At 63.2% G+C, this 109,724-nt stretch overlaps 1 protein-coding gene and 1 pseudogene across 8 annotated transcripts; one reads left to right on the top strand and one right to left on the bottom strand.

Moving 5' to 3' along the window:
- Positions 1-13,588: 13,588 nt before the first annotated feature.
- LOC138849511 (M-phase-specific PLK1-interacting protein pseudogene) lies at positions 13,589-14,543 on the bottom strand (annotated as a pseudogene).
- Positions 14,544-29,447: 14,904 nt separating this feature from the next.
- SCN5A (sodium voltage-gated channel alpha subunit 5) lies at positions 29,448-109,355 on the top strand. 8 transcript variants are annotated; one of them, XM_070073050.1, is made up of 28 exons: positions 29,448-29,607; positions 44,690-45,016; positions 46,150-46,268; positions 51,242-51,331; positions 52,231-52,359; positions 58,162-58,253; positions 61,819-62,049; positions 63,073-63,136; positions 63,806-63,947; positions 64,457-64,654; positions 65,158-65,337; positions 65,788-66,144; positions 70,324-70,456; positions 71,184-71,410; positions 80,151-80,324; positions 81,169-81,525; positions 84,477-84,914; positions 85,754-85,912; positions 87,468-87,588; positions 88,130-88,284; positions 95,677-95,850; positions 98,208-98,330; positions 99,787-100,068; positions 101,516-101,569; positions 102,087-102,224; positions 103,061-103,165; positions 103,815-104,085; positions 106,661-109,355. In XM_070073050.1, the coding sequence occupies exons 2-28, from the start codon at positions 44,744-44,746 to the stop codon at positions 107,899-107,901; spliced, it is 6,027 nt and encodes a 2,008-aa protein (XP_069929151.1). In that variant the 5' UTR covers positions 29,448-29,607; positions 44,690-44,743; the 3' UTR covers positions 107,902-109,355. The 8 variants fall into 8 exon arrangements, with proteins under 8 accessions (XP_069929151.1, XP_069929146.1, XP_069929150.1 ...); XM_070073045.1 differs by having other exon boundaries at positions 71,184-71,422; XM_070073049.1 differs by having other exon boundaries at positions 71,184-71,422; positions 102,087-102,228; positions 103,065-103,165.
- The last annotated feature ends 369 nt before the right edge of the window (positions 109,356-109,724 follow it).

Genomic DNA, 109,724 nt, shown 5'->3' with positions numbered 1-109,724 from the left:
TTTAATCATAATACAATTTAGCTGAGAATCAATAACAAAGGGAAAATAATTCCAAGCATATTTGGGCACTTAATATATGGCAAAGGTGGCAGTAGCAGGGAGGAAAAGGTGGGCTTCCTGTGAACAGTGCTGGGCTTATTGTGCTTCCAATAAAAATAAATAAATAAAAGTAGACCCCTACCTACAACCATACTGAAAATCAATTCCAGGTGTGCCTAAATGGGAAGGAAAATCTAAAAATCTTTTATAAGATAAAAGAGGAAAACATCTGCATAACCATAAAATGAAGGAAATTTGAATAAATTTGAATTTATTAAAATATACCATTTAGAATACAAAGCAAGTGATAGGGTAGCAGAATTAAAACCCTTCTAGCCAACAAAAGTCTAGTACTCAGAGCATATGTTTACTAACTTCCACAATAGGAAATAGAGACCCCAGTAGGAATAAGTGGCAAGAGACTTCACACAAGAGGAAATATGAATAACCAGTGTACAAAAGTGTGCGCAAACTAGCAGTCAGGGAAATGCAAATTAAAGCCACGGCAAAATCCACCACCCACCCATCCGTGGACACAGATGTTAGAGCCCAGCAGTACCGAGTGCTGACACAGAGCAGGAGCCACCGGGGCTGCGAGGGGCTTCTGGAGCGTGGAAATTGGCCCAGCTGTTCCTGAAAACCATGTAAGTTTGCCTGCAGGAGTCAGGTTCTCTGTTCCCAGGTCTGGACCCTAAAGGCGTCCAGACGCACCTGTTCTAGGAGACACACAGATGGCGCCCACCGGCCCTGGTGTCGCTCACATCAGACCCGATGGCCATCCGCAGGAGAACGACCTAACAAATCGTGGCATATTTTCAACACAACTTTATGCAGGAATGAAAACAAGTGAGATGCAGCCTCATACAAGTCTAGAAATGAATCTCGCAGGTGCAATATTCAACAAAAGAAGCCAGACACAGAACTTAACTGATGACATAAGGCTGGAACTCAGGCAAGGTTAGACCGAACTGCCAGGGACTCACGAGGACGAGTCGCCACCAGGGGCAGGGGGAGGGTTACTGCCGGGGAAAGGGGCATTCGTGGCTGGGGGTCCAGGACGCTCTAAGAACGCACCGGGGGTTCCCTGGGAGAGCCCCGTCTGTATATCAGGGGAACATGCTTGTCTAATGCACTTTCTGAATCCGCTGTGGCTCAGTTTCAAAAAGGAGGGACTTCAGGCAGCGGAGCCCACCTCCCTCGCCCTCACGGAAGCCGTTCCCAGGCTGCTCGGTTGGGGCATTTCTGTCTCGGGTCACCTGAGCTCCGGGGTACCAGGAGAAGCAGGAGAAGGGGAATTCTGGGAGAAGGCAGGCATCTCAAGACACAGGGGCCCTGCGAGTGTGTGAGGGGTGGGGGGCGCGTCGGGGCAGGGGTGGAGCGTGCTCACAACGGGGCAGAGCTCCCCATCCCTCCCCATGACTCTGGGTGGTCTCATGAGTGAGGCAAAATGCTTCAGGATCCGCCTGGCCCAGGGCACGAGCCAGTGTGCAAGGACTGACCACATTACCCAAGCAGGATCGATCGGGAGAGCCCTAGCTGTGCCGGGCAGGAACCCTGGCTTGTTGGACTTGGGGGGAGCCCAGAGGGACACCCCAAAGGGGGACCAGGACACGTGGGGCAGTGAGACAGGAGCTGCTGAAAGGCCTGAGGGGGCTCCTGCTTTGCAGACCAGTACAGAAAGAACCACATTCGACCCGAGCCGGGGCAGACATTAGCTCTGTTTGCAAGCGACAGAGATCCAACTCCCCCCCCCCAAAAAAAAAGCTCACCCACTAGGAGGGAACTCAGGCAGCAGCCGGATCCAGGAGCCCGGGGGCCCCTGGGGAGAGCGTCTCCCCCTCTGGACTCTGCTTCCTTCTCTGTCGGCTCCGGCCTCAGGCAGACAGTGTCCGCGTGGTGGCAATGACCCTGTAAGTTGTCACACCCACCTGTGACCTCAGAAAGGGACCTCCCTCTTCCCCAGTAATTCCAGCAAGAGCGCAGGGAGTCACGCCATTGGCCCCTGTTCCCACGCACACACTGTGTCCGGAGCACGCCGCACACGGCCATCGCTGCATCGCGGGTCTCCTACGCGGGTGGCCGGGAGCTGAGCTGACAGCTCTTCCCAGACAGGTGATTCTAGGAGGGGGGACGGTGGTGGACAGCGCTGCTCGCTGCACTGCACCCCTCACTTTCCCAGTGTCAACACAGTGTCAATACCTGCCTGCGCCGATGCTGTGGCTCAGAGCGGTAAAGCCGCCGTCTACAGCACCGGCATCCCATGTGGGTGCCAGTTCCAGCCCCGGCTGCTCCACGTCCCACCCAGCTCCCTGCTCCCTGCTAATGTGTCTGGGAAAGCAGTGGGAGATGGCCCAAGTGCTTGGGCCCCTGCACCCGTGTGGGAGACCAGGAAGAAGCCCCTGGCTCCTGACTTCAGCCTGACCCAGTGCTGGCCATTGCGGCCATTTGGGGAGTGAACCAGCAATGAAAGACCTCTCTCTGTGTCTCTCCGTCTCTGTAACTCTGCCCTTCAAATAAATGAATAAATCTTAAAAAAAAAAAAAAAAAAAAAAAAAAAAAAAAAAAAAAACTTTCCTCACCTAGTGTGGTCATCTCACATAAAACCAGTCTTCCTCTCTTCCCGAAAGAAGGCGATCCAAGGTCTCGTCTGATTACTGCTTCCGGCTTCTGGTCAGGAAGGTTCCAGAACCCAGCCAGGGCCTCACCACTTCTTATCACTTCAACCACTGCCAACCTCACCCGTGTACGCCTTGTCTCTCACAAGTGCTATCCCAGCAGCCTTCCTATCCATACCCTACGTCTTTTTTTAATTAATTAATTTATTTGAAAGGCAGAGTTACAGAGAGGCAGAGAGATCCTCCATCTGCTGGTTCACTCCCCAAATGGCCGCAACAGCCGGAGCTGGGCCAGTCTGAAACCAGGAGCCAGGAGCTTCTCCCAGGTCTCCCATGCAGGTGCAGGGGCACAAGCATTTGGGCCATCTTCTACTGCTTTCCCAGGCCACTAGCAGGGAACTGGACCAGAAGTGGAGCATCCGAGTCTCCAACCAGCACCCACATGGGATGCCGGCACTGCAGACAGCGGCTTTACCCACGACACCACAGCGCCAGCCCCTGGCCCCCTATTTCTACCCATGTCCCCAAAAGTCGATTCTCAAATAACAACCAGAGCTCAGCATGCACCCACGGCTCCTTTGGCGCTCTGAGCGGGCGTCAGTGCAGTGGTTTAGCACCGCTGGCCCTCACTCTGCCTGACCCATCTCCCGGTCACTCCCCGCCTCGCCCACTGTGTGTTCGTTAAATACCACGGCATGCTCCTACCTCAAGGGCCAATGCCTTTGGAAGCTGCTTCTCCCTCAGCCTCTAGCCACACAGCTCATTCCGGAACTTTCCTCAACTCCTCCCTGACCAGCGGATCGAATGACGGCCACACGCACAGTCCCTTGCCACCCTCCCGCGTGTCACACCTGCACTTGCTTTCTGTCCCTCGATGAGGGCGGGACTCCACCTGTGCTCTCCTTGGCTGACCCCACAACAAGAGGCGGGGTCAGCGCAAGCCCCAGGCGTGTGCTGAGTGAGTGCAGCGCCCGCTTCCCAGTCAGCCCAGAGCAGCACCCGCGGGCCAACTGCACCCTCTGGTGTGGACGAACGCAGGCTTACCCAGGAAAGGGAGAGCCGCGTGCGGACCGCCAGTCCACAGTGACCATAAGGCGTGTCCTCTGTGCGCCCGCGGCGGGGCGATTTTGGCCCGCACAGCTCCTGCCCTGCTCCCTCGCGAGACAGGAGCACTGGGAACAGACTCCTCCTTGGGAGTGGAGGGCTCATCAGCCTTCCTGCTGGGCCCTGGACGCTGCCTTCACGTTGGCGCAGCCATGGGCCCCGGCTTGCTGGGGCTGAAGTCTGCGGAAACGCTGCTCCCTTAAAACCCTGGGGGAGTTTCCACATCTTGACCTCCACCCACTTGCTGGATACTGGGGTCTGCTTAGGGGAGCACCTATCTCCACCTACCACGTCCTGCGTCCGTCAGAACAACAGAACCCCACTCTCCCAAAAGACAACGTCCAGGAAGGCACAGGGGAGGTAACGGGGAGGGAGTGGAGCAGAGCCGCACCGCCAGGCAGCAGCCAAGGGCTGGGCAGGCTTCCGGGCAGCCTTGCCCCGCGAGTTCCCGGTCAGGAGTCAGACCACAAGGAGAGCACCCACTGGCCCGGCCCCAGTCAGGGAGGGAGCACACGCAGACCAAGAGCACCCGCAGGAGCACGGGCAGCTCCCAGGGCACTGTCACAGCCAGAGGATGGAGGCTGGGAGGCAGGAATTCCCAGGGTGCTCCAAGGGACAGGCTGCGTGCACGCTGCTTCAGATGTCCCCCGGCCAGAGACAGGTTGCAGGTTGATACTGTGCGTGTGTGCGTGTGTGTGTGTATTTATTACACTGAGCTTGGGGCCTGGCACTGCGGTGTGTGTGTGTGTATTTATTACACTGAGCTTGGGGCCTGGCACTGCGGTGTGTGTGTGTGTATTACACTGAGCTTGGGGCCCGGCACTGCGGTGTGTGTGTGTGTGTATTACACTGAGCTTGGGGCCTGGCACTGCAGTGTGTGTGTGTGTGTATTACACTGAGCTTGGGGCCTGGCACTGCAGTGTGTGCGTGTGTATTTATTACACTGAGCTTGGGGCCTGGCACTGCGGTGTGTATGTGTGTGTATTACACTGAGCTTGGGGCCCGGCACTGCGGTGTGTGTGTGTGTGTATTACACTGAGCTTGGGGCCTGGCACTGCGGTGTGTATGTGTGTGTATTACACTGAGCTTGGGGCCCGGCACTGCGGTGTGTGTGTGTGTGTATTACACTGAGCTTGGGGCCCGGCACTGCGGTGTGTGCGTGTGTATTTATTACACTGAGCTTGGGGCCCGGCACTGCGGTGTGTGTGTGTGTATTTATTACACTGAGCTTGGGGCCCGGCACTGCGGTGTGTGTGTGTGTATTTATTACACTGAGCTTGGGGCCCGGCACTGCGGTGTGTGTGTGTGTATTTATTACACTGAGCTTGGGGCCCGGCACTGCGGTGTGTGCGTGTGTATTTATTACACTGAGCTTGGGGCCCGGCACTGCGGTGTGTGTGTGTGTATTTATTACACTGAGCTTGGGGCCTGGCACTGCGGTGTGTGTGTGTGTATTACACTGAGCTTGGGGCCTGGCACTGCGGTGTGTGTGTGTGTATTTATTACACTGAGCTTGGGGCCCGGCACTGCGGTGTGTGTGTGTGTGTATTACACTGAGCTTGGGGCCTGGCACTGCAGTGTGTGTGTGTGTGTATTACACTGAGCTTGGGGCCTGGCACTGCAGTGTGTGCGTGTGTATTTATTACACTGAGCTTGGGGCCTGGCACTGCGGTGTGTATGTGTGTGTATTACACTGAGCTTGGGGCCCGGCACTGCGGTGTGTGTGTGTGTGTATTACACTGAGCTTGGGGCCTGGCACTGCGGTGTGTGTGTGTGTGTGTGTATTACACTGAGCTTGGGGCCTGGCACTGCGGTGTGTATGTGTGTGTATTACACTGAGCTTGGGGCCCGGCACTGCGGTGTGTGTGTGTGTGTATTACACTGAGCTTGGGGCCTGGCACTGCGGTGTGTATGTGTGTGTATTACACTGAGCTTGGGGCCCGGCACTGCGGTGTGCGTGTGTGTGTATTACACTGAGCTTGGGGCCCGGCACTGCGGTGTGTGCGTGTGTATTTATTACACTGAGCTTGGGGCCCGGCACTGCGGTGTGTGTGTGTGTATTTATTACACTGAGCTTGGGGCCCGGCACTGCGGTGTGTGTGTGTGTATTTATTACACTGAGCTTGGGGCCTGGCACTGCGGTGTGTGTGTGTGTAGTTATTACACTGAGCTTGGGGCCCGGCACTGCGGTGTGTGTGTGTGTATTACACTGAGCTTGGGGCCCGGCACTGCGGTGTGTGCGTGTGTATTTATTACACTGAGCTTGGGGCCCGGCACTGCGGTGTGTGTGTGTGTATTTATTACACTGAGCTTGGGGCCCGGCACTGCGGTGTGTGTGTGTGTATTTATTACACTGAGCTTGGGGCCCGGCACTGCGGTGTGTGTGTGTGTATTTATTACACTGAGCTTGGGGCCCGGCACTGCGGTGTGTGCGTGTGTATTTATTACACTGAGCTTGGGGCCCGGCACTGCGGTGTGTGTGTGTGTATTTATTACACTGAGCTTGGGGCCTGGCACTGCGGTGTGTGTGTGTGTATTACACTGAGCTTGGGGCCTGGCACTGCGGTGTGTGTGTGTGTATTTATTACACTGAGCTTGGGGCCCGGCACTGCGGTGTGTGTGTGTGTATTTATTACACTGAGCTTGGGGCCCGGCACTGCGGTGTGTGTGTGTGTATTTATTACACTGAGCTTGGGGCCTGGCACTGCGGTGTGTGCGTGTGTATTACACTGAGCTTGGGGCCCGGCACTGCGGTGTGTGTGTGTGTGTGTGTATTACACTGAGCTTGGGGCCTGGCACTGCGGTGTGTGTGTGTGTATTTATTACACTGAGCTTGGGGCCCGGCACTGCGGTGTGTGTGTGTGTATTACACTGAGCTTGGGGCCCGGCACTGCGGTGTGTGTGTGTGTATTACACTGAGCTTGGGGCCTGGCCCTGCGGTGTGTGTGTGTGTGTATTACACTGAGCTTGGGGCCCGGCACTGCGGTGTGTGTGTGTATTTATTACACTGAGCTTGGGGCCTGGCACTGCGGTGTGTGTGTGTGTATTACACTGAGCTTGGGGCCTGGCACTGCGGTGTGTGTGTGTGTATTTATTACACTGAGCTTGGGGCCCGGCACTGCGGTGTGTGTGTGTGTGTATTACACTGAGCTTGGGGCCTGGCACTGCGGTGTGTGTGTGTGTATTTATTACACTGAGCTTGGGGCCCGGCACTGCGGTGTGTGTGTGTGTATTTATTACACTGAGCTTGGGGCCCGGCACTGCGGTGTGTGCGTGTGTATTTATTACACTGAGCTTGGGGCCTGGCACTGCGGTGTGTGTGTGTGTATTTATTACACTGAGCTTGGGGCCCGGCACTGCGGTGTGTGTGTGTGTATTACACTGAGCTTGGGGCCTGGCACTGCGGTGTGTGTGTGTGTATTACACTGAGCTTGGGGCCCGGCACTGCGGTGTGTGTGTGTGTATTACACTGAGCTTGGGGCCCGGCACTGCGGTGTGTGTGTGTGTATTTATTACACTGAGCTTGGGGCCTGGCACTGCGGTGTGTGTGTGTGTATTTATTACACTGAGCTTGGGGCCTGGCACTGCGGTGTGTGTGTGTGTGTATTACACTGAGCTTGGGGCCTGGCACTGCGGTGTGTGTGTGTGTATTTATTACACTGAGCTTGGGGCCTGGCACTGCGGTGTGTGTGTGTGTGTATTACACTGAGCTTGGGGCCCGGCACTGCGGTGTGTGCGTGTGTATTTATTACACTGAGCTTGGGGCCCGGCACTGCGGTGTGTGTGTGTGTGTATTACACTGAGTTTGGGGCCTGGCACTGCGGTGTGTGTGTGTGTAGTTATTACACTGAGCTTGGGGCCCGGCACTGCGGTGTGTGTGTGTGTATTACACTGAGCTTGGGGCCTGGCACTGCGGTGTGTGTGTGTGTATTACACTGAGCTTGGGGCCCGGCACTGCGGTGTGTGCGTGTGTATTACACTGAGCTTGGGGCCCGGCACTGCGGTGTGTGTGTGTGTATTTATTACACTGAGCTTGGGGCCCGGCACTGCGGTGTGTGTGTGTGTATTTATTACACTGAGCTTGGGGCCTGGCACTGCGGTGTGTGTGTGTGTGTATTACACTGAGCTTGGGGCCCGGCACTGCGGTGTGTGTGTGTGTATTACACTGAGCTTGGGGCCCGGCACTGCGGTGTGTGTGTGTGTATTTATTACACTGAGCTTGGGGCCCGGCACTGCGGTGTGTGTGTGTGTATTACACTGAGCTTGGGGCCTGGCACTGCGGTGTGTGCGTGTGTATTTATTACACTGAGCTTGGGGCCTGGCACTGCGGTGTGTGTGTGTGTATTTATTACACTGAGCTTGGGGCCTGGCACTGCGGTGTGTGTGTGTGTATTTATTACACTGAGCTTGGGACCCGGCACTGCGGTGTGTGTGTGTGTATTACACTGAGCTTGGGGCCCGGCACTGCGGTGTGTGTGTGTGTATTTATTACACTGAGCTTGGGGCCTGGCACTGCGGTGTGTGTGTGTGTGTGTATTACACTGAGCTTGGGGCCCGGCACTGCGGTGTGTGTGTGTGTATTACACTGAGCTTGGGGCCCGGCACTGCGGTGTGTGTGTGTGTATTTATTACACTGAGCTTGGGGCCTGGCACTGCGGTGTGTGTGTGTGTGTGTATTACACTGAGCTTGGGGCCCGGCACTGCGGTGTGTGTGTGTGTATTACACTGAGCTTGAGGCCTGGCACTGCGGTGTGCGTGTGTGTGTGTATTACACTGAGCTTGGGGCCTGGCACTGCGGTGTGTGTGTGTGTATTTATTACACTGAGCTTGGGGCCTGGCACTGCGGTGTGTGCGTGTGTATTACACTGAGCTTGGGGCCCGGCACTGCGGTGTGTGTGTGTGTATTTATTACACTGAGCTTGGGGCCCGGCACTGCGGTGTGTGTGTGTGTATTTATTACACTGAGCTTGGGGCCTGGCACTGCGGTGTGTGTGTGTGTATTTATTACACTGAGCTTGGGGCCTGGCACTGCGGTGTGTGCGTGTGTATTTATTACACTGAGCTTGGGGCCCGGCACTGCGGTGTGTGTGTGTGTATTTATTACACTGAGCTTGGGGCCCGGCACTGCGGTGTGTGCGTGTGTATTTATTACACTGAGCTTGGGGCCCGGCACTGCGGTGTGTGTGTGTGTATTTATTACACTGAGCTTGGGGCCTGGCACTGCGGTGTGTGCGTGTGTATTTATTACACTGAGCTTGGGGCCTGGCACTGCGGTGTGTGTGTGTGTATTTATTACACTGAGCTTGGGGCCCGGCACTGCGGTGTGTGTGTGTGTATTACACTGAGCTTGGGGCCTGGCACTGCGGTGTGCGTGTGTGTATTACACTGAGCTTGGGGCCCGGCACTGCGGTGTGTGTGTGTGTATTTATTACACTGAGCTTGGGGCCCGGCACTGCGGTGTGTGTGTGTGTATGTATTACACTGAGCTTGGGGCCTGGCACTGCGGTGTGTGTGTGTGTGTGTATTACACTGAGCTTGGGGCCTGGCACTGCGGTGTGTGTGTGTGTATTTATTACACTGAGCTTGGGGCCTGGCACTGCGGTGTGTGTGTGTGTGTGTGTGTATTACACTGAGCTTGGGGCCTGGCACTGCGGTGTGTGTGTGTGTGTGTATTACACTGAGCTTGGGGCCTGGCACTGCGGTGCAGCGGGCTAACCACCACTTGTGATGCTGGCTCCATACCGAGCTCGGGTTCAAGCCCTGGCACCCTGCTTCTGATCCAGCTTCCTGATACTGTGCCTGGGAAGGTACTTGGGTCCCAGCTACCCACGTAGGAGACCCAGATGGGGCTCCTGACTCCTGACTCCTGACTCCTGACTCCTGACTCCTGACTCCTGGCTTTGGCCCGGCTTAGCCTGGCTGTTGTAGGCATTTGGGAAGTGAACCAATGGATGAAAATATCTCTCTGTGTGTGTGCTTTTCAAATAAATAAATATTAACAGGAAAGAAAGAAACAGCTGAGATGTAGCAGGAGGTTGTGCCTGGTAGGGACCTGGGATTTCTGAGTCTGTCAAGTACATGGACTGGAAGTCACTAGGGCTGCCCAGAGAGGATGCCCACGGCAGCAACCGGACACCCACGGCAGCACCAGGATGCCCACGGCACACACCTGGACGCCCACGGCACACACCTGGATGCCCACGGCAGGCACCCGGACGCCCACGGCACGCACCCGGACACCCATGGCACACACCCAGATGCCCACGGCACGCACCCGGACGCCCATGGCACGCACCTGGATGCCCACGACAGGCACCCGGACACCCACGGCACACACCCAGACACCCACGGCACACACCCAGACGCCCACGGCATGCACCGGACACCCACGGCACACACCCAGACGCCCACGGCATGCACCGGACACCCACAGCACGAACCAGGACGCCCACGGCACTCACCCGGACGCCCACGGCACACACCCAGATACCCACGGCACACACCCAGATGCCCACGGCACGCAGCAGGACGCCCACAGAATGCACCAGGACGCCCACGGCGCGCACCAGGATGCTCACGGCACGCACCCAGATGCCCACGGCACGCACCCAGATGCCCACGGCACACACCCAGACGCCCACGGCAGGCACCCGGACACCCACGGCACACACCCGGACGCCCACAGCAGGCACCAGGACGTCCATCCCCTCTCCATCTACAGTGAGAGGCCAGGTCCCTCCACCTCCAAACACTCCCTAGGCCCCCAATGTCGCCAGGGGACTCCCCAAGGTGGGAAAATGCCCAGGGGGCTCATCTCCCAGTGAGTTCAGAGAGAGGCACGGTTTCCCTGAGGGCCCCGGATGTGCCCCCGGAAGTCCCTGCACGCCGCTGGCCCTGAGAACACCAGTGCTGACCGCAGGCTGACAGCAGCAGACGTGGCCAGGACGACTCACCAGGCCGAGCAAGGAGTTCTGAACGGGCGAGCAGGAGGAAGCCTCCTTTTGTTCCTGACCAGAATGCAGTTAATTTGCTATTAGAAACGTGGCTGCTCCTGCTCCCTGCGCGCAGATGTAATTGCACTAGCGAACAATGCACATGTGTGTGCTTTGCACATGTGTGTACGTGTGCTTGTGTGTATGTGTGCTTGTGTGCATGTGTGTGTGTGCTTGTGCTGGGGGCCTAGGGAGTGTTTGGAGGTGGAGGGACCTGGCCTCTCACTGTAGATGGAGAGAGGATGGATGTCCGGGTGCTGCCGTGGGCGTCCGGGTGCTGCCGTGGGCGTCTGGGTGTGTGCCGTGGGCATCCTAGTGCGTGCCGTGGGTGTCCTGGTGCGTGCCGTGGGCGTCCTGGTGTGTGCCGTGGGCGTCCTGGTGCGTGCCGTGGGCGTCCTGGTGTGTGCCGTGGGCGTCCTGGTGCGTGCCGTGGGCGTCCTGGTGTGTGCCGTGGGCATCTGGGTGCGTGGGGCGTCTGGGTGCTGCTGTGGGCATCCGGGTGTGTGCTGTGGGCGTCCGGGTGTGTGCCGTGGGCATCCGGGTGCTGCCATGGGTGTCCGGGTGTGTGCCGTGGGCATCCAGGTGTGTGCCGTGGGCATCCAGGTGTGTGCCGTGGGCGTCCTGGTGCGTGCCGTGGGCGTCCTGGTGTGTGCTGTGGGCGTCCGGGTGCATGGGGTGTCCGGGTGCTGCCGTGGGCATCTGGGTGTGTGTTGTGGGCGTCCTGGTGCATGCCGTGGGCGTCCTGGTGTGTGCTGTGGGCGTCCGGGTGCGTGGGGTGTCTGGGTGCTGCTGTGGGCATCCAGGTGTGTGCTGTGGGTGTCCGGGTGTTGCCGTGGGCGTCCGGATGTGTGCCGTGGGTGTCCGGGTGCTGCCGTGGGCATCTGGGTGTGTGCCGTGGGCATCCTAGTGTGTGCCGTGGGCGTCCGGGTGTGTGCCGTGGGCGTCCAGGTGTGTGCCGTGGGCGTCCAGGTGTGTGCCGTGGGCATCCTGGTGCGTGCCGTGGGCGTCCGGGTGCGTGTTTGTGTGAATGCTTGTGTGCATGCACGTGTGCACGTGTGCGTATGTGCCTGCTGAGTAACGGTGCGTGTGGAGGCAGAACATGGAGCCTCAGAACCACCTGGAGGCTGCAGAGGGCCGTCCAGAAACAGCCCACGCATAAGCCAAGCAGCACGGCTCGGCACCAGACGCCGGAGGCCCCCAGTTGGAAGCCAGGCCGTCAGCTGCTCACCTCACGTTTCCTGTGTGTGCCGTGCAGCCAAGATTCCCGCCTGGCGAGCCCACCGGAGAGGCTCCGTGGGTGGAAATGCTGTGTAAGGGTGAGCGGACACGGAGAGCTCGCGCGGGCTGTCACGGTGAGAACGTCGGGAAGCTCTGCAGCAGCAGTGCCAGGTGCACGTGAGCACGGAGCTCCCACCGGGACACCAGGCCCCTCCCGAGGGAGAGGCAGGAGGGCTGAACCCTTCCTGCCGCACCCCTGCCTCCCTGCTGCACCCCTGCCTCCCTGCCAATGTCCTTTCCTTCGCTTCTCCCCGTTTTTTATTTTGAATTATTTCAAGTAATGCAGAAAAGCATAAGGGAGAGTTCAATGAGCTCTTAGAGCTTTAGCAATTGTTTCTATTTATTGATTTGAAAGCCAGAGTGAGAGAGAGAGAGAGAGAGAGAGAGAGAGAGATCTTCCATCTGCTGGCTCACTCCCCGAATAGGCACGGCATTCAGGGCCGGGCCAGTGAAGCCAGGAGCCTGGAACTCCATCCAGGTCTCCTAACCCACGTCTGCCTGATCCTAGATGTCTCCAAAGCCGAGGACGACGCTGGCACTTCTGTGCTGCCCACCTGGCTGGCCTGGCCTCTCACAGAGTTGGCAGCCCCGGCTCCGTTTTGACTCCAGCCACTAAGCCCACCACTCCCCACCCCTATGTTGTTCAAGACGAGCGTGTACAAGGCAACCACTCATCACTCTCTGCATACTGCCTAAGCCCTCCTGCCCAGAGGAGAGGAGCAAAAACATAAAACGGGAGGAAACCCGAGAGCCTGTCCTGCAATGACCCCAAAGCAGGGCCCACAAACAGCAGTGCTGCTGTCGCTGCCCCCAGGAGGGAAGGGGGCGACTCTGCACTCACCAAGGAGCATCGAGCACATCTTCACACTGCCGGTGGGAGAGTGGGGGTGAAAAATCCCAGCCACTCGGGGGGACGGCTTGGCAATTTCTTACAGAAAGAAACGTACACTTACCACATGAACCAGCAATGGTACTCTTGGGCATTAATTCCAGAGAAATAAAAACTTACATTCATGAAAAAAATCTGTATGCAAATGTTCATGACAGATTTACATATTGATTTATTAATCTGTTATGTCTTAGCATAGTGGTGTTAGCACTATTTTGTATTTCAGTCATTCTGATAGGTGCATAGCAATATCTCATTATGGTTTTAATTCACATGGTGAACACCTTTTTTTTAAAGATTTATTTATTTATTTGAAAGGCAGAGTTACAGAGAGGCAGAAGCAGAGAGAGACAAAGAAAGATTTTCCATACGCTGGTTCGCTTCCCAAATGGCTACAACAGCTGGGCCAATCCAAAGCCAGGAGCCAGGAGCTTCTTCCAGGTCTCCCGCGTGGGTGCAGGGGACCAAGGACTTGGGCCATCTTCTACTGCTTCCCAGGCCATCAGCAGAGAACTGGATCAGAAGTGGAGCAGCCAGGACTCGAACCAGTGCCCATATGGGATACCGGTGCTGCAGGCGGCAGCTTCACCCACTACGCCACAGCGCCAGCCTCTAAACATCTTTCAGGTGCTTGTCTGCACTCCACAAATCGTCTCTACTGAATTGCTTGCTCTTGTTTTTTTGCTCATTTTTCCGTTTGATTGTTTGGGTTTTTTTTTTTTTTTTTTTTTTAGAAATACAAAATATTTTATTTTGAAACACTGGAAAAACATTAAAAGACAAATGTCCATTATTTAACCAGGAATATTAAGTCTATGGAAACTGTAAATCTTCTAAAATGTGGTAGATACTTCCAGAGAGCTAAATTCTGAAAATTAGCCTGTCTTCTGCTCTAATACCAATAATGCTTGATATGATGCAAAATATCAAGAAGGCTCTATAGTTATTTCAAAGTCATCATCATTGGGTTCAACTTAATTACACAAGTAAAAGTTTTGTCCAAGATGTTCCTGACACTTGAAGCTTCCAGATGAATTTCACAAATATTAACAAAAGTATCTTCCTTTTTTGCCTGTGAATGTTTGAGTATTGCTGTACTGATGGCTTATATCCACTACAGATACTGGTTCTAGGCCAGCCCAAGGGTCTTCAAGCATTGAAGGCTTGAAATAATTTTCCAAGTCATTAGACATTCTTTTTTCTCTACCACGCCCTGATCCAAATGGTGTAGATGTCCTTGGAGAACCCTGGGGGTGGGTCTGCTGCTGCCCTGGGGAGTAGCCGAATTGCTGCTGGGACCCCGCGGGGGACTTGGAGTAGGAGCCAGGGTAGCCGCCAGGAGACGGAGACCCGAACCGGCCCCCCGAGAAGCTGCCGCCGTGTCGCGGAGAGTGGCCGCTCCCGTAAGGCCTAGATCGGGGCCCGTACGGCGCGTGTGGTGCGGGCTCCGTACCCGTCCCGAGGGGAGGGCGGCCGCGGTCCGCCACCACCCGGAGTACCCCGGAAGCTGCTCCCGCTACCCCAACTTCCGACACCCGGGCCGGGATAAGGAGGAGTCGGGGGTCGAAAATTCTGTCTGTTCATATCGCGCTGAAGCCGAGCACCTCGCTGCCGCGCTTTCCCACCGGAACTTGTTTGGGTTTTTTACTGTTGGGATTTGAAAATTTTGCATTCATTCTAGATAGTAGTCTTGGGGTGTGTATGATTTTTTCCCTAGCTGTAGCTTGTCATTTCAGCTTCACAACAGTCGTTAAGAGAACAAAATCATCAATTTTGATGAGGTACAATTTATCAAGCCTTTCTTTTAAGGATTATGCTTTGATATCAAGTCTAAGTCCAAACACTCTGAAAATGTTCACCCACATATCTTTCTTATTTTTTCAGCTTTATTTTGAATAAAATGTGTGGTGGCTTTGCATCAGTTTGGGGCTGGGGTTGAGGCTTATGTTTTCAGCCATGGATGTGCAGTCACTCCAGCACTGCTGTTGGAAAGACTATCTTCCTCCATCGCCTTGCGTCTGCACTGTTGTCAAAATTCAGCCCAGCATGCTTGTGTGGGTCTGTCTCTGGGCTCTCTGCTCCATTGCTCTGACCAGGCTGTGCTGTTTCCATTACTGTGGTGATGTCACAAACCTTGACTACATTGAAAGGCCTGTAACTGCTGCTGAGATTTTGATAGAAATGGCATTACATCTCTAGATTTATTTAGGTAGAACAGACATCTTTACCATATTGAATCTTCAATCCATGAACATGGTATATCTCCATTCATTTTGGTCTTCTCTTTCATCCATATTTTGTCATTTTCAGGATATAGATTCTATACATGTTTTGTTAGATTTTAGTATTTATTTTCTTTAAAATTAATACAATAAACTGTTTTGTGTTTTTAATTGCAGCTTCCATGTGCTCATTGTTAGTACATAGAAAAGTGATGGGATTTTGTCTGTTTATTTGTATCCTGCTTTCTTGCTGAACTCACAAACTTGTTTTAGGCATTTGTTTATTTGTTTTGTGAATTCTTTGTGGTTTTCTACTAGATATTCATGTCATCTGCAAATAAGGACCTATCTTTCTTCCTTTCTAATTTATATGCTATTATCTCCTTTTATGGCCTATTGCACTGCCTAGAACTTGCAGCAGTGGTACGTTGAATGCGAATTGTGAGTGTAGACATCCTTGCCTTATTCCAATCATAGGGGAAACCATGAAATCTGTTAAGTATGATGTTAGCTGTCTGGGAAAATTGCGAAGCATCGGGGAAGGGAAGCAGCAGCCGCTGCCTAACCCCACACAGATCTGTTAGCAGAGACGAGTGGAACAGGGGTTCTTATCCCCACATAAGAAATAATTCAGACGTGAGTGGTAAGCAAGGCAACAAGGTGTTAGGGGGTAGGGCACCATCAGAGCAGGTGGGCACCGGCCATTCAGAAGACTAAGGAAAGCCAGGTTACAGAGCCTGCACCTGACAAGCCAGGTGGGCATCTCCGCACAGAACTGAGAGAGCTGAGCTGAAAGAAGCACGCCTGACAGACCCGGCGGGCGTCTCAGCAGAGACCGAGCACACAGTCTGCACCCAGACCAGGTTTATGAGGGAATGGGGCCCAGTTCGATTTTTAAGATTTTATTTATTTATTTATTTATTTATCTATCTATGTGAGAGGCAGAGTTACAGACAGAGGAAGAGAAAGACAGAGAGAAAGGTCTTCTGTCCACTGGTTCACTCTCCAAATGGCCCCAATGGCTGAAGCCAGGAGCTTTTCCCACAGAGGTGCAGGGACTCAAGCACTTGGGCCATCTTCCACTGCTTTCCCAGGCCACAGCAGAGAGCTGGATTGGAAGAGGAGCAGCCAGGACTAGAACCAGCGCCCATATGGGATGCTGGTGCTGCAGGCAGAGGCTTAGCCCACTATGCCACAGTCCCGCCACTTCCCCTCCTCCACTCTCTTCTCTTGGACAAAGGGTTTGCTGGGTGTGAATCCCAGGTTTTATTACCCATGTTATCAGACTGGCATGGGGCAGCCAGGCAGAGAGGATTATCCTAGGGAGCCTTCCTGGTGGGGGGCTCAGGCAGGACTTTGTAATACAAAATACTGGGCTTCTTATTTTTATTATTTGTAAGCCAGAGATACAGAGCGAGGGGGACAGAGAGAGAGATTTTCTATCTGCTGGCTCATTCCCCACCGGGCTGAGCCAGGAGCTCCCGCTGGGTCTCTCACGAGGGTGGTAGAGGCCCAAACCCCTGGGCCATCTGCCACTGCTTTCCCAGGCCATCAGCAGGGAGTTAGGTGGGAAGTGGAGCAGCCAGGGCCCGAACTGGTGCCCATATGATGTCAGCATCACAACAGCTGCTTAACCCTCTGTGCCTCAACGCTGGCCCCAAACTACCAGGCTGCTTCCAAGGCTGGAGGCTGCTATGCCCCTTCCCGCAGGCCCCTCTCTCTCTCTCACACACACACACACACACAGGCTAAATTCCAACTTCCCACCTAACGGGCCCACGTCCCCCATCTCCCCTAAGGAAAAGCCCTTGGACAGCCTGAGGGTGCCGGCAGCAATGTCCTGCAGAGCAAAACGAAACAGCAAACCCCATCACTGGGGAGGAAGGGGGAACAGGAGTGCGGGCAAGGCCCAGCGGTCTGCGGAGAGGCAGGGCCACAGGGCCAGCCCAGATGGGGATTAAAGCAATAGGTCAAAAACTGTCTCCCTCCCCCGCCCCTACCACCTGCTAACAAGTGTCACCCGCAAACCCAGTGACTACCACCGGGAGAAAGAGGAGCAACACTGAGGGGAGGGCTCCTGAGCTTCAAGCCGGCCCAGCTCGCGCCCCAGTTCGCCCCCACGCCCACACTGCGGACCTAGCAGAAGGAGGACCGGGCACACCTCTAAGCGGGACAATATTTTCCCCAGCGTCTGCTGACCTTTGCAACCAGGCCTTCCCCGAGGGCCTCTAACCACTGACCAGGGCAGCTGTGTGACATGGAACTCCTAACTGTGTGCACTACATCTCCCACCAGGCCTTCCCCGAGGGTCTCTAACCACTGACCAGGGCGGCTGTGCAACATGGAACTCCTATCCCTGTGCACTACATCTCCCACCAGGCCTTCCCCGAGGGTCTCTAACCACTGACCAGGGCGGCTGGGCACCGGCAACAGTGAAAGGCCCAGACCTTTCAGGGACTAAGGGCCACTGACTCCACAGTCGTGTGGTCTGGTGTTTGTCTTGTACAGCCTGGAACCACCTTTATAAAGACTGAGAAGGAAGATGAAAATGGAGAAAAGGAGGAGCTGTCGGCAGCAACCTTGTGGCCCCCACACCTGAACTAACCACTAGCAGGTCCTCTATGCTGTGCGACAGTGGGAACAGGCAAACGTGGCTCGCTGACACGTCAGGGAGGGCTATTATCCCTTCACCTCGCTCTCCTTACCAGGAGAGTAAATCAAAATCTATTCCACACCCCTGGGAAAATTTCAAAGATTTGTGTCACCAACGAACTTTAGAGGTGCAATGGTAGGCACTTGCACGGTGGCACAGTGGGTTAAGCCCCTTTCTGCAATGCCGGCATCCACATGAGAGCCAGTTAGAGCCCCAGGCGCTCTGCTTCTGATCCAGCTCCCTGTAATGCAATGCCGGCATCCACATGAGAGCCAGTTAGAGCCCCAGGCGCTCTGCTTCTGATCCAGCTCCCTGTGATGCATCCGGGAAGCAGCAGGTGGTGGCCCCAGTGCTTGGGCCGAATGGAGCTCCAGGCTCCTGGCCTCAGGCTGGCCCGTCCCAGCCGTTGCAGCCATCTGGGGAGTAAACCAGCAATGGAAGATCTCTCTCTCTCTCTCTCTCTCTCAACTCTAACTCTGCCTTTCCAATAAATAAATGTTAAAAAACAAAAAAAAAGTGTCATGGTCATAATCTCTGTCGCGTCCCATTTAACTCAGCAGCTTGGTTGGTGCAGGAGGCGGACGGAGCTTGGAGAACAACTGTTGTTGTAAACCTGTTGTTGTAAACCTGTTCCGGTAGTTACAGCAGCTGCTAGATTGGCTGTAGTCTCTGCAGCAGGACCCATCAACACAGTCCCCATATCAGCTTGTACACAGCACTGGAAGCAGCTTGCCTTGCACTCCAGGAGTGTTCAAACTACCTGCTCTCTGCTGTCACGTAGCCGAAGTCATCCTCAGCACACGGGCAGCCCACACGGCGGCTCACTGACAGAGTCACACCGTCTTGATGTTATGCAGTTCGACTCTGACAACAGCAAACAGCAAGCTTTTAGTAGCCTTAGGTAGACAAATCTGAGCCGGAAGATGGTCAGTGAGCCCCATTAAAACGCTAGGGCACATAACCTCCGGAAAGTTCTCGTGGTCCACTGACCGGGGCATGCTGGGATGTCCCTCTAAGGTGAAACACAGCCTGAAATTTAGAAAAAAAATTACAACACCAGAAACATCAAATACTTGATGTAAAGGTAACAAAGTCTGTGCAAGAGATGCCTGTGGACAACTACAAACGTAGATGTAAGAAGCCAAATGAGAACCAGGTGGGGAGATGTGCCGCTCTGGTAGCCAGAAGACAGCTGGTTAAGATGTCCACGCACCCCGATACTGAGCCCAGGGACTCAACACAATTTCACTCAAACCACAGCAGAATTTGGCAAGTTGATTCTAAAACTTATATGAAAATGCAAAGAAACTATAACAGCCAAAATATTTAAAACTTCTCATTCCTGACTTGTTTACTATAAATCTTTAGTAATCAAGACAGTCCAGCATTGAGAGACATACAGATTAACAGAACAGCGTACTGTTCTGTTAATAGGAGGCCTTCACGTATACTGCCCATTGAGGGGTTTTTGTTTTTTGTGGTTTTTTTTGTTTTTGTTTTTGTTTTTGTTTTTTTTTTGACAAGCAGAGTGGACAGTGAGAGAGAGAGACAGAGAGAAAGGTCTTCCTTTGCCGTTGGTTCACCCTCCAATGGCCACTGCAGCCAGCGCACCGCACTGATCCAAAGGCAGGAGCCAGGTGCTTCTCCTGGTCTCCCATGGGGTGCAGGGCCCAAGCACTTGGGCCATCCTCCACTGCACTCCCTGGCCACAGCAGAGAGCTGGACTGGAAGAGGGGCAACCGGGACAGAATCCGGCGCCCCAACCGGGACTAGAACCTGGTGTGCCAGCGCTGCAGGCGGAGGATTAGCCTGTTGAGCTGCAGTGCTGGCCCTGCCCATTGAGTTTTGACAAAGGAATTAGTGGAGAAAGGACGACCTTTTCAACAAATGGCGCTGGAACTACGGGGTTTTCAGGTGGAAGAAAGCGTCCACCCATACTTTGCTTCATATACAGATTTGCTCAAAATGATCACTTACCAAACTGTAAAGCCTAAAGCTATGAGACTTCCAGAAGAAAATATTTTTGACCTTGGATTAGGCAAAGATTTCTTAGATACGACACGAAAGCAATATCCATTAAAAGAAAAGAATTGCAAAGTATACTTCATTAAAATTTAAAACTCCTGCAAAAGACATTTTTAAGAAAATGAAAAGATAACCCACAGACGGGAAGAAAACATTGGCAAAACATAACCCTTCTAAAGGAGTTGGACCCAGGATATATGTATATAAAGTCTTCAGCTCTCAAAACTGAAAGAAAAAAGTGAGAAGCAGCCTATCATGAACAGTGGGCAGAATCTGACCCCTTTCAGCGTGGAAGGGCGCAGGGACAGCACACGGGCAGACAGACAGACAGACGTAAGCAGCGTTAGTCTCTGGGAAGCCTGACAGAAGCCACGACCACACACACCGCACACAGAGCCAGCGCGGAAGCCCCGCCAGGCCGGGGGTGGGGGTGCGGAGGACAGGGCAGGCCCCACCGCCTTGGAAAGCAGCTGGGCTACCTCTTAAAAAGCCAAACACACACGTGCCATGCGATCCGATCCGTTCACTCCCAGGTATCGATCAAGAGATAAGAAAGCCTATTCCACACGACAACCCACACGCGAGGGCAGGCATTGGTGCCGCGGAGTCACCGCTTCACCACAGCCCACACTGGAGTCCCAGCTCCTCGGCTGCCAGTCCAACCTCCTGCCTGGGCACAGCCGGAGGCAGCAGGCGAGGGCTCCGGTACCTGGGTCCCTGCCCTACCACGGGAGACCCAGATGGAGGTCTGACCTTGGCCTGGCTGGCCCTGGCTGTCGGGCATTTGGGGAGTGAATCAGCAGGTGGAAGATTCTCTCTCTCTCCTCCCCTCCCCTCCCCCTCCCCCTCTCCCTCCTGCCTCCTCCCCCCTCCCCCTCTCCCTCCTGCCTCCTCCCCCCTCCCCCTCTCGGGTTGAAGTGGAAGCTGAGTGGCCCATCCACACATCCATCAGCACGGGACCTGGCACAGGGTCTGAGGCATCAACAGCTCGGCCCTGCCCCTTGACGTGGCCCAGGCACACGGGCAGGAGGGAGAGGGAGGGCCACTCGCTGGTGTCCACTGCCAGCAGTGGGCAGCACTGGCAGGAGGCGGCCTTCCTGCTGGATGTTCATCTGCCTGGAGGGCATCCCAGCTGGGGTCCTTGATGTGGACCCAGGGCCTGGGCGACAGCTACTCAGCAGGGACCTGGGAGAGGACACAGCCAAGGCCAGGGTTCACTCCGGAGAGGCCCCCGGTGAGAGTGTGGCCTGGGGGTGGTGCCGGCTGAAGCCGAGCGCCTGGGACATGCGGCTCCCCAGTGCTCAACACGCCTGTCCCAGAGGGGAAGACACAGCGACCCATTCTCTGCAGCTGCAGAAATCGCGAGAGAAGTCCAGTGCCCTCCCACTCCCACAGGCGCGCACTGGGGTCACCAGCTCCCCAGAGCATCCCGCAGGGGCCCAGCCACAGCCACCACCCCTGCAGGTCCCCGTCTCCCACCCCCTGGGGGAGCAGAGAGGGCTGGAGCCCCCCGCCCCGTGTCCCCACCCCGCCCCGGCTGATCCTTGCCGGGAGAGTGGGCGGCAGCTCTTCTGTTCGCCTGTCAGCGTTGCTTCGAGAAGCCTGCACTCTGAGAAGCTGATGCATTTGTAGACAAGAGGCCGCCTTTGTCACTGCTCTGAGCGCTTTCTGCCCGGAAGCCCTGACTCCCAGGGCGGGCCTGGCCGGGGGAGGGGAGTCCCCTGCACTTCTCCCAGGAGGGCGCGAGCACCGAGCACCGGGCAGACTGGGGCACCGGGACCCTGGCCCCAATGTGGATGCACACAGCAGGTGCATCCCCTCCTCGCTTTCCATCCTTGCAGCACAGCGGGGTGGAGCAACCAGGGCTTTAGGGTCCCCTGGCGCGCGGGCGGCGCTGGGACCGACCTCAGCCGGCTCCTGCCTGTAACCCCCGCGTCCCCATTCTCAGGAAACCGCGGGTGCCGGGGCAGGCGCTGGGCCACTCTCCACCGCAAAGCACTGGGAGAAAATGTCAGCCAACAGCAGCTCAGCTCAGAGCCGCACGCGGGGAGCGGACGTCCAGGGCCCCTTGCAGGAGAGCCGTGCTGGCCACCGCCTCTGAGACTCGGAGCTCGTTCGGCTGCGCTTCCTCCCGCGCACCCACACGCAGGCACAGCCCAGAGGCCGGCGCCGCCTCCATTCAAACAGCTAGCTACACGTGCCTTCGGCTTCACTTCGGAAATGCACTCCGGTTTATCTGCAGGCAAACCCTCGCCTCCCGCTCTGCAGTTCCGTGACTCCGCAGCCAGCACCGCGGTCAAGAGCAGCCCCAGTCAGACGCACGCTTCTGCCACCTGGAACACCGTGAAGGCTCACCCATGTCGTAAACACCAACAAACATGCGGCTCAAAGGCATAAAAATAGAACTCTGGTGGGAAGCCGGGCCCAACCACGCAACGCCCAGCTAGCGAGGGTCCCCAGCTCTGAGCACAGCTCCCTTGCGCCTCCGCGGCCCGCGGCCCCCTGCCCACCACCCTCGGACCCGGCCGTCCTGGCCCTGCCAGTTCATCACAGCGCCCAGCCAGGCACCACCCCGAGCGCCCAGCCCCCAGTTCAGCCCCTGCCTGCTCTGATCCCGGATCACGCTCAGGCTCACGCTCAGAGCCGCACGCGGGAAGCGGACGCCCAGGGCCCCTTGCAGGAGAGCCCTGGATCACACGGCCACATGGTGGGGGGGGGGGGGGGGCTCCTGGCCCCTGAGCCGAGAGAGGAAAAGCCGGCAGCCGGCACAGCCAGGCAGGTAACGTCAGCGAACTGTGTGACCTGCAGAGTGCTTGCCCGCCCGGGAGCTCCACATGATGACCGACTAGCCGACACGGCACCTGCTCCCATGAGGATCAACCCGTCCCTCAAAGAAGCACGCACCTGTGGGCCGAAATCGGGCAGTGGAGTCACCAGCAGCGTCTGCACTCCTCCCCGTGCCCTTTCAGTGGCCACACCGCTGTGCCATACGACAGGAGGGAGCGCGACCGTGCCATCTCCATGAAGGGGGCTGGACTTGGGGTGACGCCCCCAGCAGGACGCGATGGAGCCCGGGCAGGCAGTCTGGCTGGGTGGACACGTGACACTTCACGCAGGTGCAGCGCCCAGGAAGGCGGGCTGGGTGGCGGGGACCGTTCCCGGGAGCCCCCACCCCAGCCCCCCAAGTTCAAACTCAGGGCGGCTCTGCAGGGAGCGGAAGCCTTCGTGGCTCTTTTTCCTATTTCTTCTCTAGACATCGGCCAGGAACAGCACAGCCCCCACATTCGACCGTGGGCCAGGGCCTGCGCGGCTGAGCTGCCCGGAGCCCCGGTCAGGAGCCAAAGCCTGCTGCCTCTCTCGCTGATCGCCCACAGCTCTGTCCCTTTCTGGGCACTGCCCGCGCCCCGCGGAGCGAGGGCTTGTGCTGGGCTACAGAACCCTTTATCTGCCAGGGCCGTGGGGTATCGTTGCCATCGCTCATGGGCCACACACACATGAAGAATCAGCCTCGAGTTGGCAGGACCACACCCCAGGGGTTTTGCCGGTAGGATCTGGCCCCCGGGCTGGACGCCCCAGCCCTGGTTTGTAGGGCGTCCGCTCTGTTTCGGCCGCTCCTTCAAGGGTTCCAGCGCTGGGGACACATTCGCCGCGTTGCTCTGCGAGGGATGAGTCTGATCAGGCTGCGGCCGGAGAGGCCAGCTGAGCGGCAGCATCTCAGAAGCAGGAGCCGGCGTGGGCGAGGGCGTGGGCGAGAGCAGGCTGCCCTGCCCAGCTGCGCGCTCCGGCCCGGGTCGTCTTCTCCCCTCTGTCCAGCAGGTGGCAGCCGCGGGCTCGCTGCGGGTCGGCTCTGCCTCCCTGCAGGCCTGCATCGCTGGGACCACCGGGGCGTGGTCTGACTTGGGCCATTAACCTGCTCAGCACCCAGCACCGGTGCGGGGGCGGGCAGGCTGGGGGCACGCGCTTGCCCTTGACCGTGGCGTCTCTGCCCCTCCTAAGAGTCTGAACTGCTGAGCCGCAAGAGGAGCGGGCAATCGAGGCTCCGTCCAAACATCGGGGAGCCACATGCGTGGGCAGAAGTGAGTCTGTTGAAAGTGGGGAGGGAGCAAGCCTCACCCCGGTGCAGTCAAAGAACTCTGCAGCCACGCTGTATCTCCGGAGGAGAAGAAACGACGGTGGGAGATCTGCGGACGCTGCCGGGAACGCCCTGGACCCACCGCTCTCCGACGTCAACCAGCCTGTGCCTCTGTGTGCGGGACAGGGTCGCCCAGTGGTCACAGCTCGAGATCAGGGCCACTTGCTGCCCCTGCAGCCTTGAAAAGCCTTAGTGCCCCCCACGCCTCGGTTTCTTATCTGTACCTCGGTGGTTAGAAGTAGTTTCTACAGGCCCAGTGCTGTGGTGCAGGGGGTAAAGTCACCGCCTGCAGCGCTGGCATCCCATAAGGGCGTCGGATCTAGTCCCGGCTGCTCCACTTCCGATCCAGCTCTGTGCTGTGGCCTGGGAAAGCAGTGGAAGATGGCCCAAGTCCTTGGGCCCCTGCACCCGCATGGGAGACTTGGAAGAAGCTCCTGGCTCCTGGCTTCAGATCAGCACAGCTCCAGCTGTTGCGGACATTTGGGGAGTGAAACAGCTGATGGAAGACCTCTCTCTCTCTCTCTCTCTCTCTCTCTCTCCCTCTCTCCCCCTCCCTCCCTCCCTCCCTCCTCTCTCTGCATCTCCCTCTCTGTAACTCTGCCTCTCAAATAAATAAACCTTTACAAGAAAAATTCCGCGAGAATGCTGACCACATGAAGGCAGTGTGCGATCACTACTCTAAACTGTCTGGAGGAGGAAGTGGGCGTCCAGCGTGGCTCTCAAAGTGCCTGCACCCCTGCATCGCACACCGGAGGGCCTGGTTCCGTGCCGGCTGCTGCTCCGGCCTCCAGCTCCCCAGCACCGCAGACCCCGGCAGGCAGCAGCCATGGCCAGGGCACCGGGCTCCTGCCGCGCGCCGAACACCTGGCCTGTCTTCCCGGTTTGGCTCTGGCGCCGGTGAGAAGTGAGGCAGCAGAGGGGAGTGGTTTTGTCTCTCTCCAACAAATTTAACTTTTTAGAATTGCCTGGAGTGGAAGCTGAAATGAAGGCCTCCTTCAGAACACAGTACACTGAAGGCAGCTCTTGGAGCTGCACTAAGGCGACAGGGAATGGTTTCCGAAGACATGAACTCTACCAGGAAAAACACGCGGACGAGAGGCTGCCGGCAGGCGTGCCGGGAACTTCGGGAAGTGTGAGCAGCAGCTGCGCCTTGGCGGGGGTGGGGGTGGGGGGAGCAGGACCCACCTCCCAAGACAGGGCGCTCCTGGACCCAGGCATCAGGAACCTTGGTAAGTGCGAGGAGCTGGCAGACAGCTTGTCCTGGGAGATGCTCACCCCCAGGCCCTCCCCCACCACAGTCGGGCTGCAGACAACAGAGTGCGGGAGACTGGGCCGGTGTTCTGGGTTCCACCGTCAGCAGGGCCGAGGGCCAGGGCCTTCTCCCAGCCTCACCTTCCAGGCCAAGGCTGGTTTTGGCTGCTCCAAGCATTCACAGCAGGAAGACCAGAGACACTGAGCAGCTCAGCGCCCCAGGCCCTGTCATCAGGAGGCTGGCGGAGATACACCGCCCCTCCTGGAGAGGCAGGCAGGGCTAAGTACAGAGAGGGCAGAGCTTCGTGACAGGTGCACGCGGGGGACAGGAGCAGGGTGGCCAGCCGGCGTCAAGGCAGAGGTCCCCAACACCCTGCCTAGTGGATCTGCACACCTGCAAGCCGGAGCTCAGGCAGAAGCGGGGCCCGGGGGTCTCCCTAGAGCCCCTTACTTTCAGGGGGTCCGCGCTCCTGCCCCCAGATGCCTCCTGCCCAGAGCCCAGACAGCCGCTGAACAGGGAGGACTCGCTGGGAGCTGGAGGATGGGCGATCACCCGTCTCCTGTTCTCGGCCCACCAAGCCGCACCTCCGCCTTCGACGTCCTGACTCTCCATCAGTCCCGCCCCACCTCCGGCCCCAGGCATTAGCGGAGTGGAGAAAACACACTCTGCCTCTCTCACTTCCAGGGCTGGAGACACGAGTGCCGTGGATGCTATCAAAAGCCAAGAACCAGCTGCCTACACCACACAGCTAGAGCTCAAAAGCCCAGTGTTGAGGGAGCAACATTACAAAAAGAATAAAATCTAGAACAATGCCCACTTATATAAATGAGAAGCACATACACACAAATGGCCAATAAACCGTGAAAAGTGCTCAATTTCATTAGTCATCAGGGAAATGCCAATTAAAACCACAATGCGAAACCTCTGCACGCCCACTCCAGTGACTGAAATGAAAATGACAAAAATATCAAGGGCTGGAGAATGCAAATGAGCCAGGGTCCTCGCACATTCACTGCAGGTGTGGCGCACCTTGGTAGAACCACTCTGGAAAACCGTCACACGGCGTCCACTGAAAGCAGAGCGCTTCGTCGTGTGGCCCAGAAATATCACCGCCGAGTGTGTATTCCCAGAACTGGGCACGCGTATCCAGCAACACCCAAGTCCTGGCACGTTCATAGCTGTGCTATCTGTAATAGCCCCCAAACAGAAGCCACCCAGCACCCATTGGCACAGATAAGTGAACGTGGGAACGGTCAGCGGGATCTACACAGCAACTAGGACACACGCAGTGCACCTGCAAGCTACAGCAGGCCTGGACGGCACGAGGAAAAGCTGCCCAGGGAAGCCAGACACGGGGTGCCACGGCTTTCCAAGCTGGTTCTCCCAGTATCCACCTCACCACAGCCGGCCTGCCCTCTATGATTCTATTTTAAATAAGTGGCGAAGCCAGCAAAGGGAATTCGAGGTGAACACAGGGCAGCGTGGTGATGGTGAGGCGCAGGACGGGGACCCGCCAGGTGCCAACAACACTGGGCTTCTGCGTGCTGATTGTACGGATTTCGTGTCCAGCTAGAGAAACCCCCGCCCCCCACTGAGCCCTCAGGTCCACGCACGGTCCCGCAGCTCGGTCCCAGTGGAAATAAAATCCAGGAAGAGAAGCCCGGGACTGGCAGAGGGAGAACACAGGGGCACAGACAGCAAGGATGCCGACAGGTAAAGACCTGCTTGTCTACGGGAGAGGGCGCTTGCGTGGGGCGGGCAGTACCGTGGGGTAGCTTCATGAATCGGGCAAAGAAATCGAGTAACGCGACAGAGGAGGCTGGCACGGAAACGCGGGACGACCGGCTCCACCCAACTTTCGGCCTGAGACCAGGGCCGGCGCAGTAAAGGAAACACTCACTTAAAAGCCTCTGCTCGCTCCCTGGGAGCTGCCTGCATGTCCCCATTACTGCTTTAATTCAACAGGGGGGCTTGGCAAGGGCTCCTTGCAGGGGGTGCTGGTCTGCAGATGCCGGCCGCCACCCCCCCAGCCCGAGTTGGCCCTGCCCAGGGCTCCCTCCCAGGGGTGCTTCTCCCCACCACCCGCTGAGCCCCTCTCTGGCCGGCAGCCTCCAGTGGCCTGCACTCAGGAGGGTGTGAAAACCTCGCCTGTGCTGGAGTCGAAGGCACAGGGTCTCCGGCTCCCAGCCCAGGCAGCTTCGCTCCAGCCCTACCTGCTGCTTGGCTGCAGATCTGTTTGCAAGGGTGAATCTCTGTTCAAGCGAAAGAAGCCAGGTGGTGGGAGATCCTGGAGTGGGGGTGGGGGCAGGACCTTCCTTCTCCCAACAGGCATGAGCTCCGGAAGCTGGGCCCCCCTGCACACACTGCACTTCTCACTGTGGCCACCAGTGGGAGCTGCCGGCCAACCTGAGGCCCATCAGGGGCCAGCCGTGGACGATCTGTGGCCCACCAGTCCCCTGTCCTGAACTTTTCTGTACACCGACTTCCTTACTGAGCCCCTCCTGCAGATACAGGCAGCCCCCTGGCACACCCTTGGGGCCTCCAGTGACCCCCAGAGCCTCACGCCCAGGTCCCAAAGGGACCATGCCCTGCCCCACCCCCCCCAACAATGGAGGAGCAGGTGTCCGTCTCAGTCCCCAAACCCGGCACCTGCTTGGCCCTCCAAGAGCCTTGCAAAGGAGGCAGGAGAGGAGCGGGAGACAACAGTTGTGTGTGCCCTGGGGCACTCCCGCAGTGGCTCCAGGCAGGACCACCACACGGGGAGCCCACCAGCCCCTCCAGTGGCAAAGGCTGGTGGGCTCCTGGGGGCTCCAGGTGCTCCTCTGACCATGTGATTGTGTCGCCCGCGCACGGATCTCTGTGCCCACGGCTGTCTCTTGCTAGTGATGGTGTCTGTGTGTGAGGCCCGTGTACCTGACACTGTGTGACCTCCCCCGCCTCAGCAGCAGGATGTGTGTGAGTGCATCTGTGTCAGCCACGGTGTGCGGGTGTGTGCTGGCTGCTGGTCTCTGGTCTGGGTGGGGGATGTGTGTTTCTATCAGCACGGGGTGTCCACGTGTCTGTCACCCCCTGGATGCATGCGTGTGTGTCAGTGTGCACATATCAGAACAGGTGTGCATATCAGTGTGTGTGCTATGCGGGTGTATGTCAGTGTGTCTCAACGACTGCCAGTGCAGGTGTGCACGTGTGTCAGTCCCAGTGTGCACACGTGTGTCAATGTGCACACAGGTCAGCACAGGTGTGCGTATCCATGTGTGTGTCAGTCCTAGTGTGCACATGTGTCAATGTGCACATAGGTCAGTACAGGTGTGCATATCCGTGTGTGTCAGTCCCAGTGTGCACATGTGTCAATGTGCACACAGGTCAGCACAGGTGTGCATATCCGTGTCAGTCCCAGTGTGCACACGTGTGTCAACGTGCACATAGGTCAGCACAGGTGTGCGTATCCATGTGTGTGTCAGTCCCAGTGTGCACACGTGTCAACGTGCACATAGGTCAGCACAGGTGTGTGTATTCGTGTGTCAGTCCCAGTGTGCACACGTGTCAGTGTGCACATAGGTCAGCACAGGTGTGCGTATCCGTGTGTGTCAGTCCCAGTGTGCACACGTGTCAACGTGCACATAGGTCAGCACAGGTGTGTGTATCCGTGTGTGTCAGTCCCAGTGTGCACACGTGTCAACGTGCACATAGGTCAGTACAGGTGTGTGTATCCGTGTGTGTCAGTCTCAGTGCGTGTGTGTCAGCGCAGATGCCCGTATGTCAGGGTGTGCCAGAGCAGGTGTGCACACGTCCGTGTTCCCCAGGCACACGAGTGCGTCAGTGCCGGTGTGGTCCGTTGGCGCGCGTCAGCCCCAACGCGGGGGTCAGCGGCCGCCCGTGTCGGGCAGGACGGTGTCCGTCTCGGACCCAAAGCGGCTGAGGCTGTGTGCGCGTGGCCACGCACTCCGGCGCGTGCCAGGGCGCGTGCCGACACTTGTCGGTGCGTCTGTCCGTGCCGCCGTGAGCGCCCCGCGTCCGTGCGTCCGTCCGCGTCCGCGCGGGCGGCTGTCCGGGCAGGGCGCCCCGGCGAGGGCCGGTGCGTTCGCCCTGCGCGCGGGCGGAGCGCCACGTGCGGAGCCCCGGGCGCGTCGCTCTGGGGCGGAGCCAGCCCGGGGCCCCGAGCCCCAGGCCGAGCCCAGGCGGGGCCCGCCCCCGACCCCGCCCCCAGCCCGAGCCCGCGCCGCCCGCCGAGCCCGGGAGCCCGAGCCGAGCGGCGGAGCCGAGACGGCGGCGGCGGCGCCCGTAGGATGCGGGGATCGCGCCCCCGGGGCCGCTGAGCCCGTGCCCGGCGCCCGAAGCCCCGCGCCGAGCCGAGTCCGCGCCGAGCCGCAGCCGCCCACCCCGGGGCCGGCGCGGGGGACCAGCAGGTGAGCGAGCAGGCGCCCTGGCGCCCTGCAGCCCCGGCCCGGCCGGAGCCCCCTCCGCCCGCCGCCGCCCAACTTTGCAGCCCGAGGGCCGAGCCAGCCGCTCCTGCGCCCGCCTGCCCTGCCCGGGGCTCCCCTCCCCCGGCCGCTCCCTCCCCCGCCGGCGCCCCCCGAGGGGCGAGGAGGCTGAGGAAGGGGCGCGGAGAGGCCTGGCAGCGGGGGAGCCCCCCGGAGCGGGGCGTCGCTCCTCGCCGGGCCCCCTCCCCCGCCCTTTCCTTCGGGGTTTCCCTTCGCGCTGTCGAGGGCCGGGGAGGGGGCGCCGCCGGCCCGGCTTCGCGGCCACCCCTGGCGCAGGCTCGGGCAGGGTCGGGGGCTGGGACCCGGATTCCCGAGGCCGGAGACCCCAAGGTCAGAGCGGCGACCGGGCGCGCAGCGAACGTGGGGCCGAGCGAGCGAGGCCGGGAGCGGGGCGGAGACCCGGGCACCCCCCTCGCCGGCCGCGGGGCTGTCCTCCCTGTGGGTCGGGAGCTCCCTGCGCGCTCACGGGGCCCTGTCCGTGCGCGCGCGGACCGCGAAGGGATGTGGCTGCCCTCTGACGCCCCGCGCGCCTCGAAGATGGAGCGGGCTCCGCGCCTGCCTCGCGCCGACCCCGACAGACCCACTGCGCCCACCGTGCGGCCCCGACCCGGCCGGGGCGCCCTGGGAGCAAGTGGAGGTTACTTGCCTTGCCCGAGGGGCCCGGTGCTGCTGGGGGCCCGAGGTGCGGCGAGCCCCCGTGGGGACCGGGCCCTGGCTAAAGGCCCCGTCACGCGAACACCTGTTGGAGGGCAGCACACAGCCGCTTCGCCAAGTCAGGGTAGAGGGTGCGGGCGCAATGCACGCACTTCCGCTTACTGCCTGGAGCCCGGCCTGGGTCGGGGCCCCAGAGAGCCTGGGCTGGCTGCTCACCTCCCGCTGTCTCCCAGCCCGGGCCCAGCTGGCACTGCCCGGTCGGAAAGGCCCGTGGCGCCTCCAGCAAGCCTGGCGCCTTAGCGTCTCCTGGGCCCCCATCCGCCAGGACCTAGAGGGTCGCCGAGGAGCAGAAGCCCAGCCCCTGGGTGCTGAGTTGAGCCCCTCCACTTGTCTCCTCGAGCTGCAGCCAGGCAGGGGTGCCGGAGCGCGTGATGACCAGCGGGCAGGTGGCGTGCCGGGGCCCCAGGGGAGGGCAGGGGCAGGGCGTGAAGCCCAGACCCCATGCAACAATGCCCGCCCCAGTTCTGAAAGACACCTCATTGAACTTTGCATCTCACTTGCCATGACCAGTCTTGTACAAGTTGGGGATCCTAGGCCCAGGGGAGCCCAAGGACATAGCCAAGGTCACCCGTGGACTGGGGACACCATTGTGGGTGAAGATTCCTTACAGTCCACTTCCTGGGCCACAGTCAATCTAGAATGATCCGAGAAGGGAGCCTGGCCCTGGGGCACCAGGAACCAGCGTGGAGGCCCACGTGGCCCCAGCCACCGCCGTGCTGAGGTGCCGAGCCTCGGCTGTGTGTGGCGATCAGAGCTTCCTCTGGAAGAGTTCCAGGGTTGACTCACTCAGCCCGGAGAGAGCTCGGAGAGCTGGTGGGGGGCATCGGAGGCCATGGGGCGTGGGGGCAGAGAGGCCGGGGTCACGGGGCGTGGGGAGCAGAGAGGCCACGGGGCGTGGGGGCAGAGAGGCCACGGGGCGTGGGGGCAGAGAGGCCACGGGGCGTGGGGGCAGAGAGGCCGGGGTCAGGGGGCGTGGGGGCAGAGAGGCTGGGGTCAGGGGGCGTGGGGGCAGAGAGGCCGGGGTCACGGGGCGTGGGGAGCAGAGGAGCCAGCATCAGGGGGCGTGGGGGGCAGAGAGGCCGGGGTCAGGGGGTGTGGGGAGCAGAGAGGCCAGGGTCAGGGGGCGTGGGGGGCAGAGAGGCCGGGGTCAGGGGGCGTGGGGGGCAGAGAGGCCGGGGTCACGGGGCGTGGGGGGCAGAGAGGCCGGGGTCACGGGGCATGGGGGGCAGAGAGGCCACGGGGCGTGGGGAGCAGAGAGGCCGGGGTCAGGGGGTGTGGGGAGCAGAGAGGCCGGGGTCAGGGGGCGTGGGGGGCAGAGAGGCCGGGGTCAGGGGGCGTGGGGGGCAGAGAGGCCGGGGTCACGGGGCGTGGGGGGCAGAGAGGCCACGGGGCGTGGGGAGCAGAGAGGCCGGGGTCACGGGGCGTGGGGAGCAGAGAGGCCACAGGGCGTGGGGAGCAGAGAGGTCACAGGGCATGGGGGGCAGAGAGGCCAGGTCCAGGCAGTCGGAGCGCAAGGGCGTCCTATGAGCAGAAGGCCCCTCCTGCCTCCCTGGGCAGGGCTGGAAGTGTTACAGTGATAGAAGTAGATCCGAGCACCCACTCAGGGTGCTAGCGGGGTGATCACCATTAGCCAAGCGGGTCAGGGGTGTCTTTCTTAAAGGAGAGAAAAAGAAAAACGGTGCCCCGGGTTTTGAAGGGTGGATAGGAGTCTTCAAGGTGAGGCCAGTCCAGTCCCGCCACGAGGACCCGCCTGCACGGAAGCCCCAAGAAGTGAACTCGCAGTCGCCCATCGAGGGATCCGTTGGGTCCCATGGTGTGAGGCAGGAGCAGGGTGGAGTTGGAGCCAAGGTCACAGTCACAGGGCCCTTAGAGCTGTGCTCAGGAATTGGGAATTTATCCTCAGTAATGGTACTAAAAATAGCCGCATTCACGAGTGCTTTCTGCGGCCCGGACCTCGGAGCTTCCTAAGGCTCCTCTCGCGGGATCCAAGCATCTACCCTGCCGGTCAGGGCCGGAACAGTGGGGGCCGTGTGGACGGGGCGTCATGGGGTGAGCCCAGGTGCTCAGCCATCTGCCCTGTGCGTACCCGTGTGGACGGGGCGTCATGGGGTGAGTCCAGGTGCCGAGTCGTCTGCCCTGTGCGTACCCCGTGTGGACGGGGCGTCATGGGGTGAGCCCAGGTGCCGAGCCGTCTGCTCTATGCGTACCCCGTGTGGACGGGGCGTCATGGGGTGAGTCCAGGTGCCGAGTCGTCTGCCCTGTGCGTACCCTGTGTGGATGGGGCGTCATGGGGTGAGCCCAGGTGCTCAGCCGTCTGCTCTGTGCGTACCCCGTGTGGATGGGGCGTCATGGGGTGAGCCCAGGTGCCGAGTCGTCTGCCCTGTGCGTACCCTGTGTGGACGGGGCATCATGGGGTGAGTCCAGGTGCTCAGCCGTCTGCTCTATGCGTACCCCGTGTGGACGGGGCGTCCATGGGGTGAGTCCAGGTGCTGAGCTGTCTGCTCTGTGCGTACCCCGTGTGGACGGGGCGTCATGGGGTGAGCCCAGGTGCTGAGCCATCTTCCCTGTGCGTACCCGTGTGGACGGGGCATCATGGGGTGAGTCCAGGTGCTGAGCCGTCTGCCCTGTGCGTACCCCGTGTGGACGGGGCGTCATGGGGTGAGCCCAGGTGCTGAGCTGTCTGCCCTGTGCATACCCCGTGTGGACGGGGCGTCATGGGGTGAGCCCAGGTGCTGAGCTGTCTGCCCTGTGCATACCCCGTGTGGACGGGGCATCATGGGGTGAGTCCAGGTGCTGAGCCGTCTGCCCTGTGCGTACCCCGTGTGGACGGGGCGTCATGGGGTGAGCCCAGGTGCTGAGCCGTCTGCCCTGTGCATACCCCGTGTGGACGGGGCGTCATGGGGTGAGCCCAGGTGCTGAGCTGTCTGCCCTGTGCGTACCCCGTGTGGACGGGGCGTCATTGGGTGAGCCCAGGTGCTGAGCTGTCTGCCCTGTGCGTACCCCGTGTGGACGGGGCGTCATGGGGTGAGCCCAGGTGCTCAGCCGTCTGCTCTGTGCGTACCCCGTGTGGACGGGGCTTCTGTGGGGTGAGCCCAGGTGCTCAGCCGTCTGCCCTGTGCGTACCCCGTTTGGACGGGGCGTCCATGGGGTGAGCCCAGGTGCTGAGCCGTCTGCTCTGTGCGTACCCGTGTGGACGGGGCGTCCGTGGGGTGAGCCCAGGTGCTGCGCCGTCTGCTCTGTGCATACCCCGTGTGGACGGGGTGTCCATGGGGTGAGCCCAGGTGCTGAGCTGTCTGCCCTGTGCGTACCCTGTGTGGACAGGGCGTCCGTGAGCCCAGGTGCTGAGCCGTCTGCTCTGTGCGTACCCCGTGTGGACGGGGCGTCATGGGGTGAGTCCAGGTGCTGAGCTGTCTGCCCTGTGCATACCCCGTGTGGACAGGGCGTCCGTGAGCCCAGGTGCTGAGCCGTCTGCTGAATGTGTACCATCTCCCTGGTGGAGACCCCGGGTGCCGTCAGAAGTCTCTGGAAGGGAGATGACGGGCAGGTCCCTGCGGTGGTAGGGCCAGTGGCTGCATCCCTCCGCCCTCACTAACATCTGTGCCCAGTGAGGGAGAGCTGTCGCCTGCAGTCCGGCCAGGACGGCAGTGGGCAGGGAGGCGAGCGCTGGCTTGGGCGATGGGGCGCAAAGGCGAAGTCCCAGGTGTCTCTGGGTTCTGGTGGGAACCTGCTGGTGGGACACCAGCACCCGCAGGTAGCTGGGTGGGGGGGTCCGGGCTGGGGGTGGCAGCTCAGAGGCCTCTGCAGAGGCGCAGCCGGGTACAGTCCAGCAGAGTTCCATCCTGGGACGCTCCCTCCCCTGGAAAGCTGTCCGCCAGACGTTGGGTCCTGGGTGCGCCCCGGGCGGCAGTGGGAGAGGGGGCAGGCCGTGCAGGCGTGGAGGCAGGAGGAGGCAGCCGAGCGGTGACAGCCAGGGGCTCCGTGCGCTCCGGCCAGGGGAGCTGGGGGCGTCCCTGTGTCTCCCTGTCGTGAGACGGGGACACGGCCCCAGGGGAGTTCCTGGGCAGAGGGCAAAGGGTGACTCCTGGGAAAGAGTGCCCCTCCGATGGACGGATTCTCCGCAAGGAAGGCATGATTCGGTGAGAACAGAGCGGGGGAGCAGGAGGTGAGGACGTGGAGACAGCATGTGTAGACAGCTCTTTCCGAGAGCTTGATGGTTGAAGAGGGCAGGGGGAGAGAGAGGGGAGCTGGCAGGGTGAGGTGAGGCTGGTGAGATGGCTGCTCCCGCCACTCCTGCGGGGGCCGCTGGCAGGGGTGGGCGGGTCAGAGAGCCTCCTGGGGGCCCCGGGCGATGGGGTGAGCCCTCCTGCTGAGCCCCAAGGACACAGGCCTGGAGCTGAGCGGAGAATGGCTGCGGGGCTGGCCGGGGCTGGCCGGGGCTTGCCGGGGCTGCAGAGCGAGCCCGGCCCTGGGGGGCCCGGCCCAGGGCTGGAGGCAGGGTTCAGCCTGGGGAGGCCCTGCAGCGCCTCCGTTGTACCGTAGCGGTTTCTAGAGGGTGCCCACACCTGTTCTGCGAAGTGTACAAATGATAGCACTACGCAGGCCCAGAAGTGGACTTTACATAGTGCCCAGCGCCACAAAGGAGCTAACGCGGGGTGACGTGAGGGATGGGGGGTCTCTGGGCTGGCAGAGACCCCCTCCAGAAGGAGACTCGACTGAGACCTCAGTCGCAGATAGGCAGAAGCACACTGGGGAGGTCTGGGGGAGGACTCATGTAGCGGGAGCTGCACGTGCAAAGGCCCTGGGGCCGGGGCGGCAGAGCGGGGGGGGGAGGCAGGGCGCCTTGCCTCCGCGGCTGACCCCTCCCTCTCGATGGCCTGCCCCTTCGGTTATGCGCGGTTGGCAGCCCTTCCTGGGCATGAGACTATTTTTAGACGCAACTCTTCTCTCTGTGGGCCTAGAACATACTGTGTCTTTTAAAGATGATCAATACGGAATGGTGCTATTTATAGAGACCCCACGGCGAGTCCCGGGGCCTGAGACCCCCAGGTAGTGGGGGAGGAGGGACCAGGCTCGGTGGGGACAGACCCCGCAGCTGGCACGGGCTCGGGGCTTCCTGATGCACGGATTCTTGGAAACCGGTCTCTCCTCCCTGCAAGTCCCTGGCGTGGGCTGGGGACCTGGAGGCCCCGTCCGCAGTGTCGCTTCCCGGGCTGGACCTGGTGCCGCACGCCCCACCAGAAAACCCAGTTGTGATTCTTTTTCTGTATGTCAAGCGACACAACCCTTACGATTTATGTATTCTGTTTACTTGGAAGGCAGAGTGACAGAGAGGACTTCCGTCCGCTGGTTCAGTCCCCAGATGGCTGCAACAGCCAGGACTGGGCCAGCCACTCCTCTCCCACAAGGCTGGAGGGACCCGAGGACTGTGCCGTCTCCTGCCCCTCCCCGGGCAGTTAGCAGGGAGCTGGATCAGAGCAGAACAGCCGGGACTTGAACTGGTGCCCCCACACGGGAGCTTGGCCAGTGCAGCTTAACCCCTTCAGCACAGGGCCAGTCCCCGGTTGTGGTAAGCACAGTCAGAAACTGATGGTGACAGCTTGTCCCTGTCTCATGACTGTTCCTGTCTGTTTACTGCTCCAGAGGGTCAGAAAAGAATACTGAGGCCACCTGGCCCCCCCAAACCAGTTCACCTCTTGGGTCAGGGCAGAGAGGATGCAGGCAGGACACGGGGTTGGAGCTGGGGGCCCAGAGCAGCCAGGGGAGGCTTCCTGGAGGAGGTGGGGTTGCAGCTCAGCCCTGCAGGGTACACAGAACTGGGAGAGACAGGGGCTCGGGCTTCATCTCTGGGCCTGCGGTTGGGAGAGAATGTTTATGCTCTGGGGCCTGCGCGTTTGCTCTCGGTCTGCTTGTGATTAAATCTCCCAGGGAGGCCGTGGAAAGTCAGGTTCCCACAGGGGTAGCGGTGGGGTGGAGGGAGGAAGCGGCTCTCGCGGCTCGTGAGTGGGCCCTGGAAGGTCCCTCCGCCTGCGTCGCCCAGGGCTCTGGCTGCCCTGCCCCGCCCCGGGAGGCCGAGGGCCACGCTCAAGGTCGCCTGGGCCCTCCAGGCAGCCCCGGGCTTTCTCTGGGAGTGGACTTGGAACTCCAGGCGCCTCCTGGCGTGCGGGGGGTGGTGACGGCCTCCTGCCAGCTCTTGGTTCCTCGAAGGCCCGCGGGAAGGAAAGCCTGCTCAGAGACGGCAGGACCGGGAGCGGTGACCTGGCTGCGGGCACCAGATCCGTTCCCCCAGCACGCTCCCAGAGAGGGAAGACCAGAGCCCGGGAGGGCCCGGCCCGGCCAGCAGAGCCCAGCCTCATCGACGGCCAGGGCCTGCCCTCCAAGTGCACTGCCGCCCAGCCCAGGAGCCCCAGCTGGCGGACGCGGGCCTCCCACATGGCCAGGCCTGGGCGGAAGCAGGTCCCGGAGCCCAGCCAGTCCTGCCGCATCGCTGGGTCGGATGCCGCACAGCCTGGCAGTTAAATAAAGCGACCGCGCGTGCCAGCAAGGCTGGGAACCCAGGGAGCCCCCCTCTGTTGCAGAGCCTGGTGCCTGGACGAGGGATCACGCTGGGCTTCTGTTTCAGGAAGTGTGGGGCGGGAGGGGGAGAGGGAGCCGCCGGCCCCAGGCGAAGCTGGACGTGGGTCCCTTCCGGTCCCGTCTTTGATGCTGTCTGAAGGACTAGTGCCCGGATGGGGCCCTCGTGGCCTGGAAGGCTCGCACAGCTGACAGCAAGTGAAACCGCAAACCCAGGCACAGCCTGGCCCAGAAGACCCCACCGCTGTGGCGTCCGCAGCCCGAGAGCTCCTCTCTGGAGACGGAAACCAGAGCCGGTGGCCGGGAAGGACCGTGGGGCTCCCCGGGGTGAGGACGCGGTGGCGTCTTAGCCGCGGTGGCAGGTGCGCAGGCGCACGCGTCAGTCAGAACCTGCCTCACCAGGCTCCTGAGTCGGCGCCTGCTCTTGCTTGTTCAACTGCACTTCAGTGAAAGTTGCGCATTCGCTGTCCTGCGTCACGGTCATTTGGGCGGCACAGATTTAGTGTCTTGCTGGATTTGCTTAACTTCTTCCTGGCCATTAAAGAGCCCAGAGGGCAGGCCCGTCAGGTTTTTCCTCTCTGAGTGCACAGTAGGTACAGTCGATGCCTCGGTTGCCATGGCGTCGGTCTCCCCAGTGCACACAGTGGGTACCGTCGATGCCTCGGTTGCCATGGCGTCGGTCTCCCCGGTGCACACAGTGGGTACCATCGATGCCTCGGTTGCCATGGCGTCGGTCTCCCCAGTGCACACAGTAGGTGCCATTGATGCCTCGGTTGCCATGGCGTCGGTCTCCCCAGTGCACATAGTAGGTACCACCGATGCCTCGGTTGCCATGGCGTCAGTCTCCCCAGTGCACACAGTGGGTACCACCGATGCCTCGGTTGCCATGGCGTCAGTCCCCCCAGTGCACACAGTAGGTACCATCAGTGCCTCGGTTGCCATGGCATCGGTGCACCATTCCCCTGGGAAGCTTTTTTTTTTTTTTTTTCAGCTCAGGTATCAAGAAAAATTAGGTGGAGGAAACTGGGCTAGAGAGGGTGCTTCCTGGACCACAGGTGGGTCCTTGCGTGGCCTGATCGCGTTTCCTGGGGCACCAGTGCCCCCGGGGACCAGCTGGCTGTCCACCCTGCAGACACAGCGCCCAGAGCAGGCGGGGCCTTGAGGACAGCACAGGCCGCTCAGCACAGCCGGACCCTGCTCAGCGGCTCCTGGGTTGAAGGAGCCCCTGAGCCCCGGCCCCTCGTGCCTCCTTTGTGGGAGGGCCAGGAGGAAGACGCAGGTCTGGGACAGCCTCTCCGGGCCAGGGCACCCTGGAGAGGTGGGCAGAGCGGAGCAGGGGAGGTTTCCTGTCAGCCGAGGCTTCAGCCTGGGTGTTGGAATAAATGAGATGCAAATGAATGCAAATGAGGGCATCCCCAGCCTCTCCAGTAGGCGTGCTTGCCTGCAGGAGGCGGGGGGGGGGGGGGGGGGGGTGCTGCAGGACTTCCCTGGGTCTCCGTGGCAGGCTGCGGGAGGGAAGCCCGAGGGCCGAGGGGCCCAGGCTCCGGGCTGGACGGGGTTAATGCCTGTGCGGCCTGCGGGGCCCTCCTTAGCTGAGGCCCCTGTGCAAGGACGCGCCAATGCGCCTGAATGCAGCCCCCCCCAGCACCAGCTGGCTCCCCCACGGGGCCTTTGTCCGAGCCCTGGCCCCTGTGTAGATAATTGCCTGGGCGGGAGGGAGGGTCTGAGGCAAGCTGTCACCCCTCCCCCTCCCCCCAGCTGCCCAACCTGTGGCTTGAGGCTCCACAACCACCCCCACGGCCACCGCCAGGAGCCCGGGTGGCCGCTGGCCGCTCCCACGAGACGAGTCTCCTCCAACCCCACCCACGCCTCCTGCACCCCCAGCGCAGCCTCACCCCCAGAAGCCAGCCTGCTCCCAATGTACTGGGCACCCAAATGCAGTCCTGTGGAATTTGAGACTATTCCTTTAAGACATGTTTATTTGAAAGAGTTAGAGATAGAGGGAGAGACAGAGACCTTCTGTCCACTGGTTCCCTCTCCAGACAGCTGCAATGGCCGGGGCTGGAGCCATCTGGCTCTCCCACGTGGGTGCAGGGGCCTGGGCACCACCGTCCTCAGCTGCTCTCCCGGGCCGTCAGCAGGGAGCTGGATGGGAAGTGGAGAGCTAGGACGGCAACAGCACCCATGTGGGATGCCTCGGTCACCACAACACCGGCCCCCAAATTTTAACCTTGCTAGCCGCTCCATTTCAAAAGAGCAAATAGGCGCCAGCGTTATGGCAAAGAAGGTTAAGCCACTGCCTGCAACACCGGCGTCCCATGTGGGCGCTGGCTCGAGTGCCGGCTGCTCCACTTCCCATCCAGCTCCCTGCTCGTGGCCTGGGAAAGCAGCTGAGGCTGGTCCCGGTGCTGGGCCTGCACCCACGTGGGAGACCTGGAGGAAGCTCCTGGCTCCTGGCCCAGCCCTGGCTGTTGCAGTTACTTCAGGGAGTGAGCCAGGGCAGAAGCTTCTCTCTGTCTCTCTCTCTCTCTTTCTCCCCCCCCCCCCCCGTAACTCAGACTTTCAAATAAATAATCTTTATGTAAAAAAAGGAAACAGATGAAATAGAAACAGGTGGAACTGATTTGAACACATGTAATCCATGTAATCCTGTCAAGTTAGGCATTATCTGTTTAGTTTATAATCAGTTTTTTTTTTTATTTTACAGGTAGAGTTATAGACAGTGAGAGAGAGAGAGACAGAGAGAAAGGTCTTCCCTCCTCTGGTTCACTCCCCAAATGGCCGCTATGGCTGGCAGCGCTGTGCCGATCTGAAGCCAGGAGCCAGGTGCTTCCTCCTGGTCTGCCATGCAGGTGCAGGGCCCAAGCACTTGGGCCATCCTCCACTGCCTTCCCAGGCCACAGCAGAGAGCTGGACTCTAAGTGGAGCAGCCGGGACTAGAACCCGGCGCCCATATGGGATGCCGGCACCGCAGGCGGAGGATTAACCAAGTGAGCCACAGTGCCAGCCCCTGTAATCAACATTGAACTCACTCCTGAGAGAGTGGACTCCCTCTGTCTCATACTGGGCCTTCAAAAGCATCAGCGTGGATTCTCGGCCCCGCTAGTCGCCTTCCCAGCCTTGGAGGGAGCGACCACCCTGTGGACCCCGGGCCCGCGGGCAGAGCCTGGCCAGGGCTCTTGGGGAGCACCTGCCAGGCCTGGGCACTGCCAGAGACCAGAGCAGCCTCACGAGGGTCACCGACTGGCCCAGTCCGGGCTGGTGGGCCGCAGGCAAGCCACACACTTCCTGCGGGCCCTCTGTGCCCTGCGAGGTTGGAGGCGGTGCCGCACCACGGCCAGGCTCCCAGGCCTGGCTTCAGGGCTTCCCACCTGCAGAGCCAGGGTGCTCGCCCTCCTCCTCCGGCTGGCGCAAGGAGGAAGCAGGGGAGTGCGCAGAAGTACTTAGTGCAGGGCCGTGCCGCCGTGAGCCTGCGACGTGTCACCAGCTCAGAGGTGGGGAAACAGAGGCCCCGAGGAAGGACCAGGGTCACCGCGTGAGTTTGCGGGCTGGGCGGCTGGAGAGTTAGTCCAGCGCTCATTCCCCTCCATTGCTTCCTTCCCAGGCTCTGTGCTGGGCCCGGCTTGGGGGCTCAGGATGAAAGCCAAGGACGAGGGAGGACGTGGAAGAAGGGTTTTCTGTCCTTTGACAAGACAGGTGCGCCAAGGGCACAGGGCAGGGCAGGGCCGGCCAGGCGGGGCGCCTGCTCTGTGCCACGAAGAAGGCCCCCCGCGTGAGACCTCCTAGGACTATGGCAGAGGCCTGGTCGGGCCAACCTCCTCTCACCCTCTGTGCCCGGTGGGTAGAGCTGTCGACACACGTGTGCCCCACCACGGCCCCGTGGCACGGGGCCTGCGTAGCCTCAGTTGAACGGAACAGAGAAACCTCAGTTAACTTGCCCACAGGTACATGGCCCGCGAGTGGCCAGGGCCTGGGTGCACGTGGGCCAGCTGGCCCCCTCGCCACAGCCCCGCCAGGGCCGGGTTCTCTGGTCCAGGCCTCGGTGATCCTGGGCAGGGATTTCCTGTGCCGGCCGCCAGAGGCGTTCTGTGCGTTTGTGCATCAGCGCCTGTGGACGTGGGTCCCCTCGCGTGGGAGGAAAAGTGCGCAGCGAAGTCAGCGTTGAGTTATTCCGTCGCTAAAATCCATCTGTGAGTTGAGGTGCTCATTAGTTAGCCTGTTCCCCTCAGGAAGCAAGGGCTGCCTTCACTGATGGGGAGAGGGGTCCCCAGCTCTCGTCTCGGTGTTTGGGGCCCTGTGGCCGGCCGGGGTGCGGTTCTGGCTTCACCTGCTGCCGCTGCCCCGCTGCTTCCGTTCTGCTGTCCATGGTGTTGGCCATGCAGGTGCGCCCAGCTCCCCAGCAAGCCCTTGGCCCGAGCAGAGGGAGGGCCCGTGCGTGCCCGCGGAGTGTGCCCTTGGTGCTTGGCCCCTGCCTCTAGAACACCCACACCCTCCCGTCAGCCTCTTCTTTGAGACCGGAGGCAGGCAGAAGGAGTGTCCCTGCCCCGGCCGGGCCCAGGTGGACCCCGTGCCAGACCCCTGGACTGCACCGCTGAGAGAGGAGAGCCCAGAGCAGAGGAAGCGGCCAGAGATTTTCTAGGAAGCCTGGGAGCCACTTCCAGCGGCTGCTTTGCATAAATTTACATGGCAAAGACTGTGCTTTGCATGTTGTGTTCCAGAGGCTCGGATTCCAAGGCGACCGAAATGCCAGACAGCCGTGACTCAGGATCGCGGGAGGGGAGTGGGCAGGAGGGCGCGAGGAGCGGGGAGGCCGGGCCGTTCCCTCCTCACCCCAGGGGCGGCCGTCCGCCCTAGTGTGTCCAGGACTGAGCGGGATCCCAGACGGAGGAGTTTCAGTGCTGGGAGGCGGGCAGCAGGAGCTGGTCCCCTGCCTCCGCGCACACCCAGGACTCGCCTTGGGCTGTGGGTGTCCCAGGTTCCACCACTGCCACCACCCGTGGCCGAGCCCAGCGTGTGCCCCCGTCCAGGAGCTCCTCTTTCCGGAAGGGCCCCCACTCTGGCCACCTACAGCGTGGCTCTGCCCTGATGTGGGTGCCAGTATTCCAGCCAGAGGCTCCGGAGCGGGGCACCCATCCCAGCCCTAAGAAGGCGTGTCCAGGCCATCCGGGGAGACCAGCTGAGGCCAGGAGGGGGCAAACACTGGGTGTGGCTTCACAGAGGACAGCAGTCAGCGTGGGGGGCTGGGCCTGCACCCACCTCTCCCTGCTTCTCAGTGGGGTGCGGGTCCCCGAGCTGCTGAAGGAAGCCAGGTGCAGGCAGTGGGAGGACAAAGGGGAAAACCGATCCCTGCCCACCACCACCTCCGCCCACCCCAGGAGCCGCCTGCAAGGCCCGAGACAAAGGCCGTTTACTTTGGAACCTGAGGCCGCCTGGCCGTGGCTGCGGGGAGCAGGCGGCCTCATTGGGAGTCTGGTTTCAGTTGCTCCCGGCCAGGGCTTGGTGGGCAGGGGCGGTCGGGCATGGCTCCTGGAGGTCACTCTGCCCCTCCCACTGGGCCCCACGGCAAGACGCAGAGTGGAAGGGGTCAGGCCCAAGAGTTGGGGAGTAGGTGGGATCCCCCGGCCACACTTCCCCCCGGGAGAGCCTTCGGAGCTGTCCCCCGTAGGAGAGACCCAGAGCCCCATGTGCGGGGGACGTGGGGACGGCCTCAGAGGACCCCCAAGGACTCGGGGCCACGCCGACCACCTGCCTCGCCTGCAGACGAGGAAGCCAGGTGCAGAGGACGGCCCCCAGGGACCCTTCCCCCTTCCTCTACAGTTGGCTGAGCCTGACCCCAGAATCGCGGTGTTCACAATAAAACACGCGGAGCTGGAAGAGAAGCCGGTTGGTGGAGATGCAGCCCTCAGAGCACCCAGAAGCCAGTTCTGCAGCGTGACGCGTGTGCTTCTTGGTGACCGGCTTAAACCTGGCAGCGGTGGTGGGCGCTCACTCCGTGGGACAGGGAGGCGGGGCTCCGTGGTCCCCCACCTTCATGATTGACGGAAGTGCTGCAGAGGAGTCAGAGCCTGGGGAGAGGGAGCCCCGATTCCCCCCGTAGCTGGGGAGGGGCGCAAGGCTCGGGGCTGTGAACGGTCTGTCCTGTCTGGGTGCTACTGCGCAGCTGTGCCCAGTGTGCAGACAGCCACCCGTGCACGCATGGTCACCTCTGCGTGCGCCGTTTACTTCCATACAAGTCGCGAGCACACCTTGGCCACGCCGAGCTGCACGGCGGGCAGGTGCCTCTGAGCCCGGCAGGTCCACAGGGGTCCGCGTGTCTCCCGCTCCCTCGCGGGCACGCGCACATGGTTGGGCGCAGTAAGCAAACGTCATCCGTCGGAAGTGATGCTCAGCCTGGGGCGTGGCTGCCGACTTAGGGTGCTCCTGGGGAGGGGGCGGCCCTGCGGGGGGCTGCTGTCATCCACACTGGCACTCTCACTGTTTCAAGAAAAAGCAGTGATCTTATTGTTTCTGTCAAAATAAAACCAGCTCGTCGTAAAGAATTCAATCAGCGGAGGAGAGTACAAAGAAGAAAGTTTAAAATTATATCCAAATTTCCACCAGCTGGGAAAAAAACCTCCCATCGCATTTGAAGCTGAGTCGCAGCTGTCTGTGCAGAGAGAGGGAAGGTAGACAGGGAAGTCCTTTCGCGAGAAGGGAGCCTACTCACCTGCTATTTTTAACCAAGATGCTCCTCTACCCGACTTGAACGAAGGGAGGGGACTCAGCATGGGGAGGCTGCTCCGGCCCCGGTCCCTGGAGCCCTGTCCTCCGCCCCCCTTCACGGCCATGCCTTGCCTCCCCGGGGGCCGCAGGCACCTTCCTGGGCCTGACCGTGTTGTGGGTGCTCATTTGGCCAGGTGCCTGCGGCACAGCACCCCGGGGCTTGGTACTGGGGCCCTGGAGCCCAGGCCCTTGGCCGGCCAGGGGCAGGGGTCTGTGCGAGGCCAGCTTGTTGGGGGGGTCTCCGCTGACCTGCTTTGCAAGGCTGGCGCTTGGTTAGCGGGGGTGGGAGGAGGGGCATTGGGCCCTGGCGTGGACCTCTGACAGGTGTCCTCCTGGCACTTGGGAGCCGGTGCCGCCGCCGTCCCGGGTTTGCTGTGGTCATTGGCGGCACAGCCCCCTCCGGGCTTGGTGCCACGGTCAGGAGCCGAGCTGACCGCATCCTGTTTGGTGAGGCTGTCAGGAGTGCATTCTTCCGCCTGAGTGTCAGGGGCAGTGTGTTCACACCAGGTCCTGGATCATGTGAGGCCGCCGGGGGGCCACATTCTCCTGGTTTGGCGTCACGCTCGCTGATGAGTGGCCACCGTGCCCGGCTCGGCTGTCACTTGGGATCGCATTCCTCTGCCCACGTCGTGGGGGGGGGAGAGGCAGCGCGGGGCCAGAGGGCCTCCGTCAGCACCTCCTGTCTTTTGTCCAGGGTGTCCAGGAGGACACACGTGCACCGGGGAGGGGGGTGGCTCCTCCACAGCTGCGTGCGGCACAGTGTCGGCATCTGGGTGGCAGCCCCTCGGATGGTACCCGGCTGTCTCCCAGAACCCGCAGGACTGGTGGGGTCCCCTGTGCAAACACAGGCATCCCGTCCGTGGAGGGCCCCGAGTCCTCCCCGTGGCTCCCCTGCAGCCGCAGGGCCCCTCCCCGCCCGTGGCCCTGCACGTAGTCTCAGACCCGCGTCTCTGCCCTGCAGCGTCCCCCAGGGGCAGCACGAGGGACGCCCGTGCCCCAGAAGCAGGATGAGAAGATGGCAAACCTCCTGTTACCCCGGGGCACCGGCAGCTTCCGCAGGTTCACGCGGGAGTCCCTGGCGGCCATCGAGAAGCGCATGGCGGAGAAGCAGGCCCGCGGCTCGGCCGCCTCGCAGGAGAGCCGCGCCGGGCTGCCGGAGGAGGAGGCGCCCCGGCCCCAGCTGGACCTGCAGGCCTCCAAGAAGCTGCCGGACCTGTACGGCAACCCGCCCCGCGAGCTCATCGGGGAGCCCCTGGAGGACCTGGACCCCTTCTACAGCACCCAGAAGGTGAGCGCCGAGCGCTGAGGCAGGCCGGCTCTGCGGCCTGGTCAGGGAGGGAGTGAGCGGTGACCATGGTCCGGGCGGGCCCTTGACTCCTTAGGGACGTCTGTCTGGTGGGGCGGCGGGGGTGCCTGTGCCTGTCGAACTCAAGCCCTGAGGTGGCTGGACCCTGCGGTGGCGTGCAGTCCCTGGCCACGGAGACCCCGCTGGGCGTTGGCCACAGCTGCAGCTCCCTGGGCTGTGCCCTGTGCCCAGCGCTGCCCCGGGCGGTCTCCCCAGGCGCCTGCCCACCCTTCCAGACTCGCTGCTCGAGGAGGGCAGGCTGGAGTTGGGTGCAGGACGGTTCCCCAGGAGGCCGGTGCCAGGAGGACAGTGGCTGTCCGGTCTGCTGCGGTCAGCAGCAGGCCCAGGAAGCACGGCGGGGCAGGCGTAGTGAGAGGGTGACTGTGGCGTGAGCTCCGGTGGCAGGAGTGAGTGTGCTGGGGTGGCAGTGGCTGCAGTCTGGAGACCCAGAGCCGGAGGGTGGGTGTGTGGCCGTGGTGACAAGGGCAGGGCACCTGCCTGTTCAAACCGGAGAAGGTGCCCCAGGCCCGGTCCCGCTCCCTGGCCCCCAGCTGAACTTCCCCTTGGAGTCCTGGTGGGATCCGAGTTGGGTGGGGAGGTGGGCGGACCCAGGTCCTGGTGGTCTGAGCGGGAAGTGAGAACAGGCTCTGGGGAGGAGCTGAGAGGCAGTGCGGTTGGCCGGCAGGTGGGATGCAGAGTGACTGGAGGGAGCTGGGGTCGGGCAGAGGTTGAGGTCAGAGCTGGCCTGGGATTCTGGGGGCTGGGGGTGTCAGGGACACCCTCTCTGTGCCCGTGTCCAGGGCCGTGTGCACTGGGCCCTCGAAGGCCCCTCCTTCTTGGCACTGTCACTTTGAAACTGAACCAAATCTTGGCCAACCTGACATCTGCCGAAACTGACCACCCCCGCCCTCCCCCTCCGTGGGCAAGGCAGGGAGGGGCCCCTGGCCTGAATGTGCTGCCCCCAGCCCCGTCCTGCACAGCCCCTGCCCTCCCCTGTCCCTACCCCACAGCCCAGAGCTGTCCCCCTGAAGCCTCTGTCCCCCAGAGGCCTGACCAACGCGGCCTTCTGCCCACAGACCTTCATCGTGCTCAACAAAGGCAAAACCATCTTCCGGTTCAGCGCCACCAACGCCCTCTACCTGCTCAGCCCCTTCCACCCCATCCGGAGGGCGGCCGTGAAGATCCTCGTCCACTCATATCCTTGACAGCGGGCCCGGCGTGTGCACCCCTGCACGGGCCGCCGCCCCCGCCCTGCGTGGCCGCCCCGGAGCTTCCTCGGAGGCAGTGGGGCCTGGCAGTGTCCCCCCCAGCCTACCCTGCCTCCTCTCCCCGCCAGGACCTTCGGGCAGGTGGGGGGCTGAGCCGAGGAAAACCCGTTTCCCACCGAGAGGCCCCGTTTGCTCACACGTGGGCCTCTTGTGAGGGCGGCCACGCCTGCTCTCTGACGAGGTGTTGACAAAATGTTTGCAGCTCCACAGTATCTCAGAGAACTCTGGTTAGCATGAAATGATGGAAACCGCGGCCTAAAAGAGCGTGTCCTGTGGAGGAGAGCCGTGGGGGCAGTGCAGGTGCCAAGCGGCCTCCCACAGGCGGTGCGGGGGCGGGCTGTCCCACCTGTGCCCAGCACCTGACCACTGGGGTGCCTTGGAGGGTGCTCCGGACCAGGCCTGTCCAGCCTCGTGCCTGCTTCCTCTCCCCCAGCTCCCTCCTGCCTGCCTCTCGGGGACTCCTGGGACACACTTGTGTCTAGGCAAACTCCTCCGGGCAGGCCACAGCGGTGGCATCAGCAGGTTGCTGGGGGGAGGGGCCGTGTTCAAGGGACAGCCCCCATCCTCAACAACCTTGGACCTCGAGGCCCAGAGAGGTTCTGATGTTCTCGGGAGCCATCCTGAGCTGTGCCTGAGCTCTCTCTAGGTGCCAGGACTGGACTGGGCACCCTGGGGGCGCTGAGCTGAGCGGGACCCAGTCCCGACCCCTCTGGAATCGTGCCGTCCCTTGAGGGCACCAAGGCAGTGGCACCAAGAGCTGAGGTTCCTGCCTGGCGGTCCCCACTGGCTAGAGGGACAGAGCGGTGGGAGGGACAGGCAAGGGGTTCCTGCCTGGTCCCCACGGGCGAGAGGGACAGAGCGGTGGGAGGGACGGAGCCGTGGGAGGCACAGGCAAGCCGCTTTCTTCCTCTGGGCTCACTGAGCCTCGCTCCAAGGGCGTGGCCTCCCACAAGCACCCTCTGGTCTCACCTGGGGCCTCTCTGCCCGTATCCAACCAACCCAGCTTGTTTGGCCGCCTCAGGAGCCCCCCAGGGAGCCTCTGCCAGGTGCTGACTGCGCAGTGGAGCAGGTGAGATGGCCAGGGAGGTGGGGGTGGGGGGGCGCCAGGGTGCCCAGGCTGGCCAGAGGGTCCATCGAGCATGTCGGTCAGGCTGGCGAGGGGCTGGCTCCGCCTGGCAGGACCGGCCCCGGGGAGGGCTCGGAGCTGGCCTCCGGCCCCCGGGGCCGCTGCCCCAGGGAAGCGCTCAGCATCAGTGGGGCTGTCTCCCGGCTCCTGGCAGCTGCCTTGACGCTGGGGACCCGGAGCACATTGCTGGCCCTCGGCGGCGCCACCTAGTGGGTAACCAGGCACCAGCGGGAGGAAGGGGCCTTGATTTGTGGGGTCGGGGAGCAGCCCCCCTGTGCCCTGGAGCCGCTGCAAAGCCCTGCACAGGGACCGCTGGCATCAGTGGGGTCTGTGCAGTCATTGAACCTGGGGCCACACCCCAAAACGTGCATGTCAGCCAGTTTCCCCGGCACCCCCTGCCCTGGAACAGCTGTTCCGAATGTCATTCTATGAGGGCCACCTCAGTCATCCAGGAGAGTCATGGGGTTTGTTTAAAAGATTCATTTATTGGGGCTGGTGCTGTGGCATAATGGGCTAAGCCTCCACCTGCAGCGCCGGCATCCCGTATGGGCGCTGGTTCAAGTCCTGGCTGCTCCACTTCCAATCCAGCTCTTTGCTGTGGCCTGGGAAAGCAGTAGAAGATGGCCCAAGTGCCTGGGGCCCTGCACCCGTGTGGGAGACCCTGGAGAAGCTCCTAGCTTCAGATTGGCCCAGCTCTGGCCATTGCAGGCACTTGGGGAGTGAACCAGTGGATGGAAAATATCTCTTTCTCTCTCTCTCTTTCTCTCTCTGCCTCTGCCACTCTGCCTTTCAAATAAATAAATAATCTCTTTAAAAAGAGAGAGAGACAGAGATCCATCCTCTGACTAAATTGTTCCCCAACTGGCCACAACATCCGGGGCTGGACCAAGCCAAGGCCAGGAGCCAGGAACTTCATCTGGGCCTCCCACATGGGTGTAGGGCCCCAAGTACTTGGGCCGTCTTCTGCTGCTTTCCCAGGAGCATTAGCAGGGAGACGGGTGAGAAGCAGAGCTACCAATATCCAAGCAGGTGCTCCCATAGGAGGTGGGGGCATTGCAGGGCAGCGGCTTACCCTGCTGTGCCACAGTGCGAGGCCCCTCTCGGGGGTCTGTTTAAAGGGCACACCCCTGCTCTGCCCACGCCAGAGTCAGCAGCAGGCAGCCTGGGAATTTAGAGGTTCCCGCGTATTTCTGAACCGAGCCGTGGTTCATGTGTCCTGGAGCGTGCAATCCAGTGCCCCTGCATGAGGAAGCCGCCCCCTCGTAGCCGGTGCGGGGGGCACGCTCGCAAGGGCACGGTCCTGGCCGCGCTCGGGCCTACACCTGTCCTGCATCCCTTGGGGAGTGGCTGAGAAAGTCATCGCGGTCACACAGAATTGTTTTCTTCCTGTGCATTTTTGTTAACAAATCCTGCCGAATGCGTTCCCACCGGCACTCAATACAAGCAGGCAAGCGAACTCCAGATGCCACTGGGGTCACAGACAGGGACGCCTCGCCGTCACGTCGAGAGGCGGCACAGAGTCCGCCCACGCCCCTCTGCGGAATCACATGGGCGGTCTGACCGCACGCACACGCGTGTGCGAGCCGCGGCGCACACACAGTGCACTGTGGATTGCCTTCCCCGGGGAGTTTCTGGATTCCCTGCGATGCAGACTCGGGCAGCCAAGCTCCCGGCCTTGCCCACGACCTGTGCGGGCAGCACTCGGTGGCATTTGAATCATGAGGCCGGGAGTGGGTGTTGGGGACAGCGACACGACAGGGCTGAGGATGTGCGCTGAGCTCAGGCTGGGGGAGCCGCCCACACAGAGGGCCAGCTTCGCCACCCGCCTGCACCTCCCAGGCCACGCAGGCCCGGGCGCCCTGGCCAGGGGTCCTCCGCTCTTCTCTCTGGTGCTGGCCCCACGCGGGGTTCCACTGCGGGGGGGGTGGGCAGAGCACATGGCCTGGGGCTTGGTCTGAGTGGGAGGAGATGTCACACACGCGTGCGCACGCACACGGAGTGCCCGAGAATGGTGGGAGTGCCGTCCTCAAGGCCGCGGGAGCCAGGCGAGGGTTTTGCGCGGTCAGGTGTCAGGCAAGAGGCTGCTGCAGCTCGTCCTGAGCCACTCCCAGCAGACGGCACCGTCGTGGGCCCCGGCTGAGCCTCATCCTCGAGACCCCCCCTCCCCAGCCTGCACTGCGTCTCCACTCCAGGGGGGCCGTGAGCGTGCGCCCAGGGCCGCGTGTGTGTAGAGGGGAGGGGAGGCTGTGCACAGTGGGCTGTGAGTCCCGTGCCCCCTGCTTCACCACGGCCACCTGGGCTGCTCCTGGAGCTCCCGGGCGGCCTGTGGTGCCTGCGCGAATGCCTCCTCCAGGAAGCCTTCCCGCGCAGCCCGGCAGAGGGGCGTTTAGTTCCAGGGAAAAGCTCCTCGCTCCCTGTCTCCTGCCTAGTGTTCAGGAGAAGCAGTGGGGAAATGGAGTCGGCTCACGGGCGCGGAGCAGAGCCTGGCGGCTGGACGGGCTCCGTAACTGCTCGGCGGCAGCCCCGTGCCTCACGGGTTTCAGCACCCAGCTGGCAGCCTCGGTAGGCAGTTTGGTGATGGGTCCCTGGGAACGAGTGAGCCGCTGAGTGAACGGGCTGTGTCATGAGGAGTGCCTTGGCACAACCCTGGGTGTGTGCATGTGTGTGTGCGTGTGTGTGCGTGAGCCAGGTCCTGCCCTTGAAAGCTGGGGCAGGGGCCGAGCCTGGCGATGGGGGCCCTCCCGCGGCCCCCCGGGGGAGAGGTAGCCTCTAGCAGAGAGACCGCGGGGCCAGCTGGGGCAGGGCTGGGCGGTCGTGTGGGCAGCCCCAGACTCCCGAAGCCACATTGCTGCCATCTCGGGTGAGAGACCGGAGTCAGTTATAAGCTGGAGGCTGGGTTTGGAGTGCGGACTTGCAGGTTGCTGGGCGCCCCAGGAGGAGGACCGGCAGGGTGAAGGGCCTCCACGCGGGCCCCTTCCTCGCGGGCCCCTCTCCCAGCTGGGGCAGGGCCAGGCGCTGGCTGCACCAGCCTCCTGTGCGAGGGCAGAAGGCGGCAGCCCGTGGAGCCCAAGTACTGCAGCTGCAGGGGCTGGGGCGGGGCCGTGTCCCTGCTCCCGGCCATGTCCCTGGGGAGTGTCCAGCCTAGCGGAGGCCCAGGTCTTGCAGGGGTGAGGGAGGGGAAGAGGCACTCAGTGGGAGCTGTGTGCAGCCTGAGGCGGCAGTTGGCACTTGCAGCCCCCGGGGGTGGGGCGGGGTGGGGTCAGGCAAGGCCACGGAGATGCCCGAGACACGGCTCCGGCACTTGAGCCCCCTGTGGCAGGGTGACAGCTGATGTCACCCCCAGCAGCCAGGCCAGAGGGTCGCCCAACACCCTGGGAGTGCAGGGGAGTCCTGGCAGGTGGCCGGGCCGGGCACTCCTGCTGGGGGCAGGAAGGGGTGTGCTCGGTGCTGTAGAGGGCACGAGTGAAGGGAGAGGAGGCTGAGGCAGGACTCCCCACATGCTGCAGGGAGAGAACTCCTCCCTCCCGTGTGGGCCGGCCTCTGCGGTCTGGGGCTCCGTCCACCCCTCCTCTTTCCCTCCACGCCAGACCCAACAGGGGATCCTGTGACGGTGTGGTTTTGGGTGTGTGGTGCCCTCCAGGGGCTGAGAGCAGGGCGGGGACAGAGAGGGGCCGTGGTGGACACTGGGGGTCCCGGGCATCCCGGGCACCCCTCCCCAATCCGGCGGCTCTGGCCTGGCAGCGGCGACCCTGGACTTTGCCTTGACTTAGGCACGCTCTTCAGCCTGCTCATCATGTGCACCATCCTGACCAACTGCGTGTTCATGGCCCAGCACGACCCCCCGCCCTGGACCAAGTATGTCGAGTGAGTATCCGCACCCCTGGTCTCTGCAGACGGAAGCAGGGGCCCCGTCCTCCCCCGGAGAGGAGGGTGAGGCCAGTGCTGAGACGGGGGGAGGAGCTGGCGGGGCACCTGGTCGTGAGAGCCGGGGAGGCAGCTCTGGTACTTACAGCCGCCCAGCCCCACTGGACGGAAGCGGGGTGCAGCTGGGGAGGCCCAGGCTGACCCTCACCCCCCACACGCTGCTGCCCTACTCTGAGGTCCCACTCCCGGAGCCAGTGCCTGGCCTCCGGGCATTGCGTCCACTCTCTTCCCTGCCTGCAGGTCCTAAGCAGCCTCCACAGGCCCCCAGGGCACCCGGCCCCTGTTCCAGAGACCACAGAATGCAAGGGGCAGCCTCTCTTGCCAGTGCGGCTTGGCTGTGTTCACACTGGGGCCTGGGCTCTGGGCCTCTCCCCTCCCAGTCCCGCGGGCTGCGGTCTGAGCATCCCAGTGCCCACCCAACCTCGGGCCTTGGAATCCAGTGCTCCTGTGAGCCCCCCAGTACACAGCTGGACCCTCCTACCATGTGGTCAGTCGAGGCTGCACCACACTGCCACTGCTGGCCTCTGAGGACACACACACACACCCACACACACACGCAGGAGTGATGGTGACGCTTCCCACAGCACAACCCAGTGGCCGCCCCAGGGGTGAGGGGGTGGGCAGGGGTCTTTTTGCATCAAGACAATGGGGAGAGAAGCTGGGGAGCTCAGATGGACGCAGGGCAGGCTCCTGGTAATCCTGACCCAGCAAATATGTAGACGGGGCGGCGGGGAGCCAGCGGCTGGCACAGAGCTCCAGTCCGCGGTTGCCCCATGCGCAGGGACCCTGGCGAGCGCGGCTTCCGCCCCCTGAGGCACCGTGTCGGCCCCGCCCCCCAGGTATGCCTTCACCGCCATATACACCTTTGAGTCCCTGGTCAAGATCCTGGCTCGAGGCTTCTGCCTGCACGCGTTCACCTTCCTGCGGGACCCATGGAACTGGCTGGACTTCAGCGTGATTGTCATGGCGTAAGTACCTCGCTCGCCGCCCCCGGCCACCTTGCTCCTCGTCTGCAGGTCACATGCGGCTGGGCCGTGGAGGGAGGAAGGCAGGGTAGAGAGCCCAGGGCACAGTGGCTCCGGCGGCCACAGCGGCCACGTGTCCGGCACGTGGTTCAGATTCCGGCTGGGCATCCCCTGCCCTTCCCCCCAAGAGAAGCAGCGTTCCAGCCCCAGCCCCAGCCCCGGCCCCGGCCCCCTGTGCACAGCGACCTGGCCTGCTGGGTGCTGAGGGTGAAGCTGCAGTAACAGTGCCTGGGGAGCTGAGCAGGGGTCCCCAGGAACTCGTGCCAGGCCCCCGTGTCCGGCCCCCTGTGCACAGCGACCTGGCCTGCTGGGAGCCGAGCAGGGGTCCCCAGGAACTCGTGCCAGGCCCCCATGTCCGGCCCCCTGTGCACAGCGACCTGGCCTGCTGGGAGCTGAGCAGGGGTCCCCAGGAACTCGTGCCAGGCCCCCGTGTCCGCTCTCACAGGCTGCATGTTTGGCACTTTAAAAAGGAAGGATTATTTATTTATTGGAAAGGCAGAGTTAGAGAGGGAGAGAGAGAGGTCTTCTGTCTGCTGGTTCCCTCCCCAATCGCCACAGTGGCCGGGACTGGGCCAGGCCAAAGGCAGGAGCCAGGAGCTTCCTCTAGGTCTCCTACATGGGCGTCTTCTGCTTTCCCAGGTGCATTAGAAGGGAGCTGGATCAGAAGGGGAGCAGCCAGGACTCAAACTGGTGCCCATGTGGGATGCCGGAGCTGCATGCAGGCTCTGGATTTGAGAGAGGGAGAGAGAGAGGGAGAGAGAGAGAGCGCGCGAGCAAGCGAGCTTCCATCTGCTTGTTCACTCCCTTGATGGCTGCAATGGCTGGAGCTGGGCTGATCCAAAGCCAGGAGCCAGGAGCTTCTTCCGGGTTTCCCACCCGGGTGCAGGGTCCCAAGGACCTGGGCCGTCTTCTACTGCTGTCCCAGGCCATAGCAGAGAGCAGGATTGGAAGTGGAACAGCCTGGACTAGAACCAGCGCCCATATGGGATGCTGGCACTGCAGCCCGGGACTTTAACCCACTACGCCACAGCGCCGACCCGCTGCGTGTAACACATTTTAAAGCACTTGCTCACCACCATCCAGGGGTAGGCGGAGACTGAGACTGAGCCCCACTTGACAGAAAAACTGACGCCCAAGAAAGTGAACCCAACCCCAGGCCCGCCTCGGCCTGGACCGCAGCCCCACTGCGCCTTGTCGAGGAAGGGGGCACCGTACCCCGATGCCCCAGGCAGCGCATGCTGAGCCGAGCACCCCACCTTGGCACGGAGCGGAGGTGATAGGGCCGGGACTCCCTGCCTCTGAAGACCCTCAGCTGCCCCCACCCGGCGGAGGACGGCGTGTGGCTCAGCGGCGTTGGTGGTCGGTCCAGCCCCGCTGGCCAGGGTTCTTGGGTTCACCGAATCCTCCTTGCTTGAACCCTGGATGGAGCAGCCCCGAGCTCAGCCAGGGCTGGACGTTGCATCAGAACCCGTCTCCGGGTGTGCTGTTGGTGAGCTGGCTTCCGCCTGCACTTCCAGGTGGGGAGATGGAGGCTGAGCGAGGCAGTGCCTTGCCTGCAGTCCAGAGTGAGCAGGGAGTGGCGGCAGGGCGGGCCGTGGTCTGGTCCCTCCCGGAGTGCAGGAGCCACGGGGGGTGGGGAGGGCAGGGGGAGCAGGCAGGGCCGGCTCCCCCCCACCCCCGGCTCTGTGTGGCCTGCAGACAGGGTGGGGAGGCCAGGCAGGCGGGGCAAGGGTCCTCATGGAGAGGGGGACCTGATGAGAATGTGGGGGGCTCCAGCAGGCGGGGCTCACAGGAGACCCCGGGCGCTGGGGTCTGAGCAGCAGGGAGGGTGGTGGTGAGTGGCAGAGCTGGAGGGAGGAGGGGAATGGAAGTCAGGGACCTTGGGTTGGAGCACCGGGGTGGGGTGCTGAGCCCTGAGGGTGCAGCCTGGCACTGTGCGGGCGTCCCTCGCCATCCGGAAGCCAGGAAGGCGCAGGGGGCAGAGGGAGCTGGCCGGAGAGGGCGGCCCCCCAGAGCCTGGGGAGGAAAGCGAGTGCCCTTGAACCTGAGGGAGGTGACACTGCTGGAGGTGACAGGGCCAAGGTCACCAGCACCCTTGGCGAGGGAAGGTTCTAGAGAGAACAGGAGGCCTGGCGAGCCCGGGAGGAGGTGCGGTGGCCCATGGCGCCTCGGGAAGGGAGGTGTGTGTGTGGGCGAGGGAAGGATCCAGCAGAGAGGAGGCTGGCCGGGGGCGGGGCCCAGGGAGCGCTGACCTTCAGGGCGGGCGGGCGGGCTCCGTGCAGTGGGGAGCTGGCTTTTCCCTCCTGATTGCGTCTATTTTTTCTCTGTGAAGTGAGGAGCAGGATCATCAGCCGAGGACACGGCGGGCGGGAGGGGCGTGTCTGTGGCTGAGAGAGAGGGAGGACTTGGCAGTGGAGTGGGGTTGCCAGGCTGGGGCGGAGCCCTCTCCCTGCTCTGGCGGCGCTGGAGCCTGAGTGACAGCTGTCAGTGCAGGTGCTGTGCCCGACCTGAGGCCCGAACGCAGCGAGTCTGCGGGCCTGTGTCCTGGGTCAGTCCCAGTCTCATTCCCCCCGGGACCCCTCGGGAAGCCGCTCCTCCTGCAGAATCGCACAGCCGTACGTGTCCCTGGCCCCGGCCCGTGCACCTGCACTCCGCGCTGGGCTCCAGCACGTGCGCCTCCCGTCTGGTGAAACTCCCATTGTACAGGCAGGGAAGCCGAGGCTGGGCAGAGCCCGCCACGCGCCCCAGCTCTAGAGCGGCAGCGCTGGGGTGAGACTGGAGAGGCCTCCCCCCAAGCCTGGCGTTGGTGGCCAGGCTTCCTCCTGGTCCCCCGTCCCACAGGGTGCAGCGGGTGCAGGCGAGCGGGTGGGCAGGGGGTGCCTGCCGGGCTCAGCTGCAGCCCCCCTGCAGGAGCTCGTCCTGTGCCCCCCTCCCGGCTGGGCACTACCTGCCAGTTAGCACAGCCTCCCGCCTTCTGGGGTTGTTATGGAAACCAAACCTGGCAGGGAAGGGAGGGCGGGCGGCCGTCGTCGCCGCAGTCGCTGGCTCGCGGTGGCTTCCCCATCTCCAGACAGGGCCAGGGCAGCCGGGAGGCGGGCTCAGGCCCTGCGCGTGCTCCCTCAGCCCCCAGGAAGTCTCCCTGCGCTGGGGCGGAATTCTCACCCACCACGCTCTGCGCTCCCGGGGGCAGGCCCACGCTCTCACCCAGGCTCTCTGCCCCTGCCGGCAGCGGGGCAGGCGGGGGGGCCTGGCTTGGACTTAGGCAGCCTGAGAGGGACAAGGCCGCACACGGGCGCGTGCACACACACACACGCACACACTCACAGCCAGCTGCCCCACTCTGCTCCCACTGCTCAGCTGCTCTGAGCACAGACACGGTCCTCCCTGCCCTGTCACCAGCCTGCCCTCTTCACCGTGGAATCCTGGCTTCCCTGTGCTTGGCACGTGCACCCAGGGGGCGGGCGCTGAGCGCAGAACAAGCGTTGCCTGTGCTGGGGACCCTGTTCTAGCCTGGCAGAGCCGAGCGAGAGACGGGCAGGGTCTTCGCCCGCAGGCAAGGGTGGCCGGCGCCCCGTGTGGTCTGCGCCATGCTCCACTGGCTCCCCGTCGCCAGCTGTTGTCCCAGGTAGCAAGCAGCAGGAAACTGGGCCCAGAGCCCCTGGGCTGCTGGAGCCACAGCTTGTCCGAGGGATGGCAGCGTCGGCTCCAGCTGAGGGCCGCTTGTCCGTGGGATGGCAGCGTCGGCTCCGGCTGAGGGCCGCTTGTACGAGGGATGGCAGCGTCGGCCCCGGCTGAGGGCCGCTTGTCCGAGGGATGGCAGCGTCGGCCCCGGCCGAGGGCCGCTTGTCCGAGGGATGGCAGCGTCGGCCCCGGCTGAGGGCCGCTTGTCCGAGGGATGGCAGCGTCGGCTCTGGCCGAGGGCCGCTTGTCCGAGGGATGGCAGCGTCGGCCCCGGCTGAGGGCCGCTTGTCCGAGCGGGGAGAGGTGGGGCAGGGGCCCGAGGCTCTGTGCCATCGTGGAGGGTGGGAGAGCTCTCAAGTTGACAGGGGCTTGGGTCGAATGCACGGGAGTGTTGGGGACCTGAACTCAGGGTGTGGCTCTGCTCCCCCTGCCCTGGAGAAAGCCACGCCGGCTGCCGGAGTCTGGGGGTGGAATGAGACCCCAGCCCAGAGGAGGGGCCCTGAGGATGCTGCGCTGACTGCCCACCTCTGCAGGGGTGTGGGAGGGGGGAGGGAGAGAGCAGGCGTGGCCGCAGTCTCCGCTTAGCGGTTCAGTGTCAGAGCTGACCCCGCCTGCCCAGTGCTTTCCCTTGGGCCCTCAGGCTGAAGGGGGCTGCAGGAGCTCCCGGCAGTGGGGGCTGGGAGCCCAGACCACCTGGCACAGCAGCCTGGCTCACTCCTGGCTCCCCGAGCAGGTGCTGAACCCGGGCGTGCCCAGAACTGGAGAGGGTGCTTTTCTCTGCAGGGGGTGCCCTGGGCAGGCTGCGTGGCTGTGCTCTGGGGAGGAGTCAGGGGTCAAGGCAGGCTACACGCCTGGCTTCCCAACCCCCAGGCCCCGCCCCCAGGACGCGCCCGGCACCCCAGGGGCTGAGACCCTGTCCCTGTCCCCCCAGCATCAGATGGACATGAGACCGAGCGCCAAGCCCGACGTGCTCTGGGAGACACCCTGGGGGCGAAATCTTTGCTTAAATATCACAAGTGACTTGCTGCTGTCCCGGTGGCCTTGGTCACACGCTGTCCCACCAGCCACCTCTTGGACATCCTCGTGGTCCTGTGGCCCAGCTTGATCAGGTCCCTGTCTCCCAGAGACTGAGTCTCTGTGCCTATGGAGGCCAGGGGGGCTGGGGCAGGACGCCTATCCAAGCTCCAGATGAGTGTTCCTGGCCCCGAGCCCTGGGCCGGACAGACCCCACGGAGGGCTGCCCACCTCCGAGGTTACCCTGGAGAACACGGCAGGGGGAGGGCTCAGGCCCCCTTCTCTTTTCTCTTGTTGGGTCAGCCGCTGCCAGTGGTGGTCGAGGGGCAGGGCTTCCCGCTGCCCCTTTCCCGTCCCCGAGGGTCTGTGTCCCGGGGCCTGGGTGTGCTCCAGCGAGGGCTCCGGGGGCTCCGGGGCCGCTCCATGCTTAGATTTGTGGCTGGCACGCGTAAGGGGATAGAGACCCAGCCCCCACCCCCCGCTGTGCTGGTCTCCGCCAGGGCTGCAGGGCCCCGCTGGTGGGAGCCGCCAGGCCACAACAGACGCGGAGCAAAACCAGCACCAGAAAGCCACGCGTTCCAGGGCCAGCTGGCCACCCGCTTCCCCATCTCACCCTGAGGGGCGGCAGCCCCAGGCTCCCGCTGCTGTGCCCAGCCCCCAGGGGCGTGGCGAGCGTGGCGGAGGCACCACAGTCGTTCAAGGAGCCGAGCCGCCAGGGAGCGCGCCGTGCTGTGCCGTGCCGGGCCGGCAGGACCGTGGGGGGCGGGGGAGGGAGGCTGGGCTCGGGCGGCAGGCGGAGGCTCTGCTTGGTAACCGCCGTAACTGTGGTTTGATTCTGCAGGTATGTATCAGAAAATATAAAGCTAGGCAATTTGTCGGCTCTGCGAACTTTCAGAGTCCTGAGGGCTCTGAAAACTATTTCGGTTATCCCAGGTAAGAGCCCAGCGCGCCGCTGGGACCTCAGCTCCAAGTGACTCTCTCTCTGTGTCCCGCCCGTGTGTCGTCCTGGCGTCTTGTCACTGTCTCGTCTGTGGCTCTCCCTTGTTACAGATACACCACTGAATTTGTGGACCTGGGCAATGTCTCGGCCTTGCGCACCTTCCGAGTCCTGCGGGCCCTGAAAACTATATCAGTCATTGCAGGTGAAGAACAGGGGACTCGCCAAGGCTGGGGGCGCACGCTGGGCCGTCCCCGCCCCCTGGGAGCCACGCCCTCCTGGGCAAGGCCCTGCGCACCTGCCTGTCCCGGGGTGTGGGAACTGCTGGCCATGGGTGTGCCTGACTCCCCTCCCTCTCAGCGGGCTTCAGGCTGCCCACTCCAGCAGTGCCCCCTCTCAGAGACCCCCAGGGACGCAGAGCACCCCCCCAACCTCCCAGGCTGGGCCGGCGTTGGACCCAAATTCTTCCCAAAACAGTGAAGTTCCTTTCCAAACGGAACTCGGCGAACCTGAGCAGCCAAAAGCTGGCTCACGCACGCATGGCTCCAGCCGGAAGTGCCGTCCTCTGAGCCACAAACCCAGTGCACACTGTTCCCGCCGCCCCCACCCGGGCGAGCAGGGAGAAGCCAGCACCGACCCTCGTGAGCGAGTGCCCTGTGCACAGGCGCCGCCCAGCCTTGGCGTGGAACAGCCCTTGCTGCATGGTGCACAGGTAGAGGTTAGCAACCGGTGCATGGTCGCCTCGGCACACACCCTCCGTGACAGATGTTGGCAATCGTCCCCGGGAGACCTGCTGGCCCGACGGCCCCTCCGGAAGTCATTTTAATCCCCAGCCAGGAGCGTGCACCCCCACCCCTGCAGCCAAGAGAGTGCACCCCCACCCCTGCAGCCAGGACCGTGCACCTGCACCCCTGCAGCCAGGACCGTGCACCTGCACCCCTGCAGCCAGGACCGTGCACCCCCACCCCTGCAGCCAGGACCGTGCACCCCCACCCCTGCAGCCAGGAGCATACACCCCCACCCCTGCAGCCAGGAGAGTACACCCCCTTCTAAATAAAAAGGCTGGCTCTGCCCTCAGGGCCACCCAGGGGCTGTGTCATCCAGGTCTTCTCTCCCACAATCACCTGCAAAAAGGCTCAAAGGTCAAAGGTCATCCCAGCTCCTGGCTCCCCGAGCAGGTGCTGAACCCGGGCGTGCCCAGAACTGGAGAGGGTGCTTTTCTCTGCAGGGGGTGCCGTGGGCAGGCTGCGCGGCTGTGCTCTGGGGAGGAGTCAGGGGTCAAGGCAGGACCAGTGGCGCCAGCTGGCTACGTCCACTCTGGATTGGGAAACTGGGCGCCCAGGCCCAAGGCTGGCGTTTGGTGATGGCTGTGCTCCCGGCTCAGGGAGGATGCCGGACTCCTCACCGTGTAGGGGAGCCCCCCATTAGCACTCCTCACCGTGTAGGGGAGCCCCCGTTAGCACTCCTCACCGTGTAGGGGAGCCCCCCGTTAGCACTCCTCACCGTGTAGGGGAGCCCCCCGTTAGCACTCCTCACCGTGTAGGGGAGCCCCCCGTTAGCACTCCTCACCGTGTAGGGGAGCCCCCCGTTAGCACTCCTCACCGTGTAGGGGAGCCCCCGTTAGCACTCCTCACCGTGTAGGGGAGCCCCCCGTTAGCACTCCTCACCGTGTAGGGGAGCCCCCCGTTAGCACTCCTCACCGTGTAGGGGAGCCCCCGTTAGCACTCCTCACCGTGTAGGGGAGCCCCCCGTTAGCACTCCTCACCGTGTAGGGGAGCCCCCCGTTAGCACTCCTCACCGTGTAGGGGAGCCCCCCGTTAGCACTCCTCACCGTGTAGGGGAGCCCCCGTTAGCACTCCTCACCGTGTAGGGGAGCCCCCCGTTAGCACTCCTCACCGTGTAGGGGAGCCCCCCGTTAGCACTCCTCACCGTGTAGGGGAGCCCCCGTTAGCACTCCTCACCGTGTAGGGGAGCCCCCCGTTAGCACTCCTCACCGCGTAGGGGAGCTCCCCGTTAGCACTCCTCACCGTGTAGGGCCCAGACCCCTGCCCGGAGCCCAAGCCAGCAGGGCCTCCTGCCTGCATCCCCCACACAGGCTGTCCACCAGGGTCCAGGGACAGCCTCGGGCACACAGCCTCCCAGAGCATGTAAGGCTGATGTGGCCCTTAGGTAGCAGCCTGTCCCAGGCTGTTGGTCTCAGACCTAGAGACAGTCTCAGCCCAGCCCCTCTGGGTCTCTCCAGAGCTGCCCGTGGCCCCAGAAAGCAGTCATTAGAAAAATGTCACGGCCGGCGTCTGAGGGCTCTGTGGAGGAGGTGCCCCGACCCCAGACTGAGACTTGCGTAGCCGTGGCCTCTCTGGGGCTCAGTCTGCATTTCTGTAAGACAGGAGTGAGTGAGGATGAGGGTGTCCGAGGCCCGCCCACCCGCCCGCCCAGCCTGCTGACCTCAGTAGCAGGAGGGGTTCCCTGCTGGTCCCCAGGACCGGGCTGTTCCCCCCAGACTCTGCTGGACCCATGCTCGCCGGAAGGGAAGTCCGTTGTCCTCATGAGAAACATTTAACCCTTGGGCACAGTCACCGTCCACCAGGTCAGGGGGTAGAGCTGCTGGCCTGTGAAGCCGCTGCATCAGAGTGTGCGAGCTGTGCCCACGCCCTGTCTCTCTGTCACCCTCGAGACCCGCGCAGGGGCTGCAGGCCCAGACACGTGCACCCTGGGGGTCCCAGGGGCTCGGCTGCAAGTCCCAGCGCCGCTCGTGCCAGGCCCTCCTCTGCCCAGGCCGTTGCCAACATCTGTCAGGATGACCGCCGGAGAGAGCTGAGGGCCTGAACCCTGGGCAGGCAGCGCAGGTGGCACCGTGGGGAGGCCGTCCTGCTCCCGCATCCCGCGTCTGCCCACCGCTGCCTCCGCATCACGGCACGGCGGCCGCTCCTAACACATTAACCGCTGGACGGCAGATGGGTGCTGCGGTGGGGGCGTGGGGCGGGGCCTGCTGCTGGCAGAGGAGCCCCTCCCCCCGGTGCTCGGCTCGCTCTTAGCCTAGGAGGGCAGGCAGAGGTCAGACCTGACGCGTCTACACGTGCTTCCTTGTCTGCTGTGTGGTGCTGGCTTCCGCGGGGACGGGTCCTGGCATCTAACAGATCGCAGCACCTCTGCTTTGGGGAGCGGGGTGGGTTGTGGGCCAGATCCCCGAGGGTCGCGGCAGGCGGAGGAGTTGCCAGGGCACCCCCCCCTGTCCCCCAGAGGTGGGCCTGAGCCAGAGCTGACCCCTTAGAGTGCTTCAGCCACCAGGGCCCTGCCGAACCTGCCCCCGCAGGCCCCCAGGACACAGGCTGCAGTCACAGCCAGGCCCGGGGCCCCCAGTGTCCTCCCAGGGATCCAGCCGCGCGTCCCGCGTCATCCAGGAGAGCGAGGAGTGGCTGCCACGTCTCTCCCCATCTCGGGGTCAGGGCCCTGCGTGGCCCAGGGGGTGGCACTGGACCCCCGTCTCCTGTCTCCCGGCTGGGCCCGCCGTAGCTCGGGGCCTGCTGGAGGGTGAGAGGCCTCCCCCACGCCGTCTGCTGCGTCTGGCCGTGGGGAGGAGCGAGATCCAGAGCCCATCCCTGGAGAAGGCGGGGCCGGAGCGGGAGGCCGCAGCCTCGGGGGCTGGGGCAGGCTCTCCGCCCTGCCCCTGCCCCATGGCTGCCTGTCCTCAGGACCCCCGGGGGGGCCCAGCAGGTGGGGTGCGGCGCGGGGGCGGTGGGGGACCCCGTGCTGGCTGTCGCCGTCCGCAGGCCTCAAGACCATCGTGGGGGCGCTGATCCAGTCGGTGAAGAAGCTGGCCGACGTGATGGTCCTGACCGTCTTCTGCCTGAGTGTCTTCGCCCTCATCGGCCTGCAGCTCTTCATGGGCAACCTGAGGCACAAGTGTGTGCGCAACTTCACGGCGCTCAACGACACCAACGGCTCCGTGGAGGCCGACGGCCTGGTCTGGAACTCCCTGGACGACTACCTCAATGACCCAGGTGGGGACGGCTTCCCGGGGGACGCTGGGCCCATAGCCCGGGGCCTGGAGAACAGGGAGGAGGGAGCAAGAGGAGGGGCACAGAGGGAGTGGCGGTGGCGTGGAGCCGTGCCTGGCTGGCCCTGGGCTCTCCCAGTGGGTGTCTGCACTCCCTGCCAGGATGCTGACCTGCCCCGGGCACCCCAGAGCCCTCTCCTCTGCCTGCCCCGTGCAGGCCAAGGGCCGGCGCCTCTCCTGCTCAGCGCTGTTGGGCTGGGTCAAAGGCGGGGCCCATCCCACCAGCACCACGCTTTGGAAAACGGAGGCACAGTTTCAGCGTGGCACAGCTGCGGAGGCTCAGCCGTGGTCAAGGGCAGCGGCTCTAAGACATCGGGGGCAGCGGCGTCCCCGGCAGGGCTCCAGAACACAGCCCTGCGGCTCTGCCCCAGGGTGCCGGGGTCAGCAGGTCAGCTCAGGCCCTGCCCTTGGAGATCTGCTCTCAGCACCGAGGCAGGCGGTGGGACCGACAGCTGGCCCACCCAGAGGAGCAGACAGGACCAGGTGTGCTGGGTCTCCCAGCCCCCTCTGAGCAGGCCCCAGTGTTGCCGTGGAGACTGGCCGGCACCCCTCCTACCATCGAGTGCAATGGCAGTGGCTCAGAGCGGGGCAGTAGCTGGCGCAGGCTCCACAGTGACTCAGCGACCGAGCAGCCACTCTGCCAGACCCTCACCTCCTGGTTCAAGGCCCCTCTGGGTCCTGCGGAGCCCCCTGAGTGGTGTGGGGCAGGGCGCGGAAGCTCCCCAGGGTGACAGCTAAGGGCCAGCCTGCCTGGGGCTTCCTGGGGCTTGTGAGAACGCGACGGGCACTGGTAGCAGAGGTTTGTACGGGGCAGGAGGAGGGCAGGGAGGCAGCTAGGGCGGCCTGTGCCCGACCAGACGGAGGGCGGGGCGGGGGGGAGGCGGGAAGCCCCCAGCCACGTCTCCGCCTCCCCGGAGCCCTGGTGTCAGGGCCGCTGTGCCCCTCACCCCTCGTGTTTCTGCTCCAGGAAATTACCTGCTCAAGAACGGCACCTCCGACGTGCTGCTGTGTGGGAACAGCTCCGACGCCGGGTACGTGGGCCGCGGCCGGGCACCTCGCCCGCAGAGGCCTCCTGTGACCTGCGCCTGCCCGGCTGCAGGCAGAGGCAGCGAGGCCGTGCCCAGGTCCTTCCCTGCCGGCCCCTGGCTCCCTCCACCACCCGGGTCTTCCTGGGGCCGCTCCCTCCCTGCCCCCACTCCGTCCTGCAGGGCTGGCTGTGGCCTGGCCCAGCAGCCTGGGCTCCCCCGAGGACAGGCAGGGACCAAGCGTCGTACCAGGCATGCCCAGTAGCTATGGGCGGCTTTGGGGCTCTGGGTCAGGGGGATTGGGCCGCGTGCACTCAACTTCCTGAACTGTGGACGGGCCCCGCCCCCGCCCCCGCCCCCACTCAGCGCCAGGGTCCTGCCGTGGCTCTGGGCTCATCCTGCTCTGTTCAGGCGAGCTCCTCCGCTTCCCCTGGTGCCCGCACTGTGCTCGGCTCCCTGTGGGTGGACGGGCAGGGGAGGAGACGCAAGCTGGGCCCTTGCACCCCCTGCCTGTGGGAAGAGACAGCTGCTGAGGAGGGGGTGTAGCCGGGGCTGGGTGTCACCTGGCAGAGAGATGGCCCCGGGAGCTCAGGGGCGTGTGCTGGGGTGCCCCGGGGGGCATGGGATGGGCCAGCAAAGGGCGGAGGGCAGGAGGCAGCGTCTGATTGGCCGCAGGACGTGCCCCGAGGGCTACCGGTGCCTGAAGGCAGGCGAGAACCCCGACCACGGCTACACCAGCTTCGACTCCTTCGCCTGGGCCTTCCTCGCGCTCTTCCGCCTGATGACACAGGACTGCTGGGAGCGCCTCTACCAGCAGGTGCGTGGGTGCCTAGCTCGGCGGACGGACAGCTCGCCACCGCTGAGAGTCGGGAGGCGGATGGGGAGCAGGGCTCCCCATGTCTGCAGAAGGGGGTCGGAAAGCAGAAACTCTTCACCAGTGCCCCAGGGCCCCTGCCTTGGTGGCCGACCCTCTGTGAGGGGACGGTCCTCCGACCGAGGGATGGGATCCTTTCCCTCCGTGGGCACAGTGCCTCCCAGCGGGGGAGGGGGCGTTGTCTGCACCGTGGGTGGGCCCGCGGCTCTGCATGAGGACCCCTCTTCCGCGGGAGGGGCTGCTGTCCCCCCCCCCCGGGCTGTGGGTGTCTGAGTCCCTGGCATGGCCACACCGGGTGTCTTAGGCCGAGACCCTGAGGGGCCTCAGTGAGGGCGACCCAGGTGACCTGCCCCTACTGCCCCTTCCCCGAGGGCTCGGTGAGGGTGACCTGGCCCCACTGCCCGTGCCCCGAGGGCTCAGTGAGGCTGACCTGCCCCCACCCCCCCCCCCAGACGCTGCGGTCCGCGGGGAAGATCTACATGATCTTCTTCATGCTGGTCATCTTCCTGGGCTCCTTCTACCTGGTGAACCTGATCCTCGCCGTGGTCGCCATGGCCTACGAGGAGCAGAACCAGGCCACCATCGCGGAGAGCGAGGAGAAGGAGAAGCGCTTCCAGGAGGCCATGGAGATGCTCAGGAAAGAGCACGAGGTGGGGCAGTGCGCCGTGGAGCCCGCTCCCCTGCCGCGGGTGCTCCGGGCCGGGTGCACGCTGGGGGAAAGCCGTGGCTCCTGGACCAGGTGGTCCCGGGGGCTCAGTGCACACTGGCTGCAAAAGACCCGAGGATCCAGGGAGGGCCAGCTCAGAACGTACGTCCTGGTGCTGCTGCCCCACAGGGTGGACGCCGCAGGCCAGGCCAGGCCAGGCCTATTTGCTCGTCTTGCATCCCATGCCGCCGCCTCCAGGACTCTCTTGGCTGGCTGAACTTTCTGGAAGCTCCCTGCCCCCTAGTTCTGCCACCTCCCCCGTGCGTGCTCCCCCCACCCCGCGCGCTTCCACGAGCTGCAGCCACCCCCACTTCCGGCTTTCTGCAGACACACGGGGCCACCCTGAGGCCTCGTGTCGGGACGAGGTTGCTGAGGGCCACCTGCCCGCCTAAGCCTGAGGCCGCTCGGGCTCCCAGCCACCGGCCCTTCCGCCTTCACCTTCCCCAGGCCCTCGCCATCCAGGGTGTGGACACGGTGTCCCGAAGCTCCCTGGAGATGTCCCCGCTGGCGCCGGTGGCCAACCACGAGAGAAGGAGCAAGAGGAGAAAAGTGCTGTCTTCAGGGACAGAGGAGTGTGGGGACGACAGGGTCCCCAAGTCTGACTCGGACGACGGCCCCCGAGCCCTGGTAATCCCCGGCCGCGCCTCGGGCCTGTCAGGGTGGGTCTGGCCTTGGACATGTGTGGGATGTGGCCGCCGCCCTGGGGGACCCTGCAGGGGCACCCCTGCCCTCCCCACCCCGTTTCCCCTGGTGGTTTTCGGAGTGGAGGAGCTCAGGCAGGTGGGAACGGTGTCATGACACCCCCAGCCTGGCTCGTCCTCGGGCGCTGGCGCTGGGGCTGCTCACAGCCCACGGGCGTGCTGGGGCCGGGCCCGGCTGGACACCCCTAGCCTTCCCGCGTCCTCGGGCCCCTCACCAGGCCAGCTTCCAGCTCGAGCCCCAGCAGAGGCAGGATTCCCCGAGCCCCACACCAGCCTCCCTCCAGGTGGCCCCGGCTCTGCCCGCCCGGCCCCTGCGTGGGGCCTGCTGGGGCCCGAGCGAGCCGTCTGCTCACGCCTCGTCTTCCCGCACCCTCAGAATCACCTCGGCCTCCCCCGCGGCCCCAGCAGGAGCTCCGGGAGACCGCGCTCCAGCCGCGGCAGCCTCTTCACCTTTCGCCGGCGAGACCTGGGCTCGGAGGCGGATTTTGCCGACGATGAAAACAGCACAGCAGGGGAGAGCGAGAGCCACCGCACGTCCTTGCTGGTGCCCTGGCCCCTGCGCCGGCCCAGCACCCAGGGACAGCTCGGTCCCGGCCACGCCCTCAACGGCAAAAGGAACAGCACCGTGGACTGCAATGGGGTGGTCTCCCTGCTGGGGACGGGCGACGCTGAGGCCACATCCCCAGGGAGCCACCTCCGCCGCCCTGGGGTACCGGAGCGTCCTGCGGACACGGTGAGCCAGCCCCACGGGGCACGTGTGGTCTCCCCGAGTGTCGGCAGTGCCAGGCCCACAAATACTCACTAGATCGTGGTAGGCCCCAGGGGTGAATAAGCCTGAGCTGCCACGCCCTTGGGGACAGACGGAAGCCACAGCAGGGAGTCCGTGGCGCGAACAGGGCAGGGCGTCTCACAGCTGGTAGGACACGGGCATGAGATGCATGGGGTGGAGGCCCCTTGGAGTCGTGGTCCCGGGCAGGCACCCCTGGGGGGCCTCAGAAAAGGTGAGTCTCCCCTAAGTGTGGCACACTCCCCTGCTTAGCAGCTGGTCACTCAGTGTCTGCCCAAGTCGCAAGGGCTGGGGGAGGGGAGCCCCGGCCATGGGAAGACCCCAAAGACACAGGGGCAGGGTGTAGGAGGGTGGTTAGAGACCAGCTGTGATCTCCCTACCCTGAGCCTCAGGGACAGGCTGACGTCGGTGGAGCAGTGTGTCTGCTGTCCAGACCTCGTCCTGATGCACAGGCGGGCAGGGAGGATAGCAGGTGCGAAGGCCCTGGAGCCAGAGCCCGCCTCACCTGGGGCCTGGCGCTGCCCTGAGCTCAGTGTGGCCGCAGCCGAGACGGGGAGGGGAGAGGAGCTGGAGTTAGATCAGAAAAAGGCATCGCGCGCCCAGGGCCCCACGTGAAAGGGCCATCCAAGATCCCAGCTGACCCCTGGTCCCCCCGGGGCTGTAGGGAGCTGGAGGACGCCTGCCAGGGAGACTGTGGGCAGCACCGGGGTGGGGGGCTGGCGAGGGAGGGCGTGGCCAGATGGCCGCTGCGGCTGCGGCTGTGGCTGTGGCCATGGCCATGGCTGTGGCACTCTGTGGGGTGCATCCGCCTCTCTGCTCCGTAGAAGTGGAAACAGTGCCGGTGGTGGTGACGGCTCAGCGAGTTCAGGCAGCTCAGGTGCCCCACACTCAAGTCGCTGTTCTGTGTTCTTGGGGTGCTGGGGCCCTCCCACGCCTCCACCGCAGAGTGTAAGGGGAGGAGCCGGGGACCCAGGGCAGGCAGACCCCAGCTTCCGGCTGGCACCGCAGAGGCCCCTGCCTTCTCCTGGAGGGTGGAGCCTCGGCGTCCGGGAGCACCCGGCCAGGCAGGTGCAGCCGAGAGCCTCAGCCTGATGGAATCGGGTCAGCAGCCGAGGAGCGCTAACAGAATTTCCTAATCTCGTTAGCGAGCAGATCAGCTCCTTGTGCTGCACAAGTCGGAGGAACCCAAGTTCAAGCACTTCATTACCGGGAACTCTGACTTCCCCGTTCTCACTTCTGTAGGGCCCATCTGTAACCTAAAGGGATTAGCGGGCCGAGACACGGGGTCATTTACAAAGCTAAAGGAATTAGCGACCCGAGATGGAGACATTTGAAAAGTCAAGGGTATGAGCGGACAGCCCAGGAACGCCTTCCCCGCTCCTGGCCTGAGAACAGCGTCAGGCCTCGACGGGGGCGGGGCGGGAGGGGCCGGGCACAGAGCACTCCCGTTCTGCGCATCCGCACTGGGAAGCAGGGGCTGGCGCTGACCGTGTTCTTGGCTGGCTGGGGTGCCGGTCCCCAGGGCCAGCCGGGCTGGAGGAGGCATGGCGACGGCCTTCTTTCCCTCCTTCACGCTCTTGGCCCCTGGCCACCTGCCAAACTGGGGGCAGAGCTGGGACCCGAGGCCACGCCTCCTGACAGCATCCGCCTGCGTCCTCCTGCAGCGGCCTGGAGTGGGGTGCCAGGCTCCAGGACTGAGGCCGCGAACAGAACAGGCTCGGTCCGTGCCCTCTTGTCTGCCTTGGCGCGTTCTGGAATGCTCTGGGAAGGCCTTCCAGGGAGGTGCCGTTGAACCGGACAGGGGAGTGGTTTTCAGGAGCACAGAGATGCGGAGCAGTCCCGTCCTGGGCAGGGGCACGGCAAGTGCAAAGGCCCTGGGGCTGGCAGGCCCGGTGAGGGGAGGCATTCGGGAGCAGCTCCAAGTGGGGAGGTGGCAGGGACCCCGGGGCTGGGGGGGAGGGTTCAGGCGTCCCCTGAGCTGACTCACTTGTTAAGGGCCCCTGGTGCACGCAGAGCACGGGCAGGAGTGGGAGGGAGGGAGGGAGGGAGGGAGGAGCCGTGCGGGGCTGCTGCAGAGGTCCAGGGAGGAGGCAGGCGCCGATGTCTGTGTCGGCCAGCAGAGACGGCGGGCGGCTGTGCACTCACCGCACCACGTTGCCACGCTCGCCTCCCGCAGGCCGCAGGCACCTGGGCTGGGCTGCACCGCCACCACGGGTGGGCTCGGGAGGGCTCTCCACACTTTGTCCTGCAGCTGCTGCCTGGGGACGCCCTTTTATTATTCTTTAAATCATCCCGATACAGCATAGTATCTTTCTTAAGATTGTTTGGGTGAAGGAATTAGAGAGAGGGGGAGAGAGAAAGGTCTTCATCTGCTGGTTCACTCCCCAGATGGCCACAAAAGCTAGAGCTGGGCCAGGAGCCAGGAGCTTCTTCCCGGTCTCCCACGTGGGTGCAGGGGCCCGAGGCCTTGGCCCATCTTCTGCTGCTTTCCCAGGCCACAGCAGGGAGCTGGATCAGAAGAGGAGCAGCCGGGACTTGAACTGGTGCCCATGTGGGATGTGGGTGCCGCAGGCAGAGGCTTAGCCTGCTACGCCACAGCGCGTAGTAGGGGCCTCTGCGGTGCCAGCCGGAAGCTGGGGTCTGCCTGCCCTGGGTCCCCGGCTCCTCCCCTTACACCCTGCTGTGGAGGCGTGGGAGGGCCCCAGCACCCCAAGAACACAGAACAGCGACTTGAGCGTGGGGCACCCGAGCTGCCTGAACTCGCCGAGCTGTCACCAGCACCGGCACTGTTTCCACTTCTACGGCCCCGTGGGGCTGCTCCTTTTGCAGGGAATTCCCGGCACCCGCAGCGAGGAGAGCATGTCTGCCCTGCCGGCTCGCGCCCCACTGGCCAAAGCCAGCCACCCTCACCCCAGCCGCGGTGCAGGAGAGGGAGTGTGGAGTGACGCGTGACCCAGGGAAGGAGCGGGGGCGAGGCTGGGAGAAGCTAAGACATGCGTGTGCGCTCTGTGGGCCAGACACGGGTGGCACTGGGCCTGTGGCCCTCCTGGGTGCTCCCTGTCTGTTACGTCCACGCCCTCCTGAGTGACAGTCTGTGCCACGCTGATGGCCCAGGCCCGTGGTCCCGCCTCCCTCCAAAAATGACAGGGCCTCGGCTCCATGGGGCAGCTTGGGGAAGCCTGGAGGAGGCCGAAGCCACGCCCCCGGCCAGGACACTCCCCATCGCGGTTTCCCGCCTAGGTCCTTTTGCTTATGAACACAGTGCGTGCACGTCGCAAATAAATGCAAGCGTGCAGAGCCCACGGAGTGCAGAGCCCACGGCCTCTCCCACCCTCCCACCACGAGCCCGTTCCCCACACGCTGTGTCCCCCTTAACATCCGCGTTTGTCCTCCCGATGTGCGTGTTTTCCATCGGACTGTTTGTCTTGGAGACACTCCCACGAGAGCGTGCGCGGAGCGGCCTCGCTCTGGCCCTGTTGGAGTCAGATCAGATCTATAATTGATTCTAACATTCTGCCTATTGATTGCTTGTCTCGTGTGTGTGGTAGGAGCAGTGCTGCCATCGACGACATTTACGTGTATTTTGGGTGCACGTCTACAATTATTTATGAAGTCAGATTACTAGACGAGCAGCTGCAGGGCCAGTTAAGCGTTTTCTGGGTAAATGCAGCCAAACTGCCTCCCCAGGCCCGTCCAGGCCTTGTGCTTCTGTTCGATTCGCGGCAGCCGAGAGCGCTCCGGGCTTCTGTTTCAGCGTCTTTCTGCTGTTCACCCGGGGGAGCCCGTGGTCAGCTGAGACCCCCCGGCCACTCCTGCATGCACTAATGGGCATGACAGCATCGGGGCAGGACGGGCGTGTGGGGCAGGCGGACGCCTGGCCACACTCAGGAGCCACCACCGATGGGAGGCGGAAGCAGGGGTGGGGTAGGAAGGAGATCGCGGGTGCAGGAGGCATGGGGTCGTTGTGACCAGGGGAGGAGTTGACCTTGGGCTCTGTAAGCCCAGCATCCACCGTCCGTCCCTCTGCTGTGCCTCCGTGGGTCTGGACCAGCTGCCCAGCAGCGACGGCCCCAGGCTCAGTGGGGAGTAGGGGACAGGCTGACACGCGTCTCCTGGTTCCCCCAGACCACGCCTTCGGAGGAGCCAGGTGGGCCTCAGGTGCTGAGCCCGCAGGCTCCAGGTGTAGACGGCTTCGAGGAGCCAGGGGCGCGACAGCGGGCCCTGAGCGCCGTCAGTGTCCTCACCAGCGCCCTGGAAGGTCAGTGCTCCCCACCCCGCTGCAGGCGCCTCGCCCCGCCCCAGCCTGCCCCAGGCCTCACCCTGCCCAGCTGCTGGGCCTGAGTTGGACATGACAGCCGTCCTGGGTTCCACGCCCTCGCCCAGCCCAGGGCGTCTGTCATCTGTTGCACCTTGCTTTCCCCCGGGTACCCGCTTGTCTGTGTTTCTTCCAGACGGCCACAGTGTCCTGGCCTGTCCCAGGTATCTCCACCCCGGCCCCGGCCTGCCCAGGCTTGTATCGGCCCCAGCCCGTCCTCACGCCTCTCCAGGTCCCTGTCGGACCATCCCAGGCCAGCTCACCCATGCTGCGTAGCCTCGTGCCAGCCACTCCTCCCAGCATCCCCCAGCTGTCCCACCAGCCCCACACCTGACCAGGCTGCCCTTGGCGCCCTGCCCAGATGTTTCTCATCTGCCCCAGGCTTGCCCATCTGACCTGACAGGCCCCACACGTCCACATGTTCCAGTCTTTCCGCTGACTCTGGTCATTTCAGCCGCCCTCCTCCGAGCAGCCCCACATCTCCATGGGGGCCTGGTCCCCGGGGGCCCACCTGCGTCCCCACCTGTCCTGTCCCAGTCTCCCGTGTCCTTCGCCTTCCCTGCCCAGTCCCTGTCCTGTGGCCTTGCAGCGGGCGGTGGCTCTTTTCTGGGACGGCACCAGATGCCAGGACGCGCCCAAGCAGACCCCTAACCCCCGGCTGTGCCCGCAGAGCTGGAGGAGTCCCGCCGCAAGTGCCCGCCGTGCTGGAACCACTTTGCCCAGCGCTGCCTGATCTGGGAGTGCTGCCCGCTGTGGCTGGCCGTCAAGCAGAGAGTGAAGTTTGTGGTCATGGACCCGTTCGCCGACCTCACCATCACCACGTGCATCGTGCTCAACACGCTCTTCATGGCGCTGGAGCACTACAACATGACCACCGAATTCGAGGAGATGTTGCAGGTCGGGAACCTGGTAAGCTCGCGGGGCTCCCCCGGGAGGGCGCGGCCCGCGGAGCCTGCACGCGGAGCACCTTCTGAGGGCAGAGGTCCGTGGGTGACGCCTTGGCGGAGGGAGGGAGCCCGGAGCAGCTGTTAGGAGCTGAGAGAGATGCACTGGGAGTGGAGACTGGGGTGAAAGGTTTATGAAGGTGCCCAGGGGTCACCGACACCGAGCTGGGGTGGGCCGCCACTGTGCAGCGAGCAGAGGAGGGGGACGTGCACGGAGCTTGCACAGAGGAGCGCCAGCACTGTGTGACGGACCAAAGATGGGTGGGTGGTGGGAGGGAGGGGGCGAGGGAAATACAGGAGTACAGGTGGGTGGGGCATGGGCGGGTGGATGGGCGGACAGGTGGACAAGTGGATGAATGAATAGGTGGACGGATGGAAAGACGGTGGCCATTGAATGGGTGGATGGATGTGTGGACGAATGCATGAATGGGCGGGTGGTGGACGGGTGGGTGGCTGGATGAATGAGCAAACAGTAGATGGATGGGTGGTGGACAGGGGGTGGACGGATGGAAAGACGGTGGCCACTGAATGGGTGGATGGGTGGGTGGGTGGTAGACGGGTGGTGGACGGGTGGGTAGATGGATGGGTGGATGGATGCATGAATGGGCGGGTGGTAGACGGGTGGTGGACGGGTGGATGGATGGATGGAAAGACAGGTGGCCACTGAATGGGAGGATGGATGTGTGGACGAATGCATGAATGGGCGGGTGGTGGGTGGGTGGATGGAATGAGTAGATCAGACTGGAATTCTTACTCAGTTCTTGTTAACTCTTGGTCTCAGTAGTGGGCAGAGTGAGTATTTGTTGAATGTGATAAGTGTAAGATTAGTGTGGTGACATTAGCCTCCTGGGGAGCTAATGAGGGTTGACTAAGATAATGCGCAAATGCGCTTGACTGGGAGTTTGATAAACAATAAGCACTCAAAGTAGATGGTGGCCGTGGGATTACCGCTGTTAGAGGACTGACCCTGGAAGTCGGAACGTTCGGATTCGCACTCTGGTTTTCCTTCTTGAGATAAAATCGCTCCTGTCTCACCATGTATACGGGAGCTGAGCCCGAGAGACGAGGGCGGTGACACAGGAGGGCGTGGTTGGACGGTTGGACGTGAAGCCGCTGTCTCTCGACTCCTGCAGGCAGGGCCACGGTGGCGCTCTACTTGTGGACAGGGTCAGCCCTTGTCCGGGGGCCCTAGAGCAGGCCGTGGTCATCCCAGACACGACCCCTGTTGGGTCTAAGCCCTGGCTTACGAAGAGCCAGCCCTGTCTGGGCGCAGCTGCTCAGGCGGCCCCCGGGGCAGGCGGGTCTCCCACACCAGGGAGTTGGGGGTTCTCTCCTCTGAGCTGCTTTCCAGCCCCAGGACTCGGGTGGTTTTCCGCAGCAGACAATGTTCTCGTGCCCTGTGCTGTGACGGTCCTGTCCCCTGTGCTGTGATGGTCCTGTCCTCTCTCCTTCTGTATGCAAACAAAAGCGAAAGCCGTGTCTGGGTGTGCAGGCGTCTCTGGCGCTGTTGGGAGAGTTGAGTGGCCTTCAGATGGTGGCCGCGAGGTTTCATTGTCGGTGGTGGCGTTGAGATGTCACCGTGGCGCCGGTCTGAGCAGCGGGTCAGTGTGGTAGGAGCACCAGCGGCCCCGCCGGCTCCTTGCGTCGTGGTCAAGTTGCACTCGTGTTAAACATGTGGCTCGGCTGCTGCTAGCAGGCGGTGTAGCTGGGTTACACTGGGTCTTGTTCTGTTTGGAGAGCACGCTGTTAGTACCTCCGGCTTTTAGTTTCTTGCGCTGAATATATTATAGGTGATTTAAATATTAAATACAAAAAAGACCACAAAATAAACATGCACAAACAATCCTGGCATGGCAAAGCCTTTTTTTAAGATGTATTTATTTATTTGAAGGCAGAGTTACAGAGAGACAGAGGCAGAGGCAGAGAGAGGGGGGGGGGTCTTTCATCTGCTGGTTCACTCTCAGGTGGCCGCAACGGCCAGAGCTGCGCCAATTCAAAGCCAGGAACCAGGAGCTTCTTCCAGGTCTCCCACACAGGTGCAGGGCCCAAGGACTTGGCCATCTTCCACTGCTTTCCCAGGCACAGCAGAGAGCTGGATCAGAAGTGGAGCAGCCAGGACTCAAACCAGCGCCCATTCGGGATGCCAGCCCTGCAGGCAGCGGCTTTACCCGCTACACCACAGCGCCAGCCCCAGGGAAAAGCCTTTCTAAACTTGCTCCAGAAACAGACCGTACAGGAGAATACGGGTAGATTTGACTCGAATCATAAAAAAAGGTCAAAAGCAGGCGAAGCTACTACCCCCAGGAGGACTATGGACAAGAAAGCCAGAAAAGTTTCCTGTCGAAAAGCAATTAAAATATAACCGAAAAATGCAGCAAACGTCTTTTGAAATGCAGAGTTAAGTGCATGAGAACAAAACAGTCCCGGAGGCCAGACGCAAAGAGGGACTTAAAAACCCAGCGAAGCACCGGGAAGGGCTCTGTGGTGACACCGGGTGGGGGAGGGTAGGTGAGGGGTGCTGACCTGGTGGCCGAGGATGGCTTTAGTCAGTGCAGAGAGATGAGACCTTCCGTCTGTGGACAGTGGAAGTAGGAGATGGAGCTGAGGAACTCAAATGTTTGCTGGATTTTTATTGTTCTAGCCCCCTCCTGCAGTGACCCGCCCTGTCCTGTACTCAACCCTCCTGCACTGACCCCCCTCCTGCAGTGACCCGCCCTGTCCTGTACTCACCCCTCCTCCTGCACTGACCCCACTCCTGCAGTGACCCGCCCTGTCCTGTACTCACCCCTCCTCCTGCAGTGACCCACCCTGTCCTGTAGTGACCCCCCTCATGCAGTGACCCGCCCTGTCCTGTACTCACCCCTCCTCCTGCACTGACCCCCCTCCTGCAGTGACCCGCCCTGTCCTGTACTCACCCCTCCTCCTGCACTGACCCCCCTCCTGTACTCACCCCTCTCCTGTACTCACCCCTCCTGTACTCACCCCCCTCCTCTGTGACCCCCCTCCTGCAGTCACCCCCCGGTGACCCTCCCAGGGACCCTCCTGCTCCTTCCATGACAGCTTTAACCCTTTCCTGAGGGCAGTGCTCCCACGGCCTCATCACCACCCAGAAGCCCCGTCCCTGATACCAAGGACAATTCCGCATCAGCTCGGTGTTGGAGAAAACCCCCAAGCCACAGCCTGGCATCCGTTCAGTGAGGTAGTGAAGAGCAGTGCCCGCCTGGCGCTGGGAGGTGACAGAGGAGCGTGTGCCCGCCTGGCGCTGGGAGGTGACAGAGGAGCGTGTGCCCGCCAGGCGCTGGGAGGTGACAGAGGAGCGTGTGTCCGCCAGGCGCTGGGAGGTGACAGAGGAGCGTGTGTCCGCCAGGGCAACGGGAGGAAGCTTGTGACGAGGACTTGGTGCACACAGGTGTGGGGTCCATTGTCCGGAAGTCTGCGAACGACGAATGAGCTTATGAAGTGATCACGGGGGCCATCACTCGACCCCCCTGGGGTGGCCAGCCTTTCTCCCAGGCCAGGCTGGGTTCCCCACAGTACAAAGCTTCCAAGGAGCCAGTCCACCCGAGCCACAGACACACACACACACACACACACACACACACCCCTCTCACAGGTGTCACATGGTAGAACTGCCGGCTGGAGGTGCTAAGTAACAATGTTCGAATCAACCAAAGACATAAAAGAAAGAATCAGAAACACAAGAAAAGAATAAGACAACCTTTTGAGGAAGAGCCAAATCAAATACTAGGAATGAAAAATCTAGCCATTGAGGTTAACTCTCAGTATACAAACCAAATACCAGATGAAGGCAGCTGGGAGGATAATCAAAGAGCGTGAAGTTCAGCCTAAGGAGCGTCCCAGGATGTAGTGCCGAGGGGCGAAGAGGAGGCAGAAGGAGGGCAAACAGGCCTGACACCGCCTTCCAGGTTATCTGCTGAATTAGGAATAATCCAAGAAAATCCCTCGCAGAGGCGTTAGAGCTAACGAGAGCCCCGCCGTGGTAATGGATGCGCACTCACTACCCACGTTAGATTCTGGTGGGAGGGAGGTGGGGTTTCCTGAGAGCCAGCTAAGTATTGTAGAGGCACCAGCGCGTCCCAAATCAGCCTGCAGCTCCGTGCGACTCCGGTCAGGATCGCAGCACTTGTGCATGGAACTGGATAGGATCATCCTCACATTCATATGAAAAGTGGGGCCTTGAGAGGGAAGTGGATGGAGGGGGTGCGGAGTTGCTGCCGCGTATGAAGACACAGTGAAGCTGAAGACATAGCCCTGGTGCAGAGGTGAGACGGCGGAGCTGGGGCCCTGCGACGCGGCAGCCGCGGCAGAGACGACCCCATCGGGGCTGGGAAAGGCGGCCTGTCGGCAGCGCTGCTGGGAACCCCGCCTGCACCACGCCATAAACTAGGTGCGGGCAGCTGCGTTTGATCCCCACGTGTGACAAAGGCAAATTTAAAACTTCCTCAGTAACAGGAGGAGAAAGCGTTGACGAGCGTGGGGTGGGGAAGTCTGGCTTCAGCAAGCCGGAGAAGTCCGTCTTGTGAATGAGCAGATGGCTCAGTTCACCTGAGTTAGAACTCAGTATCTGCACACACCAAACAGGGGGCTGACAGCCAATGACCCGCACCACCGACGGAGCTGATACCACGGAAAACACTCGACTGGGAGGGCACGGAAGTCAGGCGGTCGGCAACGCTGGCACGCCGAGGGGCAGCGGGGTGTCGGGGCACGGGAAATGACGCCCGGACCACAGAGAGGAGTTAGGACGGCAGTGAACAACCGAAGAGGAGCGTGAGCGCCGTGGGTCTGCCAGTCCTCGCCATCAGACTCAGAACTGCACTCCGCGTGCGGCCTGGGAGGTGGGACCGGCGCAGGTCCATGGAGAGCGGAGCTGGCGTGGCCGTCGCCTGCAGCTCAGCCGTGCGGCACATCTCGTCTTCAGAAAGCGTCAGCCGTCTGCACAGGGCCGTGCCAGCGGGGGCAGCTGGAGCAGACGTGAGTCCACCCCTCAGAGCCGCACGGTCGCGCCTCTGTAGGGTGTGAATGAAAGGAGGTGAAAGACAGGGCACCTCCAGCAGCACCCGCGTGCAGCGGGCTGGGAGTAATGCCGAAATCTGTGCATCACGCGACATGCTTCAAACACACGAGAACACGTGCCGAGTGATGCACACCGATCTGGCACGGCGGGTGCCCGGGATGACCAGGGCCTCAGGTGGCTCCGCATTGCCTGTGGCAGCGCCTGGTGGGGACATCATCTGGCGCCGTGGCTTAGCTTGTGTGCCAGGTCCCCTCCCCTGAAACCAGGCTGACACACTTGGCATACCTCATAGGGTGATCATGGGGATTTCTTTCCTTTTTGAAAGACTGTGTGTTTATTTGAAAGAGTTAGAGTGAGAGAAAGAGGTCTTGCATCCGCTGGTTCACTCCCCAAATGGCCACACCAGCCAGAGCTGGGCCAGGGTGAAACCAAGAGCCGGGAGCTTCCTCTGGGTCTCCTATGTGGGTGCAGGGGCCAAGCACTCGGGCCGTCCTCCACTGCTTCCCCAGGCGCATCAGCAGGGGGCTGGATCGGAAGTAGAGCAGCCAGGACTCAAACTGGTGCCCGTGTGGGCTGCCGGCACTGCAGACGGCAGCTTAACCCACTGCGCCACAGCGCCAGCCCCAGTCGTGAGGATTAAATGATTTTAAACAGCGCCTGGCACATAACAAATGCCATCTAATCATTGTACTACTATTTTGTATGGAAAAATGAAGCAAGATTTGAAACAAATATGGAAGGAAATGTTAGTGTTCGGCAGAATTTGGTGGAGGGTACAGAGGTACTCTTCATTCTGTCTTTAAATATGCATACGTATCCTTAAAGTATTTTGCGATTTGAAAAATACAATAAAAGTAAACCACAAGCCAGGAAAATTGTGCAATACACATAGTAGACTCAGTATATAAAGTGTGACTATAAACAACACGGAAAAGGCAGGCATCCTGATGGAACAATAAGCGAAAGACGTGAACAGGCGACTTCACAGGCAAGAAACGCGAAGGTGAAGGAAGTGTGCAGTAAGACCTCGGTGAGAGGGCCGGCGCTTGGCACAGCCGGAAGGGCTCCGCCGGCACTGCTGGCATCCTGTGTGGGCGCCAGTTCGAGTCCTGGCTGCTCCACTTCTGATCCAGCTCTCTGCTGTGGCCTGGGGAAGCAGTAGAAGATGGCCCAAGTGCTTGGGCCCCTGCACCTGCGTGGGAGACCAGGAAGAAGCTCCTGGCTCCTGGCTTCGGGTCAGCCCGGCTCCAGCCATTTTGGCCATTTGGGGAGTGAACCAGCAGATGGAAGACCCCTCCCTCTGTCTCTCCCTCTCTGTGTCTGTAACTCTGCCTCTCAAATAAATAAATTATTAAAAAATAAAGACGCCAGTGAGAAAAGGTAACAGAGCGCAGGACCCAGCATCGACCTCGTTGAGGGCCCCAGCTGCGCGCCCGCCGTCCGCGGGATCCGCGGAACCTGTCCCCAGGGGGCGCTCCGCAGTTCCGCGCCCTGGACACCCCATCTCCAGACCTCTGCTCTCCGAATGTGATCGAAGAGGTTCCTCCAAAACCTGCAGGGAGGCACGGTCGCTGGCCGTGGCGTTTCTCAGGGACCGAGACGGCGTGTCACAGGCCTGGATTCATCCGCGCGGCGGCGTGGGCTGTGGTTCGTGGGCACGACGGCCGCTCACGAGGTTCTAACCGCAGGTTTACGGTGCATGGCGCGTTACTCCACTGAAGATGGGGCCATGGCCCAGTCGCCCCACGTCCTGGGAACCTACATGGCGCTGACGGTTGTACCTCCCACCGGAAATCAGGGAAGGGGTCCCCACACACGGAGCCGCCACGCCAGGCCCCAGCAAGCCCAGAAAACACGCAGAGCTGTTGACACCGCCGCGCGTGGGCCTGGGGCTCTGAGCTCTTGGTGTGATAAACCCTGCCGGAGCGAGCGGCCATAGCCCATCCCTAGCCCCAGGAGGGCTCCCCCTGACACCTAAGGCCCAAAGAGGCGAGACACCAGCCCCAGACCGCCCGTCTGAAGCCACCGCGGTGCGGCCATGGCCTTGGGAAGCCTGCCCCCGCCTCCCGCACTGCTCCGTGCCCGGGCCGCAGCCACAGGCTTGGCTGGGAGCCGGGACACCCGTGTTCCTGCAGCTCCCCCGGCAACTCCGGAGTGCGCCAAGCTGGAGACCGGGGCTGGAAACAGCTCTCCCCAGACCTCCAGCCGCGCGGGGGTCCCACAGCGGGCAGACTCCGACTGCACAGGCCTGGGGCCTTCTCAGTCCCGCTGCCAGAGCTTCCAGTGAGGCCCGTGGGCCCCGAGGGGCCAGGAGCTCGCCCTGCCGCCCCCACGGCTGAGAATCTGGACACAGCGAAGCAGGGCCTTCCTGGGCGGGTGCTGGTGTTCGCTGGGAAGCCTGGCGGCCAGGCCCAGGCAGGCGCTAGGGTAGACCCAGGGCCCAGGCAGGGGGTCTGCCGTGCGGGCAGACACGGCCCAGGAGAGTGCCCAGCGAGGGCGCCCGCCCTGGGGGTGGGGGGCTGGGGGCAGACCCCAGGGACACCTCTCCCAGACCGGGGAGGCCCAGGGAGCCTGAGCCCAGGCTGGACGATATGGAGGCAGCTCCCTTCCTTGGGAGCCCAGCTTTGGGGGGAGGAAGAGGCCCCCCGGGGGCCCCAGGCAGTGCAGGGGCCGCTGAGGTTGTGAGGTGCCCCGTGTGGCAGTGCAGACGAGCCCCCCACCTGCCCCGGCCCTGGCCTGCCTCCACGGCGCCTCTTCTGAGCAGAGGGGTTCGTGGGTGTGAGGTGCCGGGCAGGTCTCCACTTGTGCCCCTGCGTCTGGCCCCCACCTCCTCCCAGCTGCTGTAGGCCTGACCCTGTTCCCAGGGAGACCCTGGCCCTCTGACCCCAGCCCTTTCCTGCGAAAGACCCTGGGTGCCCCCAGACTGCCCCCAGCTCTTCCGCGCGGCCAGGAAGGTCCTTGGTTTCCCGCAGGACACACCCGCTCCGGGAACTGGGCTCCGTGGCTGCCCTGGCACAGCTGGGGGCAGTTGGCTGTGGTCACAGCTGCCTGGCCTCACCGCCAGGCTCTGCTAGCCAAGGCTGGGCAGCTCAGGAGCCGTGAGCCAACGAGCCAGGCACAGCCCACTCAGGAACGTTCGGGGTTGGGGGAGGGCGGCCGTGGCTCCCCAAGCATGCTGGCCACAGAACCCCAGGCCGGCCTCGCTTGGTGCCTCCGTTCCCTTAGCTGTGAGGTGGGGCCGTGAGACTTTCCTCACTGGGCAGCCACGCAGATTAAAGAGTCCGTGCCCAGGACCCGGTCCACAGACGCCCCTGAGAGATGGTGGCTGGTGATGACCGCGTCGAGCAGAGCCCAGCAGGGCGGACAAGGCCCGGACGCCATAGCCTCGGTGGGGCCGCGTGCACGTGGCTTCCTGCAGAGACGCGGGCTGAGGGGCCCGGGGCTGGGTTGGCTCCCACCTGCTCCCCCTCCCCTGTGAGTCCCCAGGCTCTTTCTGAAGGCCAGGCGGGGGCGTGCGTGGTGACCAAGCTGGCCCCTGGGGGCGGGGCCGCAGCCGAGGAGGCAGAGCTGGCGGCCCAGGAGGGACAGTCGAGGCTGCCCCCGCTGGCCAGAGGGTCACTGCCGCGTCAGCCGCTGACTCCTGCCGCCTCCCCAGGTCTTCACCGGGATCTTCACGGCCGAGATGACCTTCAAGATCATCGCCCTGGACCCCTACTACTACTTCCAGCAGGGCTGGAACATCTTCGACAGCATCATCGTCATCCTGAGCCTCATGGAGCTGGGCCTGTCCCGCATGGGCAACCTGTCGGTGCTGCGCTCCTTCCGCCTGGTACTGCCTGCGCCTGCGCGGGGCGGGCGGGGCGGGGCGCAGCCGTGAGGTCACCCCTCGCACACCTGCCTTGATCCACAGCATTTGCGAGGTGCCCCTGGTGCCCGGCCCGAGTGGGGTGGAGGGTGGGGCCGGCGCTCCTGCTGACCTGCACGGCCCCTGTGGTCCGTGGAACCCTCCTCAGTCCTGACAGCGCCCCGGGCTGGAGAGCTGTAGGGCGGGGCCAGGTCTGCTGATTTCCGAATCAGTGCTCTGTAAACCAGGGCACACAGACCGCCTGGGAACCTTGTTCAAGTTCAGAGTCAGGTTCAGGAGGTCTCGGGTGATGGGGGGCTGGAGGTGTGGTGGGGGAGGCTCCCTGGAGGAGGGTCTGAGCACCATGAGTGGCTCCACTTTGGAGGCAGGAAGGTGGGATGGCAGGGCTGCAGGGAAGGCTGTGGTTCTGAAGGGGTTAATGCCTCCTACGCACGGGGCCTGGCACACCCCAGGTATTCAGCAAGTGAAGCACCTGCCACCTCCTCCAGGCGGGAAGGGACGGTGGAGGTGCCCGGATGCATCCTGATTTGGGCTGGCCCCAGGGACCCCAGACGAGGGTGGGCCTCTGGTTGGGAGACTCTAGTGGGCAGCTCCTGGCAGCAAGGGGGCCTGCGGAGACGGGGCTGGAGCTGCCGGGCTGAGCGGAACACGGCGAAGCCCCAGGCAGGGCCGGGGACAGGCGTGTGCACTCAGAGCCGCAGCTGTGGGGCCTCCCGGGGCTCCCAGGCTTTGAGGCGGGGCTGGCGTACGGGAGGGGGTTCCGGGCACTGACGCCCCTCACAGAGACCCTCGCCGCCCCCTTCCCCAGCTGCGGGTCTTCAAGCTGGCCAAGTCGTGGCCCACCCTGAACACGCTCATCAAGATCATCGGGAACTCGGTGGGCGCGCTGGGGAACCTGACGCTGGTGCTGGCCATCATCGTCTTCATCTTCGCCGTGGTGGGCATGCAGCTGTTCGGGAAGAACTACTCGGAGCAGAGGCACCGCATCAGCGACGCCGGCCTGCTGCCCCGCTGGCACATGATGGACTTCTTCCACGCCTTCCTCATCATCTTCCGCATCCTCTGTGGCGAGTGGATCGAGACCATGTGGGACTGCATGGAGGTGTCCGGGCAGTCGCTGTGCCTGCTGGTCTTCCTGCTCGTCATGGTCATTGGCAACCTCGTGGTGAGTGACCCCGGGACGCACGCGCACACACACACACCCCGTCATCCGTCTGTCCCCCCCCTTCATCCCACTCACTCAGTGCCCTCTCCGTGGGATCACCCGCTCACCTGCCCGCCCGCCATCACTGCCCAGTGCTCCGTCCATCTCACTGCCCGTCAACTGCACTCGCTGCCCGTCAACACTTAGCGGTGTATATGCGCTGGCCTGAATCCACCTGTGCGGTCACCCGGTCATTCTTTCACCTGTCTGCCCCCTGAGCAGCCCTCCGTGCGGATTCCCATCCGTGCTCCACTTACCCATTCTTCAGTCGGCGCCTCCGCTCATCCGTCCATGTGTCTGTCCGTCAGCCCCATTCACGCTCTCTGACACGGGCACGTCCATTTCTGTCTCTCCCAGCCATTCATCCGTTCCCCATCACTCTCTCTCAGCGGTGCCCTCCGTCCACCCAGCTGTCTGCGCGCGCTCACGCCCTCTCGTTCTGTGTTGCGTGGTGCTCTGCCTGCTTCCTGTTCACTTACTTTCAGTGTCCCCCCGTCTGGCCGTTGTCTTCCTACCCTCCCCTGTCAGCGAATGATCACGCCAGTGTTCGTCTCGTAGTTTGTTGCTGGACAGGGAGAGTGTGCGCCCTCCGTTGGTTTACTCCCCACGTGCCCTCAGTGGCTCCTGGCTGAAGCTGAAGCCAAGAACCAGGGACTCAACCCAGCCTCCTGCGGGCAACCAGTTCTGCCCTCCAGGGTCTTAGCAGGCACTGACGTCAGGAGTGGAGGCAGACGCGCTCCCGGCCCTCTGGTGTGGCACGTAAGCATGAACCACCAGGCCACTCACCCCAGGTGCTTTTTCAACTCAGCCCAGCAGATACCCTGTTGCACGCGAGTCGTGCATACAGAGGTAGGCGTGGCCTGCCCCCCCACACAACCCCAGAGAACGGGGAGGTGTGGAGGGTGGGCTCCAGCCAGTCCAATACCTCAGGCTGGCCGTGGAGGCGGCCTTCCTGGGGAGGCTTTTGAGCTGATGATGAACCGGCCTGCTGAAGAGGGACGGGGCAGGGTGAGCCGGGCACAGGTGCAGCCAGGGGGCGGCCTGGTGACTCTGGGCTCCCTGACACTTTGTCGATGTCACCCTGGGCAGCTGTGGTGAGACTCCAGCTTCCCCAGCACGAGGGGCCACCAGTGCTCCCTAGGCCAGGCGCACCTTGCCCTGTGTCTACACTGTGGCTGACTTGGAGTTGAGACAGACTGCAGTCTTCAATGCAGGACGACAAAGGTGGAGGCAAGTCGGCAGTTCAGGCTGAGACCCGGAGGCCCTTCCTGGGTCCATGGGAGACCCACACACGCTCAGGCCTCGCCCCTGCTCCTGCCGTAGCTCTTGTGTCTCTGTGTAGGCTGCATGGTCACATCGGCTCCTAGCTGGGGGCCGAGTCCTGTGGGCTATAGATCCCAGAGCCCCTCCATGCACCTGCCGACTTACCCCTCCCACGTGCTCAACCAGACCGGGGCAGGACCAGCCAGCTGTGGCCCAGCGTAGAGCCCAGCGCACAGGGCCCCTGGAGTCCAGGCCTTGGGCCCCTCACCCAGCCGCTCTGACCCCTTGCACTGGCCAACCCGGCTGCTCCGAGGAGAAAGCCCTCGGCCTGGGGCCAGGCTGAGCCGCCCCTCGGAGCCCTGTGATGGGCCGCGGGCTTGCCTGGGGACCGCAGCTTAGAGGCTGCTGGAAGGGAGAAGCTAACGCAGCCCACGCAGCCTCAGGAACTGGGCTGCTGCCGGCAGCGTGGGCGGGAGCAAGCTTGCCATTGAAATGGGGAGTGATGAGCCGCAGGTGATTGACGGGAAGCCCTGCCCGCGGCTGCACTTCTGAAGCCGGCGACAGGGAGGCCCTGGAGCCCTGCGTGGGTGGACAGCGCTGCCCCCTGCTCGGCCCCCAGCCTGGGCCAAGACTCCCGGAGGGCAGGGGACGCAGGCCAGGCAGGGCCGAGGGGACAGGGGCCCGGGCCAGGACGGCGGTCAGTGCAGCTCTGAACAGCGTCACGTGGCCTGGCCCCAGGGATGACCCGAGAAGGGTGACCGGGCTGCCCGGTGTCAGAAGCGATCATCGGCCTGCAGAGCTAGCAGGAGGCCCCGCCTCCCAGCCCCCGCGCCGTCCACACGAATGTGCGTTACCGTCCAAACCCAAGGCCCTTGGGCTGCTGAGGCCTGGCGTGCTCATGAGGATCCACAGTCCCAGCCTGCTGACGGCGGGGGGCTGCGGCGAGCGATGTCTCTGACAGGGCGGCCCCCCACAGCCACGGGAGGGATGAAGAGACCAAGGCCCCAGGGGAGGCTGTGGCTCTGGGGTGTCTGGCCCGGGGCGGGGGTAGTGATGACCAAGCCCAGCGCGAAGTCCCTCCCAGCAGAGGCCAGAGCCGCTGCACGCTCACAGGTGGCCCCACACCCGGCAGTAGTGCGGCACAGCCCAGAGGCCGGGGGCCCTGCACCCAGCTGCCCCGGTGTCCTGCGGGGCCGTGGCCTTGCCCTTTCGGCAGCACCCGCCCGCCCCCTCCCCTCGCACCCAGCACCTCTCCCCCACTGAGTGCACAGTCAGCCTGGGTGCCCAGGGCTGCCCTCACCTGGCACACGGGGACTGGGGGCTCCGAGGCAGGCCCCTCCCCTTCCCCGTCACACTCGTGGCTGCTTCCCAGGAAAGCCCCCAGAGCTGGGGCAGCTCCCGGGTGAGCTGGACTCCCACCTCCCAGGACAGAGCCCTGTGCCCCTCAGAACCCGAGCCACGGACCGGGACCTGGGTGTGAACACCCTGGATTCCAACCATCCCCCCGAGCACAGCGGGGTGGGGAGCAGAAGCTGTGTCGCTCCCACAGCTAAATCCTCCACGGTCCGGAGGGTGTGGGCGGGGCCCGGGGGGCTCTGGGGGCGAGCCCCCAGCAGAGCCCCCAGCAGTCCGCCCGGTCGCCTTGGCAGGTCCTGAACCTCTTCCTGGCCCTACTGCTCAGCTCCTTCAGCGCCGACAACCTCACGGCCCCCGACGAAGACGGGGAGATGAACAACCTGCAGCTGGCCCTGGCCCGCATCCAGCGGGGCCTGCGCTTCGTCAGGCGGACCGCCCGGGACTGCTGCCGCGGGCTGCTGCGCCGGCCGCCCAAGCCCACCGCCCTGGCCACCTGCGGCCCGCTGCCCCCCTGCGTGGCCGCCCCCAGCTCCCCGCCGCCCCCGGAGGCAGAGAAGCCACCCCCGGCCCACAAGGAGACCCGGTTCGAGGAAGGCAGGCGGCCCGGCGAGGGTGCGCCCGGGGACCCGGAGCCCATGTGCGTGCCCATCGCCGTGGCTGAGTCGGACACGGAGGACCCGGAGGAGGGCGAGGATGACAGCCTGGGCTCGGAGGAGGACTCCAGCAAGCCGGTGAGCCCCCAGCCGGCCCCGGAGTCCAGGGGTCGTGGGCCGCTCAGTATACCTTCTGGGAGACTGAGGCACGGCGAGAGAGGGGCCCCCGGCAGGTCACTGACCCCCGCCTGGCCCTTCCCCTCCTCCCACGCCCGGGACTACTTCGGAGATTAAAAATAAGCACCCCCAAGACAGAGGTGTCGGAGACGGAACTATCTTATCTCCCAACCCGTTATTTTTAACACTGAGACCCAGCAGACCGTGCCCACCCCCACACAGCCTCACCGCGGCCTGAGCCCGGCTCCAGCAGCTTGTCTGGTCACCGGGGCCGCTCCCTCGCCTGCTGCTGTGTGTGGAACTCACCGGCTGCCCCGGGCCCAGTCCCGCCTCCTGCAGCCTCCCTGTGGTCCCAGCTGCCCGTCTTGGTCCTTGGGGGCTGTGGTGGCTGGGGAAGGGGGGGCAGTGGCCTGGCCAGGGCCACAGCCTGTTGTTTCACTTGAGTGCGGGAGTGGGGTCCAGCTGCCTCCTTCCTTTCTCTGGGGCCGGTGTGTGTGCGCGCAGGGTGCGGGCAAGCCGAGGGCGCCGTGGGAACTCGGACGGAGTCTCCCGTGTTTCCTGGGTGGCATCACCAGCAGGCTGAGCTGGCATCACCTTGGCTGGGGTCAGGGCAGGGGCGCAGGCTGGGCTGGCCAGGGGCCCTTTGCCTGGACCTGCTTGCCTGCCCAAAGGGCACCCGGGGAGAGGCCGGGGCGGGGAGGTCAAGGGCAGGTGGGGTCTCACTTTCAGGGACAGGGCCTTGGAAACGCTCTCAGCAGCTGTGTGGGTGCAGACCTCACGGGCTGGGGTCTCTTTGGCAGGAATCCCAGCCCGTGTCTGGCGACCCAGAGGGCCCCCCGGAGCCCAGGGCCTGGAGCCGGGTGTCAGAGACGGCTTCCTCCGAGGCCGAGGCCAGTGCGTCTCGGGCCGACGGGTGGCAGCGGCGGCCAGCGGAGGCCGGGGCTGCTGGGTGCCCTGAGGTAACACCACCGCTTGTCCCCGCTGCTGCCTGGGCCCGAGCCGGGGTGGAGGGTCCCGGGCTGTCATGGAGAGAGGGGACGGACTGTGTTCTGGAAGCAGCCGGCCCCACAGCCCTCCCCAGCCTCTGCCCCTGTGTCTGGTCCTGTGTGTCCTGTGAGCCCCCGTACCCCGCTGCAGAGGACTTGAGGGGCTCTGAGGCCACCACTGCTCCTCCCCTGCACCGGCAGGCGGGGGCTGTGGGCTTCGCTCCAACCACGAAGGGCTGCACTGTGCGCTGGCCGCCCCCTCCAGGCATCGGGAGCTTTAACATAAAAATCCGCGTCCCTGGAGGAGGTGCCAGCGTGGCTGGGACAGCCGCAGCCCCCGCCACCCCCCCCCCCGTACCTGTGGCCCCCGCCAGCACGTCCCGAGCTCAGGGACGGCGGCCCACGCCACCCCCCAGCCGAGCTTGGTGCTGCTGGCCTGCAGCCTGGCCTCCCTCCTGCACGACAGTCCCACGCACTCGCGTAGGCTCCGGTGCCAGGCAGGGCGCGGCAGGGAGATGGGAGGGAACCCTGGGGGCCACGGGTCTGCCCGGCACGCGGCAGCAGGCCCTGCGTTCCCCCGGATCCGGCCCTGCCCCGGCGCACAGCTCAGAAACGGAGAGCAGACGCTGAGACCTGGGCTGTGACTGGAGAGCTGGAGAGCTCGCGCCCCGGGGTGCGCGGCGACGCCGGGCTCTGCGAGGAGCCCCTCCGAGTGGACGTGGGGAGCCGGTCGCAAGAGGGGGAGTCCCTGCCCTGCCACTGTGGGCTCCAGACGGGAGCGTGGGGAGCAGCGCGTGAACCGAGGCCTCCTGCAGGCGGCGCACTCCCAGGGGAGCCCTGGGAAGCGAGGGAGGCAGGGCCAGGAAGGGGCTGCGGCCAAGCTTGTGGCCGCCGTGTCCCACCCAGGCACGAGGAGGACGGTGGAGGTTCATGCAGGTGGCATCCACGCAGTTTCTTCGCTGTTTGCACTTCCCACAGACTTTCTGGGGAAAGTCAGCGCGTGCTGGCCGCCCTGCGTTGGGTCACAGCCCCGGGGCTGTTTCCAGGGACAGCAGCTCCCTGGCTAAAGACGATCTGTGGCGGAGAGGCGAGCAAAGCAGCCGGTGTAGACGGCTGCACGTGGCAGGGTGCCTGCACGGGGCGCCCCGTGTGTGGACGCGTCTCTAACAGCTGCTGTCAGGAGGCCGTGGCGGTCGGGGCCGCGGAGCCCAGCACACGTGGCGTGGGCTGCGTGTGCCCACTCCCTGGCTGTGACCAGGGCTGGATGTGTTGTGTGTGTGTCCAGGGCCCGGTGTGTGTCCACGTTGCCACCCCGTGTCCGTCTTGTTCCCATCCCCAGAGCTCCACCCCCACCCGCGTACACAGCAGCCCCGAGCAGCCCCGGGTGGCGGTGTGGCAGGTCCCTCTCCTCTCCTCGAAGTCCTGGGTGTGCAGTGGGGGCTGCCCAGTGGTCTGAGCGCTGCCCCTGAGGGAGCTCCCGGGCCCCCGGAGGCCGCAGCCCAGCCCACACGCTCGCCCCTGCCCGCAGACGCACGAGGACAGCTACTCGGAGGGCAGCACGGCCGACATGACCAACACCGCTGACCTGATGGAGCAGATCCCCGACCTGGGCGAGGACGTCCGGGACCCGGAGGACTGCTTCACCGAAGGTACCGCCCCTCCCAGCCTCAGCCCCGCCCACAGGGACCTGCCCGCCCCAGCCCTCTGGGACTCTGGGCTTCCTCCACCTGCCTGTGACTGTGTGGGGCAGCTGCCCAGGACAGGCGACACTGTGTGGCCCACCCGGCAGGCACTGGGCTGGCTCCCGCCGTCCCGCCAGGCCGAGGCGCCGTGCCCGGCCCCCAGCAGACCTCTGCAAAGACCAGGGTGGTGGCTGGCCGTGCTTCCTGATCGGTGGCGTGGACAGCGCCGTCCCCACAGCAGGTGCACCGATGGGGGCGTCACCAGGGTCTACCCTTCCCAAGGCTGCAGGGACAGGTGCCCCGGAGATCCCCAACACCGCCCTGGGGAGGGCTCCCAGGCGAGCGCCAGCCCACCCCTGCCCAGGCCTGCCAGGCTGTCCGCCCATTCCCACTCCTCAGACCGCCTGCTGGGGGTGTGGTCCCGGGCAGCGTCCCCAGTCCACCCCCTCCCCATCCAGCCTCTGCCTTCAGGCCCTGGGCTGCGGCTGACCCTCCCCCTCCTCTGCAGGCTGTGTCCGGCGCTGCCCCTGCTGTGCAGTGGACGTGACACAGGGCCCGGGGAAGGTCTGGTGGCGGCTGCGCAAGACCTGCTACCGCATCGTGGAGCACAGCTGGTTCGAGAGCTTCATCATCTTCATGATCCTGCTCAGCAGTGGGGCGCTGGTAACCTCCCGGGCCGGGGAGGGGCGGGGGGCAGGGCCAGGACCTGGGACAGGGACTCAGCCCCCGCAGCGGGGGGCAGCCCACACATTCAGGAGGGGCTCGCAGCCCGCCCTGCCGACCAGCCCCCCACCAGCGCTGTGCGACACTCGCGTTGCCGTGGAGTGAGCGGCGTGGGCTGGCAGGCAGGCCCCAGCTCACCCACCCCTCCCGGGGCCGCGCACCCCCACCGCAGCCCTCTGGGCAGACTTGCCCTGCCTCGCCCAAGCTCCCTCCCTGCAGCAGCAGGGCCACATTCGAACCCTGGCAGGCAGTCCTTCGTCTCCACCTTCCACTGGCTCCGTGAGCGTCCACACTCTCCTCCTGTGTAGCCCCATGAGCCGGAGGGGAGCACCGGGAAGAGGAGACCCCAGCCCTCCCTGTGTCAGCTGGGGAACCAGATGAAGCTGGTTTGAAAGAGCACAAGAGAGATCTCAGCAAGGGGAGAGGGCCGGGTGACGGGAGGCCGTGGGAAGCGATCCGGGAAGGCTCCCTGGAGGAAGCGTGCGGAGCTGGCTGTGGGAGGCAGGGGTGCTTGGTGAGGCCAGGAGGCACGCAGGGCCCTCTGGAGGTGCCCCATCTGGCTTCCACGCACCCTGCCCTGCTGTCCGGACATGGGACGCCCTGGAGAGGCTCTGGGAGGTGCTGGTGAGCGGGGCCGGGGATGGAGAAGGCAGAAGCAGGGACGTTTCTGGCCCAGGACGGGCAGACACCTGTGCTGCTGGACAGGTGCAAACCCCGTGGATCGGCAGCCAGGGGCAGTGACCTGACCGCAGAGCAGTGCACGGCCCCGGACTCGAAGCTGCATTCCTCCCGCCTTGCTGTCCCTGCTGCACCCAGCTTCCCGCCCAGCCCCGCCCCTGCTGCAGAGCGGGCCTGCAGCGCCGGCTGTTTTACCAGTGGCCAGGGCCCTGCGCCTCAGAGAAGGACGCTTTGACAACACACTGGGGAGTTTTGTTTTTACACAGCCGCAGGCAAGGGCGGCCCGGCCCCGTGGCGTGGCTGTGGAGGGGCCCGTGGCCAGGCGTGCACGAGGAGGCGGCTTGGCAAGCTCCACGCGCCTCGGGTTGCCCGCCAGGCACTGCGCCTGGAGTGGTGCACAGAGGAAGAGGAGGCTGAGGGCGTCATTAAAGTTGCCAGCTTGGTAGCAGAAAGCAAGCCAGATCCCTTCCAAACTGCTGAGGGAAGGAAAATTGAGAAAACAGAGATCCTACTGCCAAAGATAAAAGAAAAAAGAAGCAACAGGGAAACATAGAAACAGGGAGTAATATGGCAGAGGCATGACCATCGTGTTTGGATAATAACTATAACTGGATAAAATTCACCTTTTAGAAGAAAAGGACTCTGGTGGATTTAAAAAACAAAAACAGAAACAGAAACACTTCATTTATGTGCTTCCAAATGATAGACCCGAAACCAGGCGACTGCAGAATATTCTCAGTGAGTATTAAACACTGAACCAGGCGGGCATGGACAACACAACACAGACTGGACTGGCTTTTGTTAGTATCGACAAAGGTTGGATTGGAGAGCCAACCTCCAGTGGGAGTGTAACTGCAATGTGTGCAGCTTGGGCTCGCCTAGCACGCAGACTCGGGCCAGACCCTCAGAGAGGGAAGGGGAAGTGGCAGGACACGGGGAGACCTGCACCCGTCACCCTCGACACATCCAGGTCAGGAACTGGGCGGTGCCCCCTGAACACGCACCTGCTCCATGTGCTGCCCTCACATCGCCGTGGAAACGGCAGCACCGAGTGCAGCCACTGTTTTGTTGTGTTGTTTTGTTTTTTGACAGGCAGAGTGGACAGTGAGAGAGAGAGAGAGACAGAAAGACAGAAAGGTCTTCCTTTGCCGTTGGTTCACCCTCCAATGGCTACCTCAGCCGGCGCACCGCGCTGATCTGAAGGCAGGAGCCAGGTGCTTCTCCTGGTCTCCCATGGGGTGCAGGGCCCAAGCACCTGGGCCATCCTCCACTGCACTCCCTGGCCACAGCAGAGAGTTGGCCTGGAAGAGGGGCAACCGGGACAGAATCCGGCGCCCCGACCGGGACTAGAACCCGGTGTGCCGGCGCCACAAGGCGGAGGATTAGCCTAGTGAGCTGCGGCGCCGGCTCAGCCACTGTTGTGAGCACTTCACAGGCACTGATTCATGGGGCTATCACAGCCACCTGTCAGTGGGGTTCTATTTAAGCCATCTTCACAGATAAGGAAGCTGCAAGAAATGCCAGAAACAGAACAATGTAGGCTTCCTTAAGCAGCCCTTGCATCTAACAAAACAGTTTGGGAGCAGTTCAGGGGCGCTCAGTGGAGGCATGGAATCAAGAGTACCGTTTGGGGGCAATGACACCAGTGTGCTGTCCATCAGAGATGGTGACGCAGCCAATTCTGCCCACCTTTACTAGAAAAATAACAAAACCAGAGTAGAGAAAAAAGCCGCGACGGGGTTGGAGGGAAGCTGGACTGTAGCAATACTCAGAGCCCTGAAGGTCGGATGCAGTCAAAGCTGCAATGAAAGGAAAATTCGTGGACTTAATGCTTATTAAATAGAGTATGAATACATTTATAACCCGAAAGATTACAAAATAACAAAACAATCTTGAGGAAACCGAAAGAAGTAATTAATAAAAATACATAAGTTAATGCATTAGAAAACTAATAAAACATATAAGACTTATAAAACAATGTACATTTCAAAAACAAATCCTTGAAATTTGAAAATAAAGAGGCGATCCAGTAGCTGACCCCATCTCACATCTCTAAGGGTCAGATTCTTTCCCATTCTCAAGAAAGAAAGAGTTCTTATCCTGCTTAAAGTATTCTAGAACATAGAAAAGGATGGGAACTATTTAAATTATTTTTAAAGATTTGTTTGTTTGAAAGGCAGAGTTGTAAGAGGCAGAGAGAGAGAGAGAGAGAGAGAGTCTTCCATCCACTGGTTCACTCCCCAGATGGCTGCAATGGCTGGAGCTGTGCTGATCCAAAGCCAGGAGCCAGGAGCTTCTTCCAGGTCTCCTGTGCGGGTGCAGGGACCCAAGGACTTGGGCCATCCTCCACTGCTTTCCCAGGCCATCGCAGAGAGCTGGATTGGAACTGGAGCAGCCGGGACTCAAACTGGCACCCACATGGGATGTCGGTACTGCAGGCGGCGGCTTTAGCTGCTATACCACAGTGCCAGCCCCCTAAATTATTTTAAAATTAGTTCTAATGCTGCTTTTTAAAACCTCAAGGAAACCAAAGGAAAACCACAGGCCACACTTAACAAGAGTGATTCAAAGTCACAACCAAAATGCATTCAGGTAGCCTCCAGCAATGAATGTCAAAGACTAAATGTCCTAATCGGATATATTCTAAAATGGCAATGGTACCAAGTCAAGAAAGCCATCATGCAGATACGACAGACGTGGACACCCATCCCATCATCTCAATGAATGCCAGGCTTTGTTGTTGTTGTTGACAGGCAGAGTGGACAGTGAGAGAGATGGACAGAAAGGTCTTCCTTCCGTTGGTTCACCCCCAAAATGGCTGCTATGGCCGGCGCGCTGCGGCCGGCACACTGCAAAGCCAGTAGCCAGGTGCTTCTCCTCGTCTCCCACGCGGGTGCAGGGCCCAAGCACTTGGGCCATCCTCCACTGCCTTCCCGGGCCACAGCAGAGAGCTGGCCTGGAAGAGGGGCAACCGGGACAGAATCCGGCGCCCCGACCGGGACTAGAACCCGGGGTGCCAGCGCCGCAGGCGGATAATTAGCCTAGTGAGCCGCGGCGCCGGCCAAATGCCAGGTTTTTAAACTCTGGTCAAAAAGAAATAGAAGTAAAACATTTTTTCCTAATTTAGTGAAAAATTGATTCTCAAGTTCTGTCACTGTCGTTAGTACTAAATCATTTGAAACATTTTCATTAAATCCAAGGATGAGAAAATGCGCATTTGTGACTGCTCAGTATTTAGTAATAGTCTTGAAATAGTGCAATTTATTAAGAAAATTAAACTCACTGTATAAAAATTGGATAACAGAAGAATCACCGTCAGTACAATTAGTTGGATACAAGAGCAAGAGTTTAAAATAATAGAAATAGAAACACATCATTATTTGTAGATAATATAATCAGCTAAAATTTTCAAAACCTATTAAAAACATTATATGGCCAGGCATAAAATAAAAATATGAAAAATTATCGCCGCTACAGTTTTTTGTTTGTTTGTTTTTTGACAGGCAGAGTGGACAGTGAGAGAGAGAGAGACAGAGAGAAAGGTCTTCCTTTGCCGTTGGTTCACCCTCCAATGGCTGCCGCGGCCGGCACACCGCGCTGATCCGGTGGCAGGAGCCAGGAGCCAGGTGCTTTTCCTTGTCTCCCATGGGGTGCAGGGCCCAAGCACTTGGGCCATCCTCCACTGCACTCCCGGGCCACAGCAGAGAGCTGGCCTGGAAGAGGGGCAACCGGGACAGAATCCGGCGCCCCGACCGGGACTAGAACCCGGGGTGCCGGCGCCGCTAGGCAGAGGATTAGCCTAGTGAGCCGCGGCGCCAGCCGCCGCTACAGTTTTATGCTGGCAGAAACCGTTTAATCATGAGTAACGTTTCTTAAATATTCCTTACCCACCAGGCACCATACAGGTAAACTAACTGGAGAAACTGGCAAGAAATGTAGACATGTGCAGGCAATGGCAGAGCCGTCTAAGGAGTGTAAGAGCAGACAGAGCCTGGTCCCAGGTCTCCGTGTGGCACAGGAGTCTGGTGCTGTGGGTCCCGTGTGGAAGCTGCTGGCTTACGCACCAGCTGCCGAGCCCCCTGCTGATGCAATGGGGGGGGGGGGGCAGCAGGCGATGGCTCAAGTGCTTGGCTCCCTGCCACCACTGGGAAACCCAGGTTGGGTTCCAGCCTCCTGGCTTCAGCCTGACACAGTCCTGGCTGCTGTGGGCAGCGGAGGGGTGAACCAGCAAATAGAGCACCTCTCCGTCTCCCTGCCTTTCAAATAAAATGAAAATTTTTAGAGACTCCATATTCCTGAAGTGATTAATAAAGCCAATGCAGTAACAACAAATTTCCCAAAACATTTTTTTAGGTAAATTGACAAAACAATGCTAGAGTTTATCTTCAAAATCAGTGTTCAAGGAAAACCCTGTGATGCGAGTCCAGGAGACAGAGAGCATTAGAATCTCCCCACCGGGAGGCCTGAATACACCTGCGTCAACAGAGCTGTTGCCCCACTTCCGGTCCAGCTCCCTGCTGACGTGCCTGGGAGAGCAGCGGAGGACGGCCCAAGTGCCTCAGCCGTTGCGGCCATCTGGGGAGTGAACCAGGGCATGGAAGATCTCCCCCCTCTCTCCCCTCCCCCCTCCCCCCTCTCTCCCCTCCCCCCTCTCTCCCCTCCCCTCCTCTCTCCTCTCCTCTCTCTCCCCTCTCCCCTCCACTCTCCCCTCTCTCCCCTCCTCTCTCCCCTCCTCTCTCCCCTCTCCTCTCTCTGCTCTTTCCTCTCTCTCCTCTCTCCCCTCTCTCCCTTCTCCCCTCTCTCCTGTCTCCCTCCCCCCTGCTCTGTAACTCTGCCTTTCAAATAAATAAATAAGCACAGTATATAATAAGGCTGATTTTTAATCAGTGAAGGGGATTCTTAAAGTATTGGGACAGTTGGTGTGCTACTCTGAAAATATTAAAATCTGTGTCTTACTCCCAACCAACATGACCTAGATCCTGGTTTCTTACTGGACTGTGTGGAGTAGCCATGTAGCCTGCCGTCAGGGCACCCCTGTCCCACCTTGGAGCACCTGGACTTCCTGCGCTTCAGCTCTCGACCCCAGCTTCGCTAGCGCGGACCCTGGGAGGCCGTCACAGTGGCTCAGGTCGCCGCGTTCTCCCTCGTGGGAGATCTGGATTGAGTTTCTGCTCCTTCCCAGCTCCTGGCTTTGGCTCTGGTCCAGCCTGAGCCATTGTGGGTATTTGGGGAGTGAATCACCGAATTGGAACTCGCTCTCATTCTGCCTCCCTCTCTCCTACCCTCCCTCCTTTCCTCTGCCTTCACATAAATGGCTTAAGAATTAAATTGTAATGTAAAACAATGAAACCACAAAATTTAGGGGCAAAATGGATTTTTTGAAAATTTATTTATTTGAAAGGCAGAGTTACAGAGAGAGAGGTCTTCCATCCGCTGGTTCATCCCCCAGGGGGCCACAACGGCCAGAGCTGAGCCTATCTGAAGCCAGGAGCTTCTGGTCTCCCATGTGGGTGCAGGGGCCCAAGGACTTGGGCCATCTTCTACTGCTTTCCCAGGCCACAGCAGAGAGCTGGACAGGAAGTGGAGCAGCCAGGTCTCGAACCAGCACCCATATGGGATGCCTGTGTCGAAGGCGACGGCTCTACCCACTACACCACGGCACCACCCCCAATGATTTACTCATTGGAAACCAGCGTTGTTTGCAATGAAAAGTAGGTTTCACGTGGTTTCCAGCACAGAGCCAGGGCCGAGCCTGCACACCCTCTCCTTGTCAAGGGGGGGGAGATGCTCACAGCACTGCATCAGCCCAGAGCTGGCACTGCCCATTCCTGGTGGGAAGAGGCCCTCACTGTGCAGTCCGCCTGACTGCCCACAGCTCTGGGGGGCCACTGTGGGTCCCCCGGTGCGGCCTCACCCTGGCAGGTGCACTGACCTGAGCCAACGCCGGCCTCTGTGGGCAGCTCGCCTCCGTTCCCCGCCCCCCAGGGCAGCAGTGAGTACATAAGGGGCCTTGGGCAGCGGTCAGGGCACAGGTGTGCCTGTCCCGCCTCCCCTCCATTCCCCGCCCCCCACCCCGGGCAGAAGGGGTGCAGAAAGGGGCCTGGGGCAGCCGTCAGGACGCAGCTGTGCCTGTCCCACCTCCCCTCCATTCCCCGCCCCCCAGAGTGCCTTGTCCCGCCTCCCCTCCTTTCCCCGCCCCCCACCCTCCCGGCAGCAGTGGGTGCAGAAGGGGGCCTTGGGCAGCGGTCAGGGCGCAGGTGTGCTGTCCCGCCTCCCCTCCATTCCCCGCCCCCGACCCCGGGCAGAAGGGGTGCAGAAGGGGGCCTTGGGCAGCGGTCAGGGCGCAGGTGTGCTGTCCCGCCTCCCCTCCATTCCCCGCCCCCCCCCCCGGGCAGAAGGGGTGCAGAAGGGGGCCTTGGGCAGCGGTCAGGGTGCAGGTGTGCTGTCCCGCCTCCCCTCCGTTCCCCACACCCCCCACCCCCCCGGGCAGCAGTGGGTGCAGAAGGGGGCCTTGGGCAGCGGTCAGGGCACAGGTGTGCTGTCCCGCCTCCCCTCCGTTCCCCGCCCCCCACCCCCCCCCCGGCAGCAGTGGGTGCAGAAGGGGGCCTGGGGCGGCGGTCAGGACGCGGCTGTGCCTGTCCCGCCCGCCCGCAGGCCTTCGAGGACATCTACCTGGAGGAGCGCAAGGCCATCAAGGCCCTGCTGGAGTACGCCGACAAGATGTTCACCTACGTCTTCGTGCTGGAGATGGTGCTCAAGTGGGTGGCCTACGGCTTCAAGAAGTACTTCACCAGCGCCTGGTGCTGGCTGGACTTCCTCATCGTGGCCGTGAGTGCGGGGGCGGGGGCAGGGGACCGGGCCTTGCGTCAGAACCCCAGTTACAGGGGAGGGCTGGACCCTTCTGGGGGAAGGCAGCCCGGGAGCGGGAGCGGGGGCCAGGGCAGGAGGGTGCGCTGTGTCCGCCTGGCCCACCGGGCAGGCCGCAGTTCAGGGACAGAGAGAGGCTGCCCTCCAGCAGGGCTGGGCTGGGCTGGACCCCGCGGTGGCCGTGAGTGCTGGGCTGGGCTGGACCCCGCGGTGGCCGTGAGTGCTGGGAGGCCGGGCGGGAACTCCTTGTCTTCTGAGCACTCGGTTGGCAGCCCCTAGCCCAGTCACCAGGCCCCGGACACCGCTGCGTGCCGAGCAGGATGAACGCAGGGCCTGATGGGTCCTAAGCACAGCCCAGTGGGGGAGTAGCTGGGGGTCAGGGAGTAGCTGGGGGCTGCGGAGTAGCTGGGGTTGGGGAATAGCCGGGGGTTGGGGAGTAGATGGGAGTAGATGGGGGTCAGGGAGTAGCTGGGGGTAGGAGAGTAGCTGGTATCAGAGAGTAGCTGGTGTCAGGGAGTAGCTGGGGGTGGGAGAGTGCAGGTCGGGGAGTAGCTGGGGGTCTGGGAAGACGAGGCTCACGGAGGGCAGGTGGATTAACAGCAGGACTCAGACTGCAAGGGTGAAGTGTTTGCCAGCACCCCCTGAGCTGGACACGAGGCCCCGTGCACCTGCAGGGGCTCTTCTTCCTGGAGAAAACTCCGAGGCCGGGGGCCAGGCCTTGGCCACCAGCACTGACCGGGAGGCCAAGCCATGGGTGGCTGGGACAGGGGAGGCTCCTCAGGTTGGAGAGGATGTGTGGAGACACAGACCCAGGTCCTTGGACCTCCAGTCTGGGGCCTCTGTCCGTCACCCCCAGTGACCAAGGGGATGCCAGTGCTGGGGCAAGAGGGGCCAGGTGGACAGAGGGAGGGCGGAGCCCCAGGTGCCCTGGGCAGCCCGGCCTGGCCCGGCCCTGGGAGGGAGGAGCCCCAGGTGCCCTGGGCAGCCTGGCCAGGCCCAGCCCTGGGAGGGAGGGCTTATGGGAGGGCCTGGGACCCTGGTGGCTCAGCTGGTCCTGCAGCTTCGCAGGATGGTGGCCTGCAGCAGGGAGCCCACCCCCAAGCCCCTGCACCTGCCAGTGGGGTGCTCCCAGTGGTAGCCATCAGCCTGGCACGCTGGAGGGACTCCAAGGAGGCCAGAGTGGCCGGGGCACAGGGGTGGGCAGGGAGGCGGCCAGCTAGTGCCCGGTGAGGTGGGCGGCGCCTTTGAGAGCACTTGGGCTCCCACGCAGAGTGACTCGGGCAGGGACCGGGAGGTCTGGGGCAGAGCACTGTGAGCTGACCCGGGTCCTCGGTGGGCCGCGGTGCCGGGGAGGCCGGGCGGGGTGGCACAGGTGGCAGCAGGAAGAGGAGTCGGGAGCCCCGGCGCCTCACCAGGGGCGACCTGACCGCAGCCTGGCCTGGGCGGCGGCCATTGGCGCGGTGAGTAAGCGCTGGGGTGTCTGCTGTGTTCTGATGGCAGAGCCAACAGGAAATCCTGACGGGTGAGACGTGGGCGGGAGACGGAGAGGAGGCTGGTGGCGGGCAGCTGGTCGGAGCGGCTGGGGCGGGCTTCAGAAAGGACAGGCCTGCGGGACCGGGGAGAGGCCGCCTGTCCCTCCAGCCGTGGGGACCCCGGCCTGGCCTCCTCGGGGCTGAGTGTGGGCAGCACAGATGCCAATCCCAGGGTCTCCCTGCTCCCGGTCCTCTGCCAGCCCCTCCTCCGGGTGCTCCCTGGGCAGTGGCGCTGGCCACGGCAGGGCGGGTCAGGGTGCTCCCAGCCAGGGGCAGCGGGAGGGGACGGATGCGCGCAGGGCTTTCAGAGGATAAAGTGTCACGGGGCAGTGCCCTGGCGGGGACAGAGGCTCAGGCTCCGGGCTTCCCTTCTCTGAAGATGTTGGTCTGTGACAGGTGCGGCTCTGGGGACATGCCCCCCCGCCGCCGCGCCCCCACTGCTCCCTGTGCTCAGCCCGGGCTGCTTCCCCAGGGAGGGCGGGACAGCCCCGGAACGTGACTTGGAGGACGACGGCTGATGGGGACCAGGAGCCCCAGCCTCCCTGTCCCCGCTCTGCCAGGGCAGCAGGGCGGCTCTGGGCCGCAGTACTCGCGCCTCTGGGATGGGGCGAGGACCCCACGTCCCAGGAGTGGTGGGGCTGGCACAGAGCGCACCCCAGGCTCTCGGGAGAGGCTCACACCAGCTTCCTGGGCCCCGGGAAGTCTGGCCCAGGGCAGGGCAGGGCAGGCCTGCTCCTGCACCCCCCGTGCCAGCCTCCCCACCTCCGCTGTGCCCCCACCCCCCAGGTCTCGCTCGTCAGCCTGGTGGCCAACACACTGGGCTTCTCCGAGATGGGCCCCATCAAGTCACTTCGAACCCTGCGCGCACTCCGACCCCTGAGGGCCCTGTCCCGATTTGAGGGCATGAGGGTAAGAGGGGAGTGGGAGGTGGGCACACCGAGGGACCCCCACCCCCAGACTCAGCTTGCTCACTGAGGGGCCTCCACTGGTGTGGTCCAGCACCTCCAGGGAGGCACGACTGGGCTGGGAGGTCCCCAGGGCGTAGAGCCCCCCCAGGCTGTCGCCTACAGCCCTGAGGGACGGCACTGGGCAAAGGGGAGGGTGAGACGCCCGGCCCCCAGCCCCACCCTGGCGGCCCCGGGGCCCTGCTTCTGCTGCGTGTTCCACTGTGTGTGGCCAAGTGCGTCCCCTGCCTTGGGCAGGCGCACGCTTCTTCCCCCGTGTGCGGGAGAGAGCAGGCAGCCAGCCGAGGCCCGGCCGTTTCCTGTGGTTGGCAGGACGGAGCGCTCAGGTGCGGGCTGCACAGCGCTGCACTGCTCTCAGCGTAGACCCCATGCGTGTCCCAAGTCAGCACACAGCACCAGGGAAAGTGAGCCCGTGAGGCCAGGACACTCATCACAGACAAACAGCGTGTGTGTGTGTTTGTGTCTGCTGCGCTGTGTACACAGCGAGGCGCACACCTCGGGAGACACCACCTGGTGTCGCGCCCACAGAGCAGGCACCAGCACCCAGCTCCCCATCCGGCCGGCCGGCGGCTTGAGCCTTGTCCACACTGCAGTGTCGCCGAGACACAAACCGTCCACCAGTGAACACCACCTCTCGGGTCAGGGCCTCTTTGGGAGCAGGGAGACCCCAGGGGCCAGGAAGGCCTGGGCTGTGGCCCCCTCGCCCCATGGGGAGCCCAGGGCCCTTGACAGCTGGGTTTCCTGCGCTACTCCCGGGTTCTGTGTGCCTCGTGGGGAGCAGCACCCCCAGCCAGCCACACCACACAGCCCACCGCTTCCCCTCCAGTCTCCGCGGCAAGCATATGCCTGGCCCTCCAAGGCGGGCACCCCAGAACATCTTCCGGGGAGGCCTCTCCTGGGTGTGGTGGGCTTAGAGGAAAAGCCAGAGGCCGGCATCCCAGGGCCTGAGAGCCCCCTCCCTGGGGAGCAGGCGGCACAGGGGCACCCACGTCCCCTGTCTGGCTCCGGAGCGCTGGAGAGCCCTCAGCGCACCTGCTGGGCACTGAGCGGGGACACCCATCCGTCCCGGAAGCAGCAACCCCAGGGTCAACCAGAAGCCTCGCTCAGAAGGGAAGAGCCGCCAGGCTGAGGCCCGAGGTTTGGAGACGTCTCCACGGGCCCTTCGCCCTCGGGCAGCTCCAGAGCCGGCTATTCGGATCTGGAAGGGCACAGGGCAGGCAGGGCGAGGCCACGAGGGGATCCCAGTTCCGGTGTGCTCGGGAGCTGTGCACTCCTGGCTTCTCCTGCGACCGCAGGATCCGAGCCCCCGCCCCACAGCCCCCGCAGCCAGGGAATTCCGTCAAAAGGGGCCTGCGCCGTGGGCGCCCGCGGGAGCTGAGCCCCCTCTCTGTCCCCTCGAGGTGGTGGTCAATGCCCTGGTGGGCGCCATCCCGTCCATCATGAACGTCCTCCTCGTCTGCCTCATCTTCTGGCTCATCTTCAGCATCATGGGCGTGAACCTGTTCGCCGGCAAGTTCGGCAGGTGCATCAACCAGACGGAGGGGGACGTGCCTCTCAACCACACCGTGGTGAACAACAAGAGCGAGTGCGAGTCCTTCAACGTGACCGGCGAGCTGTACTGGACCAAGGTGAAGGTCAACTTCGACAACGTGGGGGCCGGCTACCTGGCCCTTCTGCAGGTGGTGAGTGCTGGAGAGAGGGACTCCTTCCTCCCATGCGCCTTCCCCGGGGGTGGGCAGGAGGGGGCAGTGGGGCCACGTGGGTCTGCCCGGGCTCCTGGGACGATGCCCAGGATCTCAGTCCCAGAGCAGACGCCGCATTGCCCAGGATGCACGCCCGGGCACCAGAACCCTGGCAGGTGGTCCGGCAGTGGCACAGGGACTGCCGACAAGACTGTGCTGGCCTCCATCTTTGATGTGCAAGACCGGTAGTGTTGGCAGAGTTCAAACACACGGTCCCCCCAGGCTTGGCGGGCCTGGTGGTGTCAGTGTTACAGCATGAACCACGACGTGACCCACGGTTAGCCTGCACCCCAGAGAGGCGCCCAGCCAGCACGCACGCAGATGCGAGGTGCTTGTCCCCCACCCCACGCTTGGGCCCCAGGGCGACGGGCGCTCAGCAGAGCCTCACCTGGAGACCCCCTGCGCATCCACTCACGCCCCCGCCTCCCCCACAGAGACGCCCTAGCGGGCAGTGGAGCTAACGCCCGATGCAGCTGAGCTCCGCCCCCTTTCCAGACAGAGCCACGGGCCCTGGAAGGCCTCGGGAACATCCACCCATCCCGGGGCCGGCCCTCTGCCGTTTCCAAGTGGTCCCGGGGCTGTCTGTGCAGGCGGGGGCCGCTGGCCCCGGCGCTGCGTGGCGCTCCTGTGGGAGCCTCGGCCTCCACTCAGAACTCAGAGAGCCTGTGCTGGGAGGGAGGCTCAGCCCGCGGCTGGGTGTTGACTCCCCGGGCGGGCGGGCGCTCTCTCCCCTGAGCCCGTCTCTTGGGCTCTTTCTGCCTCTCCGCACAGCCTGGACGGGGCAGACAGAGCGACCAGGGCCCTGCCTTAGGTCAGCCTCCTTTCTACTCCGTGGGAGTTGTGCGCTACAGAGCCGCCATCTGTGCAGCCTGCAGACATCTTGTGAAACTAACCAGTTCACTTCCCGGAACTGAGACCTGATGGTGACGACAGAGGCGCTGCTACCCAGAGCGAGCTCGCCGCTCGGTGCTGTTACCATCCGTGCCTGGGGCACCTGTGTCGGCCGTGTCTGCCTTCCCGTCCCTGCACTGTGCTGGGGGAGGCTTCACCCCGGAGAAACGGGCCCACACAGCGACCAGGGATTTGGGGAGCAGAGCACCCCAGTCCCCGCCGTCTGTCCCTGGCACCCGCTGCGAGGGCCCTGAGTTGTAGTGGGCTCTGGGATGCAGACCCGGAGGCCCCGTCAGACTCCGCTCGGTCGAGAGCTTGCTCCCCACGGCACGGCCGCCCTGGAGGGCCGGCCAGCTGCTTCCCCACCACCCCAGCCCTCCACAGGGCACTTTGCCCACTGCCGAGGGGGGGCGTGGGGTGGGGTGGGCTCTCTCCTGGCCCTCTGTGCAGCTCGGAGACAGAGGCCGTGAGTCTGAGCGCCGTCTTCTCTTCCCAGGCGACGTTCAAGGGCTGGATGGACATCATGTACGCGGCTGTGGACTCCCGGGGGGTAAGTGTCCCCGGGGAGCAGGCCTGCACCGGAAGCCCAGCCCAGCAGGGGCACGCGGAGGCTCTGCCTGTGTGAAGTGGCCAGGCCTGGCCCTGGGGCAAGGCCGCGTGGTCTCCCGCACGTCCAAGGTTGCAAATTCAGCTCCGTGTGGCTCCACCAGGAGGGTGCGTGGAAGCAAGAGAACCTTCCTGTCGCCCCTGCACCCCACCCATCACCCTGACAGACCTGGGAGGAGCCCCAGTGGTGCAGGGACTGAAGCCAGACAGCCTCATGCCCCCCACCCCCCGCCCCGGTCCAGCCCTGGCACGCACACACACACACACACACACACACATGTATGCACGTACACACACGCACACATGCACACACACGCACACATGCACGCACACACACACGCACACACACGCACACACACACACATATGCACACACACTCCCTCTGGGCAGGCCTCGGGAGTGGGTGCCCCGCCAGCCGTCGCCAGCCCCGGCCGTCTGACCGCCCCTGCTCCCCCCCACAGTACGAAGAGCAGCCCCAGTGGGAGAACAACCTCTACATGTACATCTACTTCGTCATCTTCATCATCTTCGGGTCTTTCTTCACCCTGAACCTCTTCATCGGCGTCATCATCGACAACTTCAACCAGCAGAAGAAGAAGATACGTGGAGCACGGGCCCTCCCCCCCGCCCGGGCTGGGCGTGGCCGGGCCGCCCCTCGGCTCTGGGCCTCGGCTCCCCTCCCTGCGGCGCGCGCAGGCTTCTTCCTGGGGGAGGGGAGGGCGCCCCCTCCTCGTCTATCAGAGCGAAGCCGGGGGAGGCCGGGCGCTCCCTCGTGTGGGGAGGGGGTCGTGGGTGGGGCCCGTGCAGAGGCCAAGGTCCCACCCTGTCCATCAGAGGGGCTGTGCCTGGATGCAAGCAGACCTAGTTAGTGGGCGGAGAGGACCCAGCACTGGCCGAGATGGGCAAGGGGAGGGCGAACAGGCGGGCTCTGATGTGCACATCACAAACCCAGGGAGACCTCAGGGCGGGCGGGGCGGAGACCCTGCCAAGGCAGGTGTGGGGGCGGGGCGGAGACCCTGCCAAGGCAGGTGTGGGGAGGGGCAGAGACCCTGCCAAGGCAGGTGTGGGGGAGGGGCGGAGACCCTGCCAAGGCAGGTGTGGGGGCGGGGCGGAGACCCTGCCAAGGCAGGTGTGGGGGAGGGGATGGAGACCCTGCCAAGGCAGGTGTGGGGAGGGGCGGAGACCCTGCCAAGGCAGGTGTGGGGGCGGGGCGGAGACCCTGCTAAGGAAGGTGTGGGGGCGGGGCGGAGACCCGCAGGTGTGGGGGCGGGGCGGAGACCCGCAGGTGTGGGGGAGGGGCAGAGACCCGCAGGTGTGGGGGAGGACTTCTGGCTGAGCACAGGGACCCGCCTGCTCGACCCGGAGAGGGAGCGTGGAGGCGGGTGGCTCCGGGACCCCGGACCCCCAGGATGAGGCTGTGCCTGTCCCTCTGCACCTAGGGGGCCAGGACATCTTCATGACGGAGGAGCAGAAGAAGTACTACAACGCCATGAAGAAGCTGGGCTCCAAGAAGCCCCAGAAGCCCATCCCGCGGCCCCTGGTGAGGCGGGCGCCAGGTGGGGCGGAGGGAAGCCCTGGAGGCGCCTCACAGCCCTGCAGCCCCATCAAGGGTGCGCCTGGAGGCGTGGCACGGAGGGTTCAGCCCTGCAGGCGGGACGGCAGGCGGCCTCGGAGCCAGCCCCCTCCTGCCCTTCCTGGGTCGCCAGGGGAGGCAACAGCAGGGCGGCCCCTGGTCTGGCACCGTCCATGTGGTCAGGGGGGAGCTGCCGGGCCCCTGCTGGGCTGAACGCCCCCCCCCAGCCCAATCCACCCGTTCTTGAAAAACACGCGTGTGTGTGCGTGCGTGTGCACGTGTGTCGTCTGTTTCTTCTCTCTCCCCAAAACGATTTGGGCTGGATGACAGCTGAAGACGACGCGCACAGTGTAGTTAGTGGAATAAATGACATCGATTCTGTAAATAGGGTAGAGAAAGCACATTACTTTGGGGGCAGCCGGGGGAGAAAAGTCCAGATTTGACCGGAAGCCTTCAGACCTGGCAGCCGGAAGCAAAGCACAGCACAGCAGGGCAGGGCAGCCCATCCCGGAGACCCTGGGAGGAGGCCCAGAGGGCGGCGGGGGCGGGGCCTCCCTGGGGCCACCCGTCCGAGCGCCCTGTGAGCCCGCCCCAGACGGTGTCCCTGTCCCTGCAGAACAAGTACCAGGGCTTCATGTTTGACATCGTGACCAAGCAGGCCTTCGACGTCACCATCATGTTTCTCATCTGCTTGAACATGGTCACCATGATGGTGGAGACGGACGACCAGAGCCCCGAGAAGGTCAGCGTCCTGACCAAGATCAACCTGCTCTTCGTGGCCATCTTCACGGGCGAGTGCATCATCAAGATGGCCGCGCTCCGCCACTACTACTTCACCAACAGCTGGAACATCTTCGACTTCGTGGTCGTCATCCTGTCCATCGTGGGTGGGTGCGCAGGCCGGCGCGTGGGCTGCCGCGGGGCAGGCCTCACCCCAAGCTGGGTGTCTGCAGTGCCAAGCGCTTGTTCCTCCTCCTCCGCACCCCTCCTCCCTCCCTCTCCCCCTCTCCCTCTCCACCTATCTCCCTCCCTCCTTCTCCCTCCCTCTCTCCCTCTCCCCTCCGTCTCCCTCCCTCTCTCTCCCTCCTTCTCCCTCCCTCCCTCTCCCCCTCTCCCTTTTTCCCTCCCTCTCACTTCCCCTCTCCCTCTCACTTCCCCTCTCCCTCCCTCTCCCTCCCTCTCCCCCTCTCCCTCCCTCTCCCCTTCTCCCACACTCTCTTCTCCCTCTCTCTCCCCCTCTCCCTTTTTCCCTCCCTCTCACTTCCCCTCTCCCTCTCACTTCCCCTCTCCCTCCCTCTCCCCCTCTCCCTCCCTCTACCCTTCTCCCACCCTCTCTTCTCCCTCTCTCTCCCCCTCTCCCTTTTTCCCTCCCTCTCACTTCCCCTCTCCCTCCCTCTCCCTCCCTCTCCCCATCTCCCTCTCCCTCCCTCTCCCCATCTCCTTCTCCCTCCTTCTCTCTCCCCCTCTCCCTTTTTCCCTCCCTCTCACTTCCCTTCTCTCTTCCCCCCTCCCTCTCCCCCTCTCCCTTTCCCTCTCCTTCTTTCTCCCTCCCTCCCCCCCACACACACTGGGGGCCACATGTGTGTGCTGACCTCCAGAGAGCACGCGGCTCAGGTCCCCGTCCTGGCCGCATCCCGGGGCCCCTGGGGCTCAGCTCTGGCTGCTCGGGAGGCTGGAGGCTGAAGTGGGGTAGGAAAGGGCGTGAGTGCTGTGGCGGCCTCCTGCCCTCCCGCAGGAACACCCGCGCTCCTGGTTGAGCAGGGGCAGGCTGAGCTGAGTCCCGGGGAGTGAGTGGCAGCAAGCCACTGGGCTACACTGCGGTACTTGGAACATTCTAGAATCTCACCACCAGGGCATGTGGCAGGCTCCTTCAGGGCCCCTGGTGATGTCAGTGTCGCAGGAGGCACAGTGGAGAGAGGACCCTTACCCACGTGTCTCAGCCTCAGCGCTGCCTTACGGAACAGCTCACTGAGAGAGCGTGACTTCCACAGGAAGGTCAGCGCTGCACTCTGGTCTTCAGTGTGTGCAGAGCCGGGCGGCTGTCACCTGTGTGGTCTGCACCTCCCAGACTCCGCCCACTTAGTAGTCACTCCGCCTTTCCCTGGCAACCATGCATCCAAAGTTTTGAGTCCTGCCAGACTTGTCCTAGCTTGTCCGAGCGGCTCCACGGTGTTCCGGGTGGGGCTGCCAACACCTGCTGGTGTCCTTATCAGAGCTCTCCTAAGGAGCTGGAAACACCTGCCCCGGAGGCGGGGGGGGGGGGGGGGGGGGGCCTGCACTGCCCCGGGGACTGATGGTGTGCCGGATGCTAGTCCCTTATCAATACGGCTTGCATGTATTTTCTCCTGGTCTTGGCGTTGGTTTGGTTTAGTTTGGCTTCGATGTCCTGGTTGTATCTCTCAAAGCACAAAGTCTTCCATTTTGGTGAAGAAGTTTGTAGTTCTCCTCTGGTGCCTTGTGCCCAGGGCCCAGGCTTTGACTTCAGCCCCACGGGTGCCTTGGGCACAGGGATGGGGCTGAGGTGGCAGATGGGGGGAGGCCCCGGGCGGTGGGGAGGGGAACTGGAGAGAAGCTTTAGGGAGTGCAGGTGCGGGCAGCAGGAGCGGTGGCCTGGAGGGACAGGCGTGGATGCCCGGGGACGCGGGCACTTGGGCCACCCTGGCGAGGCCGGCTGGGAGCCGGGGTGTCTGGGTCGGGCCCCAGCTGTCCACTGGGTGGACGTCCCCTGAGCTTCGTCATTTGGAGACCAGGGCATCCCTGACTGGCAGTAAGCACTGGACACCGCCAACCCGTGGGGGCTCCGCGGGGCCCTGGGCCATGGCAGGCAAGCTCATTTCACTCTTCCTCCCGCAAGCTTTAGAGAGCGAGGGGTCCCCGCCACTGGTTTGCTTTGCAAATACTCACAACGGCCCAGGAGCTGGAGGTCAGAAACTCGGTCAGGTCTCCCCAGCCTCGCGAGCCATCACCACTGCTTCCCAGGTTTCTACACCAGCAGGAAGCTGGAGTCAGAATAGAGGCCCGGGTTGAGCCCAGCACCTAGGCCAAACGCCTGCCCCTCCCCCGGGTACCTCCGTGCCCCTTCAAGCCCCTGCCCCGGGTTGCTGGGGACTCGGGAGTGGGGGACCCTGATTCTCGGGCCCGGCCTCCTTCCGCTCGCCGTGTACACAGATCTGGGCTCGGCAGAACACTGCGACGGGCTGGGGTCACCTCGAGGCTGCCGGTCCCGGTGCCCTGGCAGAGTGGCAGCTCCGAGGCAGGAGCTGTGGTCCGAGCTGGGCTTCCCCAGGTGCCAGGCGAGTCCCCTGTGGCGTGGATGCGGCTGTGTGCTGGGAAGGAGCCAGGGGTGGCTTCCACAGCGCGGGGGAGGGTCCTCACAGACAGAGCCCGCGACGCGGGTCCCGGGCCCCCGGGGGTGGCGGGGCCGTGGGAGGCCGGCGGCCGCAGGCTGTGCTGTCCCCGCAGGCACCGTGCTCTCGGACATCATCCAGAAGTACTTCTTCTCCCCGACGCTCTTCCGCGTCATCCGCCTGGCCCGAATCGGCCGCGTCCTCCGGCTCATCCGCGGGGCCAAGGGCATTCGCACGCTGCTGTTCGCCCTCATGATGTCGCTGCCCGCCCTCTTCAACATCGGGCTGCTGCTCTTCCTGGTCATGTTCATCTACGCCATCTTCGGCATGGCCAACTTCGCCTACGTCAAGTGGGAGGCCGGCATCGACGACATGTTCAACTTCCAGACCTTCGCCAACAGCATGCTGTGCCTCTTCCAGATCACCACGTCGGCCGGCTGGGACGGCCTGCTCAGCCCCATCCTCAACACGGGGCCGCCCTACTGCGACCCCAGCCTGCCCACCGGCAGCGGCTCCCGGGGCAACTGCGGCAGCCCCGCCGTGGGCATCCTCTTCTTCACCACCTACATCATCATCTCCTTCCTCATCGTGGTCAACATGTACATCGCCATCATCCTGGAGAACTTCAGCGTGGCCACGGAGGAGAGCACGGAGCCGCTGAGCGAGGACGACTTCGACATGTTCTACGAGATCTGGGAGAAGTTCGACCCCGAGGCCACGCAGTTCATCGAGTACTCGGCCCTGCCGGCCTTCGCGGACGCCCTGTCGGAGCCGCTGCGCATCGCCAAGCCCAACCAGCTGAGCCTCATCAGCATGGACCTGCCCATGGTGAGCGGGGACCGCATCCACTGCATGGACATCCTGTTCGCCTTCACCAAGCGGGTGCTGGGGGAGTCGGGCGAGATGGACGCCCTCAAGATCCAGATGGAGGAGAAGTTCATGGCGGCCAACCCGTCCAAGATCTCCTACGAGCCCATCACCACCACGCTGCGCCGCAAGCACGAGGAGGTGTCGGCCACGGTCATCCAGCGGGCCTTCCGCAGGTACCTGCTGCAGCGCTCCCTGAAGCACGCCTCCTTCCTGTTCCGGCAGCGGGCGGGCAGCGGCGGCCTCTCGGAGGAGGACGCGCCCGAGCGCGAGGGCCTGCTGGCCCGCACGATGAGCGAGCACTTCGCCCGGAGCCCCGGCCCGCCCTGCAGCTCCTCCGTCTCCTCCACGTCCTTCCCGCCGTCCTACGACAGCGTCACCAGGGCCACCAGCGATAACCTCCCGGTGCGGGCGTCCGACTGCAGCCGCAGCGAGGAGCTCGCCGACTTCCCCCCGTCTCCGGACAGGGACCGCGAGTCCATCGTGTGAGCCTGGCCCCCTGGCTGGCCAGGACGCGCCGACAGGCGGCCATGGCGGCGTGACAAGCCAGCACGCGCTGGGGGCCACCTGCTGGGGCCGTGGTTCTGGCCCTGTGGCTGCAGGTGGGCAGCTGGACCGGCGGGCGATGGGGACCCAGCCTGTCCCCCGGAGCCCCACCTGTTCCAGTGGCCTGGCCTGCCCAGGGAGGGCACCCAGGGGCTCCAAGAAGCAAACCCCATGCCAGCTGCTAAGAATGGAAAACAGACTATGTTGCGAATGGGCTTTCATAAATTTATTATATTTGATATTTTTTTACTTGAGCAAAGAACTAAGGTTCTTGGTTTTCTCCTGTGGGCGGCGGCGGCCTCTCAGCCCTAGGCTGAGGTGTCTTGGGGGCAGCCAGAACTCTGCTCTCAGAGTAGCGGGGTCGGCCCTGCAGGAGTGGACGCCTGGAGGCCGGGGCGCCCTTCCTGGCTTACAGGAGTATTACAGGCACGAGGGAGCCCGCAGCCTCCCCGGCAGGCCGAGCCGTGTGGGCCACGGCGGTCCATCCACCCTCCAAAGACGGGCCTCAGTTCCCTCTAATGACCACGTGGGGGCGGGGAGTCCTGCGGCCCCGCCCCCGGCCCCTCTCCCAGGCCCAGTGTGGGATGGGGCAGGGCTGAGCCCGGGCCTCTGACGGACAGAGCAGCGGCCCTGGCTCCCTGACACGGCCTGGCACAGCCCTGAGGTCGGCTGCTGCCTGTGCGGGCCTTCCGGGGGCGGGCGGGGGAGGGGCCAGCTCACCCCCCCAGGTCCGTGAGAGGCGTTTTCAGGGAAATCTCCCCAGGACCTGTTGCGCTGCTGCCAGTCCCACGTAGCACATGCAAATCCTTCAGGGTGGAGACCGCGTCCCCGGGGTGACAGGTCCCGCCTGCCTCGGGCGTCCACCTCGCGGCCACCTCGGGCTCACCGCCTGACCTACCTCGCCGAGCTGCCCGAGGCCTGGACGCTGGCGAGGCTCGGGGCAGTGCTGAGGGGCGGTGTCGGCCAGTCAAGTGTTACGTGCCCCCGCCCCCGCCATCGCCCCAGGCCCCTGCCCGCCCCCTGGACTCTAAGTCTCGGCCCGAGCCGGCCAGGCTTGGAGAGGGTGCCCGGCCCTGGTGCACGCGGGCTCAGGACGGCGGCTGCGGTTTCGTGTGCATGGACAGCCGGAACCTGTGTCAGACAGGTGCCCGGGGCCGGCTGCAGGGGTGTGGCCGAGGGCAGGGTCGAGCGAGACCCAACTCCTGGGCTTTTAGCGTGGGTCTCACTCCCGCCCGAACTGCAGTGACCAGCAGCAGTGGAACACGCGGGGGGGGGGGACACGTGCCAGCTGTTGTCTGAGGGAACCGTGTACTTGTCACCCGACTTTGTGTACCGTAAAATACATTATTTTTCAAACAAACCAATAAACGGCCGACGTGGCCTGGTGTGGGCTCTGCGCTGCTGAGGTCTGCCAAGGGTGGGGGCGGGGCTGGGACGACGCTGAGAACCGGAAGCACTTCCGTCAGAAGAGCCGGGAGCCCAGGCGGGTCAGGGGCGAGTCGGGTGTGGGCACAGCAGCCAGCCCCCAGACAGTGACCCGGCCGGCCCTGCCTCCAGGACTCCCGGTCGGGGCACTGAGGGGAGCTGGCCAGGTCTGCATCAGGCCAGGGAGGCGCAGTGGCCACCCAGGCGCGACGCCCGACTCCGCCTTCCTGGCCTTTGTGTCCACCGCACCACACTGTGGCCAGCCTCCCCCCGCAGGACCTCCCGTGGCCGGGTCCTCGTCTGTTCGGGGACAGCAGTGCCCCTGGGCGGCCTCGCCTGAT

The sequence above is a fragment of the Oryctolagus cuniculus genome, chromosome 4 (assembly GCF_964237555.1).
Source record: "Oryctolagus cuniculus chromosome 4, mOryCun1.1, whole genome shotgun sequence".
NCBI lineage: Eukaryota > Metazoa > Chordata > Mammalia > Lagomorpha > Leporidae > Oryctolagus > Oryctolagus cuniculus.
Note: the sequence above shows the minus strand (reverse complement) of the source record. Positions and strands in the feature narration are given on the sequence as shown.

Coding starts and splice junctions, on each gene's coding strand:
- SCN5A (XM_070073045.1), top strand. CDS start 44,744: ATGGCAAACCTCCTGTTACCCCGGGGCACCGGCAGCTTCCGCAGGTTC. Junction 70,457..71,183: donor CCTCACCAGCGCCCTGGAAG/GTCAGTGCTCCC, acceptor CTGTGCCCGCAG/AGCTGGAGGAGTCCCGCCGC. Junction 98,331..99,786: donor CCCGATTTGAGGGCATGAGG/GTAAGAGGGGAG, acceptor TGTCCCCTCGAG/GTGGTGGTCAATGCCCTGGT.